General features: G+C 35.8%; 4 protein-coding genes across 4 annotated transcripts; 2 read left to right on the forward strand and 2 right to left on the reverse strand.

Annotated features, from left to right (window-relative positions):
- Positions 1–4,656: 4,656 nt before the first annotated feature.
- Positions 4,657–43,372, reverse strand: LOC113095045 (suppressor of tumorigenicity 14 protein homolog). The gene is made up of 19 exons (XM_026260667.1): positions 43,165–43,372; positions 33,211–33,358; positions 18,321–18,484; positions 17,391–17,461; positions 16,708–16,880; positions 16,117–16,152; positions 14,557–14,785; positions 13,545–13,681; positions 13,270–13,373; positions 12,036–12,145; positions 11,707–11,837; positions 11,427–11,531; positions 10,530–10,637; positions 10,062–10,175; positions 9,252–9,371; positions 7,827–8,007; positions 7,272–7,543; positions 6,874–7,010; positions 4,657–5,158 (listed from the first exon to the last, which is right to left on the reverse strand). The coding sequence occupies exons 1-19, from the start codon at positions 43,186–43,188 to the stop codon at positions 4,997–4,999; spliced, it is 2,526 nt and encodes an 841-aa protein (XP_026116452.1). The 5' UTR covers positions 43,189–43,372; the 3' UTR covers positions 4,657–4,996.
- LOC113095047 (uncharacterized) lies at positions 18,961–32,176 on the forward strand. The gene is made up of 2 exons (XM_026260669.1): positions 18,961–20,216; positions 27,492–32,176. Exon 2 carries the CDS (start codon positions 28,126–28,128, stop codon positions 29,620–29,622), a length of 1,497 nt encoding a protein of 498 aa, XP_026116454.1. The 5' UTR covers positions 18,961–20,216; positions 27,492–28,125; the 3' UTR covers positions 29,623–32,176.
- Positions 43,373–44,278: 906 nt separating the features above from the next.
- On the forward strand, positions 44,279–91,355 carry LOC113095046 (amyloid-like protein 1). The gene is made up of 17 exons (XM_026260668.1): positions 44,279–44,551; positions 77,670–77,852; positions 81,414–81,543; positions 83,029–83,141; positions 83,468–83,664; positions 84,686–85,011; positions 85,279–85,406; positions 85,501–85,575; positions 86,421–86,579; positions 86,881–87,009; positions 87,453–87,552; positions 87,638–87,805; positions 87,950–87,973; positions 88,098–88,165; positions 88,944–89,009; positions 89,358–89,501; positions 91,057–91,355. Exons 1-17 carry the CDS (start codon positions 44,489–44,491, stop codon positions 91,153–91,155), a joined length of 2,172 nt encoding a protein of 723 aa, XP_026116453.1. The 5' UTR covers positions 44,279–44,488; the 3' UTR covers positions 91,156–91,355.
- Positions 91,356–99,445: 8,090 nt separating this feature from the next.
- LOC113095048 (chymotrypsin A-like) lies at positions 99,446–99,907 on the reverse strand. The gene is made up of 2 exons (XM_026260670.1): positions 99,768–99,907; positions 99,446–99,690 (listed from the first exon to the last, which is right to left on the reverse strand). The coding sequence occupies exons 1-2, from the start codon at positions 99,888–99,890 to the stop codon at positions 99,529–99,531; spliced, it is 285 nt and encodes a 94-aa protein (XP_026116455.1). The 5' UTR covers positions 99,891–99,907; the 3' UTR covers positions 99,446–99,528.
- Positions 99,908–108,505: the final 8,598 nt, after the last annotated feature.

A 108,505-nucleotide genomic window follows, 5' to 3' on the forward strand; every position in this document is an offset into this window, starting at 1 on the left:
ACTGTATGTTATTAAATTCAGAGTGTGCCAAGGTGACTGTTATGTCATGCTGACATGGCTGACACCATCAGGTAGCACTAAAATGTTTACCGTATTTTCCAGACTATAAGTCGCACTGTTTTTCATAGTTTGGCTGGTCCTGCAACTTATAATCAGGTGCGACTTATTTATCAAAATTAATTTGACATGAACCAAGAGAAAAAGAAAAACGTCTCCAGCCGCGAGAGGGTGCTCTATGCTGCTCAGTGCTCCTGTAGTCTACCACTGAGCAGTATAGAGCGTCCTCTCGCGGCTGTAGACGGTAATGTTTTCTCTTGGTTCTTGGTTCTAAATAAATGCGATTTATAGTCCAGTGCGACTTATATATGTTTTTTTCCTCATCATGATCTATTTTTGGACAGGTGCAACTTATAGTCCGAAAAATAGGGTACATAGAAAAGAAAAACGAAAAAAACGAAAAAAGAAATAGCAAGTGAAATGCAGTACTGTCCATATCCACTTAGAGCCACTTCAATGACTGTACAAATTGTTGGGAAATTCATTCCTGTCTGTTGCATGCAGATGATGTGTGTATGTGAATGTATTCAGCGTTTCTTCTCATCTGTCTGTTCCTTGTGTGAGAAACCACTTACTGCACCCTACATCAATTCGATCTTGGATACCTGCATTTGGAAGTTTCCATACTGCCATTTGAGCCTGAATGGTCGGCTCCATTTGGAAAGATAAAAAAAAAAAATGAAATGAACATTGCTTGTCTTTATTTTTATATTTTATATAAGCCTTAATGTACAGAGTGTGAGCTGCTCTATTGTAAAGTACCTTTATATTATAAAATGCATTTATCTATATCTTTGAGTTGACTTAATTTGGTTCAGAATGTTTTTCCCCCATGTTACTTATCAGTTTTTAACTAATTGACTTTTTCTTTCTGTTTCTTTCTTCTTCTTTTTTCAATAATGTTCAAATAATTTTATTTGCTAAAAATGAGCTATTGTTGCTTGTAACTTTGTACACATATTTATATTTAAATAAAACCATTTCGAATAATATCTGCTCTGACTGGAGTGAGTTTGGCACACATCGCTGGGTCCCGTCAAATGTCATGAAGAAATGAGGACAAACAATACCAGGGCTGCGAGTTGATGAATACATAAATTAGCAGTGATGCCTATGTTGATTCTCTTATTCCCGCGGTGACAGCAGGGCTTTTAATAAAGACGGATGAGAATCCCAAGCCTCCCGCTGTCTGCGTATTAAACATAGCAGACACTGGCTCTCTCTCTCTACGCCAAATATTGCGCTGACTGAGCGGGTGTCGTGTGACAACATTATCTTGTCGTGTCACCCAGACTCTCAGATTTCATCATGTCACGCCGAACTTCACCGCAGGGAGTGCTGAAGACATAAACACATACTCAGCATTAAACAAATGAACTGACGGTTACTCTGGTAAATTGAGGGTCATGTTTCCATCAGCTGTCATCATCCCTTGCATACTACGAACACTGACGAAAATACCCAAACAAGAATGAATATACATAATGTGCAAACCTAGTAACATAGACTACAATGCAAACTCTGACATCCTTCATTAAAGTGATAGTTCACCCAGAAATCTAAATTATGTCATTAATAACTCACCCTCATGTCGTTCCAAACCCGTGAGACCTCCTTTTATCTTCAGAACACAGTTTAAGATATTTGAGATTTAGTCCGAGACCACGAGTCAATGTTTTGTTTGTTATCTGGCTCGGCTCGGTTGTCATCTTCAGTTCTCTCTTCACAGCAGTTCAGTCAGTCTACTGTTTGAGTGCATGAATTACTCCGGGATATTGGTTTGTTTGAACTCAGAGGGAGTGTCAGCCACATTAAGAAAGTTAACAGCTTAAGTCATTTGTGGATTAATGCGTATTGGAGATGCAAACTGTTTAAAACGATTCAGTTCGATTTGGTGTACTGGTTCAAAAAGATCCGGTTACATCGAATGATTTGTTCGCGAACCGGATATCTCAAACTGCTTTGTTTTGAACTCTCTCACAACAGACACAGAAGAGAAGACAATGCTGAAAAAAGTCGTAGTTGTGGCTATTTTTGGACCAAAATGTATTTGTGATGCTTCAAAAAATTCTAACTGACCCTCTGATGTCACATGGACTACTTTGATGATGTTTTTCTTACCTTGGATTAATCTAAAATATCTTAAACTGTGTCCCGAATATAAACGGAGGTCTCACGGGTTTGGAACGACATGAGGGTGAGTTATTAATGACATAATTTAGATTTTTGGGTGAACTATCCCTTTAAGACAGTGAGAAGACAGTGACACTCAGTAGTTTTAAAGCTACCGTGGTGAATAACGGAAAGAAGAATTAATCACTTTGCTACTAACCTAACTCGTTAAAAATGTACATTTTTGTAAACAATGACTGAAAAAGTCCCTATTTTGGCAGATAGAATGTGTGAAACCCACTGATCTATAATATATATATATATATATATAGTAGTTATATATAGTTATATATATAGATCAGTGGTGAAACCTTATAGTGATTAATAGTTGATTATAGTTGATATTGATTAGTTGATTGTCACAAATGCTTGTTCTCTAATCTCCTGACAGACTTACAAACGAATTCATCAATGTTTTTCCATGGTGAACTCTCAGTTGAGTTACCTAGAGCGCTAAACGTCGGTGGAGCCGACTAAGTGATAAATCGACAAACTCTTAACTTATTAATAATACAATTTATATATTTCCTGGTTACACGATTATAACAATGAAATTAAGCACAAAATCAACAATATACGTTCGCAAATATGGTATGTAATTAACCTAAGTTAAATATTCTGTCAACCATTTAAAACAACCGTTGCAATGCAGTGTTTAAAGGTACAGAATACAGATTGTAGGATCTGCCACGAGAACGCGCACTACCAAAACAATAACAAACGCGTGGTTTGATGACGCTAAGAAGGAGTGTGGATGATGGGATTTGTTGTCTTCTACCCAACTACTGACGGCCATCAATCAGACGGAAATATAAAACATGGATTTAAGGGATGAGGTAAAGTTTTATAAATGGTGTACTTGATGTCATAATTTTCAAGGGCGAGTAGATTACATACAAAGTCAATGCAAAGACGCGAATAGACTATGGATCAGACGCGTCCTTGCGCGGGGTCTAGAGACGCGATGCCTCGCGTTTGGCCTGTATGCCCCAAAATACTAATCGTGTTGGTCGTTTTCTGTAAAGATACTAATCAAAACAACTCACCTGTCAAGTAAAACACAAGTTTACGGGAGCTGTCCTTGTCGACAGAACCAGCTGCAGACGGTAAACAGAAAATTATGTTCCATAAATAAGTAACACAATCCACCATAAAACGTGCAAGAAGAAGTAAATAAGGAACTGCTTGAAGCAAGCAAGTGGTTTGCTGGACACCACTTCCGCGTTTGTCCACTGTTGTCATGTGGTTATTACGTCAGTAAAGGCGGTAACAAAGGGTACTAACGTCATCGACAGGCGACTACACTGCCCCGTGTCAATGTTTAGAATGGGAATTTTCTCATGATTTACAAGTAGTTGAAAACATTAGAGATATTGTTAGTAAACAGCTGGACAAAATATATAACACTAGCCTAGTGGTTTTTGGATATTTTACTGCAAATATCTTACAAATTGTACCTTTAATTAAACATATTGGGTTAATGTCAAAATTAAAAAAAAAAGTAATGTAAAACCAGCATGTATTTTATTTTCATGAAAACATTACAAACTCCAGCATACGTTAAAACATTTGAATAGTGATAAAATATAAAACACAAGGAAACAGAAAAGACCAACAAGTTATCAGTTACATGGACAATACAAGAAGCATTTAGTCACCCAGATACTTAAGGCAATAGATAAGCATTGCAGTTTTAAAAACAATTGAAAGTTGTTTGAAATTTACACAATTTAAAAATGAAATCCTAACAAGGCCTCAATAGGTCAAACAACACATCATGATGCTATATGAAACTTCTGTAGTACATAAATACAGCATATTGCTTTACATCTCTCAAAATACACCAAACGTCTCTTGTCCCTCCTGGGAAATTAAGTCATTACATCACAAAGCCTGAAAATCTAACTAAGCAAGTGGACTTTCCACGGGAAAGAAACTTGCCAAGACTATAAGGAAGCCGCGGTATAGGTTCCTTGATACGTTCGGACCTCTTTGAAGGAGAGACTATCCTGCTTTGACATTGATTGGCTGGAACTTTAACATGCTGCAGAAGTGTGTGACCTATGTTGGCCTTAGTTGTTTTAGCAAATGGATGATGGAAATATCCTGTTTTTACCTAATCCTCCATTTCAGAGCTTTGGTACTGAGGTTCTGAGATCACAGATGTGAGGAAAAAAGGTCAACCTGAGTGAGACACTTACAGAAATGTCTAGATTGCAATAAGCTTTTGACCTTTGCCTGGCTTTGGGGGGGCCAGTCTTTGGAATAAAGGCACACTTTGAGCATAAGAAAAAAAAAAACTTTTTAAACCAAATATAATTCATAAAGATTACAACAAAACTTCCACCAGGTCAAAAGTCTCAGAATAGGTCAGTTTGATCTCTAAGTGCCATTTATGAAGTTACTTTTCAAGGAATCAGATCCCAACAGTACATCACAGTGATATATACTGTCATTATAGTGGTATCTGCATGTATTTTATGAACCATTTTATTTGGTTGACTAAAGCTGAAGTCAACTTTTGATTGATACATCTATGAAAAACATCATTCATAAGCCATAACAACCAAATAGTCATACTGAATGAAAATGCTATTATGAAACAATTAAATGATTTTTTTTTTTTTTTCTCACAACAGATGTCGACCAAATTTGTATTCACTTTTGCTTTTGTGAGTGCGGCTCACATACTGTACTGAATATTCATGGCACTCAACATATGTGTTCTTCTGCTTTGGTTGTCGTATGATTGCAGGTCCAGGCTCCACTATATGTTTGTAATTTCACGGATCCATTCCCGCAGTTTGGTGACACGCGTGTAGACGCCAGGCTTGTTCCGCCGAGCGCAGCCTTCTCCCCAGCTCACAATGCCAGCCTGGAACCATTTGCCTACATCGGAACGACACACAAGAGGACCGCCGGAGTCTCCCTGTGGAAGCCAAAAGAAAGAAACTTTTAAACATCATTCCACATTTTCCAAAACTTGATGAAATGCATGGACGCTACACATATTTGATCACCGTATTCAAGAGTTGCCTGTTGATCTACTCTAGAGAATGTTTTTTTAATGCATCACTGAATGTTTATTTGATTTTTATTATATATCGTGATTATTTATTTTAGTGTTAATGGGGATATTTTTTATTGTGTGTATTGATGCTTTGGCAATATAGTATATAAAACAATTTTGCCAATAAAGTGCTTAAGATTGAAAGAGGAGACGAAGTGATGATTATCTATAAGAGAAACTTGGGAAAAAAAGGGGAGAGTGCAAAGCAATTGCAAACGTTTTAATTTTCATTTTAATCACTTTTCATTTATTATTTTGTGTCTCTAATTTAAGCTGCTTATTTACTGTGTCATTTCATTCCATTACTATTATTCCTCAATGATTTGTTTTGTGTGTAGTACAATTCGGCTCTTAATTACTTTGCCAATATTGCAATGTAAACAGACGTGGCAATAAAGCATATTTGAATTGGGAGATGAGAGGAGAGAGAGAGGAAGACAAAACTACTAAGTGAATGAAAGAATATCACAGAGGGTGAGAAAGATGGAGCAAAGTACAAATAGCGAGAGAAAATCTACGTGCTCCTACAGCAGGAGAGAGGAAGATGGAAAGGAGTCACAAGACCAGGACCAGAACCTGTGCGAGAGAAAAGCACACTAAGAAGATTACACCCAGAATAAGAGAGACGCACCAAGCGTTCAGAAGAGGAAAGAAAGATGAATAACAAGTGAGATAGAAGTAGAAATTATGGAAATCAGCTCATTTAAATATCAGGGAACCAAGTAGAATAATTAATCTTCTCCACTACGAGGCTGCAGGAAGACAACAACATTAGCTGAACATTTTGACGACATTATGCTCATGTCATGTCTGTACTGTAGATGTTTCTGAATGAACAGAACAGGACAAAAAAAAAAGAAGACTTATCCCTGCGGGGCATGACTAAGCATCTAAATGGCTAATAAACTACCTCGAATTCATTAACATTCAATAAATGTGTAAATTTGCATGTGCTGTAGATTTCAGATTTTCAAATTACAACTGGGGTTGAGGCATTATGATTTTGAGTCTGTAAATGGCCATTAAAAAAAAAAAACAGCCCAACATGTACAATTGTTCAGTGAATTTTCATTGTTGAAACTAGTTGAAAGCATAATTTTAACAGGAATCTAGATTTCTCTACGCACATTTCAAATAAAGTTTAAGTTGGACCATGTTGACCAACAAACAGAAATTGGTTTGAGTTGTCTATGTAAGCACTGCAAAATTTCATGTAAAATTTAATACAATGCTAAGCTTTGGACAATAGAGGAATTTTTATTTTATTTTTTTACATAAAAATGTTGCCAGAATTCCACTAATGTAAACAAACAATATTATTCTTATATGCGATTTGGTCTATGCACAGTGTTTTGTATGTGCAAAAGAGATAACTTTTATTATTATTTTGATTATAATAATAGTTTTTCACAATATTGTTAATAATATACTAAGAACTGACCTGACAATCAAAAAGAAAAAAAAAAAATTCCTAAATATATTGCAAGTGGCCGAGAACAAAATTATATTATCAGATTCCATGTGTTTTTGTTCTAAAAATAAATAAATAAATAAATAAATAGGAATGGTTTTACCTGACAAGCGTCCACACCTCCAGTGAGGTAGCCACTACACATCATTCTAGAGGTCAACTGACCTTCGGTCACCATGTTGCATACTGTATCATTAATCACCTTTACTTCTGCTTTCTGCAAGATTTGTGCAACACTTCCTACAACACATAAATAAAAGATTAGTCCTATGAGACCACCTCTATTACCAATGAGCATCTCTACTTAGTATGAGTGTTTGAAAAATTTATTATGATGATCATGTGCTTCCACAAAATCTTAGAACAAAAGTTGTGTTCAAAGTGACACTGAGACGTGGAATTGATAATTGTCAAACTTGTGCGGCAAGATTCCAAAGGTATCTCATAGAAAAAAGAACTCTAAATGCAAAGGGCAGCCCTCAGGCACACAAGCTGTCTCACCTCCCTCTCGGAGTGTGCCCCAGCCCGTAACAAAGCAGCCACTACCAGCAGCGAAGACGTGGGTGGATGCCGGAAGGCAGATGGGATGCACGGTGTTGGTGAAGTTCAATGGATCGCTCAGTTCCAGCAGTGAGATGTCATAATCGTAGGTCATTGAGTCGTAGTTTGGATGGGTGATAATGCTCTTCAAAGAGCGTTTCTGAACAAAGCCGTCCTGGATGTTCTGGTCCCGCAGACCACTGTATGTCAGCCAGTTGGATGTCATTTTGTAGCTGTTGACAATAAACACAGTGTTGTGTAATATTTTTTAATTCAGCTTTAGTATTTCAGTCTCAGAATTTATGATTGTACTGCATATCTTGTGCTCCACCTGCTGGCCACTGAACAGAAATCAAGCCCAGGCTTTTGCAGGGAGAAGTTTGAGCACAAAGCAAATGGAGAAAGATACATGGCAAATGTCTAATTTATGTCTGTGATAAATTATCATTAACTACAGCTAAATTAAATACAGCACTAACACTAACAGCCATACAGAGATGCAATAAACGGACTCACGCTGGGTCAGGCTGGATGAAGCAGTGTGCAGCACACAGCAGCCATTTGTTAGAGATGATTGAGGCGCCGCAAACATGTCCCTCAATCTTGAAATGTAGACTGACCTGCCATGGCCATTCACCCACATCTGCGTTCTGCCCACCCACAATACGGTTGTGCTTGAATGGCCGGACTCCACAGTCTGAAACCAAATTGTAAGAAGGGTTCGAACACAAAGACTTTAAGGAAGACATCATTGGTATGCTGAGACGAGAGGTGAAGAGACGAGAGGAGAGGTCTTGAACATGACCAGCAGGGATAAGATCAGAGAGATAACTGCAAAACTTTTTGCACTGAAAGATGGCGAGTTTCTTGTAACATCTGCTCTGACTCACACAGTACAGTCGGCCTTTACCAGGACTACAGCAGAATCATAAAAATGTAGATATATGGAGGAATGAACCATGCTGGCTAAAAAAACACAATGAGAAAAGGACAATGAAACTAGCAACCCTGAGGACTATAAAAGAAGAATAATGTCAAATAAGGTTTCATATATAGATTAAAATATATATATATATATATATATATATATTTTTTTTTTTTTTTAAGTGAATTTTATACACTAATAACCATATTGTTGATGATGCAGCAGCAACTTCTGGAAACTGCAAATTCATTGAAAACCAAAAGCTTGTGAAAGTGGGGAGCTCATTAACTTCAAAAGATTATACAATAAAGACACTAGAAATTAGACACTGAAATTCATACCGATAATTGTATGTGCATATATAATTATAATGTTACATATTATAAATCTATAATACTTTTTAATTAAAACTAACTACAATTATGAAACGGATTAGAAAAAAAAAATTGTTTCACATAATTTGTCTGTGCATCTCAAAGAATTAATCATAAGGGTTACACTTTTTTCTTTGCTTAAATCAATTGCTGTCCCTTTAAATTTGTAAAAATTATTCTCTTTAAGTGTGTTGTTAAGGCATAGATCTTAGGTGGTTTATAATCAACTGACAATGCCTTTTTATTAAACGGTGAATTAAATACTTTGCAAAGGTACTTAATCTAAAGTACATTCAAAAATGATAAATCTGGCATCAGTGCAGCTTCACATTATGTAACACTTGAGTGGAAAATGAAGGACTCCAAACAGCAAATTTAATATAATAAGAAATACTTCTAACTTCTAATTATGATTAGATAAACCACACTGCAGGTCAATGTAAAACAAGTGAAATACCCAACTGAGCACTACAGTTAAATAATATATATATAGGCAATATCACATGATCAACAGTGCTGTTGTTCTGAATATCAGCACAGCTGTGTATTAATCAAAAAGTTCTTCATATTGTGCAACACGTGGCCAGTTACTAGACAACACAGATTATGAAAGCAAAAATACAAATCAAAAATGTGACTTACCACATCCCTGTTCATCCGAACCATCTGAGCAGTCCGCTTCACGATCACACTCTGCGTTCACTTTGTTTACACAGTCCTTGTTTTTACATTTGAAGGAGAAATCATTGCAGATACCAGCCGCTAAGAGAGAAAGAGTACAGATAACGTAAAACTCCGTTTTTTCCAAACTTAACTTGACATTAGAGACCCTAAACTATATACAGGTAGGGATAGTCTTACTATAAATGAACATCCAGCCCAACAATAGAAAGCACTATAATATTTTATGATTCTGTGAATAACTTATTTTTAAACATTAAAAATAATGTTTACCTCAAAGAAAAAAAGGGACATTTTTATTATTTTATTTTTATTTATTGTAACAATATTTTCATCATAGGTTAGCACATTCTCCACTCCATATATATTTATTTATTTATGTATTTACATATACAAGTTATAATTAGATTGACTATAATTATATATGGCCTACATTGACTAATTCAGTTTTGTATCTTTTGTTTATTGTTTTGTATCTTTATTTTTTTGTTTTGTATCTTTTGTTTTGTATCTATTGTTGGTTGTTTATTGTTTTGTATCTTTTGTTTTCTTTTGTATCTTTTTTCATTTTTTTATTATTTTGTTTTGTAGTGCTTTGTTTCCTTTCAAGTGGCACCTATGATGCCATGTCAAAACATAAGTTGTTTGTTGCTTGTGAAAAGGTATATTCGATGCACATACTGTAAGCTTACAAAACTAGTTAGATTGACCTGGTGATAAGCTCTATGGAAAAGCAGATCTGTGGTCAGTAAGTCAGTTAAATCCACTCACCTGCTGCACAGGAGACCTCATCACTGCCATCAGCACAATCATTTTTCCCATCGCATATAAATTCTTGTGGGATGCAGGCACCGTCTCCGCACCTTTCCTGACCTCTGCCACAATCTATGAGGGACACCAAAACAAAACCATGTCAAGTGTCCTTCAATGGCAAGAATCAAAGTGGCTTTTTATAGTGTACCACAAAGAAGCAAGTCTTGAATGTTTTGAAGTTCTCCAGGAAAATGTCATAGATCAAAGTAAGTTAATCTTAAATTTGTTTATTGGAATCCAAGGAAACAGCTGGTCATGTGACCTCAATGAGGTTCCGCTTTGTGGAGATAAAACACCTGCCATGGCTTGGTCTGTCAGTACTTAGTGTATCCTTAAATGTATTTGAATTCATTTGAATTAACTTCCTAAAAGGTAAATGCTGGTATAAATAAATATGTTCAGTAAAACGTAATAGGAGAAACTCACCGCAATCTTCCTCATCACTATTGTCACCACAGTCATTCGCTCTGTCACACACAAAGTACTGAGGCCTACACAGGCCATTTTTGCAGGTGAACTGTTCGTCATCACACTCTGAAACACAAACCACATTGAACTAAATAATGTGTCAACATAAAATGTATGTCTAACATAACCAATCTTTGTCAATTATTAGTACCATGTAAACACTCATCAAAAGGTTATTTTAGTATTTTTTTTTTTTTTAAGTTTACTGGTTACTTCCAAACAGGATCCAAAATTATAATGCAAATCTGAAGTTAAGGAAGTGGAACTTACACATGATTTTGAATTAACCATAAACATAAACTGATGATCTAAAGAGTTCAATACATAAATAACATTAATTTATTTTTAATACATAATAACATTTATTTTACAAACAAAAACACCTAGAAGTTTTTACGTAAATGACAAATCATAAATTTAATATATAATATTTCATATAATACATACATTTTTAACTATTATTTTAAACTAAGTTCTGTACATTTAAAAACAATGAGTACAATTGTAAAATCACCAGTAAAACTGACAGTACTGAACATAAATGGGAGGAATCTGTCCAATCAGCTTAAGAAAACAACATATTTTTATATTACACATACACACATACATACATACATACACACACACACACACACACACACACATATATATATATATAAAATGTCAGATTAAGTAACAATTACATTTTTGATTTTGTTTTTATTCATTTGGACTGAATTTTATATAGCAACTGAATTGCAATTCTGTAAATTCATCTTCGTGTCGTTCTACATCAGTATCCTGTTGGACAGGGCTAATTCAGTTCAAAAGGTTTGAATGACAATTTAGCAAAATCCTGACAGGGATGAGACTTACTGCAGTTTTTCTCATCACTCATGTCTTCGCAGTCATTCCACCCGTCACATTGTAGCTCTTTTTTGATGCAGTAGCCTGAGGTGCATGCAAACTGACCAGGGCAAGCTGGAGATGAAATTCATGAGGGTAAAAACAGGAAGACGGCCAGAACTCAACACAAAGGAGAAGTGAAATAGAGTTCTAATAATATAATAATGTGTTATGTTGGTTTTAAATGGTCAAGGATCAAAATTTCATAACTGAATTTGACTGGCCATATTGAAACACTGGGCTTACGTACGGTTTCCAGGGTCATAGGCGGTGTAAGCGATCCTGAATCCCTTATCAGTGTAGGATTCATCTGAATGGAACTTCACTTCTAAGGAATTAGTGATGCTAGAGAGAACAAGTCTACGTCTCTCTCCACAATACCTTCAAAAGTAGAGGAAGTAAAGAAGTGTCAATACAACAAAAGCTAAAATGAAACTAAAAATTAATTGGCAACACATGGTTTTCAGCTAAATTAACAAACTTTTATTTATTGGGCCTTTTTTATTTCAGACTGTCAGGAAGCTGAGAAGAAATGATGAGGGAAATGGTTGGCATGGTAGGACAGATGACAGAACTCACTTTTTACCCAGCACTTCTACGTAGTCTTTGTGACAGGTGCTAGTGTCCACCATCGGCTCTTTCACACGGAACATACTGAAATCAAGCTTTATCCTTCTGCCAGTAGGAACCTGCAGAACCCACATGATGGTGTTCATGGTTATTTTCAAAAAGGCATAGCTCAATAATAAAAGAGCACTTTTACAACCCTTTTGCTAATCAAGAGGAGTAGTTCATTCAAATATGAAAATGTTGTCTTCATTTCTTCACTATCATATTGTTCTGAGTCTGACCTCTTATTATTTTCTTTCTTTTGTGAAACACAAAATGAGATTGAGACGAGTGGGGCGAGTGGAGTAAAGCATAATGAGTGACACCTGCACCTCTCACCAGTCTCAAGTTCCCTGGAGGAGCTCCGGAAGGATAAAAGGAAGAGTAACAACAGTGAAAGACGAGAAAGGAGCGGGCCTGGATTTTATGTTGTAGGTTTGATAATTAAAGTTTTATGTTTAAATGTTCGCCGGTTCCTGCCTCCGTCCCGATCTACAAACTGTGTTACAGAGATGTTAAAAATGCCTGAACTGCTTTAAATTAATGTAGTTTTCACCACTTATGATTTGAGGAAAACATACAACTTATAAGTTAAAATAAAAATCTGGCAATTCGCCAGATCTCTCAAAGCTCACACTTTCTCAGTTCAAAAATTGCACCTTTTTTGAACTGGTGCACTTTGGTTCTAAACTTCTAAACTTTAAGATTTGTTTATGTTTAAAAAATAATAATAATAATTTATGCTCTGCAAGACTTTATTTGGTCCACAATACAGTAAAACAGTAATATTGTAACTATTGTTAGAATTTAAAATAAATGGTTTCCTTTATAATATTTAAAAATGTAATTTATTCCTGTAATGGCAAAGTTTAATTTTCCGCATCATTAATCCAGTCTTCGGTGTCACAGGATTCTTCAGAATTAATTCAAATTTGATTAGTTTGCTGTGCAAATCTATGTTGAAAGCAGCTGTGCTGTTTACATTTTTTATTTTATTTTATTTTTAGAAACACTGATTAACAGTGATCAGTTTAACGCATCCTTACTGGAAAAAAATGCATTCATTTAAAAAACTAATTACATTATACCTAACATCTCATTTTGTGCTTCATGAAAGAAAGAAAACGATAAAAGAAAGAACAGCTATTACAGAGTTCTCTCTATTGGTAAATAAAAAAAAGTAAAACGGTCATGTGGGGCTTACGTTGATGGTCCAGCTGCAGTCCAACAAAGGAGGATAGAAACTAGGAAAATGAGGAGAGGTGAAGTTTCCTGTGAGAGCAGTCAGAGATGCTCCACAGCTCCCAGCTAGAAATTAATATTGGGGGGGGGGGGGGGGGGGGTGAATGGAAAACAGATATTATAACATGGAACACTTCAAGTCCAATTCAACATTCTTTTTTGAGTTCCAAGGCAGACACTGCAAGACTTATAACTACAGAATATTAAAGCATTGTACAGAATGATCAGTGACTTTACCAGCAATAATGGGAACGGCAGTGTAAACCGCTCTGAATCCAGGTGTCTGGGCCACATCAGTGATTAGGTTGACAAGCATGACGTTACCAGAAGAAACTACCTCGAGAGGATTTGTAGGGGGTCGAAGTCCACATTGTCTGTGATAAAAGGTGCAAGAGTGTTAGAACTGTAGCAACGGTGTATACACACACACACATACATATATATTAAATTGCTTGATGGGACGAAAATCGGTGAGGTTGTATAATTGGTATGTTTGTTTCTAAAGTACATTTTGTCAATGTTTAGGTATAAACCTGTATATATAAGCCTGCAGATGACCTCCTAAAAGATTTGGACTAAAAACTGGAATTTATGGTCTCTTTAAGATCATAAATTCTGTCAAGATTGTGTAAACATTGACTTGTAGCGAAACTAAATGTCAAAGCAAAGTCACATTGTTATATCGAGTTCAGAAGCCTCAAGACAGATACACACACACATGCACACACACAGAGAGAGAGAGAGAGAGAGAGAGAGAGAGAGAGAGAGAGAGAGAAATAATATAATATTTAATTTACAGTTTTCACTAAAATACATTATTAAGCAGCATAACCATTTCCAACTTTGATGATGTTTTTTGAGCAGCAAATCAGTATTTTAGAATAATTTCTGAAGGATCCTATTACACTAAACAGCAGAGTAATGATGCTGAAAATTCAGCTTTACATCACAATAAATTAAAATAGAAAATTGTTATTTTAAACTCCAATAATAGTTCACAATATTACTGTTTTACTGTATTTATAATCAAATAAATGCAGCCTATATGAGTATATGAGGGGAAAAAAGATTGGTTGTAAATTACAGCACATGCTAATCTGAAGTCCCTAAAAGTGTTTTTTATTTTTATTTTATTTTTTTGTATGGTATTCAAGTGATACTGACAGAGCATAATTGTTTTTTGACTTGGAACATTCCTTTAAAATGACACTCAAGTCAAATCTGAGGTGTGAAAGTGGCATGTACTCACTTTGTGATAGCATACGTGCTGTCAGGACTGAGAGAGTTGTAGATGGCCACGTAGTCATTGGCACAGTCATCTTCTATGTGAAAGGTGCTGAACTTGACAATGATGGCGTAGCCTTTGGGAGCACGGATCTGCCACTGGCATCGGGACTTAGCTGGGTATTTCTTAGGGTGATCCGGAGATGTAAATTCTTTGTTGGTGGTGTCAGCCATGAGACTGTAAAAGCATTTCTCTGATAACAGAAACAGGAAAAAAGATAGATCTAAACTTATTGCGTTCTAGGTAAATAACAAACTAGCTCAAGTACTCAGTAGCACATCAGATGATAATTGCTGTGCAGCAAGTATAAGAAGCACAAAGATCCTTAGCCCCCTCAAAGTGGTTGAACAGAGTGGATTATTGGATGGACAAAAGATCAATCAAAAACCTTAAACATCTGCATGAACCAAAACTGTGGCTAGATTTTCTTCCCTATTGTGATGTATTGTGCAAACTAAACGGAGGCATGTTTAATCAATCACTGTTTATATGTCCCAACTATAACCAGACAGACCACAAAATAGCGTCACCATAACCACAGAGTTAAAAACTAAATGTTTCGAAATCATTCATTAGCTGTTGAGTGTTGTTGTCAGTAGTCCAGCACATCTTTAACTTCAGATTGAAACAGGTTTTTATGGAAACATTATTATATGAAAATGTATTCCCGTTTTTTTTTTGTTTTTTTGTTTTTTTTGCTTCTCCAGCATTAAATAGACAAAATGAAACTAATTTGTACTTTAATTTTTTTTTTTTATATATACCATTATTTTCTATTTAATGACATGACCTTAAATATTAATGCTAAAACAATATCACATTAAACACTAAGCTTAGAGTGATTTGTGAGTTGATGAATACTAAATTAAATCATAAAATACTAAAATACAAATAAAATAAAAACAATCAAAATTTAATACATTTTCAAAATTAATCCATAAGTACATTTATTTAACAGTTTTATTTGTGTCCCTGCATGTCATGTGACCAGTACCCCAGTCAACCGTAAATAATGTCAAGGTGTTGCTAAATTATTTAAATATCAACTCTCAGGGGTTACTTATTTACCATTTTAGGTCAATGTGCTTGGCTGACAAACATTTTGGGAATCCCTGGTCTCAAATAAGGAAAGCCTAGAAATCAAGTTATTATATTTTTATGAAAGATTACAGGCCAAATATTTCATTGAAGAAAAACGGGACAATTTGGCTTTCATGTGGACTCAAAAGTCACAAGAAACCTCCATGCACTTGCAGTTTAATGCAGATAATTTAGACTTTCGTATAAAGGTGCTGTTGAAGAGCTGTTGTTCAACATTTACTCTCTGCGGTTGAAAAACAGGTTTTTGAGATCACTGTACTGTTGTGCACAGCAAGGTAAGTGGAAGGGAAAGCGAGCGAGAGATAGAGCGAGCATGAGATGGAGGCGGGCAGGCATTTTTCAGTGAGTGACAGGAGAGAGCACGACAACCCAGGTGGAAAATTACAGTGCAGCGATGACTGAAATGGGACAAACTTTACTCACTGGATCTGGGGTCCCTGGCCATGCGAGGGTCTGTGGCTGCAGAGAAAGAGAGAGAGGGAGAGATAGAGAATGATGCATGCTGTACTTTTTTCATTCCATTTTCCAAAGGCCTGTCAGATATTCTGTTCCTCCTCATCCGCCCATCACCTTGACTCCAGCGTTCACAAATACCAGTCTCTCACTTCACTACAGGGACATGAGTCTCCATACAGAGATATCATTTTAAGCAAAGCACTGAGGTGTCACTCAGGCCTCCTGCTCTCATGTATACAATGCATATGGGGACCAGAGAAGGACAGAGTTAGTTTTTTTTTTTTTTTTTTAACACAAATAATTACTGTGTTGCATTGAGCTGCACAATGAAGCCAAGTCCCTACCGCTATCTACAATGTTATTAAAAAGCATCTTTATGCGTTTTTTATTGTTTTTGTCATTTATATACAAGTTAGTCATTAGATTTTGCTCAAAAAAGAATTATAATGTTGTTGTTCAAAAAAAGTTTTCAATATAATCTCCCTTAACTCATCCTAATCACTGCACTGTGACTGTGTGGAGCAAACATGCTATCTTTAGAATTACCAAACATCTTACATGAAGCAGTGATGTCGATGTCAGTGACCGCAATGTTGCCGACTTGTCTGCCCTCCTGGCGGATGCCCCTCGTCAGAGCCCTGACAACGCGCTCCTCCGACAGCTCCGGGACAATCTCTTGGTCATTCTCAGGAATGTCAAATTGAGACCAATGATACGCTATGGTTCCTTCACTGCAAATGCAAAGATGGTGCAAAGTAGACATATTGCTGAACAAATGTACAACTTGATTTTTGTGATGCTTGCCATGCATAATGTACTTTCAAATTTTAGGATTTGCTTTGCACAATGCTAGTTACCAAGGTGTTTTGTATGGTATTAAGAACTATGCTATGCTAGGTCTAGTTGGTTTCTTATTGACCCAAATCAAAAAAGAGCCCATTAAAAATGACCCTCTAATTTGGTGTAATGGATTTTCACTCTGTTTTTTATGGTTCCCCAACTCTAAGCATGAGCAGTAGTAATAGTTGAACTGGAAATTTATCATTTGTATTTTATTAGGGTGATTTTTTTTAACCTAGTTTCTATGAGACTTGTAATTTATCTCTATCAGGGAACCACTAAGCATTAAAATCAAGACATAAAGAATGATCTATCCTTTCATTTAAAAAAAACTATTTGATTTAGAGAGCATGCTGTAAAATCAGCTTTGTCTGAATCAGGGATCAGTGCTTCAGCCGTACCTGAAGGCAGTGATGACAGACTTGGTATAGTATTTAGAAAGGAGAGGATCTCTGGTGAATGTATTGTTCATCTGAAAAAAAAAAAGATAGATTATTTAACACAATTAACACAATTATAATAAGATATAAAAGGTCAATGATAAGCAGTAACAATACAACCTTTAAATATACTTATTGTATGTTTTATTTATAGTTTATATCAATAAAAACTATATATATATCATGTCATATGTCAAGGAAACGTTCCATGTTTACCACAGCACAGCTCGCTCGGGGCATTCAATGTCAGCTCTATATGTTGTAAAACTTCAATTAATATTAATAATATTTGTTTCAATCACTGAATGAAGCCTGCTATATTTGGGACAACAGTCGCGACCTTAAATTGCTTGCACAAAAATTTGTTTGTTCATTTAAACCGTTATGCGCAGAGAACGTGAGGGTGAGAGAGCGTGAGGTCTGCAGTCTTGGCCATTAGTTGATTTCCTTGTTTTTGTGTAGGTAATACGTTGTCATATATGTTTAAACTTAAATAGACTATCTATACAAGTAGTTATGTCTCTTTGTATTATTTTGGCCTGTTATTGACGTAATGCGCGTCATTGACAACATGCGCAACCAGATGTTCGAATAGTTCGAATATTCGTGTATTTTTTAGAGGGAATATTCGAACGTCATTTTTGAGCAATTTTGACAGCCCTAATATATATATATATATATATATATATATATATATATATATATATATATACAATGTTAAGACAAATAAAGTCCTAAAATAGTCTGTTTGACATCTTTGGAGTGTAAAGACACTTAAAATTCTTTAAAAGCTTTAGTACGGTCTTTAAAGTCTCAAAAGAAAGTCAAGGTCACCAGAACACTTACAACACCATCAGCAAAGAAAAGTCTAAGAGAAGCAAAAACACTCACAATTCCTTCCAAGCCCCTCGCCACTTGTTGGAATTCTGCACTTTCGGGATTGTTGTACACTGGACTGTACTCTGGTCTGAGAAGTTTCATTTGCCCACTGTAAACCAGTGTGGACGAGCTGTGTTTATAAGAGGTGGACTCTTTTTCCAATTCTTTGGTCCTGACTGAAAGAAAGAGGGACCTATTAATTAAGTAATGGCATTTATAATTCACAATATTAAAATTTTATTGCATTTTTGATCAGATCAATTCAGCTTTGGAGAGAATAACAGTATTTAAAGGGGAGGTGAAATGCTCGTTTTCACTCAATATCCTGTTAATCTTGAGTACCTATAGAGTAGTACTGCATCCTTCATAACTCCAAAAAGTCTTTAGTTTTATTATATTCATAAGAGAAAGATAGTCCGTACCGATTTTTCCCGGAAAAACACAACCAAAGGTTTTGAGGACAAAACCAACCAAAACAAACCATGGCTAACAGTCAGATTCAGTGTATATTTATGATCCAGAATCAGATCCAGAGGCTGAAATTTAACAAGAGCAGCATCAGCAACAACGTCTCTATGTGGTATGTACTGAAACTGTATATATTTGCTTAGCGGTTTTGGAAAATGACTAAGTTCCACTTTAAGCTGTTGTTTTGGAGATTCCCAATTTTGAGATGGGGTCACCTAGTCACAATATTCCCAATCGTGTCTCACTGGGTAACTGTGATAATGAATCAGGTAAATTAAAGATTGATTTTGATGATTTACTTGTTGAAGGCCTCCAGAAAGACTGGAACAAAAAGGTCAAACGACAAAAGAAGAAAGACAAGCGTCGAGAGAAACAGAAGAGGAGATCAACCGACGGACCAGCAGAAAATCGTTTCTAAGATAAGAAGAATAATTCGACTGGTGCGAAGACAAGAAGGCATGAATAAGAAGATAATAAAAATGATGAGCGAAATGATTAATTGTATTGAGTTGGTTAATGTTGATTTGGAGTTACAGTCTCTGGCAAATGGTATCGAGGCCTTGAGATTGCAAACCTCTGTTGCAAGACCAGAAAACCCTTAAAAGGTAATAATGAGATATATGAATTGTTAGACATCAACTTTTAAAAGGCAGTAATAAGAAATGTATGATGTTAACATTTGCTCAACAGTTGAAACTGTCACGTACGCCAGTTGAGACTGTCACGTATGCTTGCTTTTTGCTAAGATAACAATGAGTGTGCAAGGAAATGCATCTTGCAATCTGGATTGCAGGATGGACTTTCTTTCTAAAAAATTGCATTGTAATGTGTTTAATCTGATTAACACAGGGAGGAGGATGCTGTGCAGTTTAGCAATAGTTACTTACTTAGCCTACGCCTTAAGATTTTGTAACAACTTAAAGAAAAGATTAATTTGCTTTAATGGAAAGATAATAGAGCAGCAATTACTTAATGTGTGTGTGCAGAAGAGGGGTTGCCAAATAAGGAGATGTTAAATTCCTGTATCCATAGCAACCTGACTGTTAGTGTGTGCGTGCAAGCGGATGTGTTAATGTGTTTTACCAAAAGGAGGCATCCGGAAGAAATGATGTATTGTTTTTGGGACTATATAATGTTATGGTTTGGACACATCCCCTGCCGCATCTCGGGGTGAAGACTTACGCTTTTACTTTTGTTTTTTACTTGTTAATATTTTGCTTATGAGTTAGTGTTTAAAATAAAGCGAAGCCATGTACAATGGTGATGTGTAAAAACTTTTAAACAAGTCTCTGAGTAATTTATTATGAGTAAAGTTATTATTTTAGTTTGTTCCTGATTCTGTATTGCCAAGCTCTGCAGAGGCAAAGACTCAACTGAGCTGATCTGGTTCTGGTGGGAAGAAGTGCAGAAGTCTCCATTGCCCCAGAGAAGACATCAAAGGTAAGAACAATGGTTTAAATTGCCTTTGCTGGTTTGAAATTTGGATGTTTGGAGAGAACATCTGCATATTTCTTTAGTCAGATAAAATTAACACAACATGGCGCCCAAACGTGTGGGGCTTGAATACAGGATAAAGGATGACTTGAAAATAATAACAAGCGTAATGTATTGACACTAGAAAGTCCTTACAGACCACGACCATTGTAATAGTCCAGAGGGACTTGTTTGTTTTCTATATGCTCGCGGAGGCTAGTAGATAGACCTAATATAGAAAAGCAGAAGGCTCAGTGTAGCCAGAAGCGAGGAAGGAGATCTTGCTAAAAGATATAGCTAGACTCAAAGTAGTCCAGAGGGACTTGTTTTTTTGTCTTATATATGTGCACACGGGCTCAGAGATAGACCTGGTATAGGAAGACAAAAGGCTTAGTGAAGCCAGATTAGAGATCTTGCTAGAAGGTAAAGTAAGACTCTAAGTGAGTAAATCATGGATAGGATGACGACGGTCAACCTTGTTCCACAGGATTTAGCTGGAAGGCTTGAATGGATTGACCCTACGCAGTGTAGGTGTAGTTCAGAGCAGATTCCATGGCATGAGATAAGAGTGCTAACTTCAGTAGTGAATCTTAGGATTTGTGAAGGAGCAGAGATCCCGCCCTTTATTTATTCAAACCGAGGGGGACGAGATGGTTCACCCAAAGTAAGAGTGTTTGATGAATATGGGGGGGAAGTCAGAAGCATTCCAACAAGAGGTTGGGATGAACTGGATGAGACAGATGCTGGAGAAGGGTCTGAGAGAGGATCAGTAGCCCCCAGCTTTGTGCCTCGTAGAGAGGAAAATAGAAATGCTCTAGACTTCAGTGCTCCACAGCAGGAAGTGCCTGAAAGCCCAGATGATGAGTCTGAGTCAGAGGATGAAGAACCTCTGAAGACTTATTTTGGGAAAGGTAGAAACCTAATTATCCTCAAGGAGGGATATTTAGAACAAGAGGAAGACACCTGTGTTTTTGGTTAATGCAGCTAACAAAAATCTCCAGCATGGAGATGGAGTAGCTGGTGCCTTTAGGAGAAGGGCAGGCCATAGATTTCAGGCTGAGTCTGACAAAATAATGGAGAGTAGAGAAGCTCCAATAAAGACAGGCGATGTAATACTTCAGGAAATAGGTGGACCAAATGGAAAACCTGTAATACACGCCATAGGGCATAAAAGGGGTCAGAACAATGATGTAGCTGAAGAGTTAACTGCAATTGTCACCCTAGACACGCTGATTGATAACATATGCAAGGTAGCCAGGGAGAATAATTATCGCTCAGTGGCTATGCCAATAATCTCAGGGGGAATTTTTGGTTTTAATGAAATCAAAATGGGAACCGCCCTAGTAAATGCATTAATAAGAAAAACAGATAGAACTAACTTGCCCAGAATATGGAAGATTTGTCACCCACACCCTACAGTCATAGAGAGAATAACTCAGGGAGTTAATGAAGATCAGGCTGCAGGAGAGGGGAGATCAGACCAGGGAGTTAGTAACTTAACAAGATCAGCAAGGGCCAGGGCAGAATTTTTAGAAGAAAATTCAGTGTCAGGATGGCCAGTGATAAAACGTACAAAAACTGTTAAAGGGAAAAAAGATAGGGTAGAAAACCCTTTCCCTAAACTAAAGCTAGGCAAAAGCTTTGAGACATTCAGGCTAGGTGAGGGATGTTATAGACCCACACATGCTAGGGGTAGGAAGAGAGAAACTACCTTAGACAGAACAAATAAATGGGATGAAGAATACGTTCCAGGTATAACATGTGGTCAGTTATGGGCATTACTGAATGGAGGAGATGCTAAGCAAATTCTTGCAGACACCACATTAACACAGCGCACTAAAAGAGCTATCCTAGCCCAGAAAGATCTAACAAACAGAGCTGCGTTAGAGAGAATAATTAGGAACACAGTGGGAAACGATCAGTTTGAGGAATATTATTCTGATGTTGGCCCTGAAAGCGATAGTGCAGACAGTGAATCAGAGGAGAATCAGGAGGATTCTGCTGAGGATGAATTTGTAGTCCAAAGACCTGATAGAAATGTGATAACTACACCTATCAGAGAAACAAGGGGACCTAGGAGACTGCGATTCAGAGATGTGGCAACTGAGTCAGATTATCAGTCAGAGGAGGAAGCAGCTCGACCAGCTGAGGTGAGTGCACTAAATCAACATCTAGAAGCGTTGCATTTAGGTACACGAGGTCAGAAAAGGCCCATGACCCCTGTAATCAGAATTAAATTAGCTAAAACTCTTGAGGGGTTAATTCCTACTAATAGAGAAGAAATTGAGCAGGAACAGTTTGAGGAGAAGTGGCGTACAGTAGGATCATTAACAGCCTGTCAAGAAATTGCTGAAAAAGGTGTAGAGGGAATTCTAAGACACATTTTTCAAGGTGTAAAGAGAAACGCCCTAGCAGGAGCGAAAGAGTTCCTCCTTTATGGTCCAGAAACATCCCCTGAAGAATTAGAGAGGGCTCTAATTCGATATGATAGAAAGACAGAAATAATTCAGACAGATAAGGAAAAATCAGGTAGTAAAACTCAGAGGTCTAAAGATCCACCGAGACGGTCAAGCCGTGAGAGGAAGCCCTACAACCGCTATGAGGTGGAGGGTAAATTCTCCCCTCACCCAGAGCAAAAACCAGATAGGAACTGGAGAAAAGGGAGAGACCGTTTTAGCCCCAAAGATAGCTCTCATGGAGGGAGAAAGTATAGGGACCAATCAAAACCTAGAGACAATAGACCTGAGAATAATAGAGAGAAAAGGAATTACATTACTCCAGAGAAATGGAATAAATTAAGCTCAGAAGTGAGACAGCAGATTATGGAGGACAGACAGAAAAGCAGGCCTGAAGCCAGAATAGGCAGAGTAAGAACAGCAGACACCAGGGCGGAAGCCAGTGTTGAGAAAGAGGAAGCTAAGGCCAAGAGAAAGAAGAACAAGAAAAAGGGCTCTGAGCTAACAGAAGCATAGGAAACATCGGCTCCCCTTAAGAAAGCCTTAATGAAAACAGATGAAATTGATCAAAAATTGTATAAAACCTATGACGATACAAAATTTAGAATTGATACAGGAGAAGATTTCAGTGTCTTAAAACCCACAGAAAAACACGATGAATTCAAGAAAGTAATTATGGTAGAAGACTTTGAGGGAAATTCTAGAAGTAAAAGAGTATGGAGAAAAAATGAAATAGATGTAATTCATGGGGAGGAAAATTTGTTATGCCCAAAGGACCTAATAAAAATAGGAAAAATAGGAGTAGTTGATAAAAAAAAGAGATTGAGAGAATAGTAAGGGAATCAGAATTGAGTGAGAAAGGGGAGCTGGAAAAACTCTTAAGAAAACACATGGATAGTTAAGAGTAAAAATGATTGTGGTAAAGTTCAGACCAAGTATGAACATGTAATTCAAGGAGGAATTCCTCCCCCACAGAGACAATACAAAATTAACAGTGCAGCTGAAAAAGAAATAGGTGAAACTATCAAAGAGCTGACAGAACAGGGTATTCTCCGGAAACTGCCAAAAGAGGAACTTGCAGCGTGTAACTCTCCCTTGCAAGCAGTTCGCAAACCAGATGGTAGTTGGAGACTAGTTACCAATTATAAGGCTTTAAATAAGGTAACAATTCCAGATACAAGGTATCTGATTAATTGTGGAGAAGTTAGTGGAAATATAGGGAGAGAGAAAAACTGGTTGTCAAAAATAGACTTAGCTAATGGTTTCTGGAGTATCCCATTAGCCAAGGAAAGCCAACTAAGAACAGCTTTTACCTTTGGAACTGACCATTATGTATGGAAAATACTTCCTCAGGGATACAGAAACTCGCCAAACGTTTTTCAAGCCTTAATTTTAGAGATCCTAGCAGGAATACCAGTTACAGTATATATTGATGATATACTGATATCCACAAAATATGAGGAAGAACATTTAAGAATACTTGAACAAACCCTTGATAGGCTAACAGAGGCAGGTCTTAAGCCTAGTTTGAAGAAAATGGAAATTGGAAAACATGAGATTGATTTCTTAGGGTTTAAGCTTGGTAAAGATACAAAAGCTTTAACAACTAGCACCAGAGTGAAGCTAGAGGAAATGCAACAGGCAGGCCCCCCTAAAAACAGGAAGCAACTTCAGTCACTGCTAGGTACTTTGAATTATATTAGGGAGCTAATACCTAAGTACTCTAGAGAGGCTAAAATATTGTATCAAGGAACCAAGGAAGGAAAGTGGCAATGGACTGACCAAATGGAACAAGCTAGATTAAAGTTAATCAGCATGGCTCTTGAGAGTGGTGCATTAGAGAGGAGAGATGAGACACTTCCCCTTTACGTTCAGGTCTCTGATGAAGAAGAGGAAGTTACTTTAACATTGTGGAATGCAGAAGGTATCTGTCCTATTGCATTTTTGACACACCAGCAAGAACCAACAATGAAAAGATTTGATGAGAACAGTGCTGAGAGAATATTAGCAGCTGTTTGTAAGAGACTGTTACAGTTAAAAGCTGTAGCAAAGGAACAACCAATAGTGATTTTCTCTATGGCAGGGGAGCTAGCTAGGTTAAAAAGAAATCTAGTGATGAATCAGGCTCGCATTAATAGCCATAGGTGGGATCAATGGAGTTTAATTCTAGGAGACAATCAGTTAGATTGGAGAAGAATTAAACAGAAAAGGAAGGATAAGATTACTAGGTATCATGAGAACCATAAGCACTTACCCAAATATTTCACTGATGGAAGTGAGAGGGGAGGGAAAGTTAAGTGGGGATACTTAGTTAAATTTAATGGACAGCTGATCACATCACAAAAAGAGGAAATCCAGGGGACCGCTCAGTTAGCAGAAGTAACAGCTGTTGAACGTGCCCTACAGAGGGCTGTTGAGCTGGGTCATACAGAGATTGTCCTGACATGTGATTCAGAATATGTTACAGATGGGATTAACCTGGAGCTAGACAAGTGGAAAGCTAATGACTTTCACACAGCTAAAGGTAAACCAATGGCACATAGAGATCAGTGGAAAAATATAGCCAATTTACTAGAGAAAGTAAAGGCTCATGTTTATCACCAGGTTAGCCACAGACAGCAAACTAATGAGTCTGCTGAAGGAAATAGACAGGTAGATAAACTTATAGGTCGAGTTAAGACAAAAGAAATAACAGAGTTATTTCAGAAACTGCATAATGAGCTAAACCATCCCAGTGTTAAAATGATTCAAGTGGAGCTTAGATTAAGAAATCTAAACATTCCTAATTGGAGGAATCATTACAGGGAGGTGAGGAAAGAATGCCAGATATGCAGGAAGTTTATGACAGCTAAAGGTTGTGAGGAAAGTGAATTACCAAAGGAGTATCCTTCACAACAAATTAGCATTGACTTTGCAGGGCCATTACGTCCCAAGACTAAAAAGGGGAACTGCTATTTTCTGCTCGCCATTGACAACCACACTAAGAAAACCATGATATGGCCTTTAAGGTCAGCGCTCGAAGCAAAGGTAGTAGAGTGTTTAACAGAATGGATTAGGTGGCAGGGACCAATGGAGAGTTTGAGAGCAGATGGCGCGCATAACATAAGTGGGAAACTAGTACAGAAATTCTGTAAAGAGAATAGAATAATACTAGTTAAATCCATAGCCTACCGTCCAGAGACAAATGGAATTGCAGAACGTGCAATTAGAAATGTTAAGGAATGGTTTGCTAAAAATAAAGCCTTAGGTGACTGGGATCAGAACATTGATCGGTGTTTATTACACCTCAACAGGTACAATACGGTGAACCTGAAAGAAAGGGAGGTTAAGAAAAACACAAGGTTCGATGTTGGTGATGAAGTCATTATAACACGAAGGCACAAAGTAGGTAAGTTCTCTGAGGGGTTGGGTACTGTTGATAAAGTGAAAGCAATAACAGGGTCCAATACAGTAGAACTAGAAAATAACGGAATCCAGAGTAATAAGGATTTAGTAAGGAAATAAATAATGGAGAGAGTAAAGTCCATTATTAATCAAAAAGGCCTAATCCGGGTGGAGCATGGTAAGCATGGGTCAAGAGCATTTCTATGGTTAGAACCAGAGATGAAAAGGTACCTTGGCTATGAAGGAACATATGCCAAAGCAATAGAAGTAACAGTACGACCGTTCTGCTGTGTGATATGCAATCAACAATGTGCTATGCAGAGTCTATCGTTTGGTGACGAAAAGAAGGACATGGGTGCAGAATGGTTGATGCATAAACAAACTCACACAGAGATATCTGGAGTACTGATTTGTGAGAACTGTAGGTCAGGACTCCCCAAGCTAAGAATAGATTCCTATAAAGTGTCTGGGAATTTTGGAGAGAGATGCGGTTGCACTTGGGATGGCACAGTTTTGTGGTCATGTATGGTCTGTAAGGCAAAAGAGAGGACTCTGATGTCCTCTAGGTCAGTTTGGGAGACGCTAAGAGTCCTCAAACCACTGGGATTATTCCAGGAAAGAATAATGACCAGGTTCTCTAGACATCCTTATGTGGGGATGAGAGATCATGAGAAGGAGGCTTTTCTTGAAGCAAGAATGCCTTCGTTTCCCAAGAATGGGAAAGGAACTAGGAACAAAACTCTTCTAGGGAAAGAAGATTTTGCAAGAGAAATAAAAAGACAGGATCGAGAAAAGGATCTATCTTTTACAGACATTGAGTCAATGAGATGGGAACTGTCATTGTGGACACAACCCATTTTAAAATGTTTCCCTGTGGTAGATCTTAAGCAAGGGTCTCGAGGGAAGATTGCCTGGATTTATGTAAAAATCGGTGATCAGTGGCAAGTTCGAAGCTGGGGCCATCTAGCGGTAGAACTGGTGCAGGGAAGTGGCTGGGTAAATAGCCCTTCCTATGATAAAGACTTTAGAGCGACACAGCCCCGTTCTAATGTGACGAAGGACAAAAGAAATTCTACAAGGAAAGAGAAATTTGTGCAGTTAACAGTGTCCTTAGCAAAAGACCTGGATAAGCACAAAATTTGGTGTCCTGAAGATGAGACATATAAGTTTGTAAGTTATTATGATAACGAGCAGATCACAGAAGTACCAAGTGAAACCTTTACTGTTGTAATGCATTTTAAGTTGAATGTATTGTCATGTTCACACCCTGATTATGATTGGATTGGGGGATTGGAAGTTGAATTACATGATAAACAGCCAGAGATAAAGGTTATCAAGAAGGGTATATTTAGGAGGACTAGAAGGCTCATAACTGGGCCTCAGAACTAACCTCTGTTTACAGGAAATGAAAAGAGCAGAGTCACTCGAGAGCCTCTCAGAGGAGCTGGGGGAGGCCAAAGAAATCATCGAGAGGATGAAGAAACAACGGCGCATCTGCAAGTGGATGAGTATAATACTGTGGATGTTAATAATTCTAGGATTATTGTTATTAATATTAATTAGAGTGAGCTTTGTTCTAGAGTGGAGAATTTTAACTAATTCTTTGATATTAGCTGAGATTTTAGTTCAACAACAAAATGTTTCAGGATTTGAAGTATCTGTATGGGCAACTGTTAAAGGAAACAGAACTAAAATAGAGAACAAAACAATAGGTTTTTGGAGATGGCTAGATAATCTCAATGACGAGAAGAATGATTACTACATGGTTAGAAAGCCAAAGGTCAAACTAAAGAGCACTGTAAAAATAAAACATTGGCACAGTAGTGACATTGAAGTATATGAGGAAAATAGTTTTATCCAAGAAAAAGAAGGGAATAGGACTATTAAATATTTTATAGGTTCTACCTATAGAACAAGTGAAAATGAGGAACTAGGGGGATGTTGGATATTTAGATCAGCAAAAGATTTTAACCCCTGGACAATAAGACAGTGTAAATATAAAGGTACTGTTAAAAGAAGTAAGAGAGATAAAAAATATGGAAAAAATAAAAAGTGCAGCAGGAATAAGGGAAAATGTTGAAAAATGGATAGAAACCAATGGTATGTTATTTAAAGAAGGAAATTTCATTGTGTTAACAACAGTAAGAGACCGATCAGTAGGATCAAGAAAAACAGGATACGCAGAGCTAGAAATTACATCTGAAACTAGAATTAGTTTAGAGTTAAATAAAACAGTACCATGGATATGGAAAAAGAGATTAGCTTTACCTAGAGTGAAATTTAATTTCAAAATAGGTTACTGGGAAATAGATGAAGTTAAATGGGAAACTGATGTATATTTAATTCAAATGGAAATAAAAGAAACATTACAAACAGAAATAGAAATTAAAAACTATTATGAAGATAAGGTGAAACAAATAGAACAATGTGTTAGAAAAGAAATGGGTAAAAAATACCATGGACAAAAATACAAATACATAAAGACTGATAGTGTTGATTTTTCCTATGCTCACTTTTGTGACAAAGATGAAGAGAAGATGGACTGTGATGATTTTTGTAATGGTACAGATCCAATCACAGGGAATAAAACAAATGAGAACTTAAGTATAAAGAGAAGATTATACTTAAAAAGATTAAACCTTAATCGAAGGAAAGACAAAGAAGGTATTTATAGAAACAATCTAGTTTTCTTTAGTGATGCTGTTTTTGGATTATTAGGAAATGAGTGTGGGAGTATTATTGAAAAATGCTCATCAGGACATGATCAAATTACTATTAATCAAATAGCATCAGTGTTATGTTATTGGAGTAAGGGAATAGTTCCCTTACCTTGGACTTTTAAGAGAAGTAAACTGGCTAACAAATATGAAATGACTTATGGAACTGGAGGAGTAATAAGGGTATTGAATAGGAATTCTCAGTGGAAAATGTTTTATGGACCAGTGTATTATGCAACAAATAGCATGTTAAGGTATAGAGTTCCAAAAGGAGGGAAAAATGTACCCTTAACCAAATTAGATGCTATAGCAATTGATGATTTGTCACTAACAATTGAAAGGAGAAATTGGAAGGAAAATTGGTGCAAAGCAAAAGATAAAAATTATTATCTGGGTTTAGACTGGTTGAGAAATGATCTATGTAATACTAGTATAGAGATCAAAGGTCAGAAAATAAAAGGAGGACCAAGATGGTTTGAAGATCCTGGAGAATTTGTGAAAAAAGGAGTGGAAGGTGTGAAAAAGGCAGCTGAAACTGTGTTTAATTTTGTTACAACGGATTTATGGAGTGGTCTAATTAATCTCTTTATTAGAGCCGGATGGTACATTTTATATGGAGGATTAATTGTATTAGGACTAGTTATAATAATGGTTATTATAAAATGTTTCTGTGCATCTCTAGGCCAAAGAATGATGTCCAGAGAAGACAATGGAGATGTATTAACGGTATTAGGAAACTTAATAGATTTTCAAGCTAAAGGACATAAACGTATTAAACGAACAAAGAAGCATAACTTAGAAAAATCGTTATTGTAGAGAAACGTGGCATACCTTAAAAGGAGCAAAAAGATAGCCGTTAAGATAATGAAGAGAAAGGAAGTAGGTGGAGTAAAAACATATATATATTGTAAAGAGAACGAAAGAGACAGCTACAACTATATGTAGTTTCACTTGTAACTGGACAAGACTAACTGAATATTTGGGTAATTTCTATTTGGGAATAGAAAACTCATTGAAATTTATTGAAACCAATTACTATACGTAAGTCCAACAGAAGATCTCAATTGTTAATGATAAAAAATGGCATCCAAGGGGACAAATAATGGAACCGCAAGGAATGAGAATAAGACAGAAGCCGGAGGATTTCTGATTCCTGAAATCCCTGGTACTGGATTCCAGGTTGGTGTTTATATTTTATGGATGCTTTTGCAAGGAATTAATAGAAATCTCTGGTGGCTGTATTTTTTATCAGTTTTACAAGTTGTAAGAATAATGTTAATAGGAAGAGTTAGCAAAATGATTTTTGTTTGTACTCTGATGATTTTATCAATTGGATGGCAAAAATTGCTAGGACATCAGGGAACATTTGGTTTAACTGTAACAAGCATATTAAAGCTTGGGTTGATGTTACATCTGTTATGATACATGAAGATGAGTTTGTCTTTTGGGGAGAAATATGTATTATCATAACTAGCGCAATGTACTTAATTGGATTGTTGATATTCAAATATGGAAAAGAAGCAATGTTATGGACAATTATAGGATTTTTGACATTGAGTGTGTTTATGTTAGGATTCTTTCTGAAAGATGATGATATTGTACTACTGGGGATTATGATTTTGATGAACCGGTGGGACAAGATGAAAAAGGCATTGAAAAAGTGTACAACATGTTTCAAGCAAACTACCACAATAAATTCAGAATAATTAACTACCTCTAATGAAAACTTTTAAAAAAGAAAAAAAGAGAAAAATTGTCTTTAGAAAAAATGTATATTTTGAAAAGATCTAAAGTAAATTACATGGGTATGGTGAATTGAAAGTACAGAGCGGTTTATGTATTAGTGTTATGATTGGCATGAATCTCTTCCAGGGCCCAGCAGTGATGATCCAGGAGCCCGGTGGCCCACTTAGTGGGATGAGCTTCAGGCGGTTCCAAGATCTGGCGAAAAGCTGGCCGAGAACTGTAGAGAGGCTTTAGGTTCTGCAAGAGAATCCTGAGGGTTTTTGTGGAAAGAGATGGAATTGACAAGTGCCTAATGCATGAACTGCCTAGAAATCAAGATCCGTATTCTGTTATGGAAATGGGAGAATTGATAGAAGTGACATTGATTAGAAACAGGAGGAATGTTTTTGATGTGTTCATTGAGAAAATGTATAGAAGTGTGAGAGTTGGGAACATTTTGGTGAAATGTGTTGAAGATAGAATTCCAGTGAAGAGTACTAGGACGAGAGGAAATCTTTGTGACAATTTGACCCCAAGTGAGGGTGTTTTGGAGATTCCCATTTTTGAGATGGGGTCACCTAGTCACAATATTCCCAATCGTGTCTCACTGGGTAACTGTGATAATGAATCAGGTAAATTAAAGATTGATTTTGATGATTTACTTGTTGAAGGCCTCCAGAAAGACTGGAACAAAAAGGTCAAACGACAAAAGAAGAAAGACAAGCGTCGAGAGAAACAGAAGAGGAGATCAACCGACGGACCAGCAGAAAATCGTTTCTAAGATAAGAAGAATAATTCGACTGGTGCGAAGACAAGAAGGCATGAATAAGAAGATAATAAAAATGATGAGCGAAATGATTAATTGTATTGAGTTGGTTAATGTTGATTTGGAGTTACAGTCTCTGGCAAATGGTATCGAGGCCTTGAGATTGCAAACCTCTGTTGCAAGACCAGAAAACCCTTAAAAGGTAATAATGAGATATATGAATTGTTAGACATCAACTTTTAAAAGGCAGTAATAAGAAATGTATGATGTTAACATTTGCTCAACAGTTGAAACTGTCACGTACGCCAGTTGAGACTGTCACGTATGCTTGCTTTTTGCTAAGATAACAATGAGTGTGCAAGGAAATGCATCTTGCAATCTGGATTGCAGGATGGACTTTCTTTCTAAAAAATTGTATTGTAATGTGTTTAATCTGATTAACACAGGGAGGAGGATGCTGTGCAGTTTAGCAATAGTTACTTACTTAGCCTACGCCTTAAGATTTTGTAACAACTTAAAGAAAAGATTAATTTGCTTTAATGGAAAGATAATAGAGCAGCAATTACTTAATGTGTGTGTGCAGAAGAGGGGTTGCCAAATAAGGAGATGTTAACTTCCTGTATCCATAGCAACCTGACTGTTAGTGTGTGCGTGCAAGCGGATGTGTTAATGTGTTTTACCAAAAGGAGGCATCCGGAAGAAATGATGTATTGTTTTTGGGACTATATAATGTTATGGTTTGGACACATCCCCTGCCGCATCTCGGGGTGAAGACTTACGCTTTTACTTTTGTTTTTTACTTGTTAATATTTTGCTTATGAGTTAGTGTTTAAAATAAAGCGAAGCCATGTACAATGGTGATGCGTAAAAACTTTTAAACAAGTCTCTGAGTAATTTATTATGAGTAAAGTTATTATTTTAGTTTGTTCCTGATTCTGTATTGCCAAGCTCTGCAGAGGCAAAGACTCAACTGAGCTGATCTGGTTCTGGTGGGAAGAAGTGCAGAAGTCTCCATTGCCCCAGAGAAGACATCAAAGGTAAGAACAATGGTTTAAATTGCCTTTGCTGGTTTGAAATTTGGATGTTTGGAGAGAACATCTGCATATTTCTTTAGTCAGATAAAATTAACACAACACTGTACATGTGGAAAGTGCAGTTTGATGACAACATCGCATGTTGTTTACTTGATGTGCTTACGCGCCGATAGCTAAGTTAACAACACAAAGTTATTTGAAGCAGTTTTACTCACCGCCTGCGGTTCCAACACACGATCGTGACCCTTTTTCGTTGGGACTGCATTATCCTTAAGAAATAAACGATGTGCAAATCCGGCGTCAAACTGGGCCTTGTTTGTAAAACAAGCATCTTCGAAATGCAGGGAACAAACACAAACACTTGCACAACTCCGTTGATGCTCTGTAAAAATAAACTCCATCCACTGGTCCCTTAATGCTGTTTCTCTTTTGGTAATCTGTGCATGGTTGTCTTGCCCTGGCAACCAAAAACACACTCCTTTTGTGACATTTCGCGATGCTCTCGCTCTGATCAGTGAACGTCTATTGTGCTCTCAGTGCTCTGCTATACGGGAGCGCGCGCTCTTCCGGCAGACGTGCCCTCAGGACCCATATAAGGAAATTCTGCTCCATCTAACGTCACACAGAGCCAAACTCGAAAAAAAAACTTTCCGAAACTTGTGACAAACCGGAAGGAGTGTTTTTGGAACAGAAATACTCCTTCAAACGTACAACTTAATTTTTGAAACTCTGTCCATGTTTAGCATGGGAATCCAACTCTTTAACAGTGTAAAAAACTCAGTATGCATGAAATAGCATTTCACCCCCCCTTTAAACAGTGTAGGTGTGCAACCTTCATCATTTAAGAGCAAGTTAGAAATGATTGGTGAATCTTTGTACCAACGAAGAGCCAGACAAGAAATCCGACCACTGCCGCCACTACCAGCAGGGCAATGAAGACCCCCACGGCAATCCTCCCCCTCCTTGCTGGTGCCATCTTCTGTTCATTCGTCATGAAGGAGACATTCTCATGACGCCCGTTCGCTCCCTGAAACAGAAATGAAAAGTATTCTCCTCTGATTGTGTCCTTAAAAAGTACTGTAAACATTTAGTTTCTTTGACAAGCAAAAGTTACAATATAGCATCTTCAGAATGAATCGTGAATAAACAATGAGTGTCATTTTAACAGTAAAACATTGTAAAAAATGCTAAGGATTTTTTTTTATTTTTTAAAGGGTTAACAGTAAGGTTAAAATGGTACGTTTTCAGAAGTAAAAGAGAACAAATCAACATATAATTTACAGTAAAAAAAAAAAAACAGTAAACTGATATTGCCAGAATTTCCTGCATTAAACTCCACATTTGAAATTGGAAAATGTATAAAATAAACTGAAAAATGAATTCACATCATTTCGGTTTCCTCTTTAAATAAACTTTAGGGCTGTCAAGCAAAAAAAAAAAAAAAAAAAAAAAACCACTAAAAAAGGCAAAAGATTTAAGAAAGTGCATGATTAATATTGTTTATAATGTCTTTCTTGTGTTCTTGCTGTGTAACTTCCACTCTACAGAATAAAAACAGTGCACTGTGTATAAATATGCTTATTATTTCTTTCGGTTCAAGAACAAGTAAGCACTAATACATTAAACATTAAATGCTATTAAATGTTAATAAGAACCACAACACTTATGAGATATACAGTTTACATGAGAACATTTAATGCAAACCACTTATTTTTATTTGATCCCACACCATTTATGCTTTAACGTGTTCGTGAGCTTTAACTTGTGCTTTTAACTTAAATTGTGCATGAGAAGGCATAGTATGTGGTCTACCCACCATAACCACTTCCCAAACTATACAGGAAGTGCTGGAAAACAAAGATAAGCCGTCACAGATGAACAACAGTGTCCAATGAGTCAACATGAAATGACATTCACAGCCCACTTCCCTGGAACCCTGCTGAGTAAAACAGCATAATGAAGAAAGCAAATGTAGGTTCTGATTTTATCTGATGGTAATTGACTGGATGTACACACTTATGAATAATAGTTTCTTTCGTTGGAATCTATATGGTTCCATGAAAACCTTTAACATTCATTGAAACTTTTCATTAGAAAAATAAAAGGTTCCTCAGAGTGGAAAAGTTTTTTTTTTTTTTTAGATAATATTCATTATGCTAAGAAAAACAACAACTCTTTTAAGAACTGGTAGCTAAAAGGTTTTTTTGAGGAACCCAAAATGGTTCTTCTATGGCATTGCGACAAAAATCCTCCTTTTGTGTAAAGGCCCAGTCACACCAAGCATGAGAACTATAAAGATAACTAAACGGATAACAATTTAAGCATTCACACCTGCGAACAATATCTGTTTATTTAATGTCTGTTTATTTAGGTGCATACTAGTCTGCCACTTTAAATTCTCGAGCACGTTATAGCATGATGGATTCTGATTGGCTGTCAATATTTTTTTGGTTCATCAGCTGGAAAAAAAACTTCTGAAAGTGATTCCAACAATATTGTTTCTCTATGACCGGAACGTTATAATTGTGGTGTGGACTTATAGTTATTGTGCTTGGTGTGAACGGGCCTTAACATCCATGAAGTCTTTAAAATGTTTATACATTTCACAAAAGGTTTTTATAAATCTCCATTCCACAAAAGGTTTTTATGCATCTTTCTTTTTTATATATATATATATATTATTCCAAAAAAAAAAATTCTAATAATAAAAGGTTCTCTGGGGAACCAAAAAGAGACATTGCAACAATATCAACTACCTGACACAATATATTGGATACTGGATAAATACTGGCCAATGTTTAATTGTGCATACCCATTTTCCTTATTTTTAGAATTTGAACAAGAATTAACATTATGAACATTTAATAATTTTGTTAATGCAAACTTAAAAAGTAAATCTTGTGATGCCTAAATTCACTTGACATTTACTATTTATTTATTTATTGAAGATAGGAGCTACACTGCAGCAATTGCTTGAATATGAGTGCAAAATAACATAAAAAGTAGTGTTGTCACGGTACCAAAATTTCAGTATTCGGTACCGATACCAGTGAAAATCCACGGTTCTCGGTACCAATTTTGGTACCAAAGCAAAACACAAAAATATGCTAATAAAAAAATAAAAAAATAAAAAAAATAAATAAATTAAACCTTTTAGCACTAAAAATAAAACCAATGCCATTCTTTATACTTATTTACAATTGTTTTTAAAGTTTTTCTACAAGTTATATAATTATGAAAAACAGTAAACAAGTTTCATCCAAATTTAATTTGTCTTTTAATTTATGAAATTTAAACATTTTATTTTTGGTAAATAAAGGGGATTTGCTATTAAAATTAAAACATGGAAGAAATATTGTGATTTATTTCTTTAAAAAATAAAGTTTTATACATTTTGTCAACAGTAGTAGCAGTATCACATACATTCTACTAAATAATAGTAATATTTCTAGCACAATGCCTTTATGTAAAAATTAACTTTTAGGCCTAATGAATGCATATTTGTCATTTTAACTGAACTTAAGACAGGTGGTGATGCTTAAGATATTTTTGGTCATTGAGGATTTCTGTAAAAAAAAAAAATAGTAATAGATCATATTAATTATTATTAAAAGATAATACTTTTACTAATTCTACTATCATACTAATGTATATACAATGCTCTATGAATTGATGAGCTGCTGGGTTCATGAATATTAATCACGTTGTCTGCGTTCGATCAAACTGATTTGCTGAAATCAAAACAGGGACGGTACTAGATAAGCGCCAGCCAATGAAATTGCCATTTGCGCATTAGCTCTGACCACTACCGTAGAAACGGGTATGTCTTCTGCTTGTTCGAAAATGAATATGAATAATTCTCCATTATAACTCCATTATTTTGACAGGAGAAGGCAACAAAGAATAGTTTACATATAGCGTGTCGATTCAGCGTGGTAAGACTCTCGCTCTCTCTCTCTTTGCATGTGTGAGAAACAGTGCTATCAGTAAAGCGACGGTGAGTCGTGCGCCTTCACAAAGCTTTGACAACACTAATACAAAGTAATTTTATTTAAGAAGTCTGTGTTTGAGAAATGTTCAATTTACGACTTGATTTTGCAAGATGCAGTTAGGGAACTGCTGTGAGATATCTGGATGGTTTGCATTCTCTATGCAGAATCCCCAAAGGATGCAAAGGTACTAAATAACAACACTGACAGACATCCACAGTCAGGCATTTAAGGAACCAATATGCCTCTTCCCTCATTTCCTCCTTTCTTCTCCACACACTGTTGACTCCACAAAAAACCCCCGGATCTAATTGTCCATAAATCAGCCATTGCCCACCGCAGCGGTATCATACTGAAGCTAAACTGGGACTGTGGAATTAGCCAGAGCCTCAGTGCATGTTTTGAACTAAAAGTGCACGCTCGCACAATAAGGAAAGAGTTTGCAATTAAAATGTGGTTAGAATAGACATCAGAAGATCATTAGAGAGACAGAGTCACTTGGTATTAAATCAATTTGTCAGATTTGCAAGCCCCTTTTTAGGATTCGCTCCCGTTTACAACAGCAAGTTTGATAACTCATCGCAATTAAAGCCATTCTTACTGTAGCCCGCCTGGCACCCACGCTGCCTACATTTTTTAATAGCCATCATGGCACAAGATTAAGAAAATCATCCGAAAACGCAAGTCACTTGCTCCTGTGGGCTTCTGTTATCAGTCATCCTGATCACAGCCTAATAACAGCATTACACGCCGTGATTCTACCCATTACCCTCTGGAAAACGCTATACTGAAGACATATCACTCTCAGTAAGGGCCACCAGCAACTCAGTATCGTCTCTTTCACACTTTTATCAGCCATGGGAGACAAATCTAATTAGATGCCCCATCCACAGGTGTAATGTGCATAAAGCCAGTGCGGGTTCTTTCTCTGAACTGAGGAGTGCTCAGAAAATGGAGCGATATCACTGAAATTAAAGATTAGCAACAAGCTTTTCAATGGAACAAACAAAAGAAAATTACTTTTCGTGAAAGCAAAACAAAGCTTGAATGTCCAAGACTTCCCATTGCTTGCAATTATTTGACCAGTACAAAAACCATTGGTCCATTATGCTCTATTTGTTGTTATGTTATTTTATGAGTATTAAAATCATAAACACACTGGTTTGTGTAGCGCAAATAGTTTTACTATATTTACCTTATATTAAAAAAAAGGAAAAAATGTGACCAAATTATAGAATTTAATCAAACTAGAGTCGATTTCCCACAGCAGAAAGTGTTCACAGAGTCCTACGGATAGATTTGTTAACCTGTTGCCACCTTTCAAAGAGTACTGTTTTTGAACCGAGACATTTGACACATGCTTTAAAAGTATTTCGCCATGCCACATGAAAAATGATTGATGGCATGCATAACCAAACCTGTTCCTCAAGTTTTTGAAAAAATAAAAAATAAATAAAAGGAAGGAAGGACCAAAACAGAAGAAACTGATATACTTTCTCTAAAATAAAATGCATTATTGCCTTATGCAGATAAGACCTGATTATGGATAAGATCTCAAATTCTTCACGTTACACTTATGTTATCTCTCTCATGGCAGACACATCACATGCTGTTGACTCAACTCATCTTTTTATTTGACTTTAATCTTGCCCTGCAACATATCGCACTGTTTGCATTTGTTCTGTTTTATTTCTGTTCCTCAGTTTCTCCAGGAACTAAAAGTTTAGTCTTTGTACTTCTAGCCTTAGCTACCTGCCAAGAACATAAAATGTTAATGAATCACTATTGTGCAGCCAAACTTTCAGCTGAAACAGGGATCAGAACCTGTTAATCATAAGCAAGATTTGACATTTACACATGTGAACCCAACAAATTCAGGCTGGAGCCTTTTTCTTTTTTTTTTTGGTTGTTGTTGTTTTTTAATGTTATGGATGATAACTAATAAATGCCAGAAAATATAATGGTAAATAATTAATCTAAATATTTAATATATTTATTATTTGAATAAACAAATTAAAAAATAAAATCAGTCATTTTAAATGCTACAAATCAATTTAGGCACTGCTACATTTTAAATTTACAATATACATAAAAAAAATGATATCTATAGATTTTTAAAGATTACATTTAACAGTGTAATTAAAATGTTAGTGTTTTAAAGATTAACTTTGAGTCATCTAAGTAGAAACTGATATATATTCAATACTATATATTGATATACATTCAATACTGACTGATTAAAAAAACTGTATTTGATAAATTTATGCATGTCAATCCATGGCTTGTTGCAACAACAACAACAACAACAACAAAAAATAATTATCAACACAGTATGACAGTCACATGACATGACAAAAAGCTGTCACATCATGAATGGAGACAATAACTGAAGAGAATGCAAGAAAGCAATTTTACTAATTTCAAGGATTCTTCTGACACCAGTTTGCAAAGCCAAGCAGACCACATTTCTGAGAGAGTCCAGCTGTCAAGTACTTCTGACAAGGAGCTGGACTAGAGGCCAGTAATCACTGACTGGTCAGTCAGCTGGAAAAGACAGTTCAGGACACCGAAGAGCCTCCAAACAACACAGGAGCAATTAAATATTAAAGAAAGAATCCCCCTAAGGCAAAACAGAATGTTTAAAGATATGTACAGGCAATTAAAAGAGAAATGACGGTTGAGTTATTTATTCAGTTGATATGTTTGTACTCCATGCAGCAGATAATTGTACTATATTAGGGGCTTTTTTTAAACATACTATGAAACAAAAGCAGAAAACTACTAGTAAATGTCCAGTTTCTGACAACGTCTTTGAAGCGTTTCAAAAGGAAACTCAGCCTGGACAGGAAAACAAAAACGTTTTTGTAAAACTGTTGGAATTAAAATACTGTTCCACTACTTTGAGAAAATGATAACTCAGGCCATTTAATAAAAAACATCCAACAATCTCAGTGTAAATGATTTCTTAAGTTGTATTGATTGTTAATTAATAAAGCAAGCTAACAGGAAATTATAATCATTTATGAAACTGTTGAAAATAAACTAGAACTAAACTGGAAGTGTTGGAAAAACAGCAACATGATGTATCAAGATTTTTTAGTTAGTAATATTTGTCCATGCGTATAGCAATCATTTTATTACAAAATGAATTTCAAATGAACAGAAAGTCAGTCAAGGCTGTTAATGAAGTCCCCAATCACACACATCTATAAATGTTTCATCTTAACAGTAATGTAAGTATTTGTATCCTGAACAGAACATGAACCATCCAGATTTTAAGAGAATAAATGTCTTATCCAAATTCCAATTACACCAGCAATCATCATCATCCCCTAAATATGGCTTTCCAGATAACATGTTTTTAGGCCTTCAAACAATAAATATTTGATAAATACTTGAATCTGCAAATTATTTGTTACGTCACCGACAACAAATGAGAAATATTACAAATATTCCAGAAAGTATTTCAATTAATATGAAGCCATAAAAAAACAGCATTTATAGTAATTATAAATATTTTATTTAAAAATAGTTTAAAATACTTGTCAGTCAACTCAACTAATCAAAAACAACAACTCTTTCTCCAAGACTCGTAGTATCACATAAATAATGAAACGCCATTAGGAACACCAAAATAACTTTTTAAGGGATTGTACAAAATAGTATTGCATAAGACCAAGTATAAAAAGGTGTGCCTATTGTCATGTTTAGACATTTCTTATTAAGAAGTTGTATTATCACATGTCTTTCCAACTAGGTTACAAACACACCTATAACCTCAAGTTAACAAACCTGAAACTGCAAGCAGAGAGAAGATGAATCAGTGCTGAACGAGAAGAGGCTACTATGAAACAGTCACACTGGATCGACGGAGATGATACAGAATATAAGAATTGGTCTTATACCGGCAACACGGACCAGAGGTTATTTGGGTCCCAAAACATCTTTATAATATAAGTCTGTCAATAAAAGGCCTAACAGAGGTTGTTGTTCTTTGAATAACAAAATGATTTATTGTTTGTTTAATTGTATATGTTAAACTGAGCCAACAATGACAAAAAAGAATCTCCATAAACGCACCATAAACTGACACTGAATTTTGATTTATTCCATATCCTCTGAAGACAAGCAATAGTTCTGTGTAAGATGCAGTGGAAAAATCTAATTCACTGCCATTTCTCCTCTTTTTTTTTTTTTTTTGTAGGCCATGTTTCCATAAAATAAAATAAAAATATGCCTTAACGTAGAAGAAAATTAATGCATTTTGAAGATTATGGAGGAGGGAAGATTTCCATTGAATAACAACATTCTTTTTAATTTGTGGGTACTGTAATTAAATCTAAAGACTGTAGTTGTTTTTATATACAGTAGTTGATATATTTGAATACTACCCACTGTATATAGCATGGAATTTTGTGAACTTTCAGGAATGCAATAGCATATAGATAATCTTAAAGCTAATACATGAAATAAGCTGCAAACTTCAACTTAGATTTGACAGGGTTAGTAAGTATCCAACATTTGCCACACAGTAGAACAATCCTCTTACATTGCAATGCTTGAAACTTTTCAGTAAACTAGTGAACCACATTTTAGCTTAAAGCTGGGTATGCATCTATACCATGCTAATGTCTAGTACAAGTGTGAATTCATGTCTATCGCTTAAAACCACTGATTTTAGACTGTGTAGCAAAAATAGAGGAAATATCCATTCTGTGATGCATTAAGGCCTTCATCTGTTTTTCTCAGAAAGGATCAGATAGTCACATGTATAGACAGCGGCTTTGAATAGCTGAGCATGTACCAAACAATGCAGTCTGCCTCAGTATCATCAGTCCACATCAGAGCAAAAAAAACATATTACATTCAACCTAAATGAATGGCACTGATGATTGGTCACAAAAGAAAGAAAAATCTTTCAGAAGAAAAAATCTGCTGTATTAATCTAAGATGCTGAACAAAAGCAGACAAGACTCAAAGTTTGTCCCATAGCTGCATCGCAAACAACAGCATTTCGAAACATTACATACCGATCTTTAACGTATGGTTCATAAATGGGCTCATGCACCAAAATCCAATGATAATGGTAAAATGTCACACAGTTTATTTTAAACAGCATTTTCAAAGAAAGAATTTTGCTCTTGCATATTAATTACGGTAGTATGACATGGTGTTTTATTCTTAGTTATTTTTGAAAACTTTTTTATAAAGAAGGCATACAATCATTGTATTTTATTTTATTTTTCTCCATGAAACCTACCCATACAGAAATAAGCTGTCTGGAGGAGCCTGAGGAAAAAAAAAAAGACTAAATGCATTTGTTGTCCTCCATGAGTATGTGAGGATTCTTGCTATCAAGTTGAAACAGGCCTAAGGAACAGAACAGACTGCAAAATACCTGGAAATCTAGGCGTGTTTAGAAGGAAACAGATCTTAAATACTGTATCTGTACACATTACCTCCCCTTACTGCAGTAAAGGTCTTACTCATGCCTGATCATATATGGCCAAATCTGTCTAAAGTATATATTGTCAACATATTTTGGTTGACATGGTTAATCTATACAAAAAGCCAATGCAACAGGACACACACATCCATTATGTCTTTACTTAGAAGGCAATATCCTCAAGGGAAATGACTGGCTTTAAGAAACTAGCGTTATTTGGGATTTGAAAACAGGTGACAAATGACATCTCACACCAGTAATCTAGATTTCTCAACACCTTGGCACACAAAGTTATCCAGAACAAGACACAAATAATGTGGATTATAGAATATAATATTTCAAAACTGGGTGTATCTGTCAGTTTTTGCTCCCACAAGCATTGTGTTGCTGTATTTTGTCATCACAGACAAATAACAACTAAGCTGTGGATGTGACTCAACATCAGGCCATTAAAAAAGCCAAGCCCAAAGCCGATGTGTGCTCATTTCCAACTTTATGACAAGAATTTACACTTTACCACAACCACACGCAGAGAGAGAGGCAGGATTAAAATAACACGGTTCCACTGAATGGATCTCAAATACTTCATTTCCCTTCTGGGGATGTATCTGGGCTGTCTTCCACTACTGCTGATCAACCACAAGAGTAAAATGCAAGCAACACCACAGTCAAGGGATTCAATTTCAGGTAACACTAAATACTATGAATGTTAAATGCTAGGGGTCAGGGGTTCACCCAATGAAGCCTGCAGTATCATATTTGATACAGTCTTCTAAATGATCATAACTTTGCTATTAAAAAAATTAAATAAATAAATAAATAAATAAAAACTGTTATATTTGTCTACTACAGCCTTCTGTCGTCTGATTAATAGTTTATTTTTATTTTTTTAGTCCTTAGACTGACAATTCTCTGACAAGGTCGTCGCAGTTAGGAAATCTCCTTACGTGAATCTTTTCAAAGAACAAATCATTCTCGTTCACCACTTGAACTGAACTAGTTCATGATTCAAGTTTCTCTACGTTTGAGGCTTAACGACTTGACGAATCTTTTTAGTGAATTTCATCAAACGACTCACTGGAATGAATCAAAAGCTCCACCACTAGCTTATCGCGCGAGACTCGAACAGGTGTCAAAGCGGAACATTTTTTATCATAATAATAATAATACACGAAGAAAAAATAAAGTAAAACTGGGCTACTGGGATGCAACATCACAAATCATCTCTTTGATAGGGGTTTAAATTCACATATTCAAGTTGTGTTGTCAATTTTGAACAGGGCATCTTAGGTATATCTTGGTAAGGTTGAATATATCGAATTTAATATTAGGAACATTAAAGTTGACAACATAGCTGGGGAAATACACCATTTCAATTAAAGATATTTTTACACTTACATGTTCATACACGGCAGAAGTCATGCTATTTCAGGAAACTCGTTTCGCTACGAAATAGAAGAAAATCACACGCCCGAGTATCCGATCAGTCAATCCGGACGCTGATTATTTAATTCAGTTTGGATGAAATAGTCCAGTTGGAAAAGTTCTCGACGGTCTGTTCAGGGTTTAAATCCCGTGGCGTTCTGTCATCTCTCACCTGAGGGCTCAGAATGACGCTATAGTTTCAGTGGGCATGACAAGGTAAGACTACTTCCGTCACCAAAGGCACAGGCGTTTACAAATAAAGTGTCAAAAGAGTCTAGCCGTAGTTTTGTATATTGGTTTCAGACACCTTGTTCAGAATTGTTCTTACATTAACTCCAGACTAATATTTTGATATTGCAGTTAAACAAGTGAACAAGTGTATCTAGACAAGAGGTGTAATAAATACCTGTAAGGTTAACTTGTGTTACCATGTCATATACATATAGTGGGTCGATGCAAGTTGCCATATTTTTTATTTTTTTATTTATATATATATATATATATATATATATATATATATATATATATATATATATATATATATATATATATATATATATTATTTTTTGTACATTTTTTAAAGTTGTCAAATGTATTTATATGTTTTAAATGCATGTTATATTTTTCATGGTAGTAATAAGACTATTGGAAATGCATTCACCCATCAGACTTTTATCGGATATTTCAACCAAAACTCAGTCTCGTTTGCTTTTCTAGGTTATACAGCCATTAAATATGTTAGTTTAATAATCATATATTAGCGCGTGCCGTGCGTAAAAGGTGTAAACATTATATTGACTTTCCTCTAGTGGCTCAATCCTGAAACTACATCATTAAAACACAAAGTGGCTGTGAAAGTATCGTAGTGTGGGACACCAGCGACTGTCAAATCTATGGAAATAATTAGTTGTAGGCACCGAGAGACATTTAGAAGGCTGAAAAGTATGTGCTTTTGTATGTATCTCTTAAAAGATTTAATTGAACCCCTTTCCTGTCAAGCACCCACAGTGCCTGTCCATGGATGTCCAGCAGGGGGCGCCGTTCATCAGCAAATGCACGCCCACCTTCTGCGCAACCCGAGCGGAGGAGGGTCTGGTTTTACTGAGCGGAGCCGCAACCGAGTGTCAGTTCACACCGAGATCTGCGGACACAGGAGATATCTCCGATCAGACCAGCTCGTATCCCGCAGCAGACCGGCTCAAACCCGTTGCTTTTTCTTTTGGAAATAATACATTAATTAAAAATAGACAATCAAATAAATCAGCAAAGTTAAATACTAAGAGGAGAAGGAAGAAGAATGGGACAGAAAACGCCATTAATATTGATGACTTTATTGTCTTATTGCGTCTGGAGAGATGAGGTAGGATCCGAATGCGGATGATATATTTATTGTTCTCATTTTTATGCACTTGTTTCAGATTAACCTTGGGTAGCCTACCTTATTTTCCCCTATGCTGTTTTCTATATAGATTATTATTATGGCAGCCAATTTGAAAATGAACAATAAAAAAGATTTATGATTGCTTGTATGTGTATATTTGTGCGTTTGTGTGTATACATGTGTGTGCACCTGTGTGTGTGTGTGTGTTTGTGTGTGTGTGTGTGTTTGTGTGTGTGTGTGTGTGTGTGTGATTGTGTGTGTGATTGAGAGAAAGAACCAGTCGGGACCTTGGCCTGATAAATGGAAAGATAAATTAGCTGAACATATTTATTTTGTAGGGTGGGGCACAGCTTTTTCATTAAAGAATTGATGTTTCTTCGTATACAATAGACATATCACTGAAATCTATTCGATTTTTAGTATTTAATATGTACTTGCATTGAGGGGGCAATTGCTGTCTTTCGTAGATGGTGGACTGCAGATGTCCGACATGCAGCTTAATGAGTTGCCATGCATCTTTGATTGTAAAAAAAAAATCTTAAAATTGTTCTTTCTGGTCTACAACTGAACTGGCTATTTGTCTGAGAAAATGTATGTATCTATAAATAAAATGTGACATTTCTGAGTAGTATTTCAGATGAAATAGTTTGAAGCAGGAGAACACAGATTGTTACAGCAGCAGACACGTTCTCAGCCCTGATGCTTGAATGATGTCTGGTGGGATGTTGATTCAGTGCTATTAGATATGCTGCAGCCTCTGCGGCCTGCAGTGCTGACGAAGCCTACTGTACCTCCAGGCCCAAGATGGAAAAATGAGGCTACTCAGACATTTTATGCCTGACATCCCACGCTGACATCCTGACATCCCATTCCATATATACTGTATATAACACACACACACACACACACACACACATATATATATATATATTTTTTTTTTATTATTATTATTATTTTTAGAAAGGGTTGGTAATCCTTTATGAAAAAAAAATAATAATAATGTGGTAGAGTTATATAATATATAAACACCTTATATAATTTGATTCTAAATTTGGCCACATGCAGATGTTGGGGAAATAAAGTGTTGCGCAGGAAGAGGATTGTGTCCGTCTGACAGGATATAAACACTGTAAATCCCTTTCAGTTCCTCTGAATGAATCAGGGTGCGATCAAGAGAATGCATATCTGTCAATCCTTCACTGCATCCAGGGATTTTTATTGCCAACATTTTTGGGGTTAAAAAATAGTTCATACTGCGACATCAGTATCAATTTAGAAAAAGCCTAACAAGAATTTTTTAGCAGTTGTTATCAGGCATAGAGAAACAAACGGCTACATATACAAAGTTAAAGTTAACACAGTTAATGCAAAATGTTGTCAATATATTCTAGTATATATATATATATATATATATATATATATATATATATATATATATATATATATATATATATATATATATATATATAAACAAGATTAATAGATGCTGTAAAAATATTAATTATTAATTCAGTACATTCACTATGTATGTTAACACAACCCTAAAAAAAAATCAATATTCAAATGCTGTTTTTCTTTATTCTGTTTATCTGTTCATTCAGTCATTCGCACAGCATAATCAATGACCAATAATCAATCAGCTCTGCAACTGCTCTGCTCTTAATATTACTCCCCTTTATGAAGTCACATCCTGTCTCCCTGAATGCACTCAGTTTGATTGAGGTCAGTGGAATTCAGTCTTAACCTAACCTATAATAAATCAAACTAAAACTAACACTAAAATCTTGGTAAAGACATTGTGTGAGTATACTTATTTGAAACTAGTTTGTCATATCGTCAAGCTGTTTTTCAATGAGAAGCTTGCCTAGAAAATCTGGAAGAGCAGAAAGGAAGGGAGGGAGGGAGATCTGGCTGACTTCCACTGTCCTCTCTCCTGCTGTCTGATTGCGTCAGCAGTCACCTCTTGCTGCTGGTCCACAGATGCTGCCGTCAAGCCTCATGGGAAATTCATGGGAGTTTTTAGGGTGTGTCTAGGAAACCCACTGTCACCTGCTATGTGCAGTGACCCAGTGTGTATGTACCGTCATAGTAAAGCAGTGCAATATTTGTGGCACATATATCAAAGTTTGTTGGGGTATGTGAGGGGATACCCTTTCTTTGCATTTATCGCAGCAGTGCCTTTAGCAATGTCTGTGCACTTGTTTTAAAAAATTAAACAGAGGAAATATGATGACATATATGTGCAGACTGCATGTTGTGGAAAAGTTTTTCCCTTCTGACCTTCATTTGTCTTTTTTATGATGTATTCTTCAGATGTTTTCTAGTAATCAAAGAATCCTGAAAACACAAAAATATTAAAAGCACAACATCAACAATAATAAGAAATGTTTCTTACCATCACAGGAGTAAAAAAAAAAATATTTAAAAAAATATACAAATACAGTAGACATTTGTTTTTTGAATGTAATAATGTTTCGCAATATTACTGTTGTATTTTGTTTTTGATCAAATAAATGCAGCCTTGTTAAGCATGAGTTTCTTTAAAAATAAAAATAAAAATTCTTTCAGACACCTGACTATTAATAGTAGAGTATATTTTAATAATTATGTATTTGCTTTGAAATGGCATCATAAGATTATTTTATTTGATCAGAGGAATCATTTAGTTTAATTCTTTTGACCAAATTTTGTATATGTTGTTAAGAGCATTCAAAATGTTTAAAGCAAGAATTAAATACAGATTATTATTATTATATATATATATATATATATATATATATATATATATATATATATATATATAATTTTGTCAAGGCATGTAAAAACAATATACAAAAAAGAAGTAATAATTCTGTAATAATTTCTGTAGATTTGCACCAGCATAACAATATTTATGTAATTATCTGTACATACAGTATATATTTTACTAAAACATTTTGAAGGATGCAGAATGACAGACATGAGCTTCTGATAACATTATTAAATATTAGGATGCAAATGAATCGCTTAATCGTGAACAGTTCAAAAGGACCAATTTAGAGAAATGAATTTCCAAACTCTATAGGCATCTTTCCTATTAAGTATATTAATATCACAGATCATATAATATAATAATTCAGTATATATTACCCAGGACTACTGGTCAGTCAGTAGAAACACTGGTCCTCATTCATGACAAATGTCAGTGTAAATTATTTGAAAATGCGATACGACAAATTCTGAGATTCATTTTGCAACAGTAGCAGTATTTTTCTTTGATGAACCATGTATCCATTCACAAATACAGCTCTATTCAGTCCAATTGTATGACAGATGAAAGCTGAAGGGATAAGTCACCTTGTGCGAAACAGTGAGCATTATTCCATTTTGAAATAATCTGGATGAGGTGCAAATCCCACCTATTGTTATTCGGAAGTGGGAGAGTGCAAAAAGTTGACAGTCGTATCCTAAGAGGATTACTATACTTCTTTACTTATTAACCACCAGTGCAGATTGCTTAATTTTATGACTCATAAACCCATCTTTCATTGTTCAATTATGCTGGACTGGTAAGAGCATTACTGGGATTACTGTTGCTGCAGTATATCAGTTGTGTTGTACAGTCAGTCTTGGCTCCATTGGTTTTGCAGTCACGATTGAGGATGTTGGATTCCCCCGTTTGGCTCACAATAAAACCACTTCTTAAAACTTCACCCCGAATATGTGGTTTACAAAAAGCAGCATTTTCCTCACCGTACCTTATAATGTACCTCACGTAATGTTCTCTGGGAGTTGTTTCCCTCATGAAAGCGGTGTTTAGACTGTAGTGAAGCGGTTGTTTGTTGATGCTAGAGAGCAAGGATTATTCTCAGGGTTTTTTGGAGGGTTTTTGGAGTGCTTTCATACTCTGTTTATGCATGGAGGAAACAGCTGAACTGTGGCCTGTTGTGAAGCTTGTTGGGAGTGTGAGATCCATCTGAGAACATTTTGATATTGGATTTCGAGAAGCAGAGGAAAGACTCCACATTATGGAACCTGAGACCTGATGAAGCTGAACAGCGAAGCCCCTCGGGGAACAAAGCATGAAATGGTTCAGAAAGATTGGAAGATCATGCACAATTATGGAGCACATCTTGACTGAGTTTTTTAGGAACCATGTACATTGAATTTTGATGACTGTAGGTTAATAATTCAGTTGTCAGAATTAGATTCAATTTTTGTTGGTTTATTTGAATTTGATATAATGACCTGACAGCTCCACAGCAGTGATAGACTTCTTGTGCATTTATTGAAAGCCTAATGTCTAATAAATTGTTAAAATAGTGTTATATAATATGTGGTGTAATTATCATAATGTAGTATGTTTTTACAATTTGTGTAAAATTTTTTAAATACATATGAAATTATATTTAATTTAAATAACTAATAAAAAAAAACACTTATAATAGTATATGTCATATTAGATGTTAAATTATGCAAGCCTAAATTGTTCATGATTACTTATAGTAAATAAATATTTGTTTAAATAAATGAAATTTTATTAAAAAAAAAAAAAAAAAAAATATATATATATATATATATATATATATATATATATATATATATATATATATATATATATATTAAATCATATACTTTATTTTTTACTAGTGGTGAATATTATTTATTTATTTATTATTTTTTAAATAAGTTTTATACTTTTACTAAATGATTTAATTAAATACAATTTTAAATATAATTAACATAATTAAGTATGATTAATAATATAATTTGTAGAATTATACTTCTGATAAATTGTTAAATTGTGTACATTATGAAAATTATTCGACCAATTAACATGATTTAGGATAATTAATCATATAAAGTGTATAATTGTTATTAGGATATAACATTGTAATTTAAATAATTAAAAATTATAGTATTGCTTATTTATGTATGTGTATATTTATTTATTTTATTGATCTCTTTCAGTGCTTTTCAATGCCAGTTTTAGGAGTGACTTTGCAGACACAAAAATGTAATCCTGTTTTGCCCTTGATAAGTAGCACCTGTGCTTCTCCGCTTATGCAGCCGCCACTGCTCTACAGGACATCCTTATGTAGTCATTGTTAGCAGTGGGTGGTGGATGGGGTAAGACAGTGTTAATCGGGTAAAGAGAGCCCCACGGATGGGAGGAAGGACCCTTGGGTGGTGATGTTCTTACATTTTTTAATTTCCCAGCATGCTCAGCACTCCCCCAGTAGGCTATAGGCCCTGTCAGTACAGAGGTACAGAAACTCTGGCTGCAGGGCAGGGGATTTGTTGAAACAGATAGGAGCATACAAGCCCTACCAGATCCCCCCTCTCTCGTTTAATTAATTTCCCAGCTGGGAGATAATCAGGTTTCACTAATGTTTTCCAATGCGCTTTACTCTACCATGTGCATTTGCTACAGGGTATGAAATGCACCATTTCAGTGCATCATTCCTCTTCCTTCCCGCCGTTTTAGTATTCCTTGTCAGTGCGGAGATATGTTGTATGCTCTATGACTATGAAAGAAAAATACACTCCTCATTAAAAAGAGATGCCGTTGAAACCCATTAACTCTCACCAATAAGATTATGTCCATTTGAGCAGTGTGGCTTATTTGGCAGCCACTATCACTTTTGTTTGTTGATTATAAAACCCAGGGTCAAGCTGGTGAATTCCTGCACTTTTATTATGCATCTTCGTTGAAAAAATGCAACCGTTTCATGCATTTGAGGATTTACTGTAGATTGAAATGCAGGCAAATCATCGGCATCTGCAAAAGATATCAGATAAATTTCCTCAAGTTTTTGAATGAGTGTGCAGGTTGCGCAATATACCAATTGATTTCATAATTAACTAGTTGTACTAAAAAGTGTTGATTACAGCATTCCGTTTAATTCTTCTCATTTTTATTTAAAATGTTTTTTTTTTTTTTTTTTTTTTTTGCTGTAGTTGAACTTTATAACCAATCACAGACATGTTGTGCACATGAATGACATTTAAACTGCTGGCAACTGGTGCTAAAGAGCAGAGTTTCAGCACTGTGATTTTTCACTTTTGTTCATGGAGGCCAGTGCCAATGCTGAATAAATATTGCCTGACTCTGCCAAAAAAAAAAAAAAAAAAAAAAAACATTCTAGATGTTTTGCTGTTTGCTTTCAGTGTAGACAATGAAGCACATAATATTCAATGCATGTGAGCAATGTAAAAAAAAAGAAGAAAAAAATGCTTCCATTACAAGGCACAGAAATGTTTTATATAAGAGACTTATTGTGCAGACAGACAATATTTAAAATTTTGGTTCTGCTAAGTAATCAATGTATGTTTTTATTGATGTACACAACTGGAAACAAATTTGGAATACTTTTTATGTTTGAGAGTCTCTTCAAGTGCTCATCAAGGCTGCATTTGTAGTAAAAACACACATCATACCAAATATTTATGCCAAATATTACAATTTAAAATAACTGTTTTCTTTTTTTAATGTATTTGCTGATAATGTTCTTAAGAAACATTTCATATGAATGTTGAAAACAATTTTGCTTCTTAATATTTTTTGTGGAAATCATGATACAGATTTAAGAATTATTTGATGAATATAAAGTAAAAAAATAACATTATTTTGTAAACACATTTTATATTTTACTTTTGACTTTTTAATTTAATGCATCCTTGCTGAGAAAAAAATATTTATATATTTCCACTTTTTTTGTTTTTACTTAAAAAATATTGTTGTTTGTTTTCCATAAATCAGCACAAATGTTTTCAAAACTGATCATAATAATCTTTTCTTGTGCAGCAAATCAGCATATTAAAATGATTTCTGAAGGCTCATGTGTCGCTGATGTGTGCTCATGATGCTGAAAAATTCAGCTTTGCATCAAGAATAAATTGCATTTTAAAATGTATTCATATAGAAAACTGTTATCTTTTATTAAATAAATGCAGCACTGATGAGCATAAGAGCCTTCTTTTAACAGCATACAAAGTTGAATAGATCAGAAAAACAGTTCTCAGTTGGTGGATATGTAGCCAAAAATGTGGCATAATTGTGTGGCAAGACTTTTGTCATAAGTGTGCAGCCCTATGAGTGTGAATAATACCCAGTGCAGGTTTCTGTCTGTGTCTTCAGCCTGGCCAGGGAAAAGCCTAATTGGATGTGGTTTCTGTTCAAACTTTCAGAGATTGTGAATGAAGTCTGAAGGTTTGGCTTCCCAGTACGAGGCTTTAGTTGGACAACCTATGGAGCTGCTGCTATAAATTGATAACACTGTTCTAGACTTTAACTGGAGGGACATGGATAAAAAGAGAGAAAGCATGAAGAAAGAGAGAGAAAGAGAGAGTTTACATTGAAAGATACAGTAATGGCAGATGAAACTGCAAGCCAAGGGAGGAGAGAGTGTAAGGTAGATAGAGCCATATTAGCTTTTGGGAGAAATCCTCGGATTTGTTTGCTTGATCCTCTTCATCTCTCTCAGTGATCTGCACTCACGTATGGCCTGGTGGGAGATGTCAGTCAGTGGAAAGATGTCACAAGCCTGTCTTCAGAGCACATGCAGTAATATATAAAACCATGCCAGTTACCAAGGATTGATTTCGGCAGGGAAGGGCTTTTGCGATAATGAATCAACTTGACAGAAACTGTAGGTTTTGACATATGATTGTATTCATATACAGTATATAAGACTTGACTTTACAGCAGTCAACACAGTGTTTCTATTTTAAATGTCAGTGGTTTTGCATGAACAAGTTTAGACCAGCGGTTCGAAATGTGGTTAAATGCAGGAGTGCGATGCAAACTGGGCTAAATGGGGAGTGATAATAGATTTAAAGCAAATGGGACAGGCAAATAGCTGTAGCAAGATAAGATGGATTTCTGAGATCGAAGACAGATTTAGGGCCACCTTGGAGGAATTCTGTGGAATAAAAATATATAGTCCTTCATGAGAAATGCTGGTTGGTGCAAACCACTGAGAATCCACGTAAAAATAAATAAATAAATATTCAACCATTTCTTGTGGAGATGCCAGGTTTTTATGGAGATCACATTTTTGTCCATTATTTCTTGGTGTAGAGTAAAATGCAAAACTTATAATGCAAATGATGGCGTTCTTTAGAAAATGTAAAAATGTTGTTTGTTCTGAAAAGATGCATCGTCAACAATGAGGTTGCATCAGGGTTTTATATGTTTGACTGAAGTGGTTTTGTCTCTGTGATGACAGTGTCCCCTGTTGAGATATGAAATAGGTTCTGCCTGCACCGCTGAGCAAGATGGGATTGTTCTTTTCTTCAGATATCAGCTTGTATAAATCGCCACATCACCATCAGTAGGGGACTTTTCTAGTCGAGTGGCATCACCATTATGTACCAGGGTTGTGCATAATTCAGGACTGAACTGAGAATGCTTTTTAAATGAAATGTCAATTGCTGAATGTGAAGTGACTTAGCAAACTGTGAATTGTGAATGGAAAGAGTGTCAATTCTACATTTATCTACCCAATCCCTAAATTATAGATTTTTTTGTGTGTGAGGCTCGGCACATTTTATATATATATATATATATATATATATATATATATAAAAAAGATGGTTGGTAGCTGCAGCTCCATCAATAATGTAGGGCCTCGGAAAGGTCCGGACTCTTGCTCTGTCGGATCTGCTTGGGTGCCTCTGTCACGCTCTCCTGTTCTTGAACGTCCCGCCCGCCACCCCTGTGTTCATCCCCAGCCAGCCTGCTGCTGCTTTTCTTCCCTTTTTTTCATCACCATCATTCAGTTTGTTTTGCAATCAAATATTTATCGTCTGTGCCCACTTCACTCATTCTCCATCTGTCCTTCTCTCAGACTACCTCTGTCAATCTAGTAACTCTCCTGTCTCTAATAGAACTCAGTGTTCTCTGCAACCTTTCTCTCCTCGAACCATTGCACCACAGTATTATGGTCTATCTTGGCTTGTTCATTGTCCATCACTTTTAAAGGGGTCACATGATGCGATTTCAAGTTTTCCTTTCTCTTTGGAGTGTTACAAGCTTGCCGTGAATAGATAAGATCCCTAAAGTTGCAACGACTAAAGTTTCAAACCCAAAGAGATATTCTTTATAAAAGTTAAGACTCATCCACATCCTCCTAAAACGCCTCGTTTAATCACGCCCCCATGTGTCTACCTCATGATGTGGGGAGATTTGCATAACACCGCCCAAATGTTTTCGCAAAGAAAGAAGGCGTGACTTTGATTCTAGCTGTAGAACTGCTGCAGCCGCCATGTTGTGGAGATATTGTCTTTCGTTGCGTTGTATTTACAAAGCTGTTACAAATCAGTTCAACCCAAATATTCAGATGTGTGCACTGCAGCACATTTTACGGAGGACGAGGACTTCCTGGGAGAATAGCCTGCAATGCCGGTGTTCTGACAAATAATGCTGACTATCAGCCTGTAAGTACGTTTTTATATTTAAAGGTGCTGTATGTAAGTTTTTGACTCTTTAAGAAACATGCTAAATTAACATCCTTGTTTATCTGAAGAACAATGCTACAGTCATGTATTCTCCTTTGAAAATGTAGGTTCCGGGTCAGAATGTCGTTCTCTGTTTTGGTTTGTGAAACCCGGCCACTGACAGTTTACCTAATTGCATTTCGACACACCAGTTTGCCAGTTGGCGGAAAAAAAGGCATATTTCATTTCATTCTTCGCCAAGTGCACTCATTCCTATTGGTGTCGTCAATCTGGCAACCTTTGTGTGCGTCAAGTCAGAGGAGGAGGGGCCGGGTAAAAAAAAAAACCACTCCGATATTTTGAATTTGAACTGCAATACCTAGTTCAACCACAATCCTACATACAGCACCTTTAAAGGATTGACCACTGATGATTCAAACACGAGTTTTGAGCAGTGTAGAGTAGCTCTTGTTGTTTGTTGTTTCTCCAATCACAAATATATACTAGTTTTATGTTTATGCGGTACGATACACAACGCAACACGTAATTCATAATTATGTCCCCACAGGATGCAACAAATTCCTTGTTTGTAATGGGTTTTTATTGGATTTGTCTTGTCATGCCGGGACATGGCATCACAGTATGATAAGGGACGTAACATTTCCGTCACATGGTTGAGGCATTCGGCCAATCACAACGCCAAAATATCACACCTCGGTTTTCAGACCAATTAGCTTTGTAAAAATCAATGCATTTCAGAAAGGCGGGGCATAGAGAAAAAAACAATAATGTACATTATGAGGAAAATAATGTGTTTGTTTTTTTTACCTTTAACCACGTAAACACATTTCGTTACACCGATTTTTTAGCAACGTCATATGACCACTTTAAAATGTTTGCTTTTCACAGTAGCATTAACATGAATTTTTCCTTTGTGCTATATCTGTGCAGTGTGATCTTTCACACAATATATTTTTCAACAGTCTTTTAACGTCGGCATATTTCACACTGGCAGGAAGTCTCAAGGACACGGCAAGAAAATGCCATTTGTAAACATTTGCCACTGTGAGCTGAGATGAGTTCTGTAGCTATCAATATGTTTCACAAGCACAGATAATTGAATGAATTGTTGAACTGTGCTTCTTTATTCAGCACAGATTACAGAGCATTTTTCTCTTTTCAGAAATGGGGAAAGTATTAAACCTCTAGGCTCTGTCTGAAGAATAGTTCATTGTATATACTGTATATAGTACACGTACAGTTTTTTTTTTATTGTCCAATCTGATATGATCGGCCCTGGAACCATTAGTGCAAAAAGAGAGTAATGCAGATAACGAACAATGACTGAATTCAGCCTGACTTTAACCAGATACAAAACCAGCATAAGACAGAATTATTTACTCAGCCTCATGTATTTTCAAACGCGATTTATTAAAATTAGTTAATGCATTAGCTGACATGACTAAGTAATATATTTTACAGCATTTATTATTCTTTTTGAATGTTAGTTGAATAAATGATGGAATTAACATTTAACTAAGATTAATAAAAGCTGGAGAAGTATTGCTCATTGTATTTATTATTGTACTTTCTAAATGCATCTTATTGATCTAATAATGAACGATTCATGTTTCTTTTTTTCTTTTCATTTTTCATTATTTTTCAAGCTTAGTCCAAATTTCAAAACTCAATTTTTCAGTGAATTGATGGACTTCTTTCTGGTGATGAATGCTGGTTTTCTCCAGTTATTTAGTCTGCTTAAAACCCAGCCCTTTCTTACAATCAACCTCAGTCTCGCATTCAGATTTGCCTGCATCCAATCAACAACCTATGGATAGAATCAAGTCCCTGCTGCATCATTTTATATAATCTGTTTCTCTCAGATGTACATGACAATAATAAAAAAAGAAAAAAAGATTATGACGAAACCCAAAAGACTATTTCGCCGTGGGTTTTATTGATTTTTTTTTTTTCTATGGATTTTTATAATGTTCCTATACATGAGTAAAATAATTGTGTGTTAAACATAACTTGATGATACTTGGATGTGTTGTTGTACAATGTAAACTGCACATACTCCACACCTTCAGTATGTACAACCTTTACATTGTACAGAAAAATGTCCAAGTATCGTCTGTTTATATTTACCATAGACCTGGTTTTAATCATTTATTCATAAACTGAGAAATCCCATTATAAAATCCCATAAGATAACCTTGAGGGACCTCATAGTGACTTGGTCTTCTGGGTTTTGAAGTCAAAGCTGCAGGACTCTACAGTCATAGCACGTGTTATTTAGTATTTATTTATTAATATTTTAATGAGATTTTACTTGTATAGTATCCAGTATTATTTTAATTAAATTTTAATTATTTTCATTTAAATAATTTAGTAAAGTGTTTTTAGCATTTTTAATAAAAAAAAAAAAATTAATTTTAGTTTTAGTCATTTTATAATTTTAACTTTAACATATATTTTTGCTCCAAATCAACATTTCTCATTTTAATTTTTTTCATCTGTTATTTATATTTTATTTTAGCTTTTTTATAACTGATGCAAATGAGTTTAATAATTTTAGATGTAGTTAATAAATACTACAAGATCCTTCCATATCTTGGATATTTAGATGCAAAGTAAAAACCTGAAGTGTTACGTTTTAAATTATAAGGGCTGAGTCTGTGCATTAAAACTAATGCTATACCACAGCTAAATCGCTGCTAATAGCAGCAATTACACATTGCAATTTGAGACATGAGTAATATCACCCACTAATGGTCTATGATGAATATTAATATGAATTTTAAAGGGTCTTGCGGTAGGGAGGATGAAGCAGATCCTGTTCATTTCACATATAAAGACACTCTAAGTGAAAGCAGGAGGCCGTTTGAAACAATATGTGTAACCTAGGCTAATTTTGTATTTAAAACACACTTTTATAGTAATAACTCCACACCAGTGTTATTTTAGTAGTAAAGTTACTATTATAGTTTTTGTTAATATTTGTATTTTGTTTTTACATTTTCTGCCTGAGTTTTAGTATTTGTGTTTTTCATCATTTTGCCATTTTATTACCTTTTGCTGTTTTTTTTTTTTTTAATGTCTGCATGTTTTAACAAAATTTTCTTTCAGTTTTAGTTATTTTAGTACATCATGTTAAATGTTGCCTTGGAAACTAGCTGAAATAAAATTAGTTTAAATTAATATATATTTATATATATTTATATTCAATTACTAAAAATATTTTGAATTAGCGTTTCTTTTTATATTTCCAGTTGTCTTTTTAATTTTATAATAGTTACATTTTTAAATATTTATTTATGTGCTTTTTTTTATATTTCATTTCTGTTTAGATGTAATTTATTTTTTATATTTATATGAATACAGTATGTAAGTGAGTATTAACGGGTCCTTTTTGAGTATTTATGAACATTTGAATTATATTTTATTTTTATGTTTAGTTATGTTCTTAACACACACACACACACACACATATATATTCTATTCTATTCTATTCTATTCTATTCTATTATATTATATTCTATTATATTCTATTATATTATATTATATTATATTATATTATATTATATTATATTAACAGGTACTGCAATATGGATGATAAAGCATTTCTTGTATACTCCACATTCTCAGAGAAAGCAGGCAGAAGTCTAATTCCCTTTTTAAAAGGAAAACAAGATCCTTATTCCAAGCATTGGACAGGATGAAGCATTAAGATGCGGAGATTCGGGCTAAAATGCACCGAACCCATTTAGACCAGTGAGATTGTTGGACATTATCTGATTTGGTTGCTCGCTCTTGTTTAATTATGTCATGAGCCATTGTGTCGAAGCAACATCAGTCACATGTAAATGTGTGTCTAAGCATCTTAAGTGGCTGCGATGTAGCGTTCAAACAAACAATATCAATGGCTCTAATGTTTTGTGCTCATTTATATTTTTGACCTACTGAATATAAAGCAGCCAGGAAAGCATATTTCAGTTCAATTTTGGAAAGCAGAGAGAGAGAGAGAGAGAGAGAGAGAGAGAGAGAGAGAGAGAGATGGAGTGGCTCATTTGGAATCCTGCAGGGAACCAGTTGCTACGGTAACAAGGAAGGTAGCCAGCTCCGTTGGGAGATGTTGCCACAGCAACCAGCCTCAGTGGGCAAGTGATGCTGCCGAAAGAGAGCGTGAGGTAAAGAATGGGGGAAGGAGTGGCAAAAATACACGCACAAGTGTTTGATGTGTGTTAAGAGATGGGGGAAGGGTGGCCTGGTGACGAGACAAGATGAAAGAGTGATAAAAAAAAAAAAAAGCTTTAAATGTGTTGATACATGTGCCACAATTCAATGGGATGCTTAATTGGAACTCGTGGAAATTTCCACAACAAAGTGAACAAAGGTAAACAAGGAGAATGAGGAAGGGAACCCCAGTGTTTCACTCCTCTGGGGAGAGCGAAATCATGCTAACGCAGACTTTTACTAGTTTTCTATAACCTGACAGCTCAGAGCCCGCAGACATCACAGCTCAAAGTCAGTGAGAGCTCAGATTTCTCCGATTTGGCTTAAATCCATTGACTCTGGATTTGTAAACGAAAGCAAAGGGGTATGTTGAGGTATTATAATGGGGATCTCACAGCATGTATGTTCATGCAAGCTGTATTACTAAAAAAAAATACTAGAGCTGTAAAGACTGGTGAAGTCTAAAGGTCAGCTGTCATAATGAAAGTAGGGGTTTTGATTTCTACAAAATGAGATCAAATGGTAAACACTTTATACATTCTTGTTTCTTATGAATGGTTGTCAATGTTTGCTCATTCCAACTGGAAATAAAACTTTCCTAAGAAAACACTTCCTTGTAGATAGTAATGATATTAAATTGAGAACCAATCGTGTATTTTGCATATCCCTTGTGGATTCATGGTGATGTTAGTTTTTCAAGCAGACTTGGATGTTCTTGAATCAACAACATCTTGTTGTTCAAGGACAAAAACATTCCAATACGAGTTTACCTTATATTAATTTAGTGATATTTTACAATGAGGTTCAGTTTGGTTACATTGCATATTGCATTAGGTTTCATGAACTATCAATGAAATTTAACAGCATTTAATAATATAAGACCATTTAATTTTACATACTATGTTTTTGTAAGTCTTTTACCAAGGCTTGTTCTGCAAAAACAGAAAAAGGGTGCTTATGTGAAATACTACTATAATTTAAATGTAAAAAAAAAATATTCTATTTTAATATATTTTAAAATTCATTCCTGTGAAGTAAATGAATCATTCCTCCAGTCTTCAGTGTCACACGATCTTTCAGAAATCATTATAATAGGCTGATTTGCTGCTTAAGAAACATTTCTTCTTATTATCAATTTTGAAAATAATTTTGTGCTGCCTAATATTTTGGGGGAAATTTTGATTTTTTTCTGGATTTATTTATATGAAATGGAAATATTTAGTAACATTATAAACGTCCGTACTGACATGTTTGCCCATTTTAATGTGTCCCTGCTGAATAAAATTATTAATTTATTTCTAAAAAGTGTATATAAAACAAGGTTTTAACATTATTTACTGTATTATGAATGGACATGAACTAATAATGAACAATATTTATAAGTTAACATTCATCTACAATTCATGATACATAATGCATCAACTAATATATTTGACTTTACCTCTGGGCTGTTTACACTAAATATTGCAATCTTGTAATGTCAATTTGTCAATTTGTGGTTTAAGCCCTAAACTGAATTGATTCAGCCATGTACATCAGCCATCCACAATCACTACAGTGGCATTTCTTGATGCTAAACTCAGGTTTACACCTACTGAAGTCAGTCATTATCTTATCTGTAACACACACACACACACACATACCTCACGTAAAAGAGATCCAAAGTGGACTGCATCATGAAGACAGCAACCTGCCGCAGATAAATCCAACAGATGTATTAAATGTAGAGAAAAGAGAGTGAGAGAGTGAGGAAGAGATGAGAGCAGAAAAGAAACAAAGGCATAATGAGGATAAACGTGATGTGCAAATGTGCTTTAAAAAAAAAGAGCACAAACTCAAGCAAAAAAAGGCCTTGACTCCTACGTTCGCTGACTGCACAGAAACATTATTACAGACAGAAGCTTTTGAAAGACCAGTGGGGACCTTCTCAAACGTTGCAGGACTGTATTAATTTAACACATGGTCAGTTGCTGCAACAAAACGGCCTTGAAGAAACATTGTGTGAATTACAAAAAGCTCCCATGTGAATTGGATTGTCCTTATGTGACGAAAAAAGAAACAAGGAACAGACAGACATGTTTTTCGTGTTTGTGTGTGTTGAGGTGTTGAAATTTGTAGCCTCTTACCGGTGCTTCTCTTTAGGAAAGCCTTAAGAGCGTTATATTTGCTTCCACATCTTCTACAACCCATGTGTGTGCTTTATTCTTCTCATTTTTCCTTGGTAAGGTCAACATAATTCATAAATTAAATTAAGAATATACTTTTAAGATTTTTCAAATAATCTCCTTTTCTTTTTGATTGGCCTCCCAAGTTTATACAGAGGTCAGCAATGTCTCAAATATTTCTGATCAAATTAATAAAAGACTGTTTCTGTAATTAGATTAGATTAGATTCATCCCAGTAGTGGATCCAAGTGCAGGCTTTATTCCAAAGAGTGGTCGGATAGGCAGGGTCAAAAACAAGTACAATCCAGGTCGAGACAAAAGAATAATCCAATAACCAGGAAACGATCATGGCAGGCAGCAAACAATCAGAAACAGTCCAGGGTCAAAAAACAGGGCAGGGCAAGAAAGCAAGGAACTAGGGAACGCAACAGGCTAACAATACTGAGCCATGAATGAATAGATAACCAGGCTACAAATATGGTGCGACTGATGGAGGTAACAAGACACAGGTGAATGCAATAAGTGAGGATGAGTCTGGCAAAGGATTATGGGAAATGTAGTCTGTGCACGTGGCAAGAGTCAGAGGTGGAGTGCCCTCTAGTGGAGTTCATGGGCACTTCAGATGGAGATTCTGACAGTGTCTGAGATTTGCTATTCACATTCATTTTATAGCTATATTCTATATTCTATTTATATGGCTCTATTCTCAAAATATTTGTTTATGCATTTATTTACTGATTTCTTTTCCAAACCATCTAATCCTAAGAAAGGAATTCATCAGTAAAATTAAAACTGGAGTCCGTAACGTTTGGCTAGCTAGCGGTTTATAAACAGAACTGCGTGTGTCTTGCGGTAGAACATTGTAGCAGGAGCTACTTCTCTCGGTTTATGTCTATGGTGAATCACGCAGGTACTGGGCTACTCCACAGTGGTACCTACCTGAACCAGTCTAAATAGTCCGAATATAAACGTATTATTGGTGTATATAATATTAATATAATATAAACTTATACCGTAGTGATTCAGGACAAGCCATAAACACTGTTTGGAAAATTGATTCATGGTGTACTTGCTTATTATAGACATTTTGAACATTTTGAACACAAGGTTTCGGACTGCAGCTTTAAATATGTAAAATAATGCATGTAATAATATATTCATTTCTGAAATGTATTTATATGCATGAATGTATTTGTGTGGGGGTGGGTATATATATATACAGTATATATATACAGTATATATACATTTATTTTGTCCTTGGCTGTTTTAAAATCCCAAAGGTTGTGGTGGTAATAAAAGTGACGCAAACCAAAAAAAGGCACGCAGTAGGTTTATGAAGTAAATGTTTGATTTCAGTGATGAATTCCATGCTGATTGAATGATTATTCAGAGGGATAAGAGATCAGGATATTCCCACAGCGCAGATGAAAGTAATTCACTTGATGACTGTTATTTGACCTTTCATTTAACAAGCTGAATTTGATAAATAGGTCTTTAAACATACACATTAGCATTGATACACGCACCTGCCTCGAAAGAAAGCGGAAAAATATCATCTTTATTCTTTCAAATCCAATTCTCATGCCATTCGCTGATCTGCAATAACCCGCAAAGAAAAGCAAGCAATTCCAAAGCAGGATTAGTGATTTCACAGTTGTTAGAACGCTGTGTCTTGCTGGCAAGCTTTCAGATGGCAGAGACGCTGATTTGCTCTGGCATAAGACACTGAACGAAAGAAATGCATTAAATGAGTATAAGGAATAAACTGAAACATATGTGCAGTGATAACTAGTACCACGGACATTTCATGTTATATTTCATTATTTATATGCAAGGCCCAAGAAAAGTGATCGGTGATGTCAAGAGTAGTGTTATTCTATAAATCCTTTGCAGTCATTGTCTGGAGAGATTATGCTTTAGTTTGGACAGGAAGACACAAGATTTACATAAACACATGTTAAATTTACACAGCAGAGCCTGATGTCCTATGGGTTTGCGTCATCTGAGGCCTCTCGAAAAATGGCAGATTTTCTGAGTCAGAAAGCGCAAACTTCTCTAGTGCAGCTGGCATCATTAGAAGAAAGATTTCAGTGCTGTATAATCCGTTCAATTTAAACATTTGTATAATATTTCAAACTTTTATTTTCTGTCATATATAGTAGCAAGTAACCTGAGTTGGCCTAAATCTGGATTTGCATTCAAGGGCAAAGAAAATGATTAATGTATCAATTTTTTGCAGTTAACTTAGTTTGTGATAAAAAAATAAAAATAAATAAATAAATAAAAAAATCAGAAATTGTGTTCTATTAAATTTTAAATAACCAAATAATCATTGAATAATTAAATAATCATTGAAATAAGCTATTTTTAGAATAACATCCTAGTTCTGTGGTGACACATTTGCGGAAGAAAACTTATTATTTTTGGCATTTTGAACACTTTTGACATAATAGGGTGTAGAAAATAAAAGTAATATAAGAGCAGAATAATGCTGTGAGCTTAATTTGAACATGCATCGGGTATAAAGTACATACTTTAAACAACAGTCCACAAGTCTTTCCAGTCTGCTTTTTAAAGTGTAAGTTAAAGAATATCCTCCTTTTTAAACACTTATAAATCTAATGCTGTACATTAGAGTATTTGCATTATAGAGTCGGAATGGCATGTGGTTGGGGGTAGACTACTGTGGTTTTAATATTGGTAATATTGGAGTATATTGCTGTTTTCTTTATGAAATAGGAATCATTTGTCCTCAGCACAACAGTGATATGCTGTTTGTCACTCCTTTTGCAAACAATTTTTTTGCAAAAGAAAAAAAATCTTTATTTAAGCCAAGAACAGCAGGGGTTTCTCTGCCCACTTCGCATGTGATGAAGTTCAGTGATTCATTTCATCAAACTAAAAATTGTGGGAGGGATACAACATAAATGGAAGATAATGATTGTGTAATTTTTAGGATCTTTGGGTGTTGATGGTGTAAATAATACATATATTGTGTATATATATATTGCATATATATATATATTGCGTATGTGTGTGTGTGTGTGTGTGTGTGTGTGTGTGTATCTATATATAAATATATAATTTATTTATTTAATGTTGTGCTTGAAAAATATATGGCATATAATTTTATTATAGTTGTATTTTTTTCTAGTGCAAAATCAAGACCATATATGAATAATCAATAATGGTTATAATGTTCTAATGACTGAGGTAGTATTTACTGCCATTGATCTGAAGAAGTATTAAACTGTGGTGTATGACTGTTTCTATACAGCTTGCACTGCTAGCATGAATGATGCCTCAAATCATGCAGCATGCAGATTATTTATGAGAGGAGTGCTTTTAGATTTGCTTTGTGGACAATAAAACAGGCAAAAAAATAAAAAAAATAAAAATCCCATAAACTTAGCACACTCTAAAAACCACTCGGAACATAATGACAGCTAGTTTTGCACAGGGTTTTCTTAAGGAAATGCCAAAATCTAGTTCTAACTGTCAGACTTTCTCTTCTTGCAATGTCATAAAGTGCTAGTTAAAGATTTCACACAGTTCCCACTGGAATCTTGCCTTTGTTCTATGCTTTTGAGTCATGCTAGACTTAGTTGTAATTGTACAAATTATGCTTGACTAGTGGGTTTTTTTTTTTTTTTTTTTGGAGAGAGAGAGAGAGAGAGAGAGAGATAGCAGCACATTGTGTGTTCATCAGAAAGACCCCAAAAACTGAGTGTCTCACCGAGAGCCGTCATCTATGAACTGTTCCTCAATCTGAATAGAAGTTATTGAATTTAGAAAATGAAAAGGCCTCTTTGTCTGTTAAAAAAAAGATTGCTTGATGTCGTCCTTGATGTTCTCGCAATTAAGCTATAAAAAGGGAGCAGCCCACTTTCGAGGGGGGAATGGACAAAAAGCTTTAATGATGGAAAGGAACGGAACTGCGGGTGACAGCAACAAAGAAAAAATAGAGTTTGACAGGAGATTGTTGAAAGTGGAATGTTTAGTCATACATCACTCTCTGAGTCAGACGCATTTCTCAGTCGAATGCACTGCGGCAACGGCTCAATGCAGTAAAACAACATTCTCCCTGCTGGTCCTGTAGATTGTTTGTATATTAGGAGCGTGCTCGGTTATTTAAGGTCTGGTGAGTGTTTGTGTGGTTTGACAGTGACTCACCTCTCGCTGCTGGTGCCCATCTGGACTAATGTGGGAGTGTAGAAACCTCTCAGACCAGTAGGACTATTCTTGTGGTTTAACTCACAGGCTACGTGGGAGATCTCCAGCTACGCATCATGGCTTCTTCTTCACAAAACGTGGTATTAAAACAGTGACACAGGACATGGACATCACGAATTTACAGCCCACAAATGCACAGTAATTCATTGAGTAAACTTTTCGGGTTATGACTAATTCATCTGCTTTACTGTTTTTTATTATCGAACACCAGTACCTTTAAGGACGCAAAAAATTCATTCATTATTTACTCACTATCATGTAGTTCGAAGTATGACATCCTTTCTATCTGCAGAACACATATCATAAAATATCTTCTTTTTGCGTTCTGCAGAAATCGTATAAAGGCTGAAAATTTCATTTTAGGTTGGACTATCACTTAAAGATTTTTTATTGCTTTATGTTACAATTGTTTATTATTTTTTTTTTTTTTAAATAACACCATTATACCAGATAATTCGCTCGCTTTGTCGGGTTTGACTCAAACAAGAAAATGGTCATCATTTGTTCAAATGTTTCTTCTACGTAACACAAAAAGTAAAAAATAAATAGTGTTGGGAAAAGATTTGGATGCTGGTGACCTACACAACCCGATCGCACAGGAAAACATTATTATCTTACAAGATGACAATTTTATGTGAATTCGTAGAATGTGAATCGTACAAATTTGAATGATACACACTTGCAAATCACCTACGTAATTAGTTGGCTTAGAAGGGTAAGTGACCCAATCCTGAAGATTCTGTTCAATTGTTAATATGAATAGATCTATTGATCGGTTTACTATGACTTCATTTCTCCTATGTTGTGCGAAAATGTATCAATTGTAATCATAACTTTCAAAATCCTAAACATAACCATCACTGGGGCACAAGCTTTTCCACCACAGAAAAAAAAAAAAAGAAGACTAACAAACTAATAATTCAGACTTTCCTACCTGAGAATTATACCTCGGTTAACATCTTGCAATTGTGAGTTCAAATCTTAGTATAGTGTAAGACTTATCATAGAATTGCGAGTTTATGTCACACAATTCGTAGTAGAGGATCCACACACAAACACACACACAGACCATACGCTCCGTATTTACTGCAGGGTGGTCTGATGGATTAAAACCTTTTATCTCGCAATTCTGCCTTTTTTCCCCTAACAATTTAGGACTTATATCTCACATTTCAGACTTCTTTCTCTTAATTGCAAATTATATCTTAGTTAACATCTTGCAAATATGATATTTTTTCCCTGCAGAATTGCAAGCTTACATCTCACAATTCAAAATTCTGAGAACAGAGAGATATACCATAGTTAACCTCTCACAATTTTATATCTTTGCAATAATTACTTATTTATTTTCATAGAATTGCGAGTTTATGTCACACAGTTTGGACTTTTCTTCTTAGAATTGCGAGTTATATCTTATATCTCTACATCTTCCAATTCTTTTTTTTCTGCTATGGATTAAAAAATTAAAATAAAAAGGTAATTGCGACTTTTTAACGCAGTTATAAAAGTTTTGAATTTTTCTCCTAATTGCAAATTCTTAGCTAATGTCTCGCAATTCTGAGTTTATTTCTTTGCAATAGTGACATTTTTTGTTGTTGTTATGTCACGATTCTGACTTTTGTTCTCAGAATTGCAAGTTATATCATAGTTAACATCACACAACTCAGATTTTTCTCAGAATTGCAAGAAAAATAAGTCAGATTTGTAAGATTCACATGCTTATTCACATAGTAAGCAGATTGTACAAATTCATATGAATTAGAAGCCAATTCACCAAAATATAAAATAGTTATGAATTGCCATGTGATTGTGTTCATCCACCAACTAAACCAGCATAAACCAGTATGAAAACTGGCCAATCGTTTTAGCAAGTGATGTTGAACTGTTTGCCCCGTGACATCTCATTTCCTGCTGTGTTGTCCATCCTTCACACCTGCCAAGTGTGAGAATGTGTGGCTCCACAGCTCGTTGCCTTTCGCTAACATTAATTACAGCATGCAATTAGCATGGGGCACACAATTAGCGTCAGAATCTAATAGTGGTTGTTGCTCTGACTGAACCGAGACTGTCCGGGCTCTTTCATCAAGCTTCTCCACATCCAAGAGCAGGGTGGACCCAGCTGACTCTACGCTCTCCTAATCAAGGGCTGGCAGGCAAATGAAGCTGAGCACTGAATAATTAATCAGCATGATTACAATGATAAATGCACCCAAATCTTGTAGGGGCTGTATTACTTTGGGGAGGGGTGGATGGGGGGGAGCGACAAAGAGAGGAGGGGAGAGGAAGACAGATTGCGGAGGGTTGAGATCAGCAGAAAGCCAGAGAGAGAAAGGGTGGAGGGGGGCCGGAGAGCTGGCCAGCAACCCACTATTAGGGCCATCTGTCCTGCAGAAAGACGTTTCTGTGTAAGCGCACGCTAGAGCTTTGCGCATGTTTGTTTCTATTTATTCCCCAAATCTGCGGCAAAAAGCCCACTGTGCCGCTGAGCCAAAGGAAGAAGCGTTTCCAGGTACACTGCCTGACAAGCCAGAGCTTGTTGTGTAATTTTCAGTTTTAAGAGTTGGCTGAACTCCTGGGACCTGCAGCAGCTAAGGGCTTGATTGATTTGTGTGAATCAAATTTCATTTTCCAGGGTTTTTTTTTTTTTTTTTTTTTTTTGTGAATGTGTGTTCAATTTGTATGTTTGTGTATGTTTGTATACATATATATAAATATATATTAAACAAATTCAGTACAGTTCTTTAGAGTGAGAGAAAATGCTAAAATCACACACACACACACACACACACACACACAAAGTATACAAGTAAAATAAAAGTATTTATGAGTGACAGAGGTAACAATTATATAAAAAAAATCATACAATATACAAAAATATATTTTAAAAATAAATTATAGAAGCAAAAATAGAAACTTAGTTGCTTTCTCACTGTTTTAACTTTCATTCGTTTTATATGTTATATAGGTATAGATAATCCATCTCCGTGTATGCTTGCATTTTATCAGAATTAATTTGATTATAAATATATTTAAAATATATTTTGGTGATCAGATTAACCCACACCATTGTAAAAAGATTTTTTCAAGTACTTTTTACAAGAAAATACAATTTCAGTCCTACTTAATACAATTTCAGTACTACTTAATAATTTCATATATAATGTTACTTGCCAGTTCTTTGTATTTATTTGTGAATTATTATTATTTTTTCATTGTGCATTCAACAGACTTTACTTTGATCCCACAGAACTTCATTTTTAATAAATTCAATATGACATATATTTTCTTACTGAGGTACATCCATACACCAGATGAACGCTGATGTGTTGGTCTACATTCAAGGTGTGGAGGAATCATGCAGTAGTGCCACATTATTGCGATAACATGGTGTATGGGCTCATCCTACTACACATGGGTACAGATGGAGATGACTGTACCCATGTGTAGTAGAGGATCCACACACAAACACACACACAGACCATACGCTCCGTATTTACTGCAGGGTGGTCTGATGGATTAAAACAAGGTTGACTTGTTAAAAGGTGACACATGATGAACTGGCGTCCTCTCTCTGCTTACTTACCCAGCAGCTCTGCACGATTGCATCATCGCCAGGCATGATGTCATCCTGCATCCACGACCAGGAACAGCACCGGCAGTGGAATATTTAATCAGAAAGCAGGACACTGTTATTGAATGAACTGTTGCTGCAAACAGCTGGAATGCAATCTCAGGGGAAGCTGGATTGAATATGGGGTGGTTTTGTGTTTGTTTAAACATGGTTGTTAATATACTGTAATACACATTCCTAGAGTGATTTATTGGTGAATGTTATTCCAAAGAACAAAATTCGGTAATCGTGACTGGTAATAGCTTAAGGAAATGTAGGAGTTTCGTTTTATTCTATTGAATATCCCGTTTTTCCTGTTAAATATCTTATTATGGAACCAAAAAATGTTTGCTGTTGCTGTTTTATATTGACTTTAAGCACTCAGTAGCTATGTTTCCATCCAAAATTGTAAATTTAACGTATGCCCAAAATAGGAATTAAATTTACATAAATCATCACGTACTGATAAACTGGCATTAAATATCACTAAGAAAAGTAGGAAAAGCTACTGAAATTAATAATTTTTATATATGTAACAATTTACTTTACTATAAATGTATTCATTGCTTTTCAGAGCAGCTATTTGGGAAGACAGATGTATAAATTCTGGGAGGCAGTTATGCATAAATACTTTGATGACAGACTTTGCTCAGGCGTCGCAGAACGACCGAAACAACATTTCAGATGCTGTGCAATGATATCGGTCCACTGGTTAGTCAACTTATACCGTCTCTTCGCCCAAAGTCATATTACTTTTTTGATGCATATGGAGGCAACTCGAACCCGAAGTCAAAAACCATCTCAGGCGAGCATAAAAACATTTTTGCACATTAAGGTATTTTTATTTTATTTTATTTTATTTTTTCAGAAATTTGGCATTTCCATCACTCATTTCTTATGCGATGCTTTAAAATGTACATCAAAACGGTGTGACGGAAACAAAGCTACTGTAGAGATAACTTTGATGTAAGGAAGGTTTTTTAAAAAAAGGAAGTGCTTTAATTAAATTAGACTTAGAGGAATCAAAATTATTACATTTATTGATATTCACATGTTTGTTTGGTTTTAACACCATAACAGTAATAATATACATTATACTGCTGAATTTCCAGCATTATTAGGCCTACTTGAGTCTTCAGAGTCACATGATCCTTCAGGAATCATTCTAAAATGCTGATTTGCTGCTCAACAAACATTTTTATCATTATTTTTATCAATGTTGAAAACAGTTATGCCGCTTAATATTTTTGTTGAACCCTCATTGCATCTGTGCTAAAAAAAAAAACACACAAAAACAAAACCACTAACTCCAAACGTTTTAATGGTAGCGTAAAGGTCTTTCTAGGTCTAAGCTGGTCTGTTCTCACTCTTAAGTGTAGTGTGTGTGTGTGTGTGTGTGTGTGTAGTTTGTTTAGAGTAAATGTCATTGCTTCCAAGTCTGGTTGAGCTCTAGAGCCAAATCAAACACATTTGAGTGTATCTGTGTGGGTGAATGTCTGGCTGTGCTTGCCTTCCCTCCTCTATGTCGAACTCGCTCTGGATACACCCAGCTCTGACTGTCCGATTGAGAGGTTTTATTTGGGTAAGGCGAACCCTCGCTCTCTTCCCCAATGAGCTGTAGGTAACATACAGCTTGCTGCACTTCACTTTGACTTGAAGGAAAATCAAGCATGACATATTTCTCCAAAAACAAGTACACACGCTGTTTCGGATGGCTCGACCTGTGAGCGCAGGGCCTTTTGCATGATAAAATCTTAAGTTTCCATTGTACAGATGGAGCATGAGCAGCAGTGAATGAGAGCAAATCCATTTTAAATGGACCTGTGTGGTTTGTGAATGTAGTCACAGCCATTTAACAGGGTTTAATCGGTGACTGCTGAATGCTAGAGTTCAAGAGCGTACAGGAATCAAATGGAGCTTTTCAATAGCATTACAATGGAGCTTGTGACTTGCATTATGCGTCAAATATAATTTTCTGTTTTTAAAGGTAATGGATAAAGCTTTTGAACTGAATTGAACTGAACTTAATGGAACGGATCAGAACGTAATCTAATTACATTAGCTGTGGTCGATTAAAACGAAACAATGGCTGAATCTGCACTGATGGGATTTTCTTTTTAACAAGACTTTGTATGAAATGCTGCAGTTTCCATTGCGAGCGGCTTGTGAATGCTATTTTATCATACTGCAAAATGTTTTCTTTACTCCTGGAAAACATTTCAATCAATCTTTTGATGTTCTTTTTTTCATTATTATCTTTTGCTAATTTCCCTTGCCTCAGAGCAAAAATTCAACCCGATCCAATATCCCTGCTTCCTTTTTGTATCTAATAATGCAGTGTTGTAGGTTTTATCTGCAGGGGGAAGCTGCTATTAAATGGTGTTTACGTTCATCATTTGGTTTACTGCAGTTGAATCTCCTCTTGCAGAAAAGTTAGAAAGATATTTCACTCAAAAATGACAAATATTAACTCCAGCCTTGTGTTTTTCCAAACCTACACCTGTATCATTTTCTTTCTTTCTTATATGGAGCACATCAGGTTTTAAGAATCTGCCAGCCACTTTTGTCAGTATAATGAAAGAATAGTAGGTTATATGACTTGTGCACTTTATTACAAGTCTTCTAAAATCATACAATGTATCTCCATGAGAAACAGACCGAAATGTAAGTCAGTAGTAAATGAAAATTATCTAGTCGCAGTGGTTTAGTCGATTTTAAATATACACTACAGTTCAAAAGTTTGGGGTTGGTAAGAATTATATGTATTTATGTATTTCAAAAGATGTTGAAAAAAGATATATATATATTTTTTTAATCAAAACTACAGTAAAAACACCAATACTGTGAAATTCTGTTCCATTTTAAAACAATTTTTTTTATTGCAATATATTTTGAATATATTATGAATATTTTCAGCGTCACATTTTCCTTTAGAAATCTATCTAATATGCTGATTTGATGCTCAGAAATATTTCTTATTATTATCAATGTCAAAAACATTGGCCCCAAACTTTTAAACTGTAGTGTAGCTCAAAAGTTATATGAATTCATTTTAGGGTACACTATTAAAAAAAAAGGGGTGGGGGGCACAATGTCTGTGTTCATATGAAGGAAATTAGATTGGTTTAGAATTTATTATTATTATTATTTTTACAAATGTTTTACAGATTACAGATTTTTTTTTCTCTCTTTAAAAAAAAAAATAATAATAAAAAAAAGTTATTCAGGTTGGGAAAACCATGCGTGTGCTGACAGAATTTTCTTTTTTTTTAAACTATCCCTTTAAGCATAATCCTTCCACTTTAACCCGTGGAGTGCTTCAAGACTGATGGCATCTGTCATCAACAACCAAGATAAAAGGCAGCATCTTAAATACCTTGTAGTGAATGTGAGCATGCATTCATCTCTGTCATCCCCAATACAATAACGCTTACAGATTCTTCTTTTATCCGGGGGATAAAGAGTTGTTTTTTTCTCCTTTGGATGGAGGACGTCACACATTGTGTAACCTGGCTCAGGTTTTAGCAGATTGTGTGAATTAATTGCATGATGCACATCACAGAGTCGTGCATATCTGCTCTTCCCAGAATGCGATCTGGCCTAAGCCTGAAAGACTTGGCATATAACAAGCCTCCTGTTTGTATGTGCGTGTGTGTGCATGTTTTAGATCAGACCTCGGGGCTCCTGATGCACTGATATCGATTGAAGGAGTAGGACTGTACAACAGCTCTGGGTATTGATCTTCACCGTGTGTGTCTCTGAGTGTGTGTTTGTGCCATGTGTGCATATGGAACTAAGAGCTGGAAAATGTGTGTAGGCAGGTTATCTTCTCAAATGTCCGGAAGTCTCCCATGTGGCTATGACCTTCCTCCTGTTAAAAAAATAAAAACAATAATTATCTCATCCCATTATCTAGTTTAAGGAGATAGAGGTGCCGGTCCCATACCACGCCTGGGTTCATCCTGTTTTAAACCACATCAGAGGTCTTAAAGAAATCTCTAAACACCAGGTTGGCTGATAATAATCAGTCCTAATACCTCCAGGCATTGCTGTAACTCACTGTGTGAGGTTTACTGTAGATACATGTCAGGGTATGTAAAAATGCATGTGTTTCAATTTAGTGTAATGTAATCAAATAGATTCTACACAAATGATTTGTTATTTTGAAAGAATTTTAAATGAGCATCATCTTTTATGTTACCAAAGTCTCGCTTTGTGTAATGCATTTTATTTAAATTAGAGATGCATTAATATAAACATTTTGTTAGATGTAAATGTTAAATCACAATTAGTTTAATGTTTTGCCCAAAAACTATGTTTCATGTTTCTCTTTTTTAATTAATTAATTTTTTACTGTATTTGATTGATTCATTGATTGATTTTTTCAACATAAATAATTTAGATGTTTGTATTCAGGCATTATGAATACAGTATATGACATATTTTATCAATACAAAAATTTAAGAAATCGTTACTTGATATAAAATACATGTTAACTGAAATCAAATAAAATATATGAACAAATTTAGTTCAGATATTTGTTGTTTATTTTCTCATTTAGTTTTAGTTTAACTTAATCAATTAATAAATAATAAAAATAATAATTGTATATTATATAACTAAAATGGAAATGGAATTATAAAAATAAAAACGGATTCAAAATATACTAATACTAAATACTAAAATAGCACTGCATATATAAACACACACACATACATATACAGTATATATATATATATATATATATATATATATATATATATATATATATATGTATATATATATATAAATGTGTGTTTGTGTGTGTATATATATATATATATATGTTTGTATATACTAGGGGTGCTCCGATCACGATCGGCCGATCGTTATGCGCATCTCGTCAGTAAAGCCGGTTATCTAATCAGCGGTTAATTCCATCAGGTGCGTGATTTCACATAGAGCAGCTGTTACTACACTGAGCCGTTGTTAATAGAGAAGATGAGCAAATCCACTTCATTTTCAGCGGTTTTTGGCGCATCTTCTCAGTTAACAACGGCTCTGTGTAGTAACAGCTGCTCTATGTGAAATCACGCACCTGATGGAATTAACGGCTGATTAGAGAACCGGCTTTACTGACGAGATGCACATAACGATCGGCCGATCGTGATCGGAGCACCCCTAGTATATACACACACATACAGTAGTTAAAATCTTATATTTATAATTAGAAAAAAAACAATTACAATAATAATGCATTCAATACACAGATACTGAATGAAAAAATAATATAATATTTTATATAAACAAAAATTCCAAGGAAATCATTTTTTCCATATAATCTGTACTGAAATTGTGTCAAATGTCAGAAATTTTCAACTGAAGAATCAGTTTTACTCAAAAATAATATTGACACCAGCAGATCACTTGAGTAATCGACAGCTGAAATTCTGCGATGAATAAGTGCAAGGTCATGACACCAGGGTTAAATCTGAATATTTGTGTGTGTGTTTGTGTGTGCACTGCAAACACTGCAGTGGCGGCACTAACCGATTCGTCAAGCCTTCAAGCTGATGAGATTTTTTTCATCATTTTTAATCCAACAGTCTCCTAATGGCATTTGCTCTTATTCTCAGCTCTCTGCAGTAATGCTGCTCTCCCTCGCTCTCTCTCTCTCTCTCTCTCTCTCTATCCTGTGGGCTCTGTATATTTATTGTATATTTATGGCTCCGATTTATATATTTATTTCCTCATAAATTTTAATTAGGACTTCAAACGTTTTTGCATTGGCCAGCAGAGGCTGGGTTTTCCTTTGATCACTTTCACATTTTGCCTTTCTCCTTCTTTTTCCCCCTCTTCTTCCCTGTGGGCATCTCCGCTCTAATTGGTTGCCTGAGTGCTGTGTGTCTGTCATTCGCTCTGTCGTTGAAGATTAAAGTACGCCGGCTTTCCAGTCTTTGCCAGGGTTGCCAGATTGATGCCCTCAGTTGGGATGCCATTGAAATGTGGCGAGCTTTGGAGTGTAAAAAAACTCTGACAGGCTTTTAAAGCTGTTTTTTTGCTTTGATTGCGTCTTTCCGCCCACAAGTAAGAAGTCATGCAACCTCGCAGCATCACTCCCCCTCAGATTCCACGCATGCAGAAGAACAGCACTGACGCACACAGAATCTGCTGTTATTATCATGCTACAATGTGTTCTCCCTCGTTTGTCATTATTGCAGTTCTCTAGAATATCTTATAGTTCTCTTGGCCACAGAACCGAACTGATCAAAATTACTAGATGTGTGACGAAAAGGAAATTATTCTAGCTTGACTAAATCAAAACTGATTTAGTTGTGATGAAAAAAATGAAGAATTTTTTTTATATACTTTTTTAATTTTAATTTGAAATCTTAAAAATATTACATAGATGTAATGTATTTAGAAATAAAAATATAATGTTAAATTAGAAATACATAAAAATATGTATATGATAGTATACACAGTTCAATTCTCATTTCAAATGATTATTTGATATGAACGTTTTATAAGAGAATTGCAATATTATAATTATAATTTATAATTGAATAATACAAATATATTAATATATAAGTATATCATTTGAACTTAATATTATATTATTTTATTTTATAATATTTGAATATTACAAATATATTTGTGTTCATTAAATTAGTTTCATTCAGTTTAATTGAATATCATATTTTACTGTTTAAAGGTGTATTTTAAATTATATTTTAAATGTGTATAGGAAAAATAGAAAAGTATTTTATAAAGTATATATTCATGTTCTATTTTAAAATGATCTTATATATTCAGATATAATTTTGTAATTGTAATTTATATTTTTGTAAGATTTAAATAAATGATGAAATAGAATTTCATAAATATAATATCTATATTTCTTTTTTTTCTTTCTTTTTTTTCAGATTAATGAAGCTGGTTGTGTGTCAGTGTAAGTAAAGCCAGCGAGGGCTCTGTCTGACACTTTTAAACAATCACTCATGTAAACTCCTGCCTCTCTTCAATTCAGTGTCTATACCCTGATACAAATTTTGACTCAAATTTATCAGATTAGACATAATCCAGGATAAATCACTCTAGCACAGACAAACCCCAGATTAATGATCCTCTGAAATGCGCAGTCATTCTCTCCCTGTCTGTGACGATTCCTGCATATGTTAATTTTATATTGTTGCCCAATTTTTTTTTATTGTTTATTTTATATTATTTTCATAAATCATTTTTTTAAAGCATAATCATTTTTATTTTGTTCTTTTGTATGCCATTTGTTTTAAGTAACATATCTCAGTTGTATTTCATTAGATTTGGAATTATTTATGTACATAACAATAGGCTTTTATATATCTCCTAAGAGGCTTTGGATTAAATTGCCTTAAAATTATATATATATTTATATATTTACTGTATATGGGGCTTGTCTAGGCACAGGACAAATTATCTGCATATATTATACTAACACAGAAATATCAAAATTCTCCTGGTTGCAGAGAAGTGATTAGTGTGTCCACTACCGCTACTAAGCCTTAACCAGTGAAATGGGTGGATAACCAGATGAAATGAAGCCTCTCCCCTCATTAGACTCCCTCTTCTCGCCTGATCCCTTGCTTCCTGCTCTGTGTTGATGTACTCAAATGACCTAGTGGTCAATGAGCTTGTATTAACATCTGACTCTAGCAACAGGGTTACTGTTTGCTCCGCATGTGTGACTGTCCCCGGGGCCCTTCCTCCAGGAGCACTGAACACATTTCAGATCAATACCTACATCCTTTGCCAAAGAGACAGAGAGGAAATGAATGAACTAGAAACTGAGTGATGTGAGAGAGACGGATCAGGAACTGAGGGTGTCTTCTCAATGGCGTACTCTTACTTTACTCTTAGTTTACTATAGCAGGCCATCTGTATCCCATAATACTATACAATTTCATTTTGAATATGGAAAATTAAATTAAGAATTTTATTACATAACTTTGTTTTGCATGTATAATCTAGTTGATTTTTTTTTTAAATATTGAATTTAATAATATTTATTTTAGTATTTGGATTTATAAAAAAATTATTTATTAAAAATACTAATGCTTAAATACTATTTTGTTTAAAGATGTTGTTTATTTGTAGTATTTGTTAATATTTGTATCAGTGTTGTTTCATTTATGAATATAATTTAGTTTTGAGTATTTCTTTATTTTGAGTATTTTATTTATAAAATGTATGAATACTAATTTATTTATTAATAATATTTATTTTTTTGTATTTTGATTAGTAATAATATTTCTATCAATACTATTTTATTTATACTATTAATTATTTAATGTTTTTTATCAATACAATTTTATTTAAGAATATTTATTTTAGCATTTTTTTTGTATTGTATTATTTAATATTTATTCATGCATCAGTACTATTTTATTTATGAATAGTGTTTTTTTTATGTATTCATGTTTATTTTTTATAGTTTTTGGTTATTATAGAATTTATTAATTTAAATGCTATTTACATATACTTTCCAGTATGCACAGCTTTCCATTCCCCAAAAAGAAAATCATAATCAAGAAGGGATCATTGAAAGGGCACACAGAGAGAATAAATACCTTAAAAAAATATTCACTGAGAAGAATGACACTTTGTTTCATGAAAAAATGACAGTTATAATACTGAGCCTCTTCTACCTTTTAAAGATAGTAGTTCACCTTTGCCCTTCTGAATTCATTAACATTTTTATTTTGACCTGATGGGTGAGCATGCATATTTGTGGCTATCCAGTGACAAAAGCTGTTGCTGTGCTCCTCTGCGGCTGAGTGTGCTGTCTTTGCCTGTACTCCAGTTACACATGCAGGTTTGATGGGAGAAGGATAAGATGCATTTAGGGTTATCAGCAAGTCTGGCTTGCTGGCTCAATTTGAAATTCAATACTGAACCTCCATGTTATATTTCCTCCTCACTGTCAGGCCAGTGATAACAACTGTACTCACCCTTCTTCCCTCTCTCCTCGTCCTGTCCTTTCCACTTCCCTATCGCTCTGAGTTTTTGCTGGCCTCAAATATTTCTTATCGCTCTTTGGTTTGCAGTAATAACAGGCAGCCAGGCTTAACATATTTTTATCATGAACGTAGGCCACTTTGAACTTCGAACAATTTCAGTTCTTTAACTTCATCAATGCTAGACGAGATATTAAAGTTGCATATCTTCTCAAAGAGAGTCCTCTGTTTGCAAAACATGCTGTATTCACATCCTCTTGCATTTGTTTACTATATTGTTATGCATTTGAATAAACTGGCACTTGAGGTTAGCACTTATATTCATGCTTTGGTTATAATCTAGTTCCCTAAGAAAACACCTGTCACTGACATGTATGCACAGCACATAATGCTTTAATGTTGAACTGAGGGTTACTCTGACTTTGAATCAGCATTATAAGTCCATATCTCTTTCTCAGGCCCTGGCCATGACGGAGGTGAATGGACCGGTTAGTCCTCATCTGGCAGAACCTCAGATTGCCATGTTTTGTGGCCGTCAGCTTCTACACATGAACACTGAGAGTGGACATTGGGAACCAGATCCTCAGGGGCGACAGGGATGCTTCACCCAGCCCAGCAAGATCCTGTCATACTGCCAGGAGGTGATCTATTCTATTCTATTCTATTCTATTCTATTCTATTCTATTCTATTCTATTCTATTCTATTGTGTTCTGTTGTGTTTTATTCTATTCTATTCTATTCTGTTCTACTCTGTTGTTTTATTCTATTCTGTTCCATTCCATTGTGATCTGTTCTATTCTATTCTATTCCGTTGTATTCTGTTGTGTTCTGTTCTATTCTATTCTACTCTGTTATGTTCTATTCTATTATATTCTGTTCCATTCCATTGTGATATGTTCTGTTCTATTCTATTCTGTTCTATTCCGTTGTATTCTGTTGTGTTCTGTTCTATTCTATTCTATTCTACTCTGTTTTGTGTTCTATTCTATTCTATTCTGTTGTGTTCTATTCTATTCTGTTCCATTCCGTTGTGATCTGTTCTATTCTATTCTGTTCTATTCTATTCTATTCTATTCTGTTGTATTCTGTTGTGTTCTGTTCTATTCTATTCTATTCTACTCTGTTGTGTTCTATTCTATTCTGTTCCATTCCATTGTGATCTGTTCTATTCTATTCTATTCTGTTGTATTCTCTTGTGTTCTGTTCTATTCTGTTCTATTCTATTCTACTCTTTGTGTTCTATTATATTCTATTCTACTCTGTTGTTGTTCTATTCTTTTCTATTCTATTCTGTTTGTGCTCTGTTCTCTCCTGTTTAATTTAAACTATATGTATTTATTTGAGTTTTACTTAGTATTTGTTTTGTGCTGTATTCTATTCTATTTTAGTCTATTCTATTCTATTCTATTCTATTCTATTTTTACATTGTTCATATTTCATTTGTTTTAGATTTATTTGTTTTCTATTCAGTTCTACTCTATTCATTTCTGGTTTAGTCTTTTCTATTCCATTGTTATATTCTATTCTATTTTATTTTATTTTATTTAGTTTCATTCCATTCAATGTTTTTGTTTTGCTCTGTTGTTACATTCCAGTCTTCTTTTCTATTCTATCAGACGTATTGTATTTTGTTCTCTTCTACTTTTACTCTGTTCTGTTTGCCTCGTGTAATTAATTTCAGTCAAGCGCTGAACATCAAACTCAGCACACCTACATTAGCATGCGCGCTGATTGGTTTAATTACTATGTGCACAAGAATCTGCAGACAATCTCCACTCAAGCATTTTCTCAAGGTGAAGCCAAGGGCAGCCTGTTCTAATATTAGCATTGTAAAACAAGACTAAGATGGCGTTTATGTGCATACACAGGCAACTCGATGCAAATCTCTTTCTAACTCTCGCCGTATTAAGTGTGTGGGATAATGGGCATATTTTTCACCATCAATCAGCGGTGGAGATTTATGATCTCCGTATGCCCTGAGCTCAAATGCATTGTGCGGCTAATATGACTGTACACTCTGACTCCTAAGAGGATTGCAAGTTTTTCATTCGCTGTTGTCTCATCTAGAGGAATTAGGAATGAGAAATGAGGCCTGGTTGTTTTCCTCTGTTTTTCATGTGTGCATTTCATTGCTGAAATCAATCTGAGCCTGTATTATTGCATGACAGCAATTCTGAGATGTCAGTCTGAACAAGGCATGTTTTACTCTCTCTGTGCTCTATAAGCGCGGATCAACGTCTGTTCAACCTTGTCTGAATCATCACGCTGTCCCTACCGCCACAGTATAAAATCACCTCGTTGTAAGCTAATCTGGGCTCAACCAGTCAACCAGTTAATTTGACTAAAGGCTTTTAAAAGCGTTATTGTGTCTGCATTCTAGCCTGGCACGAAGTGGCGTATACGTAAGCTGGCACGTGTGACATCAAAATTGAATGAAGAGGCCAAAGAATATGTCATTCTCCTGGCTGAATGAGGTTTAGACTAGCAGGCGGTCTGCCAGTGGACCGCGTCCTCATTGCCAGAGCTTGTTTAGAACATAATAATCCCTTCCCATATGTCTGTAAGATTACACTCTCACTCACTGCAGCCCAGTGCGAATAGATTTGATGCAAACATGTACCCAGAACAATAATCTTTCTCTTTTTTAAAAAGAGTATTTGTATATTCTTGATGATGTTAATTTGAACCGTATGTCATAATTAAGCTGGAATGGACTCAAGGTTGTCCTGTGTTGTGAATATATTTAAAGGATGTCGAAACGCACTGTGGATGTTGAAAAGCAGTGTGTGCTACTCCTTTAGTCATAAAGTCACTATTTAGTGTTATCCTAAATATACAAATATTTAAGATACATATTTCACTATAGGAGATAATATCCCAATAAAATAAAATAAAATAAAATAAAATAAAATAAATATTTTAAGATTTAATATTGGTAGAAAATATTATAATGTTAAAATGTTATTCAATGGATGTTGAGCTTTTTTTAAACACACACACACACACACACACACACACACACACACACACACACACATATATATATATATATATATATATATATATATATATATATATATATATATATATATATATATGCATATTTTAAGACAGAGTATTGGAAGAAAAGGGTTGACTATGCATTTTCATGAGTTTTGTTAAGAAAATAAATGATTTTTATATATCATATTGATAGATGTGGTCCCTGATAAGCAAATAAAATAAAATAAAATAGAAATAGGACTAAAAAAAGTGTTATTCAATGAGTGCTGAGCATCTATTTTAATGTATTGTGTCTGTACTGTATATTTTAGGACAGAATATTGGAAGACAAGAGAACAATAGTTTTGAATATAAATTGTAATTAGGTTAATTAATATGTGTCACTAATTTTTATATCTGTGTGGCTGATCTTGTCTCGTCAAATCTATATATATAAAAATATATAGTAAAACAACAAACCTAATGTGACAATAATCATGTATATCCCTGAATATACATACACATTTCTATCCATTTTCCTTCTTTTCCTAAACTCCCTCTCGTCTGTGATTTGTAACACTCAGTTTATTTATGATTATATTTCGAATCATAAATAAATCCTAATAATGTACAGATGACTCAGTATGACTCAGTGCCCCTGCAAACATGTTTTGAAGGTGAGGTGTAATTGCTCTGGAAATTCGGGAATAATACGCAATGAGTTTTCTGACGCCCCCTAGTGCCAAGTTCAGATATGTATTTCATATTCTTTTATTAACTTTAAAGCGCTGCAGTCTTAGCTCCACGACTCCCTCTTGTGGTCAAATGAGAGGTTTCCAAATAAAAAGAAGCCAGCAGCAAAAAAAAAAAAAAAAAAAAGAGCACCCTTTATATATTTATTGGCTTGTTATTAATTGCATGTGTGGTTTAGCTACAGGGTCATATTAAAAGACTGCTGTGTGCAGCTACATTTTCAGAAACAACAGTTCACTGAGCAATAACGGCATCCATGGACCCTTATCCTGGAGTGCTATTTATTTCGTTTTGTCCCACTCCTTTTCACCCCCTTGTTCTTTGTTTTTTCTTTTGTTTTCTGCATGATAAACTTACTATTCCCCTGTCCTTTTTCCAGCTGTTGTGATCCTGACTCCTGTCCCCTTCTCTTTCCTCACGTGTGTGTGTGTGTGTGTTTGTGTCTGTCGTTCTCACCGTATGTCAGATGTATCCAGGACTGCAGATCTCCCATGTGGAAGAGGCCTCCTCTCCAGCGACCATCCCGGGCTGGTGTAAGAAGGGCTGGGGTCACTGTCAGACCCGCTCCTTCATCGTCGTGCCCTACCGTTGTCTGGGTGAGTCACAAACACACCCTGAACAGTTTAGAATACAGACATCCCATCAAGAATGCAGTATGGACCAGATTTAAAAAGCAATATCATATGTAATTCAATTAATCGTGTGTTAATATAGTTGTTTTATATAGCTAAAAAAAAAAATAATAATTTAGGTTGTAGTTCTTTTTTCCTTTGGTGATCTATTCCTGTAAATAAGACTTGTTAATGTACATTTTGTTTATGAGTTTCCTAGGCATCATTTTATAGTACATTGTACTCTGTGATCATGTTATATCACAATCAAAAATATATAAATAGATCCTAAATCTGTTGGCTCATTACTAATGCTGATGAATATGTAATGCTTGTGCAGCTGTTTGGCTCTGAGGGGCTTTTGTCCTTGGTTTTTGTTCCCACTTCTTATATTCTTTTATTTGCAACATCAGCTCATGTGGACATTTTCAAAAATGCATGATCAACTTTTTTAATGCCAGTACTACCTCAGTTCTCATTATAGTAGCTTCTTTGAATTTATTTATGTATTCCAGTAATTATCATAAACACTCTATTGTTCAAAGGTTTGGGTTCTGTAGAATGTATCAATGTTTTTGGAATAATTCTCTCACGCTGTCCTAATCTGTATTTATTTGATCAAAAATACAGTAATAATATTCCACACAATGTCTCTTTTTACTAGGCTATTTAAAATAACTGACTTAAAATAACTTAATATTATAATATATTTTTAAAATTGTATTTATTCCTGTGATGCAAAGCTGGATTTTTGTGCAGCCATTTTTAGTGTCACACGATCCTTCGGAAATCATTCAGAATTATTTATTGTTATTTTTAAAAGTTGAAACTATGGAAGCCAATAAAAAAGTGTAAATCATTAATTGCGAAATAAGGTCATAAGTCATTCACAATTCATTAATCATTCACAACTCTGACTGTTTTTCTCACAATTCTGAATGTATATCTCACAATTTGGATTTTTTCTATCACAATTGTCCAAGATATAAACCATTCTGAGGAGAAAAGAGATAATTTTAGTTTTTATTCAGAAACAGAATTGTAAGATGTAAACTCAAAATTCAGAATTCTGACTTTGTATCTTGGAATACTGAGTTTTGATTCCTCAGAATTGCCAGAAACAAATCTGAATTGTGAGAAGTATATATATATATATATATATATATATATATATATATTATTATTATTATTATTTTTTTTTTTTTTCAGGATACTTTTTTCTACTAAACATTATAAATATATATTTTGTAACATTACAAACATCTTTATTGTCGCTTTTGTTCAATTTAATGCATCTTTGGTAAGTAAAACTAAAAAATAAAATAAAATAAAAAAATAAAAAAATTACTTACTGACCCCAAACTTTTGAACAGTCGTTATTAAAATATTATTAATAATCCTTTATCAATAATGTCATTTTATTGTATTTTTTCAAATGACCCTATGTAATTGTTTCTGCCTATCTGTCAGTGGGTGAGTATGTCAGTGAGGCACTCTTGGTTCCGGATCGTTGCCGTTTCTTACACCAGGAGCAGATGGATTCTTGTGAGAGCTACGTGTACTGGCACAACATCGCCAAAGAGGTAAATACTAAAAGCACACAAAATTACAACCTGGAAAAGTATTAGAACTGTAATTCAACTTGAATAGCTTCATATCTTTAATGGTGAGTCTGATGCGTGTGAAACTGGGGTCCACGCTGTGATCTATGTTATGATCTCCTATTCTCATTTCCTCTCTGCCCTATCACCAGTATCCCCTGGTACTTAAAGTTTTCCCAATTGAATGTTGTAGGTCATTTCACCCTGACACGTATGTGCAATTACAAAAAGATAAAAAAAATAAAATAATGCACTTCAAAGTTTTTAAAGCACTGGCACAGTCATTCATCTTCTGCTCTGTTCATCAGGCCTGCACAGCTGACAGTCTGGAGCTGCACAGTTATGGGATGTTGTTGCCATGCGGTGACCGTTTCCGTGGGGTGGAGTACGTCTGCTGTCCTGGAAGGGCAGGATCCAGTGGACGGGGAGAGACAGAGACTACAGACACTGTACAGGGAGAAACAACACCTTTCGTGTCCATGGCTGGTGAAAAAGTGCTCACCAGGTAAAGAACTTTTGTATTATGTTATATTATATGTTTCTGGTTCCTTTATTGATTTTTGTAAAAAAAAAAAATCAGTTACTTTTCAGTTAATTCAGTTACTTTACCAAATGATGAGATTTCAGTATATCCAAAATAATTCTTACAAAACTTATCCTAATTTAGATTTTAGTTTAAAGAGTTACTGTAGTTGAAAGCTGTGATTGATTCACTAAAGAGTCAGCTCGTACGAGTCGTTCATTTGGGACTTATTTTCAGGAATCAAATTATGTTTTTGATTTGTTAAAAAAGAGTCGAGTCACTTGTTCAAGAATCAAAATACACAGGTTTGGATGTACTGTTTGTTTGATTCACTAAAAAGAATCGACTCACAACTGATATTTGTTCATGTTTTTGATTTAACTTAAAATAACTGACTCATATAAGTAAAAAAAATCATGTTGTACCATATGTGATTAATGAAAACAATACGCTTAAATTAGTCTTTGGTTTGGGAATTACTCAATTATTATGTGTTTAATTCACTAAAAAGAACTAACTCATATGAGTCACTCATTTGTTAATCAGTCTGCGCTGTATGTGTTTGGTTCTCTTAAAACTGCCAAGTCATTTGTTTAGGAATCACACTACAATGGTTGTGCTGTTTGTTTGATTCACGAAAAAGAACCGCTTCATAAGAGTCATTTGTTTGAGACTCAGACTACATTGGTGGTCTGGATGTTTTTGATAAATTTTTTGCCTGTATGTTTTTGATTTTTTTTTAAAGAACCTGCACATATGAGAATCAGACTACATTGGTTGCACTGGATGTTTGATTCACTGAATAGAAACAGCTCAGAAAAGTAATTCATACATGAATCAGACTACACTGGTTGCATTGTATGTTTGATTCACTAAAAGGAATCATCTTAGACTCATTCCTATGAGAATCAGACTACACTGGTTGAACCTTGATTTAAAACTGACAAAATATGAAAAAAAAAAAACTTTTTTTTTAACTTTAAAATCCTTCCCACTTGATCAGTGTGAAAACGACGCCACCCACTCCCAGTCCCTCTCCCGAGACAGACATCGAGGAAGATGATATGGAGGAGGAAGAGGAAGAGGTAGTAGAGGAAGAAGCAGAGGAAGAAGAAGAAGAAGAGGAGGAGGAAGGCAATGATGAAGATCCAGCTGAGGTAGAGGAAACTGAAGATGAGGAAGCCGCGCCGAAGGTGAAGGACCAAGAAGACTATGAGTATCCCATTGACTCTCATTTCCAAGGCCAAGACTACATGGACAACTTCTACTACGACAAGAACCTCCAGTCTGCCAAAGCCTCCACCCAGCCTCAAACAAGGACTGACAGCCGTGAGTCTTACTGCTGTTTCAAATCGTCTCTCACACACAGACTCTCAGTAGAGGTTAAACAGGAAACGTGAGGTGAAACCACATTGCATTTTTAATGCTTCCTCTTTAACTCCCTCTCATATAGAGATTTAAGTAAACACGCTGCTGGGATTGATGCTACTTCAGTCTCACTGAGCCCTAGAGCTCCTTTTTTCTTCTTTGATAGATTCATGGATTGAATAATCACTGATTGGTGCTTAATTAACCCTCTTTCTCTCCTGTGGGTAGCGCCCACTCCTCGTCCTACAGATGGCGTGGATGTTTACTTCGAGATGCCTGGCGACGACAGTGAACATGCCAGCTTCCTACGTGCCAAGTTGGACTTGGAGGAACGGCGAATGAAACGCATCAATGAGGTGAGGGAGGCGGGACTTTTTATGTGTGTGTGTTTAAGGTCTTATGTGACTTAAGAGTGATTAAGAGGGAATCGTGACTTTATTTGTGCATCAGATCATGAAGGAGTGGGCAGAGGCAGACAACCAGTCAAAGAACCTGCCCAAGTCAGACCGCCAGGCACTGAACGAGGTACAGAAATGAATTAATTGATTGTGTTGTGTAATACTTTTATTAAGTAAGGATGCATTAAATAGGGTTAACATAACAGTGGAGAGATTTATAATGTCACAAAACATCTGAAGCAGCAGCATTGATAATAATTCTAAATGTATCTTGAATAAATTTGAATGTGTCACTAAAGACTGGAATAATGGCTGCTAACAATTCAGCTCTTCATTGCAGAAATAAATTACATTCGAAAATATATTAAAATAACATTTTAGCAAATAAATGCAGCCTTTGTGAGCAAACTTTACTTAAAAAAAAAAGTAATTAAAACAAAATCTTACCAACCTTAAACTTACCGTTGTGTATGCTATTTATTAAAGGGGTCCTATTTTACACTTTTGTGACATTTAATTTTTTTTTTTTTGTCAAAAACGGTCGCAATTTAGATTCTCTTGACTCGTGATCTTAGGACTGACCCTTAGATTTTAACAGACTACTGTACATGTTATCTGCTTGAATAGTCTGATTAGGTAAAATGTGCTGCATGTGATATAAATAAAGGTAATGGCAACAATAGTTAATACTGATAGTTCTCTTGAGGGTGAACTTAATTGTTATCCTTCACATCCTGGTAAAAAAAAAAAAAAATTAAACAAAAAACCCCGACACAAGAGTGGGACCTGTGTTTCAGAAACAAACTGGGATTCAGATCTTACAGAAATGGCCACTTTGATCGCTCCAGTCAATACCTATTGAATAAAAATCCATTCTGCCTTCTTCTTGTCTTGTTAATTATACTGTTTCAATTAAAAAAAATACTACTGTGACTATTCTCAAAAATGTCTCTCTTTTTCTCTCTTCCCCAGCATTTCCAGTCTGTTTTACAGACCCTTGAGGAGCAGGTAGCGGGTGAGAGGCAGAGGCTGGTGGAGACGCACCTGGCCCGCGTTGTTGCCACCCTGAATAACAACCGCAGACTGGCTCTGGAGAGCTATCTGAGCGCCGTGCAGAGCGACCCTCCACAGGTCCGTCCTCTTAAAGACAACTGCTACAAGAATATAAGCACAATTATGTACTTGCAATTTACAAACAGTATATATTTTTTCTTAATTATCATCAACATTTACATTGACGTATTTGGCAGACACTTTAATTCAAAGCAATTTATACTGCATTCAAGGATCCATTTTTATTCAATTCATTCTTTCCCTGGGAGTCGAAACTGTGACATTTGCGCTGCTAGTGCCATGCCAAGTAAATATTATGTTTCTAATTCTCTCCAAATCTCTCTTTGACATGATTTCTCTTTCTCCTACTCCCTCACAGCCGGACCGTGTTCTCCAGGCTCTGAAGCGTTATATGGCCGCAGAGCAGAAGGACAGACGACACACTCTACGTCATTACCAGCACATTGAGTCAGCCGACCCTCAGAAAGCTGAGCAGATGAAATTCCAGGTTTGAGACATACACCCAGATCATCTCTACAACTTTAACCCCTTACAATAAGATCTGATTTGTTAACATTAGTTTAATGTTTTAACATTAGTAACTAGTTTTAGAACATAACGCTTTACTTTTTTATAGGGCTTCACAATTTGGCGCAAAATGTTGTGATATTATATACATTTCATCATCATTTAATAATAATAGCATATCAGAACATATGTGATTTGTAATATATTGTTGTCTGAAACAGAATTTTGAACCAATAGGATTTCAGTGTGGGCGGAGCTACGTAGCACAGCATGACACGAATAGAAACCAAAATGTCTCACTGCTAATTGTAGACAACGTGTCTGTCTGCCTAACGCAGACATGAAAAGGATGAGATTTATTGCTTGGTCATGTTAAATGATGCAAAGATAAATGAAAGGGTAATTTGATATCTGTGTTTGAAGGTGTACACACACCTGCATGTGATCGAAGAGAGGATGAACCAGAGCCTGGCTCTGCTATACAAGGTCCCTGGCCTGGCTGAGAAACTTCACGACGAGATCCGTGAGAAGTTTTTTTGTGACTCCCTTGCTGGCTCAGAAGTCTAATAGCTCTCAGAATCATTCATTGAATCTGTCTGTCTCTGCAGAGGAGCTAGTGAGAACAGAGAGGGGGGACATCAGCGAACTGATGACCACTTCCTTTTCTGAGACGCGCACCACTGAGGAGCTTCTTCCTGCCGAGAGTGAAGAGGAGCGAGATGACGAGGAGGAAGAAGACAGAGCTTTCCAGAATCGCCCTTACCCACCACGCATCGGTACAATAACCACATATACAAAACACATGCATTACAAAGAAGGAAATGAAGCTTAACACAACAAATCTTGAGCATGATAACATTGTGAAAATACTAACCATTCTTTATCCTATTCCTTCTATCTCTTTATTTTTGGTAATGTAGATCCCCAGCCTAATGAAAAGAAAGGTAAATCCTAAGCTCTGGTTACACTTCCTGTAATATCATTCTCATATTATAGTTTGTTCTTATACTGCATGTATATAGTTTTTTTTATTTACAGTTATATATGAATATTTCTGTATGTCTACAGTTTCATCAGTGGATGAGTATGACTACACCACCTCTGAGAGAGGACCAACTTATGAATATGAGGAGAAGGTTAGAGCAAATTCTTACACAGAATAACAACCATTTACGATTGCATGTGTACTAGTGTTGCTCAGCAAGTGTTTCTTACCAAAGTGACTTTGCTTTAGAATGAAATGCATGCTTAGTTCTTACTGAATACTGCTTAGTATACACTATGTACTCCCCTTTTATTCCACATGTAAACCAGTAGTAATGCTGCATTGTTGTCACATGACCTTAACTAAGCTACATGTCAGATAGGGGTGCACAAATGGGGGGGGGGGGTCTAATTATAATATTGCTATTGATTATATATGTCGTTATATAATAATACAATTATTATTATTATTGTTTAATGAAAATTCTACAATAAAATATTACAATTGTAATAATAAATAACTATCATCATCATCAATATTTTTATTATTACTAATGCTTTTCAAGACAGTATGATGTTTCTGCAGTCTTGTACGTTTACCACAGGATGGCACCATTTGTAGTTGAATAAGTTGAGATGATATTTCCCCAATTAAGTTTGGGAAACCCTTGCAGTATCTGAGAAAATTTGAATAATTTGAACAAAATAAGAGATCATACTAAATGCATGTTATCCATCTCTCTTATTTTTGGAAAATTATTCACATTTTCACAGATTCTGCAAGGGGTTCGTAAACTTCTGCATGCCACTGTATATTTATTTATTATTATAAAAAAAAAAAAAAATTCAATGCCTGTAAGCTGAAAGCTCGAATAGAATTTAAAATTATTTTCTTATCACATGATGAACTCCGTGTCCTGTGTGCCTCAGATAAACACCTCTGTGGAGCTGAAGCAAGTGGTCTACAAGTCTCCAGGAATCCAGAGAGATGAGCTGGTGAGCATCCAAAGCCCTTCATTTGTGAGATCTTGGGAAATTACTGTCCCATATATTTCTCATGGTACATTTACATTTATGCATTTAGCAGACTCTTTTATCCAAAGTGACTTACAGTGCATTCAGACTAATATATATATATATATATATATATATATATATATATATTTTTTTTTTTTTTTTACCAGTATTTGGTGCATTTTATCATTTAAGTTCAATAATGCATTTGTTAACCAAGTAGAATTAATTTACATCGTAAGCAAAAAAAACTATACCCCCTCAGGTGCTGATTTGGTTCTTGTCTTGTACTGAATGTGAAACTCAATGCCTCATTGTTTTCTAATACAGCAGCCAGATGTTTTGGAGACATTTAACCGCGGGGCAATGGTGGGGCTTCTGGTGGTCGCCGTGGCTATCGCTATGGTGATGGTCATCAGCTTGTTACTAGTTCGCCGTAAGCCTTATGGGACCATCAGTCATGGCATAGTGGAGGTGAGAGTTTGTCTGAGAGGATCACTACTAACATTTGCATGTTTGTATTTGAAGCAGCATGTCCAAGAAACAGGGTCAAAAGGGCTTCTGGCTGATGTTTATGGTTTACATGCTTGCATAGTTCAATTACACCATAACCCATTGAAGTACATTATATTTATCTACAGTATAACATGAGGAAGTAACAACCAAGCCCTGAAGCAGTTTCCTGTTGCTATCTGTTTTGCAATCTAGTCATTTGATACCTAATCTGATGTTTTTGTTTGATAGGGAAAAAAACATAACAGGAAAAGTCAAGTCATGAAACAGAATTGAATAGTTCATTAAAAAGTCATATGTACATAGAGTATTCTGCAAAGTATTTCATAAGTTTATTGTGAAAAGTTTCATAAAACTTGTAAAAGATAAACACAGGCATTTATGAATCATGTATAACATTCTCTTTTTCAATAACTCCATGAATATTTACCCAGTGAACAATTAAGTGGACATGAAATAAAGATTTGTGTTGAAATTACTTTGTAGAGACAGTGGACCATTTCTGCTTTAACATAAAAAAAAGTTCATTTTGAAATAGTTTGAAATGAGAAAAGTAGCATTTGTGTAATCTATAGCTGCAATTATAAGATATACAACAGCAGTTTTGAGAAATAGTTGTGAGACATTAAGTTGTAATTTCAAGAAATTAAGTCAAAATCAGTAGATATAAAGAGGAAGGTTTTTATTTTAATCTGTCAGCAATCAAGTATTAATCAGTTTAGATGGTAGGTCAATATACATAAATGGTAGCTCATATTAATTTGTTATATGATGTTATCATCATGAATATTTGACAGAATCAAGCTTGTAATGGACAATAGCTATCTGTATTTTAATTCATATACAGGGCCTAGATTTAAAAAAAAAAAAAAAAAACATTCTCAAGATTCTTTTGATTTTCATAAACCAGAAATGACTTAGAATAATAATAAAAAAAATAATAATCTAAAATAGCCTCTTTAAGTTAGGATGGCCTCACACCATCTCCTCTTGACATATTTATTCTTACTATTACAATATTTTACTTCTATAATTTAACTGTCTTACGTGTTCTACGTAGAAATACAGTTAAAAACCATTGGGTTGCAAGCTCTTTTCTATTATAAAAGAAGAAAAAAAGGTAGAGAGAAATATTAATAGATTTATTAAACATTAATCAGTATTGAAATACATTTATTAGACAAGGTAATTGAGGATCCTGTAATTTTATTTTTCTTAAAAAGAAAACTAAGATTTTTATTTGATAACTTTCTTACAAATGTATTTTTTTTAATAAATTTTTTCTACATTTCTCGCATTTTTATACTGGTTGGCCACACATATGCTAACACAAGTCACTAATCTTGTTAAATCTTAAATAGTTTTTTCCATACGGGAAGCCCGCTCAAATGTGCCTGCCTTAATGATTTCAGATTTACTCAACTTATTAGAACATTTTCGTTCATTAATTTTTCCCATTTAATATCACTTATGCTCCATTCTAAGCGATTCTTTCTCCTCATCTCTCTCCCAGCAGGTCGACCCCATGCTGACCCCCGAGGAGAGACAGCTGAATAAGATGCAGAATCACGGCTATGAAAACCCCACTTACAAATTCTTCGAGCAAATGAACTGAGGAGGGCTCTGCAGTCTCCAGGCCATGCCCTCCTCTCTCGCCTCCCGTTTATTGATTGGGGTTTCCACTGCAACCCCCCTCTCCCTCGTACTGTATGTATGACTATATGACCGATGTTCAAAATGTACAACAAACCTGGCACGTAAATAGGGAGTTTGTAGTAAAACGTTTGCATACTACTCTCTCATCAGGGAGAGAGACTAATAAGAGAATCCGCAGAACTCCGAAAGCTCCTTTATCCCCCGGTTTTTCCTTTCATTCATGAGGGTGAGGCTGCGCCGAGATTGCTCGGCCGTTTTAAAATCTTGGAAAAGTGTCACACTTTCTTTCAGAATGAATTTCAAAGAAGCTAAACTCGACCTGAGTGCTTTGTTTTTGTCGCTTCTATTTTCAAAGCAGTTTATTTCACGGTGAAACTGTGATACGAATGAAATAATATATTTTTGAGTTCACCGGAAGATGTTTTGACCCTCTAAGACAACGTAGTTCTAGAAATCATTTTAGAATAACCTGCTAGTCTCTTTCTGTTTGACTTCAGACATAAAATGAGCGAGGTTTGTATTCGCGCGTAACTCAACCATCCGACATCCTAATAGATTGTTAGTCTCAAATCACACAGAATCAGTGTTTTAAATGTAGGCTACCACGAACGTTCATCGAACAATACTACCCGAAAGCTTCGAATATTTTTCTGGTATTGCTTCTTTAAAAGTCGATTCTAAGTAATCTGAAGTCCATACGCGTAAAGAAAAGCATGCGAAATTTGGTGTATGATGCTATAACGTACTTGTGTTGGTCCTGTTTCTTGCTTTTTGATAAAAATTAAAATATCACACTGCAACAATGACGTGTACATAACTAAAGACGTAACTAAAATAGACGTTTCTATCATTAATTTGTATCGACGCAATGTGTGGACGTAAAGATGACCTTGTGCTGCTCACACAGAGAACGAAACATTTCCTAACATGGCTGAATGAAAACGGACTGTTGTATAAACCAGCACAAGAAAATGACACAGTAACTTCTGACTGAATGTATCTTCGGTAGACATAGGCTCCATTCACGTCCCTCATCACACAACGCGGCGGTTAGAGCGTAGGTTAGTTAGCTTAGCTAATCGCTCCGTTTTCACACAGTAGTTGATTTAACTGCCGAGGGTTTGTGTTGCGTAACTGAAACTAGCGTCACCTCTGAAAAAAACTGACGAGATGTGATTCCAAAACTGGTTTAGCTTTCTGTAAGTCTTTAAATTCAAGGTTGTTGTTTGTTTTTGTTTTTATATTAGAGGGTTATAGAGTTGTCTGTCTAATGCGTTTCTGTTTTAGTACATGATAGAAATTTGATATAAAATTTTTGAGTATCTGTCGCTGTGAAACAAATAACGTAAACCCAACCATTACTGTTAGCCTGTTAAATCGTTTTATTAGTAGACCGAACGGGTTTTTGAGAAGAAAACAGCATCATCCTGTGCTTATATATTACGTGACATATCAGCAGAAGTGAAACCAAAGTGTGGGCCCAGTACATTTATGTTTGTCATTACTTCAGTCCAAAACTACATTTTTATACCAAACCAAATTCTGTCCCATGAAATCTTGGCTTATATTTATTAAAAATAATAATAAATATACAGATTTATTCTGGACGCAACAAACCTTTTGACATGATCATTTGTGTCTGATTGCATTGCCTTTTTTGTCTTCCTTTGTTTGTTCCGCAACATTTTGAACACCTCTGAACTGAATCCAAACCACAGAAGCAGCTTGCTTAACTGTACATTATTGGAGCATTTGATTGGATAGAAGTTTCTAGATTAATTCTAATAAGTTTAAGGCATCATTAGATTTATTAGACTTAGAATGGTCTTATTCAACAACTGGCACCAGATGCTCATGGCACTTAAAACGGATCACGGATGACCTTATGTTGTTTTGATCACTCTGAGGTACATTTATGAATTATGAATTAAAATTTAGGACTCATATAGATTTTGTACCAGCATCAAACAGATTTAGGATGGTGTATTCAATAGGGATTGAATTTAATCTCATAAATGTCTTCTCTTGGTTGAAATGACCCTTCCCCCTTTTATCGTGAACCAATAGAAATGTAAACGGATGTTTTAACTGCTGCATTATTGCTTTTTTCAATGCTGTGTTTTGGATGTAATTATATGTATTTTTTATTTAAGTCAATATCAATTGGAGTTTGGGTCATTTGCTATATAGATTTGGACTGTAAACACTGAAAGGGTCTCATGCTTGAAAACTAAACTAATTAACTGAGAGCACAACTGTATCCAGATCATCTGTGTCCATTCATCAGTACTTTAAAATCTTTCCACATCTTGCTGAAGAATCAATAAAGTGAAGGTTATGATGGAAATGCAGTTTACATCTAATGTGTTGAACATCCTACCCCCATTTTATCTAGCAATCAAATTACTAACATATATTGAAGATACAGATTGATAATGTAAAATAATTACGGTGTAATTTGGTGCACTGGTGCTTTAAGGAACTTGGCGTTAAGCTACTGAAACCAATGCAGTGAAATAAGCTGATCTCGAATTGTTCTGAATTTCACCAAAGACGTGTTCTGGATATGATTGGAAGGCCAAATAATGTGTTGTATTTTAAATTGACATGTATAATAAGAGCAAGCAACCTGTGAACTGATCTGGCTTGTTGTATTTGCATTAAAATGACAATAAAATTATAAATGACCCACAAAGTTTGACTCTGACTTTTAACTTTTGGAAATAATGTGCATTATAGCGAATGGCATAATCCTGTTAACAAGCTTCTTATCATCATTAACAAACTAAATTACACCAGTTATATTTGTCTGTCAGTTCATTTAATTCATGACTAATATAACTAGTACCTAATATGACTAGTATAACCAGTTAATTGACATCATAAAAAGCCATCAAACTTTTAATTATGCTTATTTTTATTTTCTACCCTATACCTGTTGGGTTGAGTCCAATATTAGCTTTAGAAAATTGTAGCTTACCTTCACTTCGCTGAATGATGATTTTTCCACTTGAGCGGATGGTGAACAATCTCTATAGACCAAAGCAGAGGAACAGGAAATACAAGCTTTGTTTAGCTATAAAGAACTCATTTACAGTACACATTTACAAAGCAGGGACATCTAAAAACCAAACTGCTTGCAGGGTTTGCTGGAATTCATGATGTTGGCAGAAATCTATTTAAAGTACTCTATGATGAACTGGTTTGTTTAAGCTGCTTTAAGAAATGTGTGAAATTCTTTAGATGCTGTTTGAATTATTATAATTTTATTTTAGTTATTTTTTTATTTTTTTGAAGACTTGTGCTTCTTTTCAGTATAAAACCTCTGTAGTGTATCACATTGCCCAAGCATGTGTTTTATTTTGCTATATTTATTTTTGCTTCTTAACCCACTGCACAAAATAAGTTGGTTAATGTCAAACAGCAAAATGATTCATCTTGAATAGTGTCCATCCTTTCATCCATCTCATAAAAAGCGAGCAGTTTCTTTATATCAAATAACAACAGCCCACTCAAGTTAATATTAAGAAATAGCCTCCTTCTAAGTTTAAAACCTTGTGATCAGAAGCCACCTGAGTTTAAGAGCAGGGTTAAATTAACAGGATAGGTAAATGTATTTTGTATTTTTAAGATTTTGCTTCCACCCATTGAAACAGTATGTAGCACAATGAGACAACAAAAAATGCTACCCATCAGATTATCCTTTATTAACGCGTACTCTTACCCTAAACCTAAACTTACTGTGCAGTAAGCCTTGGTAGGACAATCTGATGGGTAGGATGAGATGTCAAGCACTTCAGACCTTTTTTCTTTTTTTTTTTCTGTTCTTGGTATTGAAACTTTTATTATTGTGGTCTCTTCACAAATATCTAACTCACCAGCAGCCAATGAAACCTCATGCATGTGTTTTTGTACTTGTATATATCCTTTACAAACTACCATCGCTTGAAATATTTGACTTGTTTTATTAGGAAATGACACAGAGTGATATTCCATAAGTCTTTCATTTTTCACTTTTCATTAACTGAAGCCATAGTGCCAATTATTACTGATTATTGACTGCTGTAAATTCAGACTGCTAACACTGAATCTGAAGGATGTTTCTCAGGACAGACTACACTAGCATTCATTAAACATCTACTACCAATTAAAATAAATAAATAAAAATCATCAAGTAAAAAAAGTTCCGGTTACTGTGTCATCTTGACAAGAAATCAACTCCATCAGAATCTGGTCAAACCACATGAGCCAGATCACTTGCTTAATACTTTTTCATACCATGTACACATTTAACCAGTAAACAAATAAAGTTTGCTACAATTTAATAAATCATATATAATCTTATAAAAGTTAGGACCAAGCTTTTGTAAAGGGAAACTAGCTTTATCTTCTATTCAGAAATATAACATGGACAGCCAATGGACAGAGTGCTGACTTTATCTTTGACTACCAACAAAAAAAGAAAATAATGAATATACAAGCAAAACCAACCAGCCCACTAAATAAAATGTGTCAGTACTGTGTAAAGAAAATTCGTTTACAATATTATAATGTTTTCTAGAAAGAAAGAAAAAATCACGTAAAAAATTTGAGTTATGTTCAAAAAAACACACTCTCTCTCTCGTGCAGTTGAGATAAGATACTTAAATACTTCTTTGACCAGCTTATTGTCTTTAATTTTATCTAAACTGATTGAGGTTTTACAGAAACAGATAGTAGTGTTTTATGTTTCACCTTACTGTGACATATTTACACAAGGTTGAATACAGGATAGGTTACCATTACAGACTGATTGGGAAAGCAGATAATCTAGTGCAAGTACAGCGGAAACACTTAAGGAAGCACTTTGCTTGACATAATTATTAAAATTTCAAGCCAGGAAAAAAAAAAAAAACTACTGCTAATTCAAAACACTTCAAAACATACAATGAGAAAGACGAAACCATGATAGCTCTCAAGGAAATAGAAGTCTTAAACCTCTTCATGAGGTCAAAGAATGGAGATTTCAGCCTCTTTGCTCGTAAGATATTAGCTTTGGACAAGAAAGAGTTAGATTGTCTCCAGCGATAACAGAAGTATAAAAAGTTCCGGTTACTGTGATTAGTTAACTTGGCCAGAAATCAAACTCTAACAAAATCTGGCCAAACCACACTTAGATCTAGATGAGCCGGATTATCTTGTTAGTTTTTGTTGATTCTCAGAAGGAGAAATACATGTGGTAAATATAACAATGTTTTGAAAGCAGTTTCCTCTAAAAGAATGAATCACAGTCAAAAGTTTGATTGTAAGAAATTAGAAAAAGGTGTTTCACATGTTGATTATGTAAAGTACTTCACTTGATCTGTATTTCTTGAAAAACCCTAAAAAAAGATTTGTATTGTGTACAAACGTTTCCCAGTTGTTTTTATTGTGGATATACATATAAACATTCAGACACAATAAAACAAAATATAGTCTAAACAGCTAACATGCATTAATTTTAAATGCAACTGTAAAAAAAGTAATTTTCCAAAACCAATTGTATTAAAAAAGTTGTAAAAAATTGTAGTACAAAAATACATAAAATACAATCAAATAAATAAACAATGCATTATTTTAAATGTGCAGTAGTACAAAAATGAATAAGCTTAATAAAAAATTATAAAAAAATATTAAAGGTTAATAGAGTTTAGCTTAATAGAGAGTGCTTTTTAAAAACTAATGCCAGAAATGCATGTGATGTTGCTGAGGAGAGCTGTTAAAGTAAAATAGCTAAATAAATATGAGACATTTCAGCTAGTCATTGAAATATTTCCCCACCAGTCTTTGGAGCTTTTCCTATACTTCTTTTATTCTGTTTTTTTTTTTCTTTTTTTTTGTTCAGTCATTTAATTTACATGTGTATTTCTATTTCTTCTGCACTTTTTAACCTGTTAACTGTCACTCACATTTTTGAACATAGACTTGAATGTGCATGATCCAAATCTAAATTTTATAATTCATGACTGAAAACATTTTGTAAGATAATATTGATGTACAATTGCCATGATAATGCAATGTTTGAATATAAAATGGGTTTCAAATGATGAATTTTGATATTTTATGTTTTCAAGTGACATAATTTCTGATAATTTCTAAAGTGTGATAGAGAAAAAGGCAACAAAGAAGACTTTTTTTGACAAAATTTATGTTTTTGATGTGCACTCTTGCCATAAATTAATATATTACTTTTCCTACATAATTCTTTACAAAACAGATTGGTAAAATATATATTTAGGACTCTTAGACCTTTCCAACCATATAAAGTTTGTCATGATTAGATCAGGATTTAACTGGAATATAGTAAAGTACACGTAAGGTGACAGTTAACAGGTTAATTATTTCATTCATAAATTAATAAAAAGATAAAGAAAACTAGTCATAAATTTTACAGTAAAGCACAATCAAATACCAGAGCACCCGTAGATGATTTTCAAGTGTAACTTAAGTTACGATGCTTTTGGGAAACAGACCGTAATATTAAGATCAGTTGTACACTACACAATCGTTTTTACGAACTTCTTAGACTTACAAAGTTTTTGGGGAAACTCAGCCCAATACAAATCTTTTTTAAGGATTCTTACGAACTACAGATCAATTGAAGTACATAACATAACGTGTAAACTCCTTCTTCCTCATTTCTTACAATTAAACATCTGAATATGATTCTAAAGGAATCTCTGTCGGACAATGGCGAGTCATTTTGGCATTAATACATTGGATGGATATGAATTCTTGATATCAACAATTAACAATTTCACTAGTTAAAATGGTAAATATTTATAGCAGGAATTTAGGAGTTGGGGAAAATGACCCCCTTAAGGACTGTGTAGCCTAAGTTAAATATGTCCTGAACAATTATCACAGTTTAAGTGACAATGACATAAATTATATCCCAAGAATGAAAAATGTATTTATTAAAGAGTTTTCATGACTCATTTGTACCAAGGGGTCATTTTCCCCTTGGGTAAAAATCATATTAAAGGTCCCGTTTTTCGCGCTTTTTTGAAGCTTTGATTGTGTTTACAGTGTGCAATACAACATGTGTTCACGTTTAAAAAACACAGTATTTTTCACACAATTCACCGCTGTTTTCATTGTCATAAAAACGGGTTGATGACTTCCTTGTTCTATGAAGTCCCTCCTTCATAAATACGTAACGAGTTCTGATTGTGCCAGCGGTTCCTGTGTTGTGATTCGACAGCAGCTGAGCGCATGCTGCCCTCCTGGAAACGCTATTGGGCTAGTTTTGAGAAGCAAGTGGGTAGGATTTGTTTTGAAAACCTGCCAATCCTGATCTGAACCATAGACAGTAAAATAATGCACATGCTGGAGATGTACTTATAATCACAGGAGCGATTTTACTGACGAGATGCGCATGAAAATCACATTTGATTTTTTTTTGCACAGCCCTAACCTAGTTGACAAAGCTAAACAGCGTTGCCCTTTGTGTAATAAATTACAGAAACTGTTAAACGCACCAACTTAAATAATAAAATACACTTACCGGTTGTGGTCCATAAACAACGCCTTCTCCAGACAAAGACGGAAATGCTTCATCTTTCAAGAATAATCTTTGTGCGAATCCGGCATTAAAGTAATTGAGATTGAGGAAGCTTGCTGTCCTTAGCTAAATGTGCTGCACATAGTTTTACATGTGGATTATAATTTTCGGGAACCGAGTTAAACATAAATTGTAACCATTAAGCTCCAAGTACAGCGTCCCTGGGAAGCCCAAACAAAGATGATTGGACTCCAAGATGAAAATAACAGCGTTTCAATGACATGGCGACAAACACAAATGCAACTCTTCCTCTTCTATGTCGGAGCGCAACAAGACCACGCCCCCTGTTTGTGAATTCACGTGGGCGGAGGTTAGTCAAAAAACTGTTTTAGTGACATCATTACTGCAGGAACTAGAGGGATGTAGTCCAAACGGGTCATTTTTTATAGGTGAATTCTGTTAAATCAAATATCTCGCTTGGCATTGAACTTTGAGCTTTAGAATTTTAAAGATATTATTTATACTCTAACAACAACATTGCACACTAACTAAAGTTTAAAACATGGGATCACGAAGACCTTTAAAAACACTCTTCAGTACACTTAATATTTTATTTATTTATCTTTTATTAAAATATGTGTACAGCTAGAACAAGAAAACAGTAACATGAAGTAACAGCCAGATCACTGGATCCACAGACGGACTGAAAAAAGAAAAAAAAAAAACACCAACATAGATCAGCTGTATTACATCTTAATGACTTAAAACTGCATGCTCTTTCTCTGGAGGATAAACACTCAGAATGGTGCTCTAGTTGGAAGCGATAGTCCTGTCGATCCAGGAGCGCAGTGGGGAGATTCGGGCGTAGATTCCAGGGAAACGGGTGTCACAATTGCTTGTTCCTGCGGACACCGAGCCCACCAGAGACCAGACCCCTGAACGCTCACACACCAGAGGACCACCAGAATCACCCTGAGAAAAACACACATTTGATTTGAACAGCAGCAACACTGAGATGGTAATGTGTTTCTTGATCTGTCTTCATATACCTGGCAAGATGAGGAACCAGAGGCTCCAGCACAGATCATAGCATCAGTGATAGTGTTCTGACCCCAGATCTGCTTGCACAAAGTAGGACTTATGATGGGTACACCTGTCTGCTGTAGGATCATTGGGCTCGCTAAAAAGAGAGGAAATCATGACACATTGTCTTGCACAGTTAACAGATGTGTTGTTATTCTCTCAGTATATTTTTGTTTTATAGATGACTTACTCGTGATGGCAGTTCTACCCCAGCCAGTGGTGAAGCAGCGGGTTCCAGGCAGGATGCTGAGGGTTGATGGAGCCAGACATACAGGAGAGATACGGGGAGTCAGTGTGACTGGAGATGACAGTTTCAGCAGAGCAATGTCATTGTTGAAGGTCGCCCTGTTGTAGAGTGGATGGGTGATGACCTGCAGATACAGAAAAGAGGCATCAATGCTGAAAGCTGCCTTTATAAATGGTGAACTAAGATATTCGCTTAATTTATTTTTGTTGTTTTAACCCTTCTATTATTTTAACCTTTTTTCTGTTGCCTCTATGTGCTGCTTATTTTAAATGCATGCTAAAAGGTTATTTTGGCAACTTTTAGGAGTATACTAGAACATAAATGAATGCTTTTTTTTATTACTTAAATATCAGGTCATATAAAAACTTTCGGTAACACTATTTCGATAGTCCACTTTAGACATCAACTACATGTCAACTAGCAGTTAGTAGAGTATTAGTTTTCTGTCTGCATACTGTCTTCTAACACTTTCATTGATAACTTATTCAACTAAACCTAAACCTACCCTAACAGTCTGCTCTGAAAGTCACTAGACATGTATTTGCAAATAATGATATTTAGTTGATATGTAGTTGACATGTAGTTAATAAGTTATTTATAGTTAGTAGAACGTCTAAAGTGGACTATTAAAATAAAGTGTAACCTAACTTTCAATACATTAGCCATTCCTTTGGAGAAATGTGTAACAATTACTCAAAAGTTCAATGAAATTATGAAAATACATTTGTAACCATTTGGATCACTCCTTTGCGTAAATGCAAGAAATTGTTATTATTATTATTATTATTATTATTATTATTATTATTATTATTATTATTATTATTATTATTGTTATTATTATTAATAATAATACATTTTGTTTAGGTATAATGATTTGGTTGTTATTATGTAAAAAAAACTAATTGCTTTAAAACAACATAAACAGTCAGTATACTATGAGTCATAAAGCATTGGCTAATCACTCATTTTGATTTAATCTCTGATCCACTGAGATTAATAAACACTGTTACCTTGGAAACTAATTTGACCTGGATGGGTTCAACATTGGAGCCACGATCATGTTCTCCAAGAATGACACGGTGATCGCCAACCCTAAAAAAAGATAAAGAAAAAGTCAATGGTTAAAAGACAGACAGAAAGCTGAAAGAGCATCTATTAACCACTTCTGAATGTTATGTTTGCCAGACTGAAGACTCTTACAGGACAGGGCAGTGGGCAGCAGTGAGAACCCAGTTCTGGTTGATCAGGGATCCTCCACAGAAGTGGAAACCATTGGACAGCTGTTTCAAAGGTAAAAGTACTGAAAATGTGAAACTTACTCTTTAAGCAAAGCAGACAAATGTGTGTTTGAAAAACAGATGAGTTACCTGAAGAGAGACCTGCCAGGGCCAAGAACCAGAGATGGCATCCTGTCCATTCACAATCCTGCTGCCGATCGTCTGTGGCTTAATCGCTGGCACTCCACAACCTGTTATTACAAAACATAACACATTGTTCATGAGACAAGCATGAGACAGGAAGCTCTTAAGGCAGGTTTTGCATTTTCTAAATATATTTGCCAATCATTATTCTTGCAAACTTCTAAAGTAGACACTTACCCAGAGCAGAAGCCACCAGGGCAAAGCAGGTGATGGAGAAGATGGTGAAGGTCATGATGTAGATGAGTGTGTGATGGACTGTATCTCACTGATATATCTGTAGGTTGTCTCTCTTGCTTTTATATCATTTACAGCAGCTGATAAATCTGAGACGTGATGGAAGTCCATCCCATCAGCTCCAATGAGATCATAGCTGAGGAATGTTTAGATCTGTTATCGCTGGAGACAATCTGTTTCTTAATTGTCCAGAGATGATCTCTTACGTGTGAAGCTTGTGAATTCTCTATTCTTTTACCTTGAGAAGGTGTTTGTGGCTTTTCTATTTCCTTGAGAAGAATTAGACTCTCACTTATGTCATTGTATGTTATGAAATGATTTCGTTGGGAAACAGTTTTGTCGTTGTTGTTGTCTGATGTGATGTTTAAGTCACTAAGTCAGTGTTGCTGAACAGGAAGAGACTGAAATTGTCAGTTATGAGAACTGCGCTGAGGTGGAAATAAAAGTTCTAATATTAGTTTATAACAGCAGTTTAGATAAAACAAGCAAAATAGTTCTTATATGACTTCTTATCATAGCCACTGAAAAGAGATGGCATCAAGTTAACAATTTTCATACAGCTATGTATTGGACCCGGAATTAATGTCTCTCGCATTCAAGTCTTCGCTCAGGAGCCGAGCCAGTGACCCGGCCGTTCAGCGGAACAGCGATGTGGCAAGGGGACATAACGTCTCCGTTCCCTCCTTCAGGACCTTCATGTTACGAATGGGGTCCCTAACAAAATGCCACATGGCTGTCTTCCAGCGACCCGTGTGAGTGATTGCACCCTGTCGTGAGGCCAGCACGAGTTAGGGCCTATAGCTTACACTGGGTAGCATATTCCAGCTGGATGTATGCTAGCAGGCTGCCTGCCCGTGGGAGGACTTACAGAAGGCAGGTATCTACCAAGGTGGTGATAAATAAGAACTCTGAGGTACCCAGCCCGCAGGGTGGAAGTTTCAAAGGAAGAGCTGGCAAGGGGCTTGCCAAGGGAAAGACACATGCTGCGGAGAGACTTACTGTGGACATACGCATGTGGGATTGCCCAGAAAAGGGGAATCACAACACATGGAAGCACCTAATCCCACACAGGGCTGACCAAAGGGCATGCACGCAAGTGTTGGGCATCAACAGTGCTGGAGGAACCCAGGGTTGTGACTGAGGAACTCACCTGAGGGGAATAGCGCACGCACCCAGTCCGCAGAGTGGAATGGCGCAGCAAGCGGATTGACACAGAGCAGGTCCTTACTGGCCTGAAGGGGTGAGTACCGGGGAGGACACGGGCTCTACATGGAGATTATAACATTTTGCGAATGTGTTTGGTGTCGCCCAGCCCGCAGCTCTACAAATGTCTGTTAGCGAGGCACCATGTGCCAGTGCCCAGGAGGAAGCTGCACTCCTAGCTGAGTAAGCTCTCACCCCTAGGGGGCATGGCAGGTCTTGAGCCTGCGAAGCCAGGACAATAGCATCCACTATCCAGTGGGATAACCTTTGCTTGGAGACAGCCTTTCCCTTTTGCTGGCCTCCATAACAGACAAAGAGCTTGTCTGAGGTCCTAAGGCACTGAGTTCTGTCCACATAGGTGCGGAGCGCACGTATTCGACAGAGCAATGCCAGGGCTGGGTCTGCCTCCTCCAGGGACCGCTCTTGCAAGTTCACCACCTGATCCCTAAAAGGAGTGGTGGGAACTTTGGGCACGTACCCAGGTCAGGGTCTCAAGATAACGTGAGAGTTAGCCTGTCTGAATTCCAGGCACGCTTCGTCAACTGAAAATGCCTGCAGGTCCCCGACCCTCTTCACCGAAGCCAAAGCCATCAGGAGCGCAGTTTTCAAAGCTATAAACTTTAGCTCTACTGAGAGCAAGGGTTCGAAGGGAGCCCTCTGCAGTGCCAATAGAACCACTGCAAGGTCCCAAGAGGGGACTTGCTGAGGGCGAGGTGGATTGAGCCTCCTTGCTTCTCTCAGGAACCTGATGATCAGATCGTGCCTCCCAAGAGACTTACCTTAAGCAGGGTCATGGTGAGCCGAAATGGCAACCACATAGACCTTGAGGGTGGAAGGAGACAGCCTTCGTTCCAACCCCTCCTGAAGAAAAGAAAGCACTGACCTGATCGGACATTTCCACGAGTCCTCACGCCGTGAAGAACACCAAGTGACGAAGAGGTTCCACTTCAAAGGCGTGTCTGGTCGACACGGCTTTAGCTGAAGTGATGGTAGCTACCACCTGTGGTGGCAAGGTACCTAAACCTTCCGTGACTCATCCAGAACCCACACATATAGGTTCCACAGATCGGGACTTGGGTGCTAGAGGGTGCCCCTTCTCTGAGAAAGAAGGTCCTTCCTCAGAAGAATTGGCCAGCGAGGGGCTGTCGCGAGGAGTACAAGTTCGGGGAACCAGGTCCGGCTGGGCCAAAAAGGCGCAACCATGAGGACCTGCTCCTTTTCCTCCCTGATCTTGCACAATGTCTGTGCAAGAAGGCTCACTGGGGGAAACGCATACTTGCGCACGCCCAGCGGCCGAGAGTGCCCTCGGTCAGGGAGTAAAACAACTGGCAGTGGGAATTTTCTGGAGAGGCAAACAGGTCTAACTGAGCTTACTCCGAAGCTTTCCCAAATCAGCTGAACTGACTGGGAGTGGAGTCTCCATTCCCCGGGGTGAGACTGCTGCCATGAGAGCCCGTCGGCTGCACTATTGAGCCTGCCCGGAATTTGAATGGCACGAAGTGACCTCAGATGCTTGTGACTCCACAAGAGGAGATGGCGATCGAGTTGCGACATGCGGCGGGAGCGTAGACCACCCTGACGGTTGATGAACGCTACGGTCACAGTGTTGTCCGTACGGACCAGAACGTGCTTGTCCCTCAGCAGGGCCCTGAAGCGGTGCAGAGCAAGGCGTACTGCTAGCAACTCGAGGCAATTGACATGCCACTGAAGTCGGGGGCCCGTCCAGGAGCCCAACGCAGCATGCCCATTGCACATGGCACCCCAGCCCATGGCAGAGGCATCTGTTGACACAACAACATGTTTGGACACCGGTTCTAGGGGCACGCCAGCCCATAGAAAGGATTGGTCTGACCACGGGATGAAGTTTCAGCGGCAGGCCAGAGTGATGGACACTTTTATATGGAGTAACCCGACCGGTAAGACCGCCACCGCGGATGCCATATTCCCCCAGGAGGCTCTTAAACAGTTTCAGTGGAACCGCTCTCTTGCTCTCAAATTGTCTCAGGCAATTCAGCAGTGACTGCGTGTGCTCATACATAAGCCGCATGAACATGGCAACCGAGTCTATTTCCACACCGAGAAAAGAGATCCTCTGCACAGGGGAGAGCTTGCTCTTTTCCCAGTTGACCTGAAGACCCAGTCGGGCGAGGTGTCTGAGCACCAGATCCCTGTGCTCGCACAACTGCTCTCGAGAGTGATCTAGGATCAGCCAGTCGTCGAGGTAGTTTAGGATACGTACACCTTTTTCCCTGAGAGGAGCCAGGGCTCCCTCCGCAACCTTCGTGAAGACAGGGGGAGACAGGGCCAACCCGAATGGGAGAACCTTGTACAGAAATGCCTGCCCCTCGAAAGCAAACCGAAGAAACGGTCTGTGTCGAGGAAGAATTGAGACATGAAAGTATGCATCCTTCAGATCGATCGCTGCAAACCAATCCATCAGACGAATGCATTCGAAAATGTGCTTGGGCGTTAGCATCTTGAAGTGCATCTTTGCAGAGCTCGGTTCCAGGCACGCAAGTCCAGGATTGGCCATAACCAACCTGTCTTCTTTGGTACTATGAAGTGAGGGCAGTAAAAAGTCCAAGCTCATGTCAGCTGGAGGGACCCAGATGAGCCAAAAAGAAACGAGAACAAAGGATTCTCCCCCGGCCCTCCTCTGGGGGAAGGAGTGGTCCTGCTACCAGCTCCTGATGAGCTGATGTCTACAACTCCGGGTCGCCCATCTCAGGAACGCCACTTGGCTTGGCTTTTGGCAGGCTTAGGGGCAGAGATGGGTTGCGCCGCCCTTCTGCGGCCATCTCCTCGCTGTGGCCGGGGTGAAGGCTGCTGCTGTGGCTGACTGGGAAGGGAGGAGGCTGCAGGGGGGCACCCTCTGCAACGAGCAGGCTGAGGCGGCTGCGCCGGTGGCGGGGTGTAGGCAGCAGTTGGCAGCTGGGGCAGGATGTGTATGATGGCCTCAGACTGCTTCTGGGTGGCAAAGAACTGCTGGGCAAAGCTCTTTACCGCGTCGCCGAAGAGGCCATCCTGGGAGACCGGGAAGTTGTGGAGCTGAGCCCGATCGGACTCCCTCATGTCTGCTAGGTTCAGCCATAGGTGGCGCTCCTGGACCACCAAAGTGGACATCACCTGACCCAAGGAGCGCGCAGTGAACTTTGTTGCCTGGAGAGCGAGGTAGGTAGCAGTGCACATCTCCTGCAAGACCCCTGGGTCAGCACTACCCTCGTGCAGCTGCCGGAGCAGCTTGACTTATAGACCTGAAGTGAGGCCATGGCATGCCGGGCAGAAGCGGCCTGACCCGCAGCTCTGTAAGCCTTGGCCACAAGCGTGGATGAGAACTTACAGGGTTTGACAGAGGGGACTCTATACCTTTTAAGGTAATCGAGTCTCGATCTCAATGCCAAGATGGTCATGTCCCCGCAATGAGAACATGAACCATCCATGAACGCAGTCTCAGTGTGCTGGAAAGCAGCAAGCAATGTGCTCATTTTGTACCACTCGAAGGTGATTGGGCTCTTGGGCGAGATCACATTCGTAACGTCGAACGTGACCGACTGAAAGGGAACTGAATGCCTTTCACTGAATGCCTTGAAAAAAAAAAACGTAATCGATTATTTCTATTATTTTTCATACAATGTACACATTTAATGTTTCAACAAAATATAATATACTGTATATATATATATATATATATATATATATATATATATATATATATATATATATATATGTGTGTGTGTGTGTGTGTGTGTGTGTGTGTGTGATTTATTAAATTTATTAAAAGACCAAGCTTTTGTAAAGACAAACTAGCTTTAATATCCATTCATAAATATAGCATATATTATATACATATAACCAATGGACAGAGTGCTGACTTTATTTTTTGACTACCAACAAACAAAGAAAATTATGAATATACAAGCAAAACCAACCAACCCAATAAATCAAATGTGTCAGTCCTGTGTAAAGAAAATTAATTTAAAATATTATAATGTTTCTCAAAACAGACTATCATTAAACATATATGTTGTAAGGGGCGTGGTTTAGCGAAGTCTGCAGCGGGGAGAGCAAAAAAGCTAATAACCAACACCTGTGTCTTGTTTCAGTAATTGGCGTGGAGGGAGTATATAATGCCAGAAGAAACAGGAGTATGCGAGAGAGAGAAGGACTGCAGACAGATGAGAATAAATAATAAAACAAATCAAGTCTTAAAATTTCTGGTTACTGTGTTTAGTTATCTTGGCCAGAAATCAAACTCTAACAGAATCTGGCCAAACCACACTTAAATCTAGATGAGCTGGATTATCTTGGTAGTTTTGTTGATTCTCAGAAGGAGACGGATGTGATAAATATAACAATGTTTTACAAGCAGTTTCCTCTAAAAGAAAGAATCACATTCAGAGGTTTGATTGTAAGAAATTAGGAAGGAGTTTTCACATGTTGATTATGTAAAGTACTTCACTTGATCTGTAGTTCTTGATAATCCCTTAAAAAAAGATTTGTATTGTGTACAAATGATTCCCAATGCTTTTATTGTGCACATTCACATAAACATTCAGCCACATTAAATCAAAATACAATCTAAAGCTAGCTTTGAATTTAGCTGTGCATTCACTCATGCATTAATTTTAAATGCAACTGTAAAAAAGTATTTTTCCAAAATATTTTCTATTAAAAATTTATTAATTACAAGCAAATAAATTAACAATGCATTATTTTAAATGTGCATTATTAAAAAATAATAAGAAAAATTACTATTGCTTAATTTTACTGTAATATAGTGCTTAATAAAAATGAATGAAAGATATGCACGTGAAGTTGCTGAGGAGAGAAGTTGAAGTAAAATAGCTAAATAAATATGTTAAAGGGGGGGTGAAATGCTTGTATTTTACTCAATATCCTGTTAATCTTGAGTACCTATAGAGTAGTACTGCATCCTTCATAAACTCCAAAAAGTCTTTAGTTTTATTATATTTATAAGAGAAAGATAGTCTGTACCGTTTTTTCCTGGAAAAACATGAGTGGCTGGGTCGTGACGTGTGGGCGGAGCTAAAGAAATCACGAGCGCGAGTAGGCTTTTGGCGTTGAGAGCGCTAGAAGCTGTGACATTACCGTGAGGAAAAAAAAACATAATCCAAAACAAACCATGGCTAAACAGTCAGATTCAGCGTATATTTTATTGATCCAGAATCAGCAGCAGCATCAACGATTACAGCAGGAACGTCTCTATATGTGGTACTGTATGTATTGAAACTGTATATATTGCTTAGTGGTTTTGAAAATGACTAAGTTCCACTTTATGTCTTTTTAGGTGTACATTCGGAAAGTGCAGTTTTATGCCAACATCGCATGTTGTTTACTTGAGTGCTTACGCGCCGATAGCTAAGTTAACAACACAGAGATATTTGAAGCAGTTTTACACGATCGTGACCCTTTTTAGTTTGGACTGCATTATCCTTAAAAATAAACGATATGCAAATCCGGCGTCAAACTGGGCCTTGTTTGTAAAACAAGCATCTTCGAAATGCAGGGATCAAACAAAAACACTTGCACAGCTCCGTTGATGCTCTGTAAAAATAAACTCCATCCACTGGTCCCTTAA

This window comes from Carassius auratus, unplaced genomic scaffold, assembly GCF_003368295.1.
Source record: "Carassius auratus strain Wakin unplaced genomic scaffold, ASM336829v1 scaf_tig00215575, whole genome shotgun sequence".
NCBI classification, from domain to species: Eukaryota; Metazoa; Chordata; class Actinopteri; order Cypriniformes; family Cyprinidae; genus Carassius; species Carassius auratus.

Excerpts from the sequence above, each read along its gene's own strand:
- LOC113095047 (XM_026260669.1), top strand. The coding sequence starts at position 28,126 with ATGGAAAAAATAAAAAGTGCAGCAGGAATAAGGGAAAATGTTGAAAAA.
- LOC113095045 (XM_026260667.1), bottom strand. The coding sequence starts at position 43,188 with ATGACTTCTGCCGTGTATGAACAT. Across the intron at positions 12,146-13,269 it reads ACTGCAGCTGGACCATCAAC|GTTCCTACTGGCAGAAGGAT; the intron begins GTAAGCCCCACA and ends TGGGTTCTGCAG. Across the intron at positions 10,176-10,529 it reads TAGTGATGAGGAAGATTGCG|ATTGTGGCAGAGGTCAGGAA; the intron begins GTGAGTTTCTCC and ends TGTCCCTCATAG.
- LOC113095046 (XM_026260668.1), top strand. The coding sequence starts at position 44,489 with ATGGGACAGAAAACGCCATTAATATTGATGACTTTATTGTCTTATTGC. Across the intron at positions 81,544-83,028 it reads CGTGCCCTACCGTTGTCTGG|TGGGTGAGTATGTCAGTGAG; the intron begins GTGAGTCACAAA and ends CCTATCTGTCAG. Across the intron at positions 89,010-89,357 it reads GAATCCAGAGAGATGAGCTG|CAGCCAGATGTTTTGGAGAC; the intron begins GTGAGCATCCAA and ends TTTCTAATACAG.
- LOC113095048 (XM_026260670.1), bottom strand. The coding sequence starts at position 99,890 with ATGATCCTACAGCAGACAGGTGTACCCATCATAAGTCCTACTTTGTGC. Across the intron at positions 99,691-99,767 it reads CTGGTTCCTCATCTTGCCAG|GGTGATTCTGGTGGTCCTCT; the intron begins GTATATGAAGAC and ends TGTTTTTCTCAG.